This window comes from Drosophila persimilis, unplaced genomic scaffold (genome assembly GCF_003286085.1).
Source record: "Drosophila persimilis strain 14011-0111.01,24,50 unplaced genomic scaffold, DperRS2 tig00000477-arrow-pilon, whole genome shotgun sequence".
NCBI classification, from domain to species: Eukaryota; Metazoa; Arthropoda; class Insecta; order Diptera; family Drosophilidae; genus Drosophila; species Drosophila persimilis.
The window spans coordinates 4785674-4929852 of record NW_020825313.1 but is presented as its reverse complement, the minus strand read 5'-3'; the positions used below and the strand labels follow the sequence as shown (position 1 = coordinate 4929852).

The 144179-nt window shown below is 43.4% G+C and overlaps 2 protein-coding genes and 2 pseudogenes across 2 annotated transcripts; all 4 read left to right on the top strand.

Annotated features, from left to right (window-relative positions):
- The first annotated feature begins 60564 nt into the window (after positions 1–60564).
- Positions 60565–87660, top strand: LOC6603574 (39S ribosomal protein L3, mitochondrial). The gene is made up of 4 exons (XM_002028517.2): positions 60565–60614; positions 60673–60775; positions 60836–61380; positions 87177–87660. Exons 1-4 carry the CDS (start codon positions 60577–60579, stop codon positions 87595–87597), a joined length of 1107 nt encoding a protein of 368 aa, XP_002028553.1. The 5' UTR covers positions 60565–60576; the 3' UTR covers positions 87598–87660.
- Positions 87661–100914: 13254 nt separating this feature from the next.
- Positions 100915–101317, top strand: LOC113566076 (annotated as a pseudogene).
- Positions 101318–101404: 87 nt separating this feature from the next.
- On the top strand, positions 101405–116708 carry LOC113566075 (39S ribosomal protein L3, mitochondrial-like). The gene is made up of 2 exons (XM_026990002.1): positions 101405–101439; positions 116300–116708. The coding sequence occupies exons 1-2, from the start codon at positions 101405–101407 to the stop codon at positions 116706–116708; spliced, it is 444 nt and encodes a 147-aa protein (XP_026845803.1).
- Positions 116709–122088: 5380 nt separating this feature from the next.
- On the top strand, positions 122089–136504 carry LOC113566074 (annotated as a pseudogene).
- The last annotated feature ends 7675 nt before the right edge of the window (positions 136505–144179 follow it).

Here is a 144179-nt window from a genome sequence, read left to right as displayed (position 1 = left end):
TCAATATGTCAAGGTTCTTGGAATACGCTGGGACCCGGCTGTGGACGAGCTTTCCTTCAAGTTGACCATTCCTGACGCCACAGGGGTTCTAACAAAATGGATTTGCTTTTCGAGCTTGCCAAGATCTACGATCCACTGGGGTTGCTTGCCCCCACAACTGTATTTCTAAAGGTTCTCTTTCAAGATAGTTGGCTGAGCTCGGTCGAATGGAACGAACCACTACCCACGCAACTATGCGCACGGTGGCAACAGTTTGTAGCTGAAGTTCATTTACTGGACAGCTGTCGCATACCTCGCTACCTATCCTCGCCACTTCAAGCAACGGAGCTGCACGGATTCGCCGATGCTTCATCTCATGCATACGCCGCTGTCATCTACAGTCGCGTGAGATTCAATAATGACTACGCTGTAACACTGATCGCCGCAAAAACCCGGGTGGCACCCATCAAACCTATGTTCATCCCACGGCTCGAACTGAATGCCGCCCATCTTCTGTCGAAATTGATGTCTCTGGTTAAGCAAGCTCTAACTATTCCTATTTCCAGTACTTCGTGTTGGTCAGACTCCGAAATTGTACTACATTGGCTCTCATCACCCCCACGGACTTGGAACACTTATGTTTGTAATCGCACTGCTGAGATTCTAGAAGCTTGCCGCTCTAGGGTAATCAAACTTGTCCAGATGGAGTTCTTCCAAGTGGAGTACAGACAGCTGAGCACTGGACAAGCCCTTTCTCAAAAATCCAAGTTGATTCACTACACTCCATTTGTTGACGACCAAGGAATTCTGCGCGTAGAAGGACGCATCGCCCACGTTGCGCGCCCAGCGATCACAGCTCGGATCCCCTTACCCCCGCTCATTTTCTTACAGGTCAACCTCACATGTCGGTGCTGGAGCCGTCCTTGTTAGACGTCAACATTTACACACTGCAGCGTTGGAGACAACTGCAAGCCAAGGTTCAAGGAAGTTCATCCTGGCCAAGACGAGAGGGTTCGAGTGGTCACCGTCAAAACAGCCCGAGGAGTGTACAAGAGACCTATTACCAAACTTGCTGTGCTTCCCTTGTTCTGAACAGTCGTTCGGGGGGGCCGGTATGTTGAGAAATAAGCCTCGTAGTTTTTAATTCAATGTTCATGTATATTGCGATTGACCTATTTACACGCTCATGATTGTAGTACACCGCCTAAGTAACTATTTTTACGCGCATAGCTGTGTTGTTGTTTTTGTTCGTGTCCAGAACATAGCTGTAATGTTCTCACACGCATGGCCAGACCCGCTGCTGCACACGCACACAGCGATGCGTTCCGTTGCTTGCATTGATTATACAGTCCACTAATTCATAACCACCGACCATGAAACCTGTGTGTTTGAGAGAGACAGAGCGAGAGAGAATGAAATTGTTTTCTTGATTCTGGCTATAATAATTTTACGATCTGGTTCAGATTTTGTATTCTAGAAGATATAGTAACTTTCTACGATTCTGCTTTTTCAGTTTTCTTGTATGCTTAAAACTATGGATGCCACAGAATTTCGCTCTTTGTGAGTGCGGAAGTGGGCGGGGCAAAGTTTTGAAACATTCTTGTAACAGTGACATATCACAAAAAACCGGATTTGAAATGTCGTTGCTTTAGCTCTTGTAGTTTTTGAGCAATAGGCACTGATAGGGACGGACAGACGGACCGACGGACAGACAGACAGGGCTCAATTGACTCGGCTATTGAAGCTGATCAAGAATACAAATACTTTATGGGGTCGGAAACGATTCCTTCAGGACGTTACACACATCCATTTTCACCACAAATCTAATATACCCCAATACTCATTTTGAGTATCGGGTATAAAGACGCACAATCATAGAGAATCTAAAATATTGTGGATGCAACAGATTTTCGTCCTTTGTGGGGGCGGAAGAGGTGAGGCGAAATTTTTGAGATATACGTTTTATAGTGAGATCTAACAGGATGGCGGATACCAATTTTGGTTGCTCTATCCTTAATAGTTTCCGAGATTTGTAGATGCCCCAGATTCACTTTGCGTGGTGGAAGGGGGTGTGGCGAAATTTTGACACGAAACGGCCGATGATACCTGTGTGTTTGAGAGAGACAGAGCGAGAGAGAATGAAATTGTTTTCTTGATTCTGGCTATAATAATTTTACGATCTGGTTCAGATTTTGTATTCTAGAAGATATAGTAACTTTCTACGATTCTGCTTTTTCAGTTTTCTTGTATGCTTAAAACTATGGATGCCACAGAATTTCGCTCTTTGTGAGTGCGGAAGTGGGCGGGGCAAAGTTTTGAAACATTCTTGTAACAGTGACATATCACAAAAAACCGGATTTGAAATGTCGTTGCTCTAGCTCTTGTAGTTTTTGAGCAATAGGCACTGATAGGGACGGACAGACGGACCGACGGACAGACAGACAGGGCTCAATTGACTCGGCTATTGAAGCTGATCAAGAATACAAATACTTTATGGGGTCGGAAACGATTCCTTCAGGACGTTACACACATCCATTTTCACCACAAATCTAATATACCCCAATACTCATTTTGAGTATCGGGTATAAAGACGCACAATCATAGAGAATCTAAAATATTGTGGATGCAACAGATTTTCGTCCTTTGTGGGGGCGGAAGAGGTGAGGCGAAATTTTTGAGATATACGTTTTATAGTGAGATCTAACAGGATGGCGGATACCAATTTTGGTTGCTCTATCCTTAATAGTTTCCGAGATTTGTAGATGCCCCAGATTCACTTTGCGTGGTGGAAGGGGGTGTGGCGAAATTTTGACACGAAACGGCCGATGATACCTGTGTGTTTGAGAGAGACAGAGCGAGAGAGAATGAAATTGTTTTCTTGATTCTGGCTATAATAATTTTACGATCTGGTTCAGATTTTGTATTCTAGAAGATATAGTAACTTTCTACGATTCTGCTTTTTCAGTTTTCTTGCATGCTTAAAATTATGGATGCCACAGAATTTCGCTCTTTGTGAGTGCGGAAGTGGGCGGGGCAAAGTTTTGAAACATTCTTGTAACAGTGACATATCACAAAAAACCGGATTTGAAATGTCGTTGCTCTAGCTCTTGTAGTTTTTGAGCAATAGGCACTGATAGGGACGGACAGACGGACCGACGGACAGACAGACAGGGCTCAATTGACTCGGCTATTGAAGCTGATCAAGAATACAAATACTTTATGGGGTCGGAAACGATTCCTTCAGGACGTTACACACATCCATTTTCACCACAAATCTAATATACCCCATGATGTCTCTGGTTAAGCAAGCTCTAACTATTCCTATTTCCAGTACTTCGTGTTGGTCAGACTCCGAAATTGTACTACATTGGCTCTCATCACCCCCACGGACTTGGAACACTTATGTTTGTAATCGCACTGCTGAGATTCTAGAAGCTTGCCCACGTAGCTGCTGGCAACACATTCGCACTGAGGAAAGTCCCGCGGACTGTGCATCACACGGACTTCTACCAAAGGATCTGGTAGAACATAAACTGTGGTGGAATGGACCACCGTGGCTTCCCCAATCACATCGCACTTGGCCACCTGCTAAGGCCAAGTTCGCACTGTCGACTGAGGACGCTGAGCGGATGGAAGTAAAGGTCAAGCCCCAACAACAAAGCTTCCTCCTGGTCACATCTCTTGCGGACACTTAGCTATTGCTTTCGTTTCGTACATCGACTTCGTTGCAAGGACCGCCTGTCATCATTTTTATCGTCATGGGAGCTTCAATATGCCCGCTCTAGGGTAATCAAACTTGTCCAGATGGAGTTCTTCCAAGTGGAGACAGTACAGACAGCTGAGCACTGGACAAGCCCTTTCTCAAAAATCCAAGTTGATTCACTACACTCCATTTGTTGACGACCAAGGAATTCTGCGCGTAGGAGGACGCATTGGAAATTCGAGGACAACCTATGATGCAAAACATCCCATACTTCTTCCAAAGGAATCACCAGTCGCTGTTTTATTAGCTAGACACCAGCACGTCACATCGTTACACGCTGGAGTCGAATTTATGTTTCACACGTTGAGACAGAAGTATTGGATCCTGGGAGCCCGTAACATAGTCCGCAAAATTGTATTCAACTGCAAGATATGCTTCCTCCAGCGCAAAGGAACGAGTACACAACTCATGGCTGATCTTCCCGCCTTTCGCGTTCAGCCCACCCGCTGCTTTCTACATTCTGGATTGGATTACGCTGGACCAGTTACCATCAAGACATCAGCAGGTCGGACACCGAAGTTTGGCAAAGCTTGGTTTGCCATCTTTGTTTGTCTGTCCATCAAAGCAATTCATCTCGAGCTCGTCAGTGATTTGACGACCCCTGCATTTATCGCCGCTTTCAAACGGTTTTGGTCTCGACGTGGCCCTATACCCGACTTGTACTCGGACAATGGCACAACATTCCATGGAGCCAGAAAGGAACTAACGGAGATGCAACGGATAGCTGTATCTCAAAGTCAAGACGAGGAAATTGCTAATTTTCTGACGAGTCAGGACATCAACTGGCACTTCATTCCGCCATCTGCCCCGCATTTTGGAAGTCTTTGGGAAACAGGCGTGCGGTCTATCAAACTCCACCTTCGCCGAGTAATTGGTAGCAGTGCGTTGACATTCGAGGAATATTCAACAATTTTAACTCAGATTGAAGGGTTACTCAACTCTCGCCCACGTTGCGCGCCCAGCGATCACAGCTCGGATCCCCTTACCCCCGCTCATTTTCTTACAGGTCAACCTCACATGTCGGTGCCGGAGCCGTCCTTGTTAGACGTCAACATTAACAGACTGCAGCGTTGGAGACAACTGCAAGCCAAGGTTCAAGGAAGTTCATCCTGGCCAAGACGAGAGGGTTCGAGTGGTCACCGTCAAAACAGCCCGAGGAGTGTACAAGAGACCTATTACCAAACTTGCTGTGCTTCCCTTGTTCTGAACAGTCGTTCGGGGGGGCCGGTATGTTGAGAAATAAGCCTCGTAGTTTTTAATTCAATGTTCATGTATATTGCGATTGACCTATTTACACGCTCATGATTGTAGTACACCGCCTAAGTAACTATTTTTACGCGCATAGCTGTGTTGTTGTTTTTGTTCGTGTCCAGAACATAACTGTAATGTTCTCACACGCATGGCCAGACCCGCTGCTGCACACGCACACAGCGATGCGTTCCGTTGTTTGCATTGATTATACAGTCCACTAATAACCTGTGTGTTAGAGAGAGACAGAGCGAGAGAGAATGAAATTGTTTTCTTGATTCTGGCTATAATAATTTTACGATCTGGTTCAGATTTTGCATTCTATAAGATATACTAACTTTCTACGATTCTGCTTTTTCAGTTTTCTTGTATGCTTAAAATTATGGATGCCACAGAATTTCGCTCTTTGTGAGTGCGGAAGTGGGCGGGGCAAAGTTTTGAAACATTCTTGTAACAGTGACATATCACAAAAAACCGGATTTGAAATGTCGTTGCTCTAGCTCTTGTTGTCTTTGAGCAATACGCACTGATAGGGACGGACAGACGGACCGACGGACAGACAGACAGGGCTCAATTGACTCGGCTATTGAAGCTGATCAAGAATACAAATACTTTATGGGGTCGGAAATGATTCCTTCAGGACGTTACACACATCCATTTTCACCACAAATCTAATATACCCCAATACTCATTTTGAGTATCGGGTATAAAGACGCACAATCATAGAGAATCTGAAATATTGTGGATGCAACAGATTTTCGTCCTTTGTGAGGGCGGAAGAGGTGAGGTGAAATTTTTGAGAAATACGTTTTATAGTGAGATCTAAAAGGAGGGCGGATATCAATTTTGGTTGCTCTATCCTTCATAGTTTCCGAGATATGTAGATGCCCCAGATTCACTTTGCGGGGTGGAAGGGGGTGTGGCGAAATTTTGACACGAAACGGCCAATGATACCTGTGTGTTAGAGAGAGACAGAGCGAGAGAGAATGAAATTGTTTTCTTGATTCTGGCTATAATAATTTTACGATCTGGTTCAGATTTTGCATTCTATAAGATATAGTAACTTTCTACCATTCTGCGTTTTCAGTTATCTCGTATGTGTAAAATTGTGGATGCCACAGATTTTCGCTCTTTGTGAGTGCGGAAGTGGGCGGGACAAAGTTTTCAAACATTCTTGTAACAGTGACATATCACAAAAGTCCGGATTTGAAATGTCGTTGCTCTAGCTCTTGTAGTCTTTGAGCAATAGGCACTGATAGGGACGGACAGACAGACAGGGCTCAATTGACTCGGCTATTGAAGCTGATCAAGAATAAAAATACTTTATGGGGTCGGAAACGATTCCTTCAGGACGTTACACACATCCATTTTCACCACAAAACTAATATACCCCAATACTCATTTTGAGTATCGGGTATAAAAACGCACAATCATAGAGAATCTGCAATATTATGGATGCAACAGATTTTCGTCCTTTGTGGGGGCGGAAGAGGTGAAGCGAAATTTTTGAGATATACGTTTTATAGTGAGATCTAACAGGATGGCGGATACCAATTTTGGTTGCTCTATCCTTCATAGTTTCCGAGATTTGTAGATGCCCCAGATTCACTTTGCGGGGTGGAAGGGGGTGTGGCGAAGTTTTGACACGAAACGGCCAATGATACCTGTGTGTTAGAGAGAGACAGAGCGAGAGAGAATGAAATTGTTTTCTTGATTTTTCTTGATTCTGGCTATAATAATTTTACGATCTGGTTCAGATTTTGCATTCTAGAAGATATGGTAACTTTCTACGAATTTGCGTTTTCAGTTTTCTCGTATGTTTAAAATTGTGGATGCCACAGATTTTCGTTCTTTGTGAGTGCGGAAGTGGGCGGGGCAAAGTTTTGAAACATTCTTGTAACAGTGACATATCACAAAAAACCGGATTTGAAATGTCGTTGCTCTAGCTCTTGTAGTCTTTGAGCAATAGGCACTGATAGGGACGGACAGACGGACCGACGGACAGACAGACAGAGCTCAATTGACTCGGTTATTGAAGCTGATCAAGAATAAAAATACTTTATGGGGTCGGAAACGATTCCTTCAGGACGTTACACACATCCATTTTCCCCACAAATCTAATATAGCCCAATACTCATTTTGAGTATCGGGTATAAAAACGCACAATCATAGGGAATCTGCAATATTATGGATGCAACAGATTTTCGTCCTTTGTGGTGGCGGAAGAGGTGAGGCGAAATTTTTGAGATATACGTTTTATAGTGAGATCTAACAGGAGGGCGGATACCAATTTTGGTTGCTCTATCCTTAATAGTTTCCGAGATTTGTAGATGCCCCAGATTCACTTTGCGGGGTGGAAGGGGGTGTGGCGAAATTTTGACACGAAACGGCCATTGATACCTGTGTGTTAGAGAGAGACAGAGCGAGAGAGAATGAAATTGTTTTCTTGATTCTGGCTATATTAATTTTACGATCTGGTTCAGATTTTGCATTCTATAAGATATAGTAACTTTCTACGATTCTGCGTTTTCAGTTATCTCGTATGTGTAAAATTGTGGATGCCACAGATTTTCGCTCTTTGTGAATGCGGAAGTGGGCGGGACAAAGTTTTGAAACATTCTTGTAACAGTGACATATCACAAAAGTCCGGATTTGAAATGTCGTTGCTCTAGCTCTTGTAGTCTTTGAGCAATAGGCACTGATAGGGACGGACAGACGGACAGACAGACAGGGCTCAATTGACTCGGTTATTGAAGCTGATCAAGAATAAAAATACTTTATGGGGTCGGAAACGATTCCTTCGGGACGTTGCACACATCCATTTTCACCACAAATCTAATATACCCCAATACTCGTTTTGAGTATCGGGTATAAAAACGCACAATCATAGAGAGTCTGCAATATTGTGGATGCAACAGATTTTCGTCCTTTGTGGGGCGAAAGAGGTGAGGCGAAATTTTTGAGATATACGTTTCATAGTGAGATCTAACAGGAGGGCGGATACCAATTTTGGTTGCTCTATCCTTAATAGTTTCCGAGATTTGTAGATGCCCCACATTCACTTTGCGGAGTGGAAGGGGGTGTGGCGAAATTTTGACACGAAACGGCCATTGATACCTGTGTGTTAGAGAGAGACAGAGCGAGAGAGAATGAAATTGTTTTCTTGATTCTGGCTATAATAATTTTACGATCTGGCTCAGATTTTGCATTCTATAAGATATAGTAACTTTCTACGATTCTGCGTTTTCAGTTATCTCGTATGTGTAAAATTGTGGATGCCACAGATTTTCGCTCTTTGTGAGTGCGGAAGTGGGCGGGACAAAGTTTTCAAACATTCTTGTAACAGTGACATATCACAAAAGTCCGGATTTGAAATGTCGTTGCTCTAGCTCTTGTAGTCTTTGAGCAATAGGCACTGATAGGGACGGACAGACGGACAGACAGACAGGGCTCAATTGACTCGGTTATTGAAGCTGATCAAGAATAAAAATACTTTATGGGGTCGGAAACGATTCCTTCGGGACGTTACACACATCCATTTTCACCACAAATCTAATATACCCCAATACTCGTTTTGAGTATCGGGTATAAAAACGCACAATCATAGAGAGTCTGCAATATTGTGGATGCAACAGATTTTCGTCCTTTGTGGGGGCGAAAGAGGTGAGGCGAAATTTTTGAGATATACGTTTCATAGTGAGATCTAACAGGAGGGCGGATACCAATTTTGGTTGCTCTATCCTTAATAGTTTCCGAGATTTGTAGATGCCCCAGATTCACTTTGCGGGGTGGAAGGGGGTGTGGCGAAATTTTGACACGAAACGGCCATTGATACCTGTGTGTTAGAGAGAGACAGAGCGAGAGAGAATGAAATTGTTTTCTTGATTCTGGCTATAATAATTTTACGATCTGGTTCAGATTTTGCATTCTATAAGATATAGTAACTTTCTACGATTCTGCGTTTTCAGTTATCTCGTATGTGTAAAATTGTGGATGCCACAGATTTTCGCTCTTTGTGAGTGCGGAAGTGGGCGGGACAAAGTTTTGAAACATTCTTGTAACAGTGACATATCACAAAAGTCCGGATTTGAAATGTCGTTGCTCTAGCTCTTGTAGTCTTTGAGCAATAGGCACTGATAGGGACGGACAGACGGACAGACAGACAGGGCTCAATTGACTCGGTTATTGAAGCTGATCAAGAATAAAAATACTTTATGGGGTCGGAAACGATTCCTTCGGGACGTTACACACATCCATTTTCACCACAAATCTAATATACCCCAATACTCGTTTTGAGTATCGGGTATAAAAACGCACAATCATAGAGAGTCTGCAATATTGTGGATGCAACAGATTTTCGTCCTTTGTGGTGGCGGAAGATGTGGGGCGAAATTTTTGAGATATACGTTTCATAGTGAGATCTAACAGGAGGGCGGATACCAATTTTGGTTGCTCTATCCTTAATAGTTTCCGAGATTTGTAGATGCCCCAGATTCACTTTGCGGGGTGGAAGGGGGTGTGGCGAAATTTTGACACGAAACGGCCATTGATACCTGTGTGTTAGAGAGAGACAGAGCGAGAGAGAATGAAATTGTTTTCTTGATTCTGGCTATAATAATTTTACGATCTGGTTCAGATTTTGCATTCTATAAGATATAGTAACTTTCTACGATTCTGCAATTTCAGTTATCTCGTATGTGTAAAATTGTGGATGCCACAGATTTTCGCTCTTTGTGAGTGCGGAAGTGGGCGGGACAAAGTTTTGAAACATTCTTGTAACAGTGACATATCACAAAAGTCCGGATTTGAAATGTCGTTGCTCTAGCTCTTGTAGTCTTTGAGCAATAGGCACTGATAGGGACGGACAGACGGACAGACAGACAGGGCTCAATTGACTCGGTTATTGAAGCTGATCAAGAATAAAAATACTTTATGGGGTCGGAAACGATTCCTTCGGGACGTTACACACATCCATTTTCTTCACAAATCTAACATACCCCAATACTCATTTTGAGTATCGGGTATAAAAATGCACAATCATAGAGAATCTGCAATATTATGGATGCAACAGATTTTCGTCCTTTGTGGGGGCGGAAGAGGTGAGACGAAATTTTTGAGATATACGTTTCATAGTGAGATCTAACAGGAGGGCGGATACCAATTTTGGTTGCTCTATACTTAATAGTTTCCGAGATTTGTATCGTGATTTGTGTCGAAATTTTGACACGAAACGGCCGATGATACCTGTGTGTTAGAGAGAGACAGAGCGAGAGAGAATGAAATTGTTTTCTTGATTCTGGCTATAATAATTTTAGGATCTGGTTCAGATTTTGCATTCTATAAGATATAGTAACTTTCTACGATTCTGCGTTTTCAGTTATCTCGTATGTTTAAAATTGTGGATGCCACAGATTTTCGCTCTTTGTGAGTGCGGAAGTGGGCGGGGCAAAGTTTTGAAACATTCTTGTAACAGTGACACATCACAAAAGTCCGGATTTGAAATGTCGTTGCTCTAGCTCTTGTAGTCTTTGAGCAATAGGCACTGATAGGGACGTACAAACGGACCAACGGACAGACAGACAGGGCTCAATTGACTCGGCTATTGAAGCTGATCAAGAATAAAAATACTTTATGGGGTCGGAAACGATTCCTTCAGGACGTTACACACATCCATTTTCCCCACAAATCTAATATAGCCCAATACTCATTTTGAGTATCGGGTATAAAAACGCACAATCATAGAGAGTCTGCAATATTGTGGATGCAACAGATTTTCGTCCTTTGTGAGGGCGGAAGAGGTGAGGCGAAATTTTTGAGATATACGTTTTATAGTGAGATCTAACAGGAGGGCGGATACCAATTTTGGTTGCTCTATACTTAATAGTTTCCGAGATTTGTAGATGCCCCAGATTCACTTTGCGGGGTGGAAGGGGGTGTGTCGAAATTTTGACACGAAACGGCCAATGATACTTGTGTGTTAGAGAGAGACAGAGCGAGAGAGAATGAAATTGTTTTCTTGATTCTGGCTATAATAATTTTACGATCTGGTTCAGATTTTGCATTCTATAAGATATAGTAACTTTCTACGATTCTGCGTTTTCAGTTATCTCGTATGTTTAAAATTGTGGATGCCACAGATTTTCGCTCTTTGTGAGTGCGGAAGTGGGCGGGGCAAAGTTTTGAAATATTCCTGTCACAGTGACATATCACAAAAGTCCGGATTTGAAATGTCGTTGCTCTAGCTCTTGTAGTCTTCGAGCAATAGGCACTGATAGGGACGGACAAACGGACCGACGGACAGACAGACAGGGCTCAATTGACTCGGCTATTGAAGCTGGTCATGAATAAAAATACTTTATGGGTCGGAAACGATTCCTTCAGGACGTTACACACATCCATTTTCACCACAAATCTAATATAGCCCAATACTCATTTTGAGTATCGGGTATAAAAACGCACAATCATAGAGAATCTGCAATATTATGGATGCAACAGATTTTCGTCCTTTGTGGGGGCGGAAGAGGTGAGGCGAAATTTTTGAGATATACGTTTTATAGTGAGATCTAACAGGAGGGCGGATACCAATTTTGGTTGCTCTATCCTTAATAGTTTCCGAGATTTGTAGATGCCCCAGGTTCACTTTGCGTGGTGGAAGGGGGTGTGGCGAAATTTTGACACGAAACGGCCGATGATACCGGTGTGTTAGAGAGAGACAGAGCGAGAGAGAATGAAATTGTTTTCTTGATTTTTCTTGATTCTGGCTATAATAATTTTACGATCTGGTTCAGATTTTGCATTCTATAAGATATAGTAACTTTCTACGATTCTGCGTTTTCAGTTTTCTCGTATGTTTAAAATTGTGGATGCCACAGATTTTCGCTCTTTGTGAGTGCGGAAATGGGCGGGGCAACGTTTTGAAACATTCCTGTAACAGTGACATATCACAAAAGCCCGGATTTGAAATGTCGTTGCTCTAGCTCTTGTAGTCTTTGAGCAATAGGCACTGATAGGGACGGACAAATGGACCGACGGACAGACAGACAGGGCTCAATTGACTCGGCTATTGAAGCTGATCAAGAATAAAAATACTTTATGGGGTCGGAAACGATTCCTTCAGGACGTTACACACATCCATTTTCACCACAAATCTAATATAGCCCAATACTCATTTTGAGTATCGGGTATAAAAACGCACAATCATAGAGAATCTGCAATATTATGGATGCAACAGATTTTCGTCCTTTGTGGGGGCGGAAGAGGTGAGGCGAAATATTTGAGATATACGTTTTATAGTGAGATCTAACAGAAGGGCGGATACCAATTTTGGTTGCTCTATCCTTAATAGTTTCCGAGATTTGTAGATGCCCCAGGTTCACTTTGCGTGGTGGAAGGGGGTGTGGCGAAATTTTGACACGAAACGGCCGATGATACCGGTGTGTTAGAGAGAGACAGAGCGAGAGAGAATGAAATTGTTTTCTTGATTTTTCTTGATTCTGGCTATAATAATTTTACGATCTGGTTCAGATTTTGCATTCTATAAGATATAGTAACTTTCTACGATTCTGCGTTTTCAGTTTTCTCGTATGTTTAAAATTGTGGATGCCACAGATTTTCGCTCTTTGTGAGTGCGGAAGTGGGCGGGGCAAAGTTTTGAAACATTCCTGTCACAGTGACATATCACAAAAGTCCGGATTTGAAATGTCGTTGCTCTAGCTCTTGTAGTCTTCCAGCAATATGCACTGATAGGGACGGACAAATGGACCGACGGACAGACAGACAGGGCTCAATTGACTCGGCTATTGAAGCTGATCAAGAATAAAAATACTTTATGGGGTCGGAAACGATTCCTTCAGGACGTTACACACATCCATTTTCACCACAAATCTAATATAGCCCAATACTCATTTTGAGTATCGGGTATAAAAACGCACAATCATAGAGAATCTGCAATATTATGGATGCAACAGATTTTCGTCCTTTGTGGTGGCGGAAGAGGTGAGGCGAAATATTTGAGATATACGTTTTATAGTGAGATTTAACAGGAGGGCGGATACCAATTTTGGTTGCTCTATCCTTAATAGTTTCCGAGATTTGTAGATGCCCCAGATTCACTTTGCGGGGTGGAAGGGGGTGTGGCGAAATTTTGACACGAAACGGCCAATGATACTTGTGTGTTAGAGAGAGACAGAGCGAGAGAGAATGAAATTGTTTTCTTGATTCTGGCTATAATAATTTTACGATCTGGTTCAGATTTTGCATTCTATAAGATATAGTAACTTTCTACGATTCTGCGTTTTCAGTTTTCTCGTATGTTTAAAATTGTGGATGCCACAGATTTTCGCTCTTTGTGAGTGCGGAAGTGGGCGGGGCAAAGTTTTGTAACATTCCTGTAACAGTGACATATCACAAACGTCCGGATTTGAAATGTCGTTGCTCTAGCTCTTGTAGTCTTTGAGCAATAGGCACTGATAGGGACGGACAAATGGACCGACGGACAGACAGACAGGGCTCAATTGACTCGGCTATTGAAGCTGATCAAGAATAAAAATACTTTATGGGGTCGGAAACGATTCCTTCGGGACGTCACACACATCCATTTTCACCACAAATCTAATATACCCCAATACTCGTTTTGAGTATCGGGTATAAAAACGCACAATCATAGAGAGTCTGCAATATTGTGGATGCAACAGATTTTCGTCCTTTGTGGGGGCGGAAGAGGTGAGACGAAATTTTTGAGATATACGTTTCATAGTGAGATCTAACAGGAGGGCGGATACCAATTTTGGTTGCTCTATACTTAATAGTTTCCGAGATTTGTAGATGCCCCAGATTCACTTTGCGGGGTGGAAGGGGGTGTGGCGAAATTTTGACACGAAACGGCCGATGATACCGGTGTGTTAGAGAGAGACAGAGCGAGAGAGAATGAAATTGTTTTCTTGATTTTTCTTGATTCTGGCTATAATAATTTTACGATCTGGTTCACATTTTGCATTCTATAAGATATAGTAACTTTCTACGATTCTGCGTTTTCAGTTTTCTCGTATGTTTAAAATTGTGGATGCCACAGATTTTCGCTCTTTGTGAGTGCGGAAATGGGCGGGGCAAAGTTTTGAAACATTTCTGTAACAGTGACATATCACAAAAGCCCGGATTTGAAATGTCGTTGCTCTAGCTCTTGTAGTCTTTGAGCAATAGGCACTGATAGGGACGGACAAACGGACCGACGGACAGACAGACAGGGCTCAATTGACTCGGCTATTGAAGCTGATCAAGAATAAAAATACTTTATGGGGTCGGAAACGATTCCTTCGGGACGTTACACACATCCATTTTCACCACAAATCTAATATACCCCAATACTCGTTTTGAGTATCGGGTATAAAAACGCACAATCATAGAGAGTCTGCAATATTGTGGATGCAACAGATTTTCGTCCTTTGTGGGGGCGGAAGAGGTGAGGCGAAATATTTGAGATATACGTTTTATAGTGAGATTTAACAGGAGGGCGGATACCAATTTTGGTTGCTCTATCCTTAATAGTTTCCGAGATTTGTAGATGCCCCAGATTCACTTTGCGGGGTGGAAGGGGGTGTGGCGAAATTTTGACACGAAACGGCCAATGATACTTGTGTGTTAGAGAGAGACAGAGCGAGAGAGAATGAAATTGTTTTCTTGATTCTGGCTATAATAATTTTACGATCTGGTTCAGATTTTGCATTCTATAAGATATAGTAACTTTCTACGATTCTGCGTTTTCAGTTTTCTCGTATGTTTAAAATTGTGGATGCCACAGATTTTCGCTCTTTGTGAGTGCGGAAGTGGGCGGGGCAAAGTTTTGTAACATTCCTGTAACAGTGACATATCACAAACGTCCGGATTTGAAATGTCGTTGCTCTAGCTCTTGTAGTCTTTGAGCAATAGGCACTGATAGGGACGGACAAATGGACCGACGGACAGACAGACAGGGCTCAATTGACTCGGCTATTGAAGCTGATCAAGAATAAAAATACTTTATGGGGTCGGAAACGATTCCTTCGGGACGTCACACACATCCATTTTCACCACAAATCTAATATACCCCAATACTCGTTTTGAGTATCGGGTATAAAAACGCACAATCATAGAGAGTCTGCAATATTGTGGATGCAACAGATTTTCGTCCTTTGTGGGGGCGGAAGAGGTGAGACGAAATTTTTGAGATATACGTTTCATAGTGAGATCTAACAGGAGGGCGGATACCAATTTTGGTTGCTCTATACTTAATAGTTTCCGAGATTTGTAGATGCCCCAGATTCACTTTGCGGGGTGGAAGGGGGTGTGGCGAAATTTTGACACGAAACGGCCGATGATACCGGTGTGTTAGAGAGAGACAGAGCGAGAGAGAATGAAATTGTTTTCTTGATTTTTCTTGATTCTGGCTATAATAATTTTACGATCTGGTTCAGATTTTGCATTCTATAAGATATAGTAACTTTCTACGATTCTGTTTTTCAGTTTTCTCGTATGTTTAAAATTGTGGATGCCACAGATTTTCGCTCTTTGTGAGTGCGGAAATGGGCGGGGCAAAGTTTTGAAACATTCCTGTAACAGTGACATATCACAAAAGCCCGGATTTGAAATGTCGTTGCTCTAGCTCTTGTTGTCTTTGAGCAATAGGCACTGATAGGGACGGACAAACGGACCGACGGACAGACAGACAGGGCTCAATTGACTCGGCTATTGAAGCTGATCAAGAATAAAAATACTTTATGGGGTCGGAAACGATTCCTTCGGGACGTTACACACATCCATTTTCACCACAAATCTAATATACCCCAATACTCGTTTTGAGTATCGGGTATAAAAACGCACAATCATAGAGAGTCTGCAATATTGTGGATGCAACAGATTTTCGTCCTTTGTGGGGGCTAAAGAGGTGAGGCGAAATTTTTGAGATATACGTTTCATAGTGAGATCTAACAGGAGGGCGGATACCAATTTTGGTTGCTCTATCCTTAATAGTTTCCGAGATTTGTAGATGCCCCAGATTCACTTTGCGGAGTGGAAGGGGGTGTGGCGAAATTTTGACACGAAACGGCCGATGATACCGGTGTGTTAGAGAGAGACAGAGCGAGAGAGAATGAAATTGTTTTCTTGATTTTTCTTGATTCTGGCTATAATAATTTTACGATCTGGTTCAGATTTTGCATTCTATAAGATATAGTAACTTTCTACGATTCTGCGTTTTCAGTTTTCTCGTATGTTTAAAATTGTGGATGCCACAGATTTTCGCTCTTTGTGAGTGCGGAAGTGGGCGGGGCAAAGTTTTGTAACATTCCTGTAACAGTGACATATCACAAACGTCCGGATTTGAAATGTCGTTGCTCTAGCTCTTGTAGTCTTTGAGCAATAGGCACTGATAGGGACGGACAAATGGACCGACGGACAGACAGACAGGGCTCAATTGACTCGGCTATTGAAGCTGATCAAGAATAAAAATACTTTATGGGGTCGGAAACGATTCCTTCGGGACGTCACACACATCCATTTTCACCACAAATCTAATATACCCCAATACTCGTTTTGAGTATCGGGTATAAAAACGCACAATCATAGAGAGTCTGCAATATTGTGGATGCAACAGATTTTCGTCCTTTGTGGGGGCGGAAGAGGTGAGACGAAATTTTTGAGATATACGTTTCATAGTGAGATCTAACAGGAGGGCGGATACCAATTTTGGTTGCTCTATACTTAATAGTTTCCGAGATTTGTAGATGCCCCAGATTCACTTTGCGGGGTGGAAGGGGGTGTGGCGAAATTTTGACACGAAACGGCCGATGATACCGGTGTGTTAGAGAGAGACAGAGCGAGAGAGAATGAAATTGTTTTCTTGATTTTTCTTGATTCTGGCTATAATAATTTTACGATCTGGTTCAGATTTTGCATTCTATAAGATATAGTAACTTTCTACGATTCTGCGTTTTCAGTTTTCTCGTATGTTTAAAATTGTGGATGCCACAGATTTTCGCTCTTTGTGAGTGCGGAAATGGGCGGGGCAAAGTTTTGAAACATTCCTGTCACAGTGACATATCACAAAAGCCCGGATTTGAAATGTCGTTGCTCTAGCTCTTGTTGTCTTTGAGCAATAGGCACTGATAGGGACGGACAAACGGACCGACGGACAGACAGACAGGGCTCAATTGACTCGGCTATTGAAGCTGATCAAGAATAAAAATACTTTATGGGGTCGGAAACGATTCCTTCGGGACGTTACACACATCCATTTTCACCACAAATCTAATATACCCCAATACTCGTTTTGAGTATCGGGTATAAAAACGCACAATCATAGAGAGTCTGCAATATTGTGGATGCAACAGATTTTCGTCCTTTGTGGGGGCTAAAGAGGTGAGGCGAAATTTTTGAGATATACGTTTCATAGTGAGATCTAACAGGAGGGCGGATACCAATTTTGGTTGCTCTATCCTTAATAGTTTCCGAGATTTGTAGATGCCCCAGATTCACTTTGCGGAGTGGAAGGGGGTGTGGCGAAATTTTGACACGAAACGGCCGATGATACCGGTGTGTTAGAGAGAGACAGAGCGAGAGAGAATGAAATTGTTTTCTTGATTTTTCTTGATTCTGGCTATAATAATTTTACGATCTGGTTCAGATTTTGCATTCTATAAGATATAGTAACTTTCTACGATTCTGCGTTTTCAGTTTTCTCGTATGTTTAAAATTGTGGATGCCACAGAATTTCGCTCTTTGTGAGTGCGGAAGTGGGCGGGGCAAAGTTTTGAAACATTCTTGTAACAGTTACATATCACAAAAGTCCGGATTTGAAATGTCGTTGCTCTAGCTCTTGTAGTCTTTGAGCAATAGGCACTGATAGAGACGGACAAATGGACCGACGGACAGACAGACAGGGCTCAATTGACTCGGCTATTGAAGCTGGTCATGAATAAAAATACTTTATGGATCGGAAACGATTCCTTCAGGACGTTACACACATCCATTTTCACCACAAATCTAATATACCCCAATACTCGTTTTGAGTATCGGGTATAAAAACGCACAATCATAGAGAGTCTGCAATATTGTGGATGCAACAGATTTTCGTCCTTTGTGGGGGCGGAAGAGGTGAGGCGAAATTTTTGAGATATACGTTTCATAGTGAGATCTAACAGGAGGGCGGATACCAATTTTGGTTGCTCTATACTTAATAGTTTCCGAGATTTGTAGATGCCCCAGATTCACTTTGCGGGGTGGAAGGGGGTGTGGCGAAATTTGGACACGAAACGGCCGATGATACCTGTGTGTTAGAGAGAGACAGAGCGAGAGAGAATGAAATTGTTTTCTTGATTCTGGCTATAATAATTTTACGATCTGGTTCAGATTTTGCATTCTATAAGATATAGTAACTTTCTACGATTCTGCGCTTTCAGTTTTCTCGTATGTTTAAAATTGTGGATGCCACAGAATTTCGCTCTTTGTGAGTGCGGAAGTGGGCGGGGCAAAGTTTTGAAACATTCTTGTAACAGTGACATATCACAAAAGTCCGGATTTGAAATGTCGTTGCTCTAGCTCTTGTAGTCTTTGAGCAATAGGCACTGATAGGGACGGACAGACAGACAGGGCTCAATTGACTCGGCTATTGAAGCTGGTCATGAATAAAAATACTTTATGGGTCGGAAACGATTCCTTCAGGACGTTACACACATCCATTTTCACCACAAATCTAATATAGCCCAATACTCATTTTGAGTATCGGGTATAAAAACGCACAATCATAGAGAGTCTGCAATATTGTGGATGCAACAGATTTTCGTCCTTTGTGGGGGCGGAAGAGGTGAGGCGAAATTTTTGAGATATACGTTTCATAGTGAGATCTAACAGGAGGGCGGATACCAATTTTGGTTGCTCTATACTTAATAGTTTCCGAGATTTGTAGATGCCCTAGACTCACTTTGCGGGGTGGAAGGGGGTGTGGCGAAATTTTGACACGAAACGGCCGATTATACCTGTGTGTTAGAGAGAGACAGAGCGAGAGAGAATGAAATTGTTTTCTTGATTCTGGCTATAATAATTTTACGATCTGGTTCAGATTTTGCATTCTATAAGATATAGTAACTTTCTACGATTTTGCGTTTTCAGTTTTCTCGTATGTTTAAAATTGTGGATGCCACACATTTTCGCTCTTTGTGAGTGCGGAAGTGGGCGGGGCAAAGTTTTGAAACATTCTTGTAACAGTGACATATCACAAAAGTCCGGATTTGAAATGTCGTTGCTCTAGCTCTTGTAGTCTGATAGGGACGGACAAACGGACCGACGGACAGACAGACAGGGCTCAATTGACTCGGCTATTGAAGCTGATCAAGAATAAAAATACTTTATGGGGTCGGAAACGATTCCTTCAGGACGTTACACACATCCATTTTCACCACAAATCTAATATACCCCAATACTCATTTTGAGTATCGGGTATAAAAACGCACAATCATAGAGAGTCTGCAATATTGTGGATGCAACAGATTTTTTTCCTTTGTGGGGGCGGAAGAGGTGAGGCGAAATTTTTGAGATATACGTTTTATAGTGAGATCTAACAGGAGGGCGGATACCAATTTTGGTTGCTCTATCCTTAATAGTTTCCGAGATTTGCAGATGCCCCAGATTCACTTTGCGTGGTGGAAGGGGGTGTGGCGAAATTTTGACACGAAACGGCCGATGATACCTGTGTGTTAGAGAGAGACAGAGCGAGAGAGAATGAAATTGTTTTCTTGATTTTTCTTGATTCTGGCTATAATAATTTTACGATCTGGTTCAGATTTTGCATTCTATAAGATATAGTAACTTTCTACGATTCTGCTTTTTCAGTTTTCTTGTATGCTTAAAATTATGGATGCCACAGAATTTCGCTCTTTTTGAGTGCGGAAGTGGGCGGGGCAAAGTTTTGAAACATTCTTGTAACAGTTACATATCACAAAAGTCCGGATTTGAAATGTCGTTGCTCTAGCTCTTGTAGTCTGATAGGGACGGACAAACGGACCGACGGACAGACAGACAGGGCTCAATTGACTCGGCTATTAAAGCTGATCAAGAATAAAAATACTTTATGGGGTCGGAAACGATTCCTTCGGGACGTTACACACATCCATTTTCACCACAAATCTAATATACCCCAATACTCATTTTGAGTATCGGGTATAAAAACGCACAATCATAGAGAATCTGCAATATTTTGGATGCCCCAGATTTTCGTCCTTTGCGGGGGCGGAAGGGGATGTGGCGAAATTTTGAGACCAAAAGGTCAAGGTCCGATATCACAGGAGTGTGGATCAAAAATTTGATTGCTCTAGCTCTTATAGTCCCTGAGATCCTTCAACTCACATTTTACAATTGGAAAAACCGACCATAAAACCTGTGTGTTAGAGAGAGACAGAGCGAGAGAGAATGACATTTTTTTCTTGATTCTGGCTATAATAATTATACGATCTGGTTCAGATTTTGCATTCTAGAGGATAGAGTCATCCTCTACGATTCTGCGTTTTCAGTTTTCTCGTATGTTTAAAATTGTGGATGCCACAGAATTTCGCTCTTTGTGAGTGCGGAAGTGGGCGGGGCAAAGTTTTGAAACATTCTTGTAACAGTTACATATCACAAAAGTCCGGATTTGAAATGTCGTTGCTCTAGCTCTTGTAGTCTTTGAGCAATAGGCACTGATAGGGACGGACAAATGGACCGACGGACAGACAGACAGGGCTCAATTGACTCGGCTATTGAAGCTGGTCATGAATAAAAATACTTTATGGGTCGGAAACGATTCCTTCAGGACGTTACATACATCCATTTTCACCACAAATCTAATATAGCCCAATACTCATTTTGAGTATCGGGTATAAAAACGCATAATCATAGAGAGTCTGCAATATTGTGGATGCAACAGATTTTCATCCTTTGTGGGGGCGGAAGAGGTGAGGCGAAATTTTTGAGATATACGTTTCATAGTGAGATCTAACAGGAGGGCGGATACCAATTTTGGTTGCTCTATACTTAATAGTTTCCGAGATTTGTAGATGCCCCAGACTCACTTTGCGGGGTGGAAGGGGGTGTGGCGAAATTTTGACACGAAACGGCCGATGATACCTGTGTGTTAGAGAGAGACAGAGCGAGAGAGAATGAAATTGTTTTCTTGATTCTGGCTATAATAATTTTACGATCTGGTTCAGATTTTGCATTCTATAAGATATAGTAACTTTCTACGATTTTGCGTTTTCAGTTTTCTCGTATGTTTAAAATTGTGGATGCCACAGATTTTCGCTCTTTGTGAGTGCGGAAGTGGGCGGGGCAAAGTTTTGAAACATTCCTGTAACAGTGACACATCACAAAAGTCCGGATTTGAAATGTCGTTGGTCTAGCTCTTGTAGTCTTTGAGCAATAGGCACTGATAGGGACGGACCGACGGACAGACAGACAGGGCTCAATTGTCTCGGCTATTGAAGCTGATCAAGAATAAAAATACTTTATGGGGTCGGAAACGATTCCTTCGGGACGTTACACACATCCATTTTCACCACAAATCTAATATACCCCAATACATATTTTGAGTATCGGGTATAAAAACGCACAATCATAGAGAGTCTGCAATATTGTGGATGCAACAGATTTTCGTCCTTTGTGGGGGCGGAAGAGGTGAGGCGAAATTTTTGAGATATACGTTTTATAGTGAGATCTAACAGGAGGGCGGATACCAATTTTGGTTGCTCTATCCTTAATAGTTTCCGAGATTTGTAGATGCCCCAGATTCACTTTGCGGGGTGGAAGGGGGTGTGGCGAAATTTTGACACGAAACGGCCGATGATACCTGTGTGTTAGAGAGAGACAGAGCGAGAGAGAATGAAATTGTTTTCTTGATTCTGGCTATAATAATTTTAGGATCTGGTTCAGATTTTGCATTCTATAAGATATAGTAACTTTCTACGATTTTGCGTTTTCAGTTTTCTCGTATGTTTAAAATTGTGGATGCCACAGATTTTCGCTCTTTGTGAGTGCGGAAGTGGGCGGGGCAAAGTTTTGAAACATTCTTGTAACAGTTACATATCACAAAAGTCCGGATTTGAAATGTCGTTGCTCTAGCTCTTGTAGTCTTTGAGCAATAGGCACTGATAGGGACGGACAAATGGACCGACGGACAGACAGACAGGGCTCAATTGACTCGGCTATTGAAGCTGGTCATGAATAAAAATACTTTATGGGTCGGAAACGATTCCTTCAGGACGTTACACACATCCATTTTCACCACAAATCTAATATAGCCCAATACTCATTTTGAGTATCGGGTATAAAAACGCACAATCATAGAGAGTCTGCAATATTGTGGATGCAACAGATTTTCGTCCTTTGTGGGGGCGGAAGAGGTGGGGCGAAATTTTTGAGATATACGTTTCATAGTGAGATCTAACAGGAGGGCGGATACCAATTTTGGTTGCTCTATACTTAATAGTTTCCGAGATTTGTAGATGCCCCAGACTCACTTTGCGGGGTGGAAGAGGGTGTGGCGAAATTTTGACACGAAACGGCCGATGATGCCTGTGTGTTAGAGAGAGACAGAGCGAGAGAGAATGAAATTGTTTTCTTGATTCTGGCTATAATAATTTTACGATCTGGTTCAGATTTTGCATTCTATAAGATATAGTAACTTTCTACGATTTTGCGTTTTCAGTTTTCTCGTATGTTTAAAATTGTGGATGCCACAGATTTTCGCTCTTTGTGAGTGCGGAAGTGGGCGGGGCAAAGTTTTGAAACATTCTTGTAACAGTGACATATCACAAAAGTCCGGATTTGAAATGTCGTTGCTCTAGCTCTTGTAGTCTTTGAGCAATAGGCACTGATAGGGACGGACCGACGGACAGACAGACAGGGCTCAATTGACTCGGCTATTGAAGCTGATCAAGAATAAAAATACTTTATGGGGTCGGAAACGATTCCTTCGGGACGTTACACACATCCATTTTCACCACAAATCTAATATACCCCAATACTTATTTTGAGTATCGGGTATAAAAACGCACAATCATAGAGAGTCTGCAATATTGTGGATGCAACAGATTTTCGTCCTTTGTGGGGGCGGAAGAGGTGAGGCGAAATTTTTGAGATATACGTTTCATAGTGAGATCTAACAGGAGGGCGGATACCAATTTTGGTTGCTCTATACTTAATAGTTTCCGAGATTTGTAGATGCCCCAGATTCACTTTGCGTGGTGGAAGGGGGTGTGGCGAAATTTTGACACGAAACGGCCGATGATACCTGTGTGTTAGATAGAGACAGAGCGAGAGAGAATGAAATTGTTTTCTTGATTCTGGCTATAATAATTTTACGATCTGGTTCAGATTTTGCATTCTATAAGATATAGTAACTTTCTACGATTCTGCATTTTCAGTTTTCTCGTATGTTTAAAATTGTGGATGCCACAGAATTTCGCTCTTTGTGAGTGCGGAAGTGGGCGGGGCAAAGTTTTGAAACATTCTTGTAACAGTGACATATCACAAAAGTCCGGATTTGAAATGTCGTTGCTCTAGCTCTTGTTGTCTTTGAGCAATACGCACTGATAGGGACGGACAGACGGACCGACGGACAGACAGACAGGGCTCAATTGACTCGGCTATTGAAGCTGATCAAGAATAAAAATACTTTATGGGGTCGGAAACGATTCCTTCAGGACGTTACACACATCCATTTTCACCACAAATCTAATATACCCCAATACTCATTTTGAGTATCGGGTATAAAAACGCACAATCATAGAGAGTCTGCAATATTGTGGATGCAACAGATTTTTGTCCTTTGTGGGGGCGGAAGAGGTGAGGCGAAATTTTTGAGATATACGTTTTATAGTGAGATCTAACAGGAGGGCGGATACCAATTTTGGTTGCTCTATCCTTAATAGTTTCCGAGATTTGTAGATGCCCCAGATTCACTTTGCGTGGTGGAAGGGGGTGTGGCGAAATTTTGACACGAAACGGCCGATGATACCTGTGTGTTAGAGAGAGACAGAGCGAGAGAGAATGAAATTGTTTTCTTGATTCTGGCTATGATAATTTTACGATCTGGTTCAGATTTTGCATTCTATAAGATATAGTAACTTTCTACGATTCTGCTTTTTCAGTTTTCTTGTATGCTTAAAATTATGGATGCCACAGAATTTCGCTCTTTGTGAGTGCGGAAGTGGGCGGGGCAAAGTTTTGAAACATTCTGGTAACAGTTACATATCACAAAAGTCCGGATTTGAAATGTCGGACGGGACGGACAAACGGACCGACGGACAGACAGACAGGGCTCAATTGACTCGGCTATTAAAGCTGATCAAGAATAAAAATACTTTATGGGGTCGGAAACGATTCCTTCGGGACGTTACACACATCCATTTTCACCACAAATCTAATATACCCCAATACTCATTTTGAGTATCGGGTATAAAAACGCACAATCATAGAGAATCTGCAATATTGTGGATGCCCCAGATTTTCGTCCTTTGCGGGGGCGGAAGGGGATGTGGCGAAATTTTGAGACCAAAAGGTCAAGGTCCGATATCACAGGAGTGTGGATCAAAAATTTGATTGCTCTAGCTCTTATAGTCTCTGAGATCCTTCAACTCACATTTTACAATTGGAAAAACCGACCATGAAACCTGTGTGTTAGAGAGAGACAGAGCGAGAGAGAATGAAATTTTTTTCTTGATTCTGGCTATAATAATTATACGATCTGGTTCAGATTTTGCATTCTAGAGGATAGAGTCATCCTCTACGATTCTGCGTTTTCTGTTTTCTCGTATCTTTGAAATTGTGGATGCCACAGATTTTCGCTTTTTGTGAGTGCGGAAGTGGGCGGGGCAAAGTTTTGAAACATTCTTGTAACAGTGACATATCACAAAAGTCCGGATTTGAAATGTCGTTGCTCTAGCTCTTGTAGTCTATGAGCAATAGGCACTGATAGGGACGGACAGACGGACCGACGGACAGACAGACAGGGCTCAATTGACTCGGCTATTGAAGCTGATCAAGAATAAAAATACTTTATGGGGTCGGAAACGATTCCTTCGGGACGTTACACACATCCATTTTCACCACAAATCTAATATACCCCAATACTCATTTTGAGTATCGGGTATAAAAACGCACAATCATAGAGAGTCTGCAATATTATGGATGCAACAGATTTTCGTTCTTTGTGGGGGCGGAAGAGGTGAGGCGAAATTTTTGAGATATACGTTTTATAGTGAGATCTAACAGGAGGGCGGATACCAATTTTGGTTGCTCTATCCTTAATAGTTTCCGAGATTTGTAGATGCCCCAGATTCACTTTGCGGGGTGGAAGGGGGTGTGGCGAAATTTTGACACGAAACGGCCGATGATACCGGTGTGTTAAAGAGAGACAGAGCGAGAGAGAATGAAATTGTTTTCTTGATTCTGGCTATAATAATTTTACGATCTGGTTTAGATTTTGCATTCTATAAGATATAGTAACTTTCTACGATTCTGCATTTTCAGTTTTCTCGTATGTTTAAAATTGTGGATGCCACAGAATTTCGCTCTTTGTGAGTGCGGAAGTGGGCGGGGCAAAGTTTTGAAACATTCTTGTAACAGTTACATATCACAAAAGTCCGGATTTGAAATGTCGTTGCTCTAGCTCTTGTAGTCTATGAGCAATAGGCACTGATAGGGACGGACAGACGGACCGACGGACAGACAGACAGGGCTCAATTGACTCGGCTATTGAAGCTGATCAAGACTAAAAATACTTTATGGGGTCGGAAGCGATTCCTTCGGGACGTTACACACATCCATTTTCACCACAAATCTAATATACCCCAATACTCGTTTTGAGTATCGGGTATAAAAACGCACAATCATAGAGAGTCTGCAATATTGTGGATGCAACAGATTTTCGTCCTTTGTTGGGGCGGAAGAGGTGAGGCGAAATTTTTGAGATATACGTTTTATAGTGAGATCTAACAGGAGGGCGGATACCAATTTTGGTTGCTCTATACTTAATAGTTTCCGAGATTTGTAGATGCCCCAGATTCACTTTGCGGGGTGGAAGGGGGTGTGGCGAAATTTTGACACGAAACGGCCGATGATACCTGTGTGTTAGAGAGAGACAGGGCGAGAGAGAATGAAATTGTTTTCTTGATTCTGGCTATAATAATTTTAGGATCTGGTTCAGATTTTGCATTCTATAAGATATAGTAACTTTCTACGATTCTGCATTTTCAGTTTTCTCGTATGTTTAAAATTGTGGATGCCACAGAATTTCGCTCTTTGTGAGTGCGGAAGTGGGCGGGGCAAAGTTTTGAAACATTCCTGTAACAGTGACAAATCACAAAAGTCCGGATTTGAAATGTCGTTGCTCTACCTCTTGTAGTCTTTGAGCAATAGGCACTGATAGGGACGGACAAACGGACCGACGGACAGACAGACAGGGCTCAATTGACTCGGCTATTAAAGCTGATCATGAATAAAAATACTTTATGGGGTCGGAAACGATTCCTTCGGGACGTTACACACATCCATTTTCACCACAAATCTAATATACCCCAATACTCATTTTGAGTATCGGGTATAAAAACGCACAATCATAGAGAATCTGCAATATTGTGGATGCCCCAGATTTTCGTCCTTTGCGGGGGCGGAAGGGGATGTGGCGAAATTTTGAGACCAAAAGGTCAAGGTCCGATATCACAGGAGTGTGGATCAAAAATTTGATTGCTCTAGCTCTTATAGTCTCTGAGATCCTTCAACTCACATTTTACAATTGGAAAACCCGACCATGAAACCTGTGTGTTAGAGAGAGACAGAGCGAGAGAGAATGAAATTTTTTTCTTGATTCTGGCTATAATAATTATACGATCTGGTTCAGATTTTGCATTCTAGAGGATAGAGTCATCCTCTACGATTCTGCGTTTTCTGTTTTCTCGTATCTTTGAAATTGTGGATGCCACAGATTTTCGCTTTTTGTGAGTGCGGAAGTGGGCGGGGCAAAGTTTTGAAACATTCTTGTAACAGTGACATATCACAAAAGTCCGGATTTGAAATGTCGTTGCTCTAGCTCTTGTAGTCTATGAGCAATAGGCACTGATAGGGACGGACAGACGGACCGACGGACAGACAGACAGGGCTCAATTGACTCGGCTATTAAAGCTGATCAAGAATAAAAATACTTTATGGGGTCGGAAACGATTCCTTCGGGACGTTACACACATCCATTTTCACCACAAATCTAATATACCCCAATACTCATTTTGAGTATCGGGTATAAAAACGCACAATCATAGAGAGTCTGCAATATTATGGATGCAACAGATTTTCGTTCTTTGTGGGGGCGGAAGAGGTGAGGCGAAATGTTTGAGATATACGTTTTATAGTGAGATCTAACAGGAGGGCGGATACCAATTTTGGTTGCTCTATCCTTAATAGTTTCCGAGATTTGTAGATGCCCCAGATTCACTTTGCGGGGTGGAAGGGGGTGTGGCGAAATTTTGACACGAAACGGCCGATGATACCGGTGTGTTAAAGAGAGACAGAGCGAGAGAGAATGAAATTGTTTTCTTGATTCTGGCTATAATAATTTTACGATCTGGTTCAGATTTTGCATTCTATAAGATATAGTAACTTTCTACGATTCTGCATTTTCAGTTTTCTCGTATGCTTAAAATTGTGGATGCCACAGAATTTCGCTCTTTGTGAGTGCGGAAGTGGGCGGGGCAAAGTTTTGAAACATTCTTGTAACAGTTACATATCACAAAAGTCCGGATTTGAAATGTCGTTGCTCTAGCTCTTGTAGTCTATGAGCAATAGGCACTGATAGGGACGGACAGACGGACCGACGGACAGACAGACAGGGCTCAATTGACTCGGCTATTGAAGCTGATCAAGACTAAAAATACTTTATGGGGTCGGAAGCGATTCCTTCGGGACGTTACACACATCCATTTTCACCACAAATCTAATATACCCCAATACTCGTTTTGAGTATCGGGTATAAAAACGCACAATCATAGAGAGTCTGCAATATTGTGGATGCAACAGATTTTCGTCCTTTGTGGGGGCGGAAGAGGTGAGGCGAAATTTTTGAGATATACGTTTCATAGTGAGATCTAACAGGAGGGCGGATACCAATTTTGGTTGCTCTATACTTAATAGTTTCCGAGATTTGTAGATGCCCCAGATTCACTTTGCGGGGTGGAAGGGGGTGTGGCGAAATTTTGACACGAAACGGCCGATGATACCTGTGTGTTAGAGAGAGACAGGGCGAGAGAGAATGAAATTGTTTTCTTGATTCTGGCTATAATAATTTTAGGATCTGGTTCAGATTTTGCATTCTATAAGATATAGTAACTTTCTACGATTCTGCATTTTCAGTTTTCTCGTATGTTTAAAATTGTGGATGCCACAGAATTTCGCTCTTTGTGAGTGCGGAAGTGGGCGGGGCAAAGTTTTGAAACATTCCTGTAACAGTGACACATCACAAAAGTCCGGATTTGAAATGTCGTTGCTCTACCTCTTGTAGTCTTTGAGCAATAGGCACTGATAGGGACGGACAGACGGACCGACGGACAGACAGACAGGGCTCAATTGACTCGGCTATTGAAGCTGATCAAGAATAAAAATACTTTATGGGGTCGGAAACGATTCCTTCGGGACGTTACACACATCCATTTTCACCACAAATCTAATATACCCCAATACTCATTTTGAGTATCCGGTATAAAAACGCACAATCATAGAGAGTCTGCAATATTGTGGATGCAACAGATTTTCGTCCTTTGTGGGGGCGGAAGAGGTGAGGCGAAATTTTTGAGATATACGTTTTATAGTGAGATCTAACAGGAGGGCGGATACCAATTTTGGTTGCTCTATCCTTAATAGTTTCCGAGATTTGTAGATGCCCCAGATTCACTTTGCGGGGTGGAAGGGGGTGTGGCGAAATTTTGACACGAAACGGCCGATGATACCTGTGTGTTAGAGAGAGACAGAGCGAGAGAGAATGAAATTGTTTTCTTGATTCTGGCTATAATAATTTTACGATCTGGTTCAGATTTTGCATTCTATAAGATATAGTAACTTTCTACGATTCTGCATTTTCAGTTTTCTCGTATGTTTAAAATTGTGGATGCCACAGAATTTCGCTCTTTGTGAGTGCGGAAGTGGGCGGGGCAAAGTTTTGAAACATTCCTGTAACAGTGACACATCACAAAAGTCCGGATTTGAAATGTCGTTGCTCTAGCTCTTGTAGTCTTTGAGCAATAGGCACTGATAGGGACGGACCGACGGACAGACAGACAGGGCTCAATTGTCTCGGCTATTGAAGCTGATCAAGAATAAAAATACTTTATGGGGTCGGAAACGATTCCTTCGGGACGTTACACGCATCCATTTTCACCACAAATCTAATATACCCCAATACTCATTTTGAGTATCGGGTATAAAAACGCACAATCATAGAGAGTCTGCAATATTGTGGATGCAACAGATTTTCGTCCTTTGTGGGGGCGGAAGAGGTGAGGCGAAATTTTTGAGATATACGTTTTATAGTGAGATCTAACAGGAGGGCGGATACCAATTTTGGTTGCTCTATCCTTAATAGTTTCCGAGATTTGTAGATGCCCCAGATTCACTTTGCGGGGTGGAAGGGGGTGTGGCGAAATTTTGACACGAAACGGCCGATGATACCTGTGTGTTAGAGAGAGACAGAGCGAGAGAGAATGAAATCGTTTTCTTGATTTTTCTTGATTCTGGCTATAATAATTTTACGATCTGGTTCAGATTTTGCATTCTATAAGATATAGTAACTTTCTACGATTCTGCGTTTTCAGTTTTCTCGTATGTTTAAAATTGTGGATGCCACAGAATTTCGCTCTTTGTGAGTGCGGAAGTGGGCGGGGCAAAGTTTTGAAACATTCCTGTAACAGTGACACATCACAAAAGTCCGGATTTAAAATGTCGTTGCTCTAGCTCTTGTAGTCTTTGAGCAATAGGCACTGATAGGGACGGACCGACGGACAGACAGACAGGGCTCAATTGTCTCGGCTATTGAAGCTGATCAAGAATAAAAATACTTTATGGGGTCGGAAACGATTCCTTCGGGACGTTACACACATCCATTTTCACCACAAATCTAATATACCCCAATACATATTTTGAGTATCGGGTATAAAAACGCACAATCATAGAGAGTCTGCAATATTGTGGATGCAACAGATTTTCGTCCTTTGTGGGGGCGGAAGAGGTGAGGCGAAATTTTTGAGATATACGTTTTATAGTGAGATCTAACAGGAGGGCGGATACCAATTTTGGTTGCTCTATCCTTAATAGTTTCCGAGATTTGTAGATGCCCCAGATTCACTTTGCGGGGTGGAAGGGGGTGTGGCGAAATTTTGACACGAAACGGCCGATGATACCTGTGTGTTAGAGAGAGACAGAGCGAGAGAGAATGAAATTGTTTTCTTGATTCTGGCTATAATAATTTTACGATCTGGTTCAGATTTTGCATTCTATAAGATATAGTAACTTTCTACGATTCTGCATTTTCAGTTTTCTCGTATGTTTAAAATTGTGGATGCCACAGAATTTCGCTCTTTGTGAGTGCGGAAGTGGGCGGGGCAAAGTTTTGAAACATTCCTGTAACAGTGACACATCACAAAAGTCCGGATTTGAAATGTCGTTGCTCTAGCTCTTGTAGTCTTTGAGCAATAGGCACTGATAGGGACGGACCGACGGACAGACAGACAGGGCTCAATTGTCTCGGCTATTGAAGCTGATCAAGAATAAAAATACTTTATGGGGTCGGAAACGATTCCTTCGGGACGTTACACACATCCATTTTCACCACAAATCTAATATACCCCAATACTCATTTTGAGTATCGGGTATAAAACCGCACAATCATAGAGAGTCTGCAATATTGTGGATGCAACAGATTTTTGTCCTTTGTGGGGGCGGAAGAGGTGAGGCGAAATTTTTGAGATATACGTTTTATAGTGAGATCTAACAGGAGGGCGGATACCAATTTTGGTTGCTCTATCCTTAATAGTTTCCGAGATTTGTAGATGCCCCAGATTCACTTTGCGGGGTGGAAGGGGGTGTGGCGAAATTTTGACACGAAACGGCCGATGATACCGGTGTGTTAAAGAGAGACAGAGCGAGAGAGAATGAAATTGTTTTCTTGATTCTGGCTATAATAATTTTACGATCTGGTTCAGATTTTGCATTCTATAAGATATAGTAACTTTCTACGATTCTGCATTTTCAGTTTTCTCGTATGTTTAAAATTGTGGATGCCACAGAATTTCGCTCTTTGTGAGTGCGGAAGTGGGCGGGGCAAAGTTTTGAAACATTCCTGTAACAGTGACACATCACAAAAGTCCGGATTTGAAATGTCGTTGCTCTAGCTCTTGTAGTCTTTGAGCAATAGGCACTGATAGGGACGGACCGACGGACAGACAGACAGGGCTCAATTGTCTCGGCTATTGAAGCTGATCAAGAATAAAAATACTTTATGGGGTCGGAAACGATTCCTTCGGGACGTTACACACATCCATTTTCACCACAAATCTAATATACCCCAATACTCATTTTGAGTATCGGGTATAAAAACGCACAATCATAGAGAGTCTGCAATATTGTGGATGCAACAGATTTTCGTCCTTTGTGGGGGCGGAAGAGGTGAGGCGAAATTTTTGAGATATACGTTTTATAGTGAGATCTAACAGGAGGGCGGATACCAATTTTGGTTGCTCTATCCTTAATAGTTTCCGAGATTTGTAGATGCCCCAGATTCACTTTGCGGGGTGGAAGGGGGTGTGGCGAAATTTTGACACGAAACGGCCGATGATACCTGTGTGTTAGAGAGAGACAGAGCGAGAGAGAATGAAATTGTTTTCTTGATTCTGGCTATAATAATTTTACGATCTGGTTCAGATTTTGCATTCTATAAGATATAGTAACTTTCTACGATTCTGCATTTTCAGTTTTCTCGTATGTTTAAAATTGTGGATGCCACAGAATTTCGCTCTTTGTGAGTGCGGAAGTGGGCGGGGCAAAGTTTTGAAACATTCCTGTAACAGTGACACATCACAAAAGTCCGGATTTGAAATGTCGTTGCTCTAGCTCTTGTAGTCTTTGAGCAATAGGCACTGATAGGGACGGACCGACGGACAGACAGACAGGGCTCAATTGTCTCGGCTATTGAAGCTGATCAAGAATAAAAATACTTTATGGGGTCGGAAACGATTCCTTCGGGACGTTACACACATCCATTTTCACCACAAATCTAATATACCCCAATACTCATTTTGAGTATCGGGTATAAAACCGCACAATCATAGAGAGTCTGCAATATTGTGGATGCAACAGATTTTTGTCCTTTGTGGGGGCGGAAGAGGTGAGGCGAAATTTTTGAGATATACGTTTTATAGTGAGATCTAACAGGAGGGCGGATACCAATTTTGGTTGCTCTATCCTTAATAGTTTCCGAGATTTGTAGATGCCCCAGATTCACTTTGCGGGGTGGAAGGGGGTGTGGCGAAATTTTGACACGAAACGGCCGATGATACCGGTGTGTTAAAGAGAGACAGAGCGAGAGAGAATGAAATTGTTTTCTTGATTCTGGCTATAATAATTTTACGATCTGGTTCAGATTTTGCATTCTATAAGATATAGTAACTTTCTACGATTCTGCATTTTCAGTTTTCTCGTATGTTTAAAATTGTGGATGCCACAGAATTTCGCTCTTTGTGAGTGCGGAAGTGGGCGGGGCAAAGTTTTGAAACATTCCTGTAACAGTGACACATCACAAAAGTCCGGATTTGAAATGTCGTTGCTCTAGCTCTTGTAGTCTTTGAGCAATAGGCACTGATAGGGACGGACCGACGGACAGACAGACAGGGCTCAATTGTCTCGGCTATTGAAGCTGATCAAGAATAAAATACTTTATGGGGTCGGAAACGATTCCTTCGGGACGTTACACACATCCATTTTCACCACAAATCTAATATACCCCAATACTCATTTTGAGTATCGGGTATAAAAACGCACAATCATAGAGAGTCTGCAATATTGTGGATGCAACAGATTTTCGTCCTTTGTGGGGGCGGAAGAGGTGAGGCGAAATTTTTGAGATATACGTTTTATAGTGAGATCTAACAGGAGGGCGGATACCAATTTTGGTTGCTCTATCCTTAATAGTTTCCGAGATTTGTAGATGCCCCAGATTCACTTTGCGGGGTGGAAGGGGGTGTGGCGAAATTTTGACACGAAACGGCCGATGATACCTGTGTGTTAGAGAGAGACAGAGCGAGAGAGAATGAAATTGTTTTCTTGATTCTGGCTATAATAATTTTACGATCTGGTTCAGATTTTGCATTCTATAAGATATAGTAACTTTCTACGATTCTGCATTTTCAGTTTTCTCGTATGTTTAAAATTGTGGATGCCACAGAATTTCGCTCTTTGTGAGTGCGGAAGTGGGCGGGGCAAAGTTTTGAAACATTCCTGTAACAGTGACACATCACAAAAGTCCGGATTTGAAATGTCGTTGCTCTAGCTCTTGTAGTCTTTGAGCAATAGGCACTGATAGGGACGGACCGACGGACAGACAGACAGGGCTCAATTGTCTCGGCTATTGAAGCTGATCAAGAATAAAAATACTTTATGGGGTCGGAAACGATTCCTTGGGGACGTTACACACATCCATTTTCACCACAAATCTAATATACCCCAATACTCATTTTGAGTATCGGGTATAAAAACGCACAATCATAGAGAGTCTGCAATATTGTGGATGCAACAGATTTTCGTCCTTTGTGGGGGCGGAAGAGGTGAGGCGAAATTTTTGAGATATACGTTTTATAGTGAGATCTACCAGGAGGGCGGATACCAATTTTGGTTGCTCTATCCTTAATAGTTTCCGAGATTTGTAGATGCCCCAGATTCACTTTGCGGGGTGGAAGGGGGTGTGGCGAAATTTTGACACGAAACGGCCGATGATACCTGTGTGTTAGAGAGAGACAGAGCGAGAGAGAATGAAATTGTTTTCTTGATTCTGGCTATAATAATTTTACGATCTGGTTCAGATTTTGCATTCTATAAGATATAGTAACTTTCTACGATTCTGCATTTTCAGTTTTCTCGTATGTTTAAAATTGTGGATGCCACAGAATTTCGCTCTTTGTGAGTGCGGAAGTGGGCGGGGCAAAGTTTTGAAACATTCCTGTAACAGTGACACATCACAAAAGTCCGGATTTGAAATGTCGTTGCTCTAGCTCTTGTAGTCTTTGAGCAATAGGCACTGATAGGGACGGACCGACGGACAGACAGACAGGGCTCAATTGTCTCGGCTATTGAAGCTGCTCAAGAATACAAATACTTTATGGGGTCGGAAACGATTCCTTCGGGACGTTACACACATCCATTTTCACCACAAATCTAATATACCCCAATACTCATTTTGAGTATCGGGTATAAAAACGCACAATCATAGAGAGTCTGCAATATTGTGGATGCAACAGATTTTCGATCTTTGTGGGGGCGGAAGAAGTGAGGCGAAATTTTTGAGATATACGTTTTATAGTGAGATCTAACAGGAGGGCGGATACCAATTTTGGTTGCTCTATCCTTAATAGTTTCCGAGATTTGTAGATGCCCCAGATTCACTTTGCGGGGTGGAAGGGGGTGTGGCGAAATTTTGACACGAAACGGCCGATGATACCTGTGTGTTAGAGAGAGACAGAGCGAGAGAGAATGAAATTGTTTTCTTGATTCTGGCTATAATAATTTTACGATCTGGTTCAGATTTTGCATTCTATAAGATATAGTAACTTTCTACGATTCTGCATTTTCAGTTTTCTCGTATGTTTAAAATTGTGGATGCCACAGAATTTCGCTCTTTGTGAGTGCGGAAGTGGGCGGGGCAAAGTTTTGAAACATTCCTGTAACAGTGACACATCACAAAAGTCCGGATTTGAAATGTCGTTGCTCTAGCTCTTGTAGTCTTTGAGCAATAGGCACTGATAGGGACGGACCGACGGACAGACAGACAGGGCTCAATTGTCTCGGCTATTGAAGCTGATCAAGAATAAAAATACTTTATGGGGTCGGAAACGATTCCTTCGGGACGTTACACACATCCATTTTCACCACAAATCTAATATACCCCAATACTCATTTTGAGTATCGGGTATAAAAACGCACAATCATAGAGAGTCTGCAATATTGTGGATGCAACAGATTTTCGTCCTTTGTGGGGGCGGAAGAGGTGAGGCGAAATTTTTGAGATATACGTTTTATAGTGAGATCTAACAGGAGGGCGGATACCAATTTTGGTTGCTCTATCCTTAATAGTTTCCGAGATTTGTAGATGCCCCAGATTCACTTTGCGGGGTGGAAGGGGGTGTGGCGAAATTTTGACACGAAACGGCCGATGATACCTGTGTGTTAGAGAGAGACAGAGCGAGAGAGAATGAAATTGTTTTCTTGATTTTTCTTGATTCTGGCTATAATAATTTTACGATCTGGTTCAGATTTTGCATTCTATAAGATATAGTAACTTTCTACGATTCTGCATTTTCAGTTTTCTCGTATGTTTAAAATTGTGGATGCCACAGAATTTCGCTCTTTGTGAGTGCGGAAGTGGGCGGGGCAAAGTTTTGAAACATTCTTGTAACAGTGACATATCACAAAAGTCCGGATTTGAAATGTCGTTGCTCTAGCTCTTGTAGTCTTTGAGCAATAGGCACTGATAGGGACGGACCGACGGACAGACAGACAGGGCTCAATTGTCTCGGCTATTGAAGCTGATCAAGAAAAAAATACTTTATGGGGTCGGAAACGATTCCTTCGGGACGTTACACACATCCATTTTCACCACAAATCTAATATACCCCAATACTCATTTTGAGTATCGGGTATAAAAACGCACAATCATAGAGAGTCTGCAATATTGTGGATGCAACAGATTTTCGTCCTTTGTGGGGGCGGAAGAGGTGAGGCGAAATTTTTGAGATATACGTTTTATAGTGAGATCTAACAGGTGCTCTATCCTTAATAGTTTCCGAGATTTGTAGATGCCCCAGATTCACTTTGCGGGGTGGAAGGGGGTGTGGCGAAATTTTGACACGAAACGGCCAATGATACCGGTGTGTTGGAGAGAGACAGAGCGAGAGAGAATGAAATTGTTTTCTTGATTCTGGCTATAATAATTTTATGATCTGGTTCAGATTTTGCATTCTAGAAGATATGGTAACTTTTTACGATTCTGCGTTTTCAGTTTTCTTGTATGTTTAAAATTATGGATGCCACAGAATTTCGCTCTTTGTGAGTGCGGAAGTGGGCGGGGCAGATTTGAAATGTCGTTGCTCTAGCTCTTGTAGTCTTTGAGCAATAGGCACGGATATGGACGGACCGACGGACAGACAGACAGGGCTCAATTGACTCGGCTATTGAAGCTGATCAAGAATATATATACTTTATGGAGTCGGAAACGATTCCTTCTGGACGTTACACACATCCATTTTCACCACAAATCAGATATACCCCAATACTCATTTTGAGTATCGGGTATAAAAACGCACAATCATAGAGAATCTGCAATATTGTGGATGCCCCAGATTTTCGTCCTTTGCGGGGGCGGAAGGGGATGTGGCGAAATTTTGAGACCAAAAGGTCAAGGTCCGATATCACAGGAGTGTGGATCAAAAATTGGATTGCTCTAGCTCTTATAGTCTCTGAGATCCTTCAACTCACATTTTACAATTGGAAAAACCGACCATGAAACCTGTGTGTTAGAGAGAGACAGAGCGAGAGAGAATGAAATTTTTTTCTTGATTCTGGCTATAATAATTATACGATCTGGTTCAGATTTTGCATTCTAGAGGATAGGGTCATCCTCTACGATTCTGCGTTTTCTGTTTTCTCGTATCTTTGAAATTGTGGATGCCACAGATTTTCGCTTTTTGTGAGTGCGGAAGTGGGCGGGGCAAAGTTTTGAAACATTATTGTAAGAGTGACATATCACAAAAGTCCGGATTTGAAATGTCGTTGCTCTAGCTCTTGTAGTCTTTGAGCAATAGGCACTGATATGGACGGACCGACGGACAGACAGACAGGGCTCAATTGACTCGGCTATTGAAGCTGATCAAGAATAAAAATACTTTATTAGGTCGGAAACGATTCCTTCAGGACGTTACACACATCCATTTTCACCACAAATCTAATATACCCCAATACTCATTTTGAGTATCGGGTATAAAAACGCACAATCATAGAGAGTCTGCAATATTGTGGATGCAACAGATTTTCGTCCTTTGTGGTGGAGGAAGGTGTGAGGCGAAATTTTGAGATATACGTTTTATAGTGAGATCTAACAGGAGGGCGGATACCAAAGTTGGTTGCTCTAGTCTTAATAGTTTCCAAGATTTGTGGATGCCCCAGATTTTCTTATGGTCATTCTCTATGATTGTGCGTTTTTAGTTTTCTCGATTCTGCAATATTGTGGATGCAACAGATTTTCGTCCTTTGTGGTGGCGGAAGAGGTGAGGCGAAATTTTGAGGTATACGTTTTATAGTGAGCTCTAACAGGCGGGCGGATACAAAATTTGGTTGCTCCAGCCTTAATAGTTTCCGAGATTTGTGGATGCGGGGGGGGGAAGGGGGTGTGGCGAAGTGTTGAGACCAAACGGTCAAGGTCCGATATCAGAGGAGTGTGGATCAAAAATATGGTTGCTCTAGCTCTTATAGTATCTGAGATCCTTTAACTCACATTTTACATTTGGCAAAACCGACCATGAAACCTCTGTGTTAGAGAGAGACAGAGCGAAAGAGAATGAAATTTTTTCTTGATTCTGGCTATAATTATACGATCTGTTTCAGATTTTGCATTCTAGAAGATATAGTCATCCTCCACGATTTTGCGTTTTCTGTTTTCTCGTATCTTTGAAATTGTGGATGCCACAGATTTTCGCTTTTTGTGAGTGCGGAAGTGGGCGGGGCAAAGTTTTGAAACATTATTGTAAGAGTGACATATCACAAAAGTCCGGATTTGAAATGTCGTTGCTCTAGCTCTTGTAGTCTTTGAGCAATAGGCACTGATATGGACGGACCGACGGACAGACAGACAGGGCTCAATTGACTCGGCTATTGAAGCTGATCAAGAATAAAAATACTTTATTAGGTCGGAAACGATTCCTTCAGGACGTTACACACATCCATTTTCACCACAAATCTAATATACCCCAATACTCATTTTGCGTATCGAGTATAAAAAAAAAAAAAATCTTCAACTTCACCAACTCAAACGAGGGGGAACTTTGTGAGTTGTTGCGGCGACCGCAATTCTGCAATCTCATAGATACGGTCATTCTCTATGATTGTGCTTTTATAGTTTTCTCGTATCTTCAATATTGTGGATGCCTTAGATTTTCGTCCTTTATGGGGGCGGAATGGGGTGGAGCGATATTTTGAGATATACGTTTTATAATGAAATCTGACAGGAGTGCGGATACCAAATTTGGTTGCTCTAGCCTTAATAGTTTCCGAGATTTGTGGAAGCCCCAGATTTTCGTCCTTTGCGGGGGCGGAAGGGGATGTGGCAAAATTTTGAAGCCAAAAGGTCAAGGTCCGATATCACAGGAGTGTGGATCAAAAATTTGATTGCTCTAGCTCTTATAGTCTCTGAGATCCTTCAACTCACATGTTAGAGAGAGACAGAGCGAGAGAGAATGAAATTGTTTTCTTGATTCTGGCTATCATAATTATACGATCTGGTTCAGATTTTGCATTCATCCTCTACGATTTTGATTTTTCTGTTTTCTCGTATCTTTGAAATTGTGGATGCCACAGATTTTCGCTTTTGTGGGGGCGGAAGTGGGTGGGGCAAAGTTTTGAAATATTCTTGCACAACGAAAGGCGCCTTTCAGCGAGGGACCACTGTATTGAAGCTGTAAGTGACCCAATTTCCTTGTTCTCTTTTGCGCCTGAATTCGTAAAATCGTAAAAGGCATGCGCAGTGGCCAGCCGCTGCTGATAAGAGAACGCAACGCTTGCGTTACCCACGCTCGAAGCTTTTCGTTCTCGTCGTTGCCAATTCTGCTTTAGGCTTGCAGTGCTCGCTTTCCGTGCATTTTTGTAATGCATTGAAACGTAGCAGACAAATACACTAAACAAAAAAAAAAATTTTTTTTAATCTCCTTAAACCAACAACCATAAAAATGTTTTTTTATTTTTAATTAAATTTCGTTTTGGCTCACCATGGCGGATCGCTGGTCTGACCCCCGCGGCTTTTTATAATTTTTTTCCCGTTTTTTCTTTATACATATTTAATTTCCTTATTTCTAATATCATATATTATATTCATATACCCTATCGTTTATATATACATACCTCTATAAATATCTAAAACTTTTCTCTTTCTCCTTTAGTGATTAAGCCTCATATTTTTCCATTTTCATTAAAATTTTTTTCCCTTGATTTGCCTACTAGTTGTAATTAAAGACTTGTGTTCTTTCTAGTATTAAGCCCAGAGAAATATATTGAATTTTGTCAGCCATGAATATGGAGTAGACTTCTAATTTCCTAGTGACATGGTGATGTCATCGGGTAGGGTGAGAATATTAGGGATTTCCAGAACCTTTCGCACCACTGGAAATGGGTCGTGTGGGTCGACTTCCATCTCAAGGCCTCACGCCCGCGATATTTTTGGAACACCCCGACGAAAGCCCCTAGTACTTTCGAGTACGCCCTATGTATGATTGTGCCATTTCATTTCGGTTATGCTCGGAATAGGCAAATTGTTGTTTTCGGAGTTAGCTCCCTGTAGAGTCACGGGATTCTAAAATTTTAAAGTTTATGTAGTAGGAGTCGAGACGCGGTCAAACGAACCCCCCCCAAGTTACCGAATGAGCACGGAACCAGAGAATCCCCACCGGCAGTGACCTCGACATCCCCTCCAATCCATCCCCTACTGACGTATAGAAATATATAGTTGACTTGTTACAATACTTTATGGGGTCGTAAACCATTCCTTCTGGACGTTACACACATCCACTTTTACCACAAATCTAATATACCACAATACTCATTTTGAGTATCGGGTATAAAAATGGAGCGACCAGCAATTGGTGGTATTAAGTAAACATTAGTATGCATGAATTGGCTTTTTTATGATCAGTGCTTTGAAGCCTTTAAATAAACGACTAATACACGCCTGTCGAAATGGACTTCATAGATGGAAAATCCCACTATAAGCATTTGGCATGATATTACTGCGGATTTCAGGTGCACCCGAAATAATTCCGTTATTATCGACCAGGACACATACAATTACAGCTCTAATATTCATTCTGCAACCAAGGCACCGCACCAAAGCAGATATACTGGAAAATATTCTTAAAATTGTTCGGAAAATGCTTGAAGTCCAGAAGGAGCAGATGAAATTATGGGAGGAATAGCAGGAAAAAAAAAGCGAGAGACACTCCAGCAAATTGCGAGTAGCCAAGCCAAAACCAACTTCCAAACAGAGCTGATTCAACTCTTAAGGGAGTCAAAAGCGTGACATTATATAGTAATTATCAGCCAGGGTATGGTTTTCATGTTAACAAAAGTATTCCGATTTGCTTTTGAAACCACATTGATGCTCTGGTTTTCACGAGAAAACGAACACATTTTTCTCCACGAAATGAAAAGTAAACGGCTTTTTATACGTCAAAAAAGCGTCGAGGGTTGATCACTAGAGACACATTAATCTGCCCTCTCTGGTAATAGCGGAAGTCTCATCAGGATTCCCAAGTGCCCAACCGAGGACGCTTTCCACACTTTGGCTTCTCTCATTCTGAGGGCAGAAAGTGTTGCCACCGATATGGCCTTATCAATCTTAAGACTTTACAGGAAACGGTTTGCTGCCTTTGCCTTGCCTTGCGTGCGTGAGGAGCCTGCACGTAGCCAAAGGCATCGCTACTTGCTCCCTCTCCGATAAGAGAAAAATCGTAGTACCCTGGCTGGCTGGCTCGTCGGAGTCGTCGTTCCCCTCGATTTCCGTGACCGGGGACCCATATAAAGAAGATATCTGGGAAGCATGCTGGGAGTCTGCGATCACACTGGGCGGAATACTCGCCGTGAGATGTAGCCTCAGCAGCCGTTCCACCGAGTTCAAAAGGAAAGACGATAGACTAATGGGTGTGAAATCTTTTGAGGCAGTGTGCGAGCGCTTGCCTGCCTTGGGAATGAAAACGACTTTGGTCTGAAGCCCTCGTAAATTATTTTGAGCCAATTAATGTCTTTATGTCCCGCGTGAATCAGTTGGGCAGGGAAAATGCCGTTTGGCCTCGCGTACTTGTAAGGTTTAAAGCTTTTGATCGCCCAGGAAATGTTCTCCTATCTTGTTCATTCCTTTTGAATCATATTTTCTTAACCCATATTTGAGTCGGACATAATTGGTCAGTGCAACAACACTTTTCGGATTCGTGCGAACAACTGACGCAGTCCAATTTCGTTATCGGAATGTAGGATAGAAACAGCGTTTCAGACATATATTAAATTATTAAATACACAGGGGTGCATCTTCGATGTCTTGATCTTCTTAACTCGCTCACTTTCTGCCGTCGTTTTGCTTCATAGAGAACAATTGAAAAAATTAAACCATTTTCATCACTCTGAAGTATTTTTGAAGCAAACAGGTCAGCTGTTTTTGTTTGTCAGAATCAATGAGAAAATCAACACAAAAAATGTTTGAAAACGGGAGCACTTAATAACGAAAACGAAAAGTTTTGCCTGAAAACATAATAAACATAAGTAATTGAAAACTGGAGTTTTCATAGTTGCACATTATTTAACCCTTTTTCTTCGTTTACATCAATTTCGTCGATGAAATTAATTGATGTTTGGTACGTGCGAAGAATTTGTAAATTCAAATCATTATAAGCTATTTACACTTACGACCATCCACCATTCATTTCAAGGATGGTGTTCGCGCCAGTCGCTGAAGAATAACCGTAACTTTAACATTATTATTGTATGAGCAGAGAGAGCCGCCTATGTTGTAAAATGTTGACGTTTTGCAGAGCTGCTGCGCTCTCCCGCTAAAGGGGCTCTCTGCCGCCGCCACTTCGGCAACTACTTTGATCTGCTGCCGCCAAGCTTTTTTGACACCTATGTGTTTCAAAAATGAAAAGAAATTTTGGATTAAACTTTATAATTCGTATTTAGTCTTGGTGGCTTAGCGGAAGCCGATTTCTTGCTATTGCCAGATAAAATTTATGCGAGATCGATATACAACCAATGCGCAGAGGGGTTAGCATAGAACTAAACTATAGACGACGGCGTTAGATCAAAGTGATTGCCGAAGTGGCGGCAGCAGATCAAAGTAGTTGCCGAAGTGGCGGCGGCAGAGAGCCCCTTTAGCGGGAGAGCGCAGCAGCTCTGCAGAACGTCAACGTTTTACAACATAGGCGGCTCTCTCTGCTCATACAATAATAATGTTAAAGTTACGGTTATTCTTCAGCGGCTGGCCCGAACATACTCCCCCCGTTGGGAGCTAGTCTCTCAACAGATTCCTTAAGGGGCAGCAAACATAGCCGAGTGACGGCCCTCCTGATGTTTCCTGAGGATGTCTTCAGGTCAGCGACGCGACACGCCGTCCTTGCCCAAAACGACATCGACTCTAGCCAGTGGCCAACGCATTGGAGGAAGATTTTCGTCCTTCACCAGAACGAGGTCGTTCTTGCAGATGTTTTGCGCGGGGGTACGCCACTTCGCCCGCTCTTGCAAAAGAGTGAGATACTCTTCGCGCCAACGGCTCCAAAATATTTGTTTTAGTTGGGTGACTCGCTGCCAGCCATCCAGACGATTGTAGTTCAGCTTCGTTAGGTCAGGCTCGAGGATTTGCTCATGGGGGCCGCCTAAAAGCAGATGAGCAGGACTCAAAACGTCTAAATCATCAGGATTTTCTGAAAGCGAGAGCAAAGGGCGAGAGTTAACAATTGCAGTGATCTGACAGATCAGAGTGAGCAGCTCGTCGAAGCTAAGCACAGATGGTCCAACTGAGCGGTACAGGTGATATTTTGCGGTCTTCACGGCCGCTTCCCACAACCCGCCAAGCAGGATTCGTGGACCTCCTTCATATGCGGTTCGCTCAGACAAAGCTTCTTTAGCTCCAGAAGCTCGTTCTTGGCCCCAACGAAGTTTGTCGCATTGTCCGACCAAATTTGACTTGGCCTTCCTCGAGTGGAAGTAAAACGCTTTAGTGCGCCTAGAAACGATGCGGTGGTCAAATCCTTTACGAGCTCCATGTGTATAGCCTTAGAAGTGAAGCAGATGAATACGCTAATGTAGCACTTGATCGGAGGCCTCGTGCGGATTTCTGATCGGTACCAGTGACTTCAAAACCTCGAGATCCTTCCAAACGTTCCTTAGGTAGGTCTCCCATGATGTGTTCAACCATGCGCGGCCTAGTCCTGAAACATCTCACACATCTGCTGACGACCCTTGACACTGCTTTAACACCTCCAATGGGCCAATATTCCAGCCGAATTTTGGATAGCAAGGCGCGAGGTCCGGCATGGAGGTTTCTTTTATGAAAATATCATATCAGCGCAAAGGTAATGGAATGTCCCTTTGGCAGAATGAGCGGGTGCTGAGCGTCAAATCCTAGCGATGAGTTGCCAAGACGACCTCCAACTCTAAGTAGTCCAGAATGATCGATGAACGGGTTGAGCGAACTAATAGAACTGGATTTCATGACTTGACCATTGCGCCGAATCTCCTTTGTGTCCATCCACAAATTTGCCAGCTGAATGTGTCGAATTAGAAGATGCGTTCCTTGCCGAATATCAGAAACGGTGAGTCCTGGATGCCTAAGACGATGCATAAATTTATGCATGTAGGCGAATGTGCGCTGCATGCGAAAGAATGAATTCGCAAATTTGCATCCGGACGTGAGATCGGCATGTGGAGACGTGATTAGCAATCCACTCTTGCGAAGCTCCAAATTTGCTATGTTGTTAGTAGGAGATACAGGCCACTTATCCTTGGAGCCTAGCAAAAAGGATGGGCCGTGAAACCATAGCTCTGACTGGATAAGATGGTTGGGAAGGGAGCCTCTCGAGAGAATATCAGCAGGATTTAAAGATGTGGGAACATAGCGCCATTCCATGGCTGTCGTCAACTCCTGAATTGATGCCACTTGATTTGCCACGAAAACTTGAAATTTAGCTGGCTCGTCCCTAATCCAAGATAATGCTGTTGACGAATCCGACCAGCAATAGAACCGACATGTAAAGATTCCCATGTCCTTTACATTCTGCATGATTTTCGCAAGCAAATGGGCTCCACTTAATTCCAGCTTAGGAATCGATATAGTCTTTAGCGGCGCCACTCGCGACTTTGAGCACAAAACGTGGCTCGAAGACTGGGCTTCCCTGGACACGACATACACGCAAGCGCCATATGCTTCTAAGCTGGCATCACAGAATCCGTGAACTTCTGTAGCCACACTAGAACAAAGAACCAAGCGAGGAAATGAGATCCGAGAAATGCTTGCCAAACTATTTCTCAAGTCCATCCAAGTTGAATGCAACGCTGAGGGTAGGCTTTCTTCCCAATCCAAATTTTCTCTCCAAAGCTTATGAAGGAAGATTTTGCACCTGGCAATGACTGGATTTATCAATCCAAGAGGGTCGTAGAACCGCGCAATCGTAGATAAAACCGACCGCTTTGATGGCTTTGAGTTTGTGTCCATTGCGGACAAGGCAAAAAGCAGCTGATCCGAAGCAGGGTCCCACGCTAAGCCGAGAGTTTTGGCTATGTCGCTTCCATCATTAAACTTTAGGAACTTCTCTATGTCATCTTCAGGGGTTCCTTCAAGTACTTCCTGGTGACTGGAGCACCATTTCCTAAGTGTTTGGTGCATCTTGTCCATGACCTGTGCGACCGAATTACCGCCCGAAATAAGGTCATCCACGTAAAACTCCTGCCGCAGAGCAGCTGAGCCGAGAGGGTAGGATTCACCCTCGTCGATGGCCAGCTGGTGCATTGCGCGGACCGCTAAAAATGATGCAGCCCTCGTCCCGTATATGACGGTGTCTAATGTGTAGACTTGAACCTCGGACTCGATGGAATCTCGCCATAAGATGCACTGATACAAATTGTCGGGTGGAGACACTCGTACGCAACGGTACATTTTACAAATGTCCCCAGTGAGGGCGACTGGATATGTTCGAAAGCGAATAAATATGTTAAACAATGCAGGCTGAATAACAGGGCCTGTCATCATCACATCATTTAGAGAATATCCAGTTGATGTAGCTGCGGATCCATCGAAAACGACACGGAGTTTTGTCGTCGTACTGTCCTCCTTTAGGACACAGTGATGAGGCAAGAAATATTTGCAGAGGCTACGGGAATCAGGGTTGACTTGGTGCATATGATGCAAATCAATGTACTCCCTCATAAAGGCGGAATACCGCTCCTTGAGTGTAGGATTACGCTCCAGTTTTCGCTCCAGACTGATGAACCGTCGATAAGCCTGAGCATAAGATTCTCCTAAACGATCAGTATCGTTATTTAGCGGCAGACGAACTGCATACTCTCCGGATGGCAACCGTGAAAGGTGGCTTACGAAATGTGCTTCACAATCGTCTTCTTCTTTGGTATTCAACCCAGCCTCCACACAATTCTCGACTTCCCAAAACATACGAAGAGTTTTATCCAACCTTGCTTCCATCTCAGCTATCGAATCTGGACAATTGTGCGTGGCCAAAAGCGCCGAGCATGATACCTTCTGTCCACCGCCAGATACGATCCACCCAAGCCGGGTCTTCTGCAGAAGAGGCAGGCCATCGGTGAGTTTGATTTGCCCTACGCAGAGGAGATGTTAGATGGAATACTCCAATCGGATACATTTACTGTCATACTTGGTTGAGAATCGGTAATCGTGGGGGCGATGAGAGCAGTAAGCGTAGTTGTGTAAGCAGAGGTGCGAGTATGCATACAAATGCTTATGGTGGATCCCTCAGTAGAAACGCTGGTATCGCCCAGCCCAGACACAAGTGCAGACGATTGAGTTCTCCCAAGCTGAAGCTGCTGAGCGAACCTGGATGTCACGAGATGCAGCTGCGATCCTGAATCTAAGGAACTAAAACGCCAGACCGATTCTTCACGAGAACCACGGCTGTAGCCAGAAGCACGACATCAGAGTGAAGACCTTGGGCAGCAAGAGAGGTAGACGAAGGTAGAGACGAGTTGCTAGCAGAATTTCGAGCAACGGAAAGAGTGTCCGGTTGAACGGCCAGATCGGGAGGAGTAATACCTGGGCAGCTTTGTGTTGTGGGCTGTATACTATCGAAGTGCAACAAACTATGATGCCTACCGCCGCATACTCGACATTTTCCACTATTGCATGCGCGGGCCGGTGCCCCGGTTTTAGGCAATTGAAGCATAGGGAAAGCTTCTTCACTTCTTTGTGGCGCAGCAACGGTGAGAGATTTCCGAATATCTTGCACGAGTATATTCCATGGCCCGCTGAGTGGCAAAAGACGCATACAGACGGGTCGGCGGAAGAGTTGGAAGCTACAAACGTTTTCTTAACCTGCGTATAGGAATGGTTTTTTCCCACCTGATCGCTACTAGCGTGTGTCGCTGTAGCATATTCCAACGCTCCATTTTCTGGCAGCGTTGCTGCAAGAATTCGAAGAAGAATTCCTCTGCGGTAGGTATAGCATCCGACGATGTGTGCTCCTCCCATTTGGTTTGCGTCTTCGAATCCAATTTCTGCAGCAGCATGTTGATGACCATGAATCCTGAAATCTCCTCAGCAGTTCCCAATGTCTGCATGTGTAAATTGACTGCATCCGAAAACTCCCGAAGCCTTTTAGCAGAAGATAGTCTACCCTCTTAAGCCCAAGAATCTTCTTGATGTGTGCCTGGAAAACAAGTCTTTTGTTATTAAAGCGTTTATTAAGCATATCCAGAGCCGCACGATAATTGGCACTGGAGAGCTCCAACGATCGAACCGAATCCAAAGCCGCATCGGCGAGGCAAGAGCGAAGGTGCTGGAATTTCTCGATGTCACTGAGATCCGCATCCGCTTCAATCACCGATTTGAACATTGCCATAAAATCCGAGAACTCGACGTATCCACCAGAAAACTTAGGCACCTTCAGCTCAGGAAGTCGCTGTTTGTGAGCCATGATGATGTCCGGAATGGCTTGGCAGAGTCGTAGAATGGGCAGCGGCGTGTGACTGGCTTACTTCAACAGCAGCCAGCAACTCAGCTTTCAACGATATGAAAAGAGTATCGAAGATTTCGCGCAGCTCACTCCCAATCTCGTTTTGATCGAGAGCCTCCAATTCATTATGGGCCTTATTAAATTCCTCTCGAATTTCTGCCAACATATCAAGGCGCACCTCGACTTCTGCGGCGGTCAGCTTATCGATTTTATTCCCCGCGAAGGATTCGTCAAGCCTGTGCAATCGATCATATAATGACTGACTTTTACGCTTATACAGACTCAGTCTGGAATCAGCCACCACAATATTTCCGCCCGCGCCTGTATTCGGATCGTTGTCCATGTTAACCGTTGTGCAATTCGACACAACAACGCAAAATGAAATACCGCTTGAGCGACGATGTATAGACGCGAGAGCGAGAATGCAAGACACGAAAAGTCAAGAACCGCGGCCGCAGCTGAGCAGAGAATGAGAGATTCGACGCTTAAAGTACCGGAATTTGTCTATAAATATTCCAGCCGCACTCTCACTGAATTTGAACTTTAAACTGTTTTTCAACGTGCACCCAAATATATTTGTTGGTAGTTAAACTACCCAACAACACAATATTGTATAATTAATAAGTGTTTTAACGGAACGCGATTAAGCAATGGTTTTATATCACGTCGGGGTCACCCATGTTTGAGATGCCAAGCTTTTTTGGCACCTATGTGTTTCAAAAATGAAAAGAGATTTTGGGTTAAACTTTATAATTCGTATTTAATCTTGGTGGCTTAGCGGAAGCCGATTGCTTGCTATTGCCAGATAAACTTTATGCGAGATCGATATGCAACCAATGCGCAGAGGGGTTAGCATAGAACTAAACTATAGACGACGGCGTTAGATCAAAGTGATTGCCGAAGTGGCGGCAGCAGATCAAAGTAGTTGCCGAAGTGGCGGCGGCAGAGAGCCCCTTTAGCGGGAGAGCGCAGCAGCTCTGCAGAACGTCAACGTTTTACAACATAGGCGGCTCTCTCTGCTCATACAATAATAATGTTAAAGTTACGGTTATTCTTCAGCGGCTGGCCCGTACAGATGATCCGTAAGTTTTTGCCGTTCCGAAAACTTCCCACTTAGTCCACCATTCATTTTGGATGTTTCTAGACAGCACGTTTCTATGCGGTAGTCAACCCATGGTTTTCAAATGCAACTTTAAATAATTTTCACTCACAACGAAAAAGGGTATTTTCCCAGCAAACCAACTAACGTGCCTTTTGCGAGAGTTCCGCAAAATGCTCGCAAACGAGCTCGCAAGCGAGCTTGTGTACGAGCGACATGGTTTTGTGTCGCAAAACGCTCGCAAACGAGCTCGCAAGCGAGCCAAAAATGAGCTCTACTTCTTGTGTGGCAAAACGCTCGCAAACGAGCTCGCTAGCGGGAGTTTTACAATAGAAAACTGCTCTGCGACTGTGCTGCCGGTCGAAAGCAAAAAAAAAGCAAGCCTTCGTGTCCCTTCAGTCCGGCAATTCTCCTTCGGCTTTGTGTTCACGTCTCGACAGATGACGTGTCGACATATTACTGGTCGAGCATTAGAAACAAGTGCAAATAAAGCGTGCGTTCCTTGCGCCGTCATTTCAATTATTTTCGTCGAACTGTGCAGTGCTAAGCTAAAAATCTCTACCATCTCTTACGCATTTAAAAGAAATTTCTGCCAATCGGTAAGTACATTATTAATAAAAGAAATAAAATGTCTTACAAAAGAAAAAGCCGAACATATATCGGAGAGGCTCGACACGTGCAAAGAGCTACTGGAGATTTTGAGGCTAAATTGAATCATAGGCAAAATATATCGGAAGTTTTTCTCCTGGCGTGGGACAGACTCCAAAAAGTGTGTAAGAGGACTTCGAACCACTTTAGCGCTACGAAGTAAGTTTTACTATTTTAGCTTGTGTAATTCCCCAATTTTTAATATGTTTTATATTTTCTACAGATGCATTTAAACAGAAGTTTGCGCTCGACGATCAGGATTTTGACCATACGACTCAAAAATATTTCCAGTATGCTCAGGAACGGAAGGCCAGATTGGAAAAAAGTGATGCAAAAAAACTTAAATTTTAGTACATAGTTCATACATATTACATATATGTATACATTAAATTCATTTCATATTACAAATTAAAAATATTTTTTATTACGGAACAAAATGGGAATGGGAACCAAAAAACTCTCGCAAAAACTATTTCTTGCGAGCCTTTTGCGACATCGTTTGCGAGCCTTTTGCGATATCATTTATGATAGCTCGCAAAGGAATCATTTGTGAGCCTTTTGCGATATCATTTATGAGTCTTTTTTGATACTGCTATGAGCTCGAAAAAATATTTCTTTTGATATTATTTTATATCAAAAACGACTCATAAATGATATCGCAAAAGGCTCACAAATGATATCGCAAAAGGCTCATAAATGATATCGCAAATGGCTCGCAAACGATTCCTTTGCGAGCAATCATAAATGATACTTTCACTGCCACAAACTGAACGACACAAGTATCATATTTCTATCATATGCGGGTCCGAATGCGAGCGTTTTGTCGGGTTAAGTCTCGCATTTGACTCGTATGCGATATCATTTGTGAGCGTTTGGTTTGCTGGGTTACTGCGAAAAAATAAGCAATGATTGTGACATAAGAAACATAAAACAGCAACAACAATAAAAGCAAATAAAGACCAATAGAGCATAAATATAAAATGAAGGAATCAGCAGAAAATTCCAGTGATAAGTTTAATAGTAAATAATATTGCGTTTGCCAGTCAAAAAATTTTGAAACCTATGTAGCATACAACGTACAGGGTCGAGGAGCTGATGATAAGTAAACGGGAGTAGGAAGTACGCGCTGGCTTCGGCTTTTGTCTCTGGTCGGCGGGGTGTGGGCATGGAGGAAATTTTACTACCCATTTATAGCTCTGGCAAAGGGTCGAGATAAGAATTTATAAAAAAAAATCGCGTACGAGTAGGGAAAGGATACTAGGAAACGGGATACAGGGGGGTCAAAGGGACAGATCAGCAGGTACACGTAAACGAAGAAGATCACCGGTCAGATCTTTGTCGGCTGCGGTATCGCCCATTGGCGAGAACGCCCACCCTACCATGATCCTTCAGGGCCACCTATTAATCGTCAGGATCCCTCCAACAAAGACTGCGGTGGGTCACATCTCCGTCTTTCGAGGTTGCATGGTTCCGATATAATCTATTTAGCCACGGTTCATTTCCAAAACTACTTTATTTAAACAATCCATAATTCTTCATTTAAACTCCTATCAAACCTAACGCTAATAGGATCTAGTCCCTAATATAAGCCTGCTAGTCGGTATCGTCTTACATTTATAGGGTATTACTAGTATCAAGAGTATCATAGGGGCGAGGTAAGGTATAATGTTCTTAAATCTATAAAAATGATTAGTAGTATGTATATATAGATGCAAGAAATAGGTTACGTGTTCATCATAGGAACAAGGAAACGTCATATGTCATTACGGTAACTTGGTCAGTGCCAAAACCAGACAAAAATCGGGTATATGGAAAGTCGTTTAAAGGCATGAGTAATACGTGTATAAAACCGTGATCATGGTTGAAGACCAACGAATAGTTACCGCACATTCATTCTTTTCAGATGGCTTACTTGTTTTTTTTTTTTCTTATAATCACTTACGAAACGATTAATAACTTTGACTCCCACGCAGAAAGATCTTTCGTTGTGTGTTGGATGAGGTGATTTGATGGGTGGATGAGTATGATGATGTGTGTGATTGTGATGAGTATCTGCATAGATGATGAGATGAATGCGTGGCAACCAAAATCAAAAACTGTAAAAATAATTGGTATTAATACACTACTCATTTGTTCAAGTTCGACTTAGCCCATGGACAGGAATTCCCTTTTGGTTTATACAGTATTTACTTGGCTTTTGCACATTTTTGCCGTATCAAAAGAACATTGTTAAACAGAAAGCGGATAAAAAAAAAGGTTTTCGCATATCGGGTCTAATTTCGAAAGAAAGATAGAAAATATAACTAAATCCGATGCGGGTTCGATGCTTCCCGGCTGGAGACCGAGTTCCTACTCGAGGTCTGAAGGTGGCACACGATTGTACCGGGCGCAGGTAACATCAGCTGCTTCCGATGCCAGGGGTCAATGACCGCGGTCCATCTGCGGCGTGAGGTTAGGTACACTCGCACACTGGATTGCTCGTGGGGGGACTGGTTTATTTGAAGAGTCACTCAGCTCATCCCCATGGGTCGAACTTGTCCAGGCGAAGATTGCAGAGCACACCGATCGGGTTTACTGGAGGAGCAAGTCCATGCCCTCGGCTACCGAACGGTGGTACGGGCACGTGGCCAAGAGGTCTCCGGGAATAACCAATCCGTATCTTCTAGACCAGCGTTTCAATACGTAGATACTAGTGGTGCTAATCCTACACGGAAAGAACAGAACATTTTTCAACGGGTCGCTGCAGCTGGGTGGATAATTACCTCAACAGAATTGCACCACTGTTTCGAAAAATGTTGATACACTGGGGGCGCTCGTTTCCAAATGGTCGAACGGCTGCCCCAGTATTGGCGATTTATAACTGGCGCGTCCACTCAAATTCAATGATCACTTTGAGCCGCACTTGGCACTTGCACTAGGCTTTGACTTTGGGCTTGACCTTGTTTAGAGAACTGGGTCAGCTCAAGCAGACTTCTTTTTTCACTGCCGGTCACTCTGACGGCCACGAGGTAAAAAAGACAGAGGCTGGGACTACTAGGTACAGCAACCCACGTTTTTTCCACACCTTCTATGGTCTTTTTCTGTTATACAGAATCCAGCCACAGCAATATTTAATGAAATATAGTGCAAAGCAGAAAAATTGCATATCTTAGTGTTGCCACTTGGTCGCAAAACAGCTGATAATCTATGTATGGTTAAAGCTCACAAGCTCTGCAACTCGAATTTTTTTCTGCCTAGTTTTAGGCTGTAATTTTGGGAGTTAGCCGTTCATAATTCAAATAAAAGGCACGACAAGCGTCGAATATTACACCCCCCCGCTGAAATCACACTTTGGGGTCTTGCTAACCAAAGCGTGATCCACACTTGGAGTGCTTGATACGATTTATTGTTTAATATCTTTTGCGTGATATTTACCTATAAAGCGACCCTGGAAATCTTCCAGCTCATAGTAGCTGTTCCCGAGTCTTTTCTTAATGCGGGCTTTCCGAAACGTAGGTGCCAGTTTCGCATTAAAGCCTTTCACAAAACTACTCTGATCAAAATTTCGTCTATAAACTTCTTGACCCACTTGAAAGTTTACTTCTCGGCTTCGAAGATTATAGATATTTTCGTTTCGAACATGCTGCTGTTTCATTGCTTCTGCAGCGGTCTTGCGAATTAGCTCGAAGGAATCGTCGCGATCAAATACCACAGTTCGGTCCTCCAACATACTGAGGTTTCGTAGGAGTTGATAAGTGGAACCGCCAGTAATCATGTTTTGGCCAAAAGCAACACGATATGGGCTACTTTTTACGGCTGCATGCACACTGGACCGTAACGCACAAGTAATGACGCTAATCTGCTCATCCCAATTGGATTGATCGGGCTTAATGTACGCTTTGATAGCAGCGAGTACTGAGCGATTTACCCGCTCTGAGGCATTGGTTTGGGGAGCGTAGGCGGCGGTGTACGAATGTCGAATTTGGTATTTCGCTAACAGATCATTAAACTTGTGTGACTTGAATTGAACACCGTTATCTGACACTATCACTTCCGGGACTCCAAAGCAATGAAACAGGTCTTCCTCCATGAACCGAATTACAGCATCCGCCGTAAATTTCTTTACCACTTTTAGGAAAGGAAATTTAGAAAAATGATCGAGTACTACAAAAATGCCTATATTTCCAGATCGACTTCGGGGGTACGGACCTAGAAAATCGACGTAAAGTTTCTGAAATAGCCGAAAGGTCTCTCCTGCTTTGCCCATTGGAGGACGTAGAGGACGATTGGGGTGCTTACAACATTTGCACACTTCGCAATTGTTGATAAAAGCTTTTACATCGCCCACTAAATTTGGCCAATAATAGAAGCGTCGAACTCGTTCTAGCGTCTTATTGATCCCACTGTGAGAAGCTAAGGGATGTTCGTGGCCTTGTTTAAGCACTTCTGTCACCAGAGCTCTGGGAACCCACAGTTTCCAGCACATGTCGTCACTAATTTGCTCACCAGTGGCGTGTTCAGCTCGACGATACAGAAGGTTATCCATTACTTTTACATCCGGTAAACGATCTGGATTAGCTTGAATTTTCGCAATGAGTTCCTGATAGTCAGTGGATTTAAACGCTTCCGATTGAAGGTCCACTAGGCTATCAATGCCAATATACGATAAGTCTTCGGTATGCACTCGTGATAAGGCATCCGGAACGATGTTCTGACTACCCTTTCTATGAAAAATCTTAAAGGTGAAGCCTTGCAGTTTCAGTGCCCATCGAGCTAGTCTCGAGTTTAGGTCAGCCTGTGACATCAGCCATTTTAATGAGGCATGATCGGTAATAATGGAAAACTGATGCCCTTCTACATACGCTCTAAACTTCTTGACGCACATGACCGCGGCCAAACACTCTTTTTCGGTTACGGAATAATTACGTTGACATTGGTTCAATTTGCGTGACATAAAAGCGATGGGTACCTCGTTGCCATCTTCATCTGATTGCATCAGGACACCACCCACTCCTGTGTGACTCGCATCACAATGGATTGAAAAAGGAATGGTAAAATCGGGACTGTGCCGCACAGGAGCGTTACACATCTGTGATTTTAAGGAATCGAACGCGTTCTGTGCTTCATCGGTCCATTCAAATTTTCGCTTGCTCTTAAGTGTATCTGAGATTGGCGCTGCGATACCCGCATAATTTTTTATGAATTTGTGGTACCAACCAGTGAGACCTAAGAACCTGCGGACTTGTTTCACGGATCGGGGGACCGGAAACTCTTGAATCGCTTGGACCTTCTCAACATCTGTCTGGATCGTTCCGTTGCCTATAATATGGCCTAGGTATTTGATCTCCTTTAGGCAAAATTTGGACTTCTCCACGTTTATGGTCAGACCAGCTTCGCGTAATCGGGCAGACAGGACATTGAGGACTTGAATATGCTGCTCAAAGGATTCAGAGATCACCAACAAATCGTCTAGATAAATAAATATCTCATTTCGTAGAGATGGCGGTATCACTTTATCCATCAACTTGGACATCGTTTGGGGTGCATTACACAACCCAAAGGGCATGACCGTGTACTGATACAACGGGCGCCCTGGGATGGTAAACGCCGTTTTTTCACGAGCGCTTACTTCCAGCGGAATTTGCCAATAGGCATCCTTCAAATCGATGCTTGAAATGAACTCAGCTCGAGGAAGCCGACTGAGAATGCCATCGATCAATGGCATGGGATAAGCGTTCTTAACAGTGACTTCGTTCAGTTTCCGACTGTCGATGCATAATCGCACCTTTCCCGGTTTACGAACGAGGACCACGGGTGACGACCATGCGCTATCTGATTCTTCGATTACTCCAAGAGCTAACATTCGGTCTACCTCTACGTACATTAGCTTTTCAACGGCTGGAGACACAGCATAATGTCGTTGCTTTATTGCCTTTGCGCTGCCCACTTCAATATCGTGCGACAACCAGCCCGTTTTTCCCAGACCTTGCTTCGCAAAGGAGGGAAACAAGTTAACCGTCTCTGCTAACTGAGCTTGCTGATGCTTCGACAAACACACATGTAACGTACTATCAAATGCTAAGCTTGACACCTCTGGACTGGATGATTTATTGGCTAGAAAAGCAGGTAACAAATTAAAACGAGATCAAAAGTCTATGCCTAGTTCGGATTCTGAACCAGGTCGGCCGCAAACTTCCCACCTATGCAACTTATGGATGCACCGGTGTCCATCAGTCCACTGAGCGTCCTTCCCAGTACGGTGACTTCCGCATAGGGTCGCCAGTCCTTAGACGTATTAACGACTGACGCCAATACGTTAGAGCGCTCGGTTTTGACAGTTTGCCGATATTGGAGCAATCGCTTTCGAGATCGAGTCGGTAATTGAATTCGGTCCTCACTTGGGGGTAAAATACAAGTGGGTGAAGGAATATCTGGGAGTTTTTTTTCGATTCGACTTTAGCACTTCCAACAGCGACATTTCGGACATGGGGTTGACTAGTTTGTCGGACAAGGTTACAATGGCTTCGTAAAATGTATCAAATAGTTCGTGCGGCTTCTGCTTTCGTTGCACTATTGCCGTACGAATTTCCAGATCGGTACGCCCATCTCTAAATCGAGTTTTTAAGGCTGTACTTAGCTGCGGCCAGGTCACGGATGGTACGCTTTTATGGTAACGCCAAAACCACTCGCTCGCACTGGCTTCAAATAAATAAATGGCGTTTCTGGCCACTAGATCAAGATTACCCTCTAAGGTCTGCTTGGTTAGCGCTTCTATCCGATATATGAAATCTTCCACCGACATGGACGAATTTCCGGAAAACCGCACCTTCCATCCTGCGATTATTTGTCCAATCCTATCTGGTCGTAGTCCCGCTATCGGTTGGGATCCCCATGGGGTTACCGAGACATTAGAATCATTAGCCTGATTTATCGGGGCACCTACGGACTCTCGAGTTGGTATTTGGAACAACTGTTCGAAGGTCTGATTTTCTCCACTAGGCTGTGAAGATCCAGCAGCTTGGTCATTCGGCGGCTGTACCGTTGGACTTGCCAAACGTTGGAATCCTATTTCCATAGTCTGAGTCATTTGAGTCATGGCTTGAGACAACAACCCGATTTGACCCATAGCGTCCGTCAACGCCTGTGCCATTTGCGCCAAGCCTGGGCTTGCTTCATTCGCTGGCTCGCTACTCTGAACTGGCATGATTGGTACACCGACTTCAGTTGGACCAACGGACGGTAAATTTTCAGTATTCGCAGCTGGACCTGCTGTCCCACGCTGTGATCTGGTTCTCATTCGAAGCTGAGAAGAATATACGTTCGAGGCGGACGCCTGCGCTACGGCTAATTCCTCAGCTAAGCTAGGAGCAGATGATTGTAGGGGCTTGTTGCACGCCGGGCACACGGTCTTTTCACCTCTTCTCGTATTAAAACACACTAAATGAAATACGTGGTTACAACTTGTTCTTAAAAGCTGTGTCCGATATTCTACCTGTCTTACGCAAATACAACAGATAATATCGGAATGGTCGTTTTGATCAATCTCGTCAAAACTCCAATCCAATGACATCCTATCCTAATTTTACTAATATATGATTTTCTTTTCTACTGTCGATTATTAACTTTTAACGATCGATATATCTACTCTGTATCCACAAAATTCGGAAACCATGCAACATTCGTCTAATAGGAGTGTGTCCCCCACTGACTCTGGTGATATTATTAACAATCATTAATCAGTACAATGAGTCATCGGATGAACTGGGACCGTTCGGTAGTTCTACACCACTGACGGATATCCGAGCAATCCGAAACCCTGACAAACCGATGGCCCTCTACTTATACTGTAGGTCGCAAAAACTGTAGGTCGTCCAGAACCACAATACAGTAGAGCCATTCCACCTACGTCTGTCAAACAAAAAAAAACGGAACAACAATAGAAAAACTGAAGAAGAAGACAAGGTTATGCTGACCCAGGAAATATACCATCTCCGATTCTATTGCCTTCGTTCGCGGGCAGGCCGTAGCTCTAAGCCACTGACTAACCTGATCCAGGCCAAAACGGCAGACAATGATCAGCAACGGTATGGACAAGTTCATCCCCCAAACAACACGCTCCCATCTTGGTGGGTAGGCAGTAGAGCTAATCCACTTTGAAACCTAAATCCGACCGAAACATTAGAACGCGCTATTTAGCGGAGTGGCCTATCCGGCCAGATACTACAGGTTCGTTACTATGCCTAGTAATTTGATTAACCTCGAGCGCGGGGCTTTAAAGTCTTTTAGAAACTGCTACGCAATCCAGCTACTCGAAGTCAATCACCCAGACAATGCACGACCATGTATATCTGTTGGGAATTAATGGATGAAGGAATAAGTCTTGTGCCACTGCATTGAGATGCAGCTCGCATTGGTGTTGATGACTTTATAAAACTTTCTTGGTCGGGGCAAGCCGAAGAAGGGCCCCACGTTGGGCGCCAAATCGTGACAGACTTTTCGAACCAATTGCCATTTAAAATTTGTCTTTACCTGTAGCATACAACGTACAGGGTCGAGGAGCTGATGATAAGTAAACGGGAGTAGGAAGTACGCGCTGGCTTCGGCTTTTGTCTCTGGTCGGCGGGGTGTGGGCATGGAGGAAATTTTACTACCCATTTATAGCTCTGGCAAAGGGTCGAGATAAGAATTTATAAAAAAAAATCGCGTACGAGTAGGGAAAGGATACTAGGAAACGGGATACAGGGGGGTCAAAGGGACAGATCAGCAGGTACACGTAAACGAAGAAGATCACCGGTCAGATCTTTGTCGGCTGCGGTATCGCCCATTGGCGAGAACGCCCACCCTACCATGATCCTTCAGGGCCACCTATTAATCGTCAGGATCCCTCCAACAAAGACTGCGGTGGGTCACATCTCCGTCTTTCGAGGTTGCATGGTTCCGATATAATCTATTTAGCCACGGTTCATTTCCAAAACTACTTTATTTAAACAATCCATAATTCTTCATTTAAACTCCTATCAAACCTAACGCTAATAGGATCTAGTCCCTAATATAAGCCTGCTAGTCGGTATCGTCTTACATTTATAGGGTATTACTAGTATCAAGAGTATCATAGGGGCGAGGTAAGGTATAATGTTCTTAAATCTATAAAAATGATTAGTAGTATGTATATATAGATGCAAGAAATAGGTTACGTGTTCATCATAGGAACAAGGAAACGTCATATGTCATTACGGTAACTTGGTCAGTGCCAAAACCAGACAAAAATCGGGTATATGGAAAGTCGTTTAAAGGCATGAGTAATACGTGTATAAAACCGTGATCATGGTTGAAGACCAACGAATAGTTACCGCACATTCATTCTTTTCAGATGGCTTACTTGTTTTTTTTTTTTCTTATAATCACTTACGAAACGATTAATAACTTTGACTCCCACGCAGAAAGATCTTTCGTTGTGTGTTGGATGAGGTGATTTGATGGGTGGATGAGTATGATGATGTGTGTGATTGTGATGAGTATCTGCATAGATGATGAGATGAATGCGTGGCAACCAAAATCAAAAACTGTAAAAATAATTGGTATTAATACACTACTCATTTGTTCAAGTTCGACTTAGCCCATGGACAGGAATTCCCTTTTGGTTTATACAGTATTTACTTGGCTTTTGCACATTTTTGCCGTATCAAAAGAACATTGTTAAACAGAAAGCGGATAAAAAAAAAGGTTTTCGCATATCGGGTCTAATTTCGAAAGAAAGATAGAAAATATAACTAAATCCGATGCGGGTTCGATGCTTCCCGGCTGGAGACCGAGTTCCTACTCGAGGTCTGAAGGTGGCACACGATTGTACCGGGCGCAGGTAACATCAGCTGCTTCCGATGCCAGGGGTCAATGACCGCGGTCCATCTGCGGCGTGAGGTTAGGTACACTCGCACACTGGATTGCTCGTGGGGGGACTGGTTTATTTGAAGAGTCACTCAGCTCATCCCCATGGGTCGAACTTGTCCAGGCGAAGATTGCAGAGCACACCGATCGGGTTTACTGGAGGAGCAAGTCCATGCCCTCGGCTACCGAACGGTGGTACGGGCACGTGGCCAAGAGGTCTCCGGGAATAACCAATCCGTATCTTCTAGACCAGCGTTTCAATACGTAGATACTAGTGGTGCTAATCCTACACGGAAAGAACAGAACATTTTTCAACGGGTCGCTGCAGCTGGGTGGATAATTACCTCAACAGAATTGCACCACTGTTTCGAAAAATGTTGATACACTGGGGGCGCTCGTTTCCAAATGGTCGAACGGCTGCCCCAGTATTGGCGATTTATAACTGGCGCGTCCACTCAAATTCAATGATCACTTTGAGCCGCACTTGGCACTTGCACTAGGCTTTGACTTTGGGCTTGACCTTGTTTAGAGAACTGGGTCAGCTCAAGCAGACTTCTTTTTTCACTGCCGGTCACTCTGACGGCCACGAGGTAAAAAAGACAGAGGCTGGGACTACTAGGTACAGCAACCCACGTTTTTTCCACACCTTCTATGGTCTTTTTCTGTTATACAGAATCCAGCCACAGCAATATTTAATGAAATATAGTGCAAAGCAGAAAAATTGCATATCTTAGTGTTGCCACTTGGTCGCAAAACGGCTGATAATCTATGTATGGTTAAAGCTCACAAGCTCTGCAACTCGAATTTTTTTCTGCCTAGTTTTAGGCTGTAATTTTGGGAGTTAGCCGTTCATAATTCAAATAAAAGGCACGACAAGCGTCGAATATTACACCTACTATATTTTTATAATTTGCAGGTTTAAAAAATATATAATCTCACCAAGCGGGGGCTCCATCTGGATGGCAGTATTTCTATAAACTCGTTCCTGGGATCTCTGCGTGTCCACAATATGGAGCAGAAACCGTGGGACAACCACAGCAAGTTAAATGAAATATATTTTTTTACAACTATATTAAAAGGGTTCAAGGTTCAAGGGTTAAAAGGTTCATTACAGATGTTGCTGAATTCCTTACGGATCCTGCAGCTCCACTAGTTTTTCTGTCAGAAATGGGCCCCCACCAAAAGGCCTCTAAAAAGTCCTCTGTTCTACTGACTGATTAGTATTCCTGGCTTATTTTTTTTAGGGAAGATACCCAGCATCTCATCCTCGTCAAGGTTATAGTCTTCGTCTTCATCATCATTGTTATTCATTTGCAGTAACATTATCAGTTGGTGCAAGAAAATATTTTCTGTTGAACCACAGCCAAAATAATTGCTTAATCTTCATTTTGAGACAGCAACAGATTAAAAAATTAATAATATTAATAAAATTATGAACTTGTTATTGGCATCAGTTGTTTTTGATAGATGGTGTATGGTTCCAGTGTAAATCGTAGTTTCACATCTTTAAAAAAAATCCCACCGTTCCACATGGATGTGCTCAGTGTGCAGAGACTACATGTCGCGTTCATTGTGGGAAATTGTAACGCAGGTTTATCAGACGTCACAATACACATCGAAAGAATCGATTGGTTTTTGTGAAACCAAAGAATCGATTATATCGATGTTTGAATTGATTTTTGCCCAGCTCTATTAAGCAGGCTGCTGTTGGTTATATAAGTAACATGATTCAGAGTGTTGTGTTTCAGCTCTCGAGGCTCCGGTTGGAAACATCTGTCAATTTATCTTTTTCTATATGTTAACCTATTTCTTTTAATTAGGCTTGGCAGCTGTATCGTTCCTAGTCCACAAGTACGATGTAAGGGCTATTTGAGCCGACCCCGCTTAAGGAATCCGTACTGGAATCTTCGAAAAGAACGCACCGTAAGCAAAGTCTCAAAACTTACTATTAGCCATTTTGACATTGATTCTTGACTTTTAAAGAATACGGAAGATTTTGTGACTGCAGAAAATCAACATTTTGTCAATGAGCTAGTTTATGACAAATACGGTACTCCAGCGCTTATCAAGAGCATACAAGCCCATGCCAATAAATTTATCCAGACCTATGATCCGGAAGATGGCATTCGTCCCTGGTCCCCGCACACTAGGCGTTGCGGTGTAATAGCACGTAAGATTGGTCAGTACCCGCTATGGCTTAAAAATGGCAAAAAAGTGCGCACCACATTGTTGCAGATTGCTGATAACCATGTTATTAAGTACATGCCACACGAAGAATGTCGGCCTCAAAAGAATTTGAGCCGTGTTCATAATTCGAACCAGTATGGCTGTCTCCTCGTGGGCGCTGAAAGTACGAACCCATCCATGCTGACTAAAGAATACTGCGGGATATTTCGCGATGCAGGCGTCGTACCAAAAAAAAATATCATGCGTTTTATGGTCTCACCAGATGGAGCACTAGCACCCGGAACACCTTTAAATATTTCCCGCTTTCGCGTTGGAGAATATGTGGATGTTCGCGGCAAAACGTGAGTATTACGGAGCACTAATAGTTCGAAATAAATAGGACATACATACATACATATGTATGTGTAAATATATACAGCGGGGAGCAAAAGTTTCGCCGCCCATAACAGCCAAACGAATAAAGCCAAGCAAACCAATTTTGTTCCCCCATTTAAATACTTCTATTCTTAACAAATAAACAATAATTTCATGAACAAATACAAATTTTTTAAAGAATGAAAAATAAAAAGCGAAAAAAACGCATGTACTCACTTTTTCACTTTTTATAAAAATTAAAGTAAATCATAATATTAGCATTTTGTGCATAGACCCATATTAGAAATTTCTTTTTTAATACGGGTTGGAATGCTCTCTATCAAATTCCCAAGAATATCTTTTGGAATACGATTGCATTCCGCATCTACACGTCCTCAGAGATCACTTAGGGCTCACGCACACTGTAGCTGAAATTGGAGCTGAAAGCGGAGTTGATAGCTTATTTATAAGCTCTGAAAAAAAAAACACACTGCACCGGTGCAAGTGCGCACATTGCAGACCGAGCTTAGCTGAAAGCTGAAAAAGCTTGCTGAAATCAGCTCAGCTTAGTTTGATCAATTAAGAAATTTTGTTTTTTTTAGCAAGCTGATTGCTGATTTTGTTCAAGTGTATTGGTTCATAAGTGCGAAACATTGTTAAGGGAAATTACGGTTAACCCAGCGCTGGGAAATATGCGGGACTATTACAAATATTTGAATAATAGTTTTATTTCTATAATTTCTGGAAGGCGATAAATTGGGCAAACAAGTTTTATTATTTACCATTTTCATAAGTCAATAATAAATATAATATACTATGTCCCCAAGTACAGTAAACGCTCGAAAGACATTACAGTGTTTATTATTACACAAAATAGTTAATAATTGAAAAATGTAACAATAATTCGTAAAATAAAAGCAATATTAATACAATACACAACGGAAATGTGGTTGAAATACACGGAATTTAAAAAAAAAAAACGAAGAAAACTTCCGTCTGGCTACTGTACGGGCTGTGAAGTAATAATTAATTAATATAATAATAATAATTATAATGATAACTTTTTGATGCCACTTAAGGAGATCGACAAAGGGAGGCAATGGCTTTCAACAATCAGATCAGCCGACAATGTACGCACCTGCCAGCTGATTCTGCGTGAAAAAAGCTCTCAAATCAGCTGGGCTTTCAGCTCCGATTTCAGCTACAGTATGCGCGAGCCCTTAGGTTAGATGGCCAATCCCAAGTCGTAGTTTCACGATTGACCATAAGTTTTCAATCGGATTAAGTTCGGTTCTTTGAGAAGGCCACTCCATCAACTTCAAATTTCGATTAGCCAGCCATTCTCGAAAATTGTTCGCAATTTGCTACGGATTCCTATCTTGTTAAAAAGTTATTTAAATTCGGGATAAATAAATTTCTCCGGAAAATTAAAAAGTTGGGCTTGCAGAAGTTTAATATAGTCCTCTTTGAACATAATACCATCAATTATTTGTAGAGGACCAACCTGCTACCATGTAAATCATCTTCAAACCATAGTAATACGAAATAATCAGGCAGGCTCCGTTTTTCATTTACGTTTTCAGCTAAAATGTTTTGTTTTGGTTGTAAGGCTCTCCAGTTTTCACATATTTTTGCTGTTTGCACCAAAACGAAAATTGTTGTTGCCCTGGCAAATTTTTTCCGAGCCAAATTTGAGGTTGGGTTAAAATAAATGTATTTATAAAAAAAGCAAAAGATAAATTACCCTGATAGGTGTCAAGTTTATGTTAATGCATCAATAAGTCATCTATTTTTTTCTGTTTTCAATTAAGGTTCGTTTCGTTGTATAAAATGCGTTTACTTTCCATTTCGTCAAAGAAAATGTTTTGGTTTTGAAAACGGAAAAATCTTGCAGAATGTGAAAACGGGAGCACCAATTTATGTGATTTTAAAAGTAAACCGAAAAAACTTTTGTGAAAACCGGAGCTGGCTGTATTGGAGGTAGAGCAACCAAATTGTGTGTGCAGACTCCTGTAAGATCATACTGAAACAAGTGCTACGGGAAAACCGAAAACGCAAAATCAAAAACGAGGGGGAACGTTGTGAGTTGCTGCGGATACCGCAACTCTACATTTATACCCGATACATAGTCAGTATGGCTCTCCTCCGGCAGACGCCGTTAATATTAAACGACACGACAAAGAGTGCGTGCGAGAGAGACAGAAAATCAGTCTGAGCGTGACGTCGGGAGCTGCGTAGCCACTGCAAATTGATTTGTTCCTTTTGTCTAAAAAATGATCCAATCTTATCCAGACTCAGCAACCGGATAGATATGGTCATTCTCTATGATTGTGCGTTTTTAGTTTTCTCGATATCGGACCTTTAGGTTTATTTTCAAAATTTCGCCCCAACCCCTTCCGCGCCCACAAAAGACGAAAATCTGTGGCATCCACAATATTGAATATACGAGAAAACTAAAAACGCACAATTATAAAAAATTACCAAATCTACCAGATTGTTGAATCTGGATTAGAACGTATGACTTTTATAGATAAAAGCAACAAATCAATTTGAAAGGGCTACGCAACGGCCGACGACACGTTTTCTGTCTCTCCCGCACGCACTCTTCCCCCTCGTTTTCTTTGCTGTCTGGTCACTGACAAAACAGAAAAAGACCAAGTCTCTTCGCTTGTGGTTTCTGTTTCGTGTTTTCGGGGGAGCGAACACACTATCGTGTCTCACAATAAAAACTTAAAGAGACATTTTTGATCAAACGGTCACAGAAAAAGTGTCAGTGGCTAATCAGAACCAAAAAATGGTCTGTGTATGTAAGATATTATTAAGTTCTTAGGTTACGGCTTATTTCTGCCAATTTTCTACTGCCGCTTGAGTCGCGTCCGTATACTGCAGTTCTCTGTTTTGACTGCCTTTCTCGGTTCCTTTTTATACCCGATACTCAAAATGAGAATGGGGGTATATTAGATTTGTGGTGAAAATGGATGTGTGTAACGTCCAGAAGGAATCGTTTCCGACCCCATAAAGTATATATATTCTTGATCAGCATCAATAGCCGAGTCGATTGAGCCCTGTCTGTCTGTCTGTCCGTCCGTCCGTCCGTCCGTCCCCTTCAGCGCCTAGTGCTCAAAGACTATAAGAGCCACGCCCCGCCCACTTCCGCCCCCACAAAGGACGAAAATCTGTGGCATCCACAATTTTAAAGATACGAGAACACCAAAAACGCAGAATCGTAGAGAATGACCATATCTTTTAGACGCATCTGAATTGGATCGTATTATTATTATAGCCAGCATCAAGAAAACAGTTTCACTTTTTCTCGCCCTGTCTCTCTCTAACACACACGTAGCATAGCCAGCTTTGCTTAGAGTAAAACATTAGCGAGCTTTAGCTAGAGCAACCAAATTTGGTATCCACACTCCTAAGATATCGGACCTTGACGAGTTTGTTTCAAAATTTCGCCACACCCCCTTCCGCCCCCGCAAAGGACGAAAATCTGGGGATATCCACAAATCTCAGAGACTATTAAGGCTAGAGTAACCAAATTTGGTATCCGCACTCCTGTCAAATTTCACTATAAAACGTATATCTCAAAATTTCGCCCCACCCCCTTCTGCCACCACAAATGACGAAAATCTGTTGCATCCACAATACTGCACATTCGAGAAAACTAAAAACTAAAAACAAAATAATGACCATATCTATCAGGTTGCTGAATCTGGATCAGATCAGATCATTTTTATAGCCAAAAGGAACAAATCAATTTGCAGTGGCTACGCAGCGCCCGACGTCACGCTCAGACTGATTTTCTGTCTCTCTCGCACGCACTCTTTGTCGTGTCGTTTAATATTAGCGGCGTCTGCCGGAGGAGAGCCATACTGACTTAGTATCGGGTATAACCGTAGAGTTGCGGTGTCCGCAGCAACTCACAACGTTCCCCCTCGTTTTTATTTTGCCGACAGAGATATTGTTGTCTGTTATCTTCTCGCAGCCGCTGTATTGCTCTCCTATTCATAGCCTATTCACTGATTTCGTGGCCTAAAGCTTCAGCTATAGCGGAAATCAAGTGCATGGCTGCATTATTGGTGATCCTCCACTTACGAGGGTTGCTATTTATATTTCGGGAATGGGCAATACTAAAGCCAATACGTAAAATCTGGCAACGCCATAATAAACTTTGTCATTTTTTAGCATATATGTACGTACAACGTTTTTATGTACAATTGGTTTTTGTTTTGTTCACGATCAGTTAAAAAAATCAATTTGGCAAAAAAATGGAAATTTCTCGAGAGGGTTTTCGTTGGATTATTTTTCACAACTTTCGACGTGGATTATCCCAACAAGAATGTGTTGATGAACTTAGTGCTTTATATGCCGAGAAAGCACCATCAAAAACGACAGTTTATCGCTGTCTTGCAGAGTTTAATAGTGGTCGTAGTTCAGTCGCTGACGAATCCCGTGAAGGTCGCCCAAAATCGGTTGTTGTGCCACAAAACATCGATGGTGTGCGTGAACTGATAGTGCAAGATCGACATGTGACATATCGTGAGATAGAGGCATCCTTGCACATTAGTTCCACTTCAATACATTCCATTTTACATGAACACTTAGTTGTAAAAAAGGTTTGCTCTCGTTGGATACCCCATAACTTATCAATCGCTCAAAAAAAGGCTCGCGTCGATTGGAGTAAGGAAATGCTTAAAAAGTTCGACCGAGGTGCTTCAAAAGATGTTTATAAAATCGTGACAGGTGATGAATCATGGATATATGCGTATGAGCCGGAAACTAAACAGCAATCGACCGTGTGGGTGTTTCAAGATGAGCAAAATCCAACAAAAGTTGTTCGAGCACGAAGCACTTCGAAGCAAATGGTCGCCTGTTTCTTCGGGAGAATGGGTCATGTGGCCACTGTTCCGCTAGAGAAACGTAGGACTGTCAATTCTGAGTGGTACACGACCATTTGTTAGCCGGAGGTCTCCGGAGAAATTCGCAAAACCAACTGCCGAGCACGAATCATTCTCCATCATGACAATGCGAGCTCGCACACATCTCGACAAACAGGTGAATTTTTAAGCAGTCAAAACGTCGAATTGATGACTCATCCTCCCTACAGTCCTGACTTGGCACCCAATGACAGCCCCATAAATAAGGGCTGGCCAAAATAATAAGTACAGCAATTCTCCAAAGCGAAAAACTAAAAGCGTATCAAAATGTTTACACTTTTTTCTTATAATTTATAATCTTTTAATAGTATCCTATATAGCCACACTTATTTTGGATGATTTCGGCCATCCTTCTTGGCATACTAGCAATAAGTTTGGGGCAAGTCTCCACTGGATTCTCACACCACGTTTTTTGCACAAATTCTCCACAATTCTTTTTCTTTTCGAAAATAATTTTTACTAATTCGACGTTTTAAGTCACCCCAAAGGTTTTAAAATGAGTTTAAGTCAGGAGACTGAATTAGCCAAGCCATAACGTTTACATTTTTTCCCGTAAACCAAGCCTTCACCACCTTTGAGGTGTGCTTTGGGTAATTTTCCGGTAGAAAGACCCATCTCAAGGGCATGTTTTCCTCAGCTTAAGATTGTATAATAACTGTCAATATGTTTTTGTACCCGAATTGGATCACATGATTAGTTGTGTGATGTACCGGCTCAACGCCATGCCAAGAAAAATATCCTCAGATACCTATACATCAGCCTCCGTTCTTAACCGTTTTCTTTGTGTACCGGAAGTCGAATTCTTTGCCTTTGGGTCCTTGTATACATCTTCTGGAGTCATTATCAAAAGGATTTATTTTTGTTTCGTCTCTCAATAATATATTATTCCACTTCTAAGACCCATCTGACCCAGACCATGCCAAATGATTTTCAACGAGTTTTTGCTTCATCTTCAAAATTTTTACTCGGAGTAAGGTAACTTTTCGGACTATACGTGCTGTTAGGTCTATATATTGAAGTCTCCGACGAACCATCAGACCTGATTTTTCTTTCCCAATTTGAGCGTATTTGGCCTTGGAAGACATGAACTGATCCTTTTTTGCAAGACTGATGATGCGGGTGTCCGTTGTTTGTAAAGATTTCTTCTTCCATCCTCGATTTTCAATAAGCACTTTAGATTTGAAAGTATTCTGAACCAAAAATGCCGATCGTCCAAGACTTTTCGCCATTTTCCCGGAGAATTTTCCTTTCTTTTTGAAGACTTATGGAAAACTTCCTTTCTTCAGGAGTACGGCCTATCTAAAGAATTTTTTTTGACTCTCATGTACTTAAATATGAAGGAACTCAATAAAAAACAACAATCCTTTGACCAAATCCTTATCCAATCCTTTCAAATATATAAATAACACCAGTGTACTTATTATTTTGGCCAGACCAAAAATGCCCATTCTGCAAAAATGTATGAATAGAATTTTATTAAGATGGTTCCCCACTTTAATTTTTGATTTAAATAATTGGCAAGACTGTAACCTTTCCAAATATAAACAATTGGCATCCATACACTTACAAACATTCGAGCTATTCCATAACAAACTAGCACGACACCGATGTACTTATTATTTTGGCCAGTAGTGTACGTTTTATAGTGAGATCTAACAGAAGTGCTGATACTTAATTTGGTTACTCTAGCGTTAATAGTCTCTGAGATTTTTGGATGCCCCAGATTTCTTCTTTTACGGGGGCGGAAGGGGGTGTGGCAAAATTTTGACACAAAACGGTCAAGGTCCGATATCACAGGAGTGTGGATAACAAATTTGGTTGCTCTAGCTCTTATAGTCCCGGAGATCCTTTAACTCACATTTTACAATTGGCAAAACCGACCATGAAACCTGTGTGTTAGAGAGAGACAGAGCGAGAAAGAATGAAATTGTTTTCTTGATTCTGGCTATAATAATTATACGATCTGGTTCAGATTTTGCACTCTAGAATCGTATATTCTACGATTCTGCGTTCTTAGTTTTTTCGTATCGTCGAAATTGTGGATGCCACAGACTTTCGCCCTTTGTGGGGGCGGAAGTGGGCGGGGCACAGTTTTGAAATATTCCTGTAGCAGTGACATATCACAGAAGTCTGGATCCAAAACATCGTTGCTCTAGCTCTTATAGTCTTTGAGCACTAGGCGCTGAAGCGGACGGACAGACGGACGGACGGACAGACGGACAGACAGACATGGCTCAATTAACTCGGCTATTGATGCTGATCAAGAATATATATACTTTATGGGGTCGGAAACGATTCCTTCTGGACGTTACACACATCCACTTTTACCACAAATCTAATATACCCCAATACTCATTTTGAGTATCGGGTATAAAAACACAAACGTACATATTTGTTTTAAAAAAATACTTAAAGATATTCAGGAGTGGGGAATTTTGTCGGGTGCCAAACTCTCCACAAAAAATGTAAAATACTGCATCTTTGCAGAAAACATCGCTGCACGGCGAGAAACAATGATCTTAATTTTCAAAACACGACAATTCAATCTGTAGAACACTTGAAAATTCTTGGAATTAGAATTTTTGACTACAATTCAGATTACAATTAAAATCCAAACTTAACACTTAGCATCATTAGATTTTTAAACTCAAAATGTTCAAACGTCCATGTTAATGCGTTATTATATATCACAAATGCGCAAATACAAATTTAAAAAAAATCCAAACACCATATAATAATTACGTGCGTCGCAGCTTAAACGAATTCCCCAGTCTCCAATATAATGCTCTTTAGCAGAAGCTGACCTTCCGTCCATCAAACATAGGTTGTACGAATCCACAATCAGGCTGCTGCCAAAATTCTCGTCGTCAGCTAACCGGCTACTCAACAAATATTTCATGAGTGACATAAATGCCAAACGTAAACACAAGGTACCCTCAACCATACAACGCTGCGCAATGCTCTGGTAATAGAGCAGTTCTCTTATGCCAGGGAGATAGCTTTATTCAAAATAAGTGTCTCCCCAACTGATTTTAACACCATTTGCTCTGCAAAATTTTGGGCAGAGCATTTGGTGGTGAAGGAGTTCAAGGCTAAGAAGAAGAAGGCCCCCTTAACTCTTACAAATCATCCCAATGTGCCATCCTCATCTTTCTCATCTTCGCGTCCTATTTCCACCCTTCCAAAAAACTAACTTCTCTTTCAGTAACCTATCAGAATGTAAGTACATAGTAACTCAGCATTCTTTTCCGGGATAGTGTTGCATTTGCTTCCCACGTTATTGTATTTACTGAAACCTGGTTAAAGCCGGACATTCTTAGTTCCGAGGTTTTGGCAGGTCGGTACACAACTTTTAGAAAGGACCGTTCGTCTCGACGTGCACGAGGGGTTCTGATTGCAGTGGACTCTATCTTCACGTCGGAACACTTCACAGTCCAGGTTCATAAAGATCTAAACGAGTCTAGTAACCTATTGCCCATATCACGACATGACTTTGTTGACGGCTTGCTTGTCCTATCCCTGTCGCAAGTCAACCATGTGCAAAATTCCTTGGGTCGATTGCTTGATCTGTGCTTTGTATCGGATCCGACCTTAGTGTTGTTAACCCGAGCCCTTCCGCTCACTATACCTGAAGACGCCTACCATCCAACTTTCGAAGTGTCGCTAGATATAGGACCAACTGTATTGGATCGGTCGAGTAGGCCACCTGAACGTTTCCGTTGCTTTCGTAAAGCCAAATTTTAGAAGCTTAATAATCTAATTAGGGATTTTGATTGGTCCGCTTTGTACTTGTGCACTGATGTCATAAAAGGCACAAACATTTTTTACAATGCTCCTGGCGCATTTTTCGATTCTTGTGTCCCCCTTTCTTGTCCGATTAGATCTTGAATACCTCCTTTGTTTACCAAAGAGTTATCCAGCCTAAAAAACATAAAATCAAGACTTTATACAAAATTTCAAGAAGTTGGTTCTCCTACTTCTCACTCTCGCTATGTAATAGCACGGTCAAACTTTTCACTTCTTAATGCTCAAGGCTATAAGAACTACCTATCTCGATGCAGGATACGTTTTTCTCAGGACCCTAAACAGTTTTACACCTTCGTAAACAGTAAGCGTAGAATGTCCGCACACCCATCCTCGCTATCATCCTGTAATACGTCGGCAAATAATGATCAGGCAATTGCCGATCTTTTTGCCCAGTTTTTCCAAGCCACCTATTCTGAGGAAAGCTGCTCTAGTCAACCGTACCCATACGGATTACCGAGGTCGAACGGCATTTTCAGTTCTTTGTTAAATGAATGTTCTTTACTTCATTATCTTCGACTAGTTAAGCCGGTGTTTTCACCGGGTCCAGACAGGGTTCCAGGTTGTGTACTCAGGTACTGCGCCGAGGCACTGTATGGACCCTTGCTTAAACTATTCACCCTGTCCATTGAATCTTCTTGCTTCCCCCCGATCTGGAAGGAATTGTTTATTATTCCTCCCCATAAAAAGGGTATCAAGTCTGAAGCAAAGAATTATAGAGGTATAGCAAAGTTATCAGCCATTCCCAAAATGTTTGAGATGGTCAAGTCACTTATATATCCCACTCAGCAGGGATTTATAAGGCGGCGATCAACCACCACGAACTTGTTAGAGTTTACCTCATTCATTATTAAAGGCTTTCAAAGTAACTTACAGACGGATGTTACTTACACCGACTTTAGTAAATCATTCGACTCTGTAAACCACTTCCTTCTAGCGCATAAACTTGACCTTTTAGGGTTTCCGCACAACCTCCTGAGATGGATGTCTAGCTATCTTTGTTCCAGGTTTCAAAGAGTCCTCTTCAAAAACTCCCTCTCTTCACCAGTAAAGGTTTCTTCGGGAGTACCACAGGGCAGCCATTTACGCCCTTTATTCTTGGTGGTCAATGGAATTTGACGACCCCTATAAAACAAAGACTCTCTATACCTCGCTTGTTCGTCCGATCTTAGAATACGGCTCGTCTGTATGGTGCCCTCAGTACAAAGTACACCAGGACCGTATAGAATCAGTACAGAAAAACTTTTTACTCTTTGCTCTGCGGGGCCTTAACTGGGATGAAGGTGTGAGACTCCCATCTTACTCTTGTTACTGCTATTAGTAAACCTCCCATCCTTAGTTAACCGTATACAAATATTTGGTGTGATTTTTATGCACAACTTGATCAGAGGTGACATAGACAGCCCTGACCTGTTGAGGCGCATAAACTTCACGATTCCTATCAGACTTACTAGAAATTTTATACCGTTGTTTTGTAGATCGAATTATTCCTTGCATGAACCGTTTAGGGTCTTATGCTCGGATTATAATTCCCTCTACCATATCATATCCACCACTAATTCTCTTTCTCTTATTAAATTACTAATCCTTACACATCTTTCTAGTAATTAGTAATTGTAGTGGGCTTTGTATTTTGAATGCATGCCTAATTATACCCGATACTCAAAATGAGAATTGAGGTATATTAGATTTGTGGTAAAAGTGGATGTGTGTAACGTCCAGAAGAAATCGTTTCCGACCCAATAAAATATATATATTCTTGATCAGCGTCAATAGCCAAGTGGATTGAGCCCTGTCTGTCCGTCTGGGGCAGCCACAAATCTCAGAGACTATTAAGGCTAGAGTAACAAAATTTGGTACACACACTCCTTTAAGATGTCACTATAAAACGTATATCTCAGAATTTCGCCCCACCCCCATCCGCCCCCACAAAGGACGAAAGTCTGTTGCATCCACAATATTGCAGATTCGAGAAAACTAAAAGCGCAGAATCATAGATAATGACGATATCTATCAGATTGCTGAATCTGGATCAGATCAGATAATTTTTATAGCAAAAGGAGCAAATCAATTTTCACTGGCTACGCAGCGCCCGACGTCACGCTCAGACTGATTTTCTGTCTCTCTCGAACAACTAACTCAGGCGCCAAGCAAGCAAGTCGTGTACAACATACAGAGGAACAAAATCGTGAAAAACTCAAGTGATACACTATTATTTATTAAACAGAGTGTTTTGTTTACATCATAAACTGTGTCCGCATTGAAAAACAACAATTGACGGTGGAAATAATTGAAGTTAACGCTACAACGCCAATTTTCATAAAATACAGTGGAAAAATATTTGTTATTGGTTGTGCTGTGGAAGAAGAATATTTGTTATTGTTCTGAACCGCTCTCAGTAAACCAGCATTTGATCTTTCGGAGTCACTGAGAGAATAACGTAGCCATACCCTATAAAAGGTTGCAAGCAGTGCAGACAGCAAAGTGATTGGCAACGCATTGTAAAGAGTCGGCAAAGCAGTATATCAAGCAGTATTTCAAGCAGCACCGTAACGGAAAAACGTTTTGAACATGGCTCCAGTTTCAAAACGTCTGCGAGAAAAATCTGGAACTGATCTCAAGGGCTCGAAGAGTTCTGAGGAAATACCAGAATCACGGCAAATACGTTAAAGTCTGAGGGTGTATTGCAGGCCATAGAGGAAAAGTTCACAGCTATGACCAATCAAATTCTTGGTATGGCAGTAGATGTGAAGAAACTTACTGAACGTGTCCAGCAATTGGAAAAGGCGGGTGAGGTAATCCACGAAATGGCAAATTATCAAGCTCAAAAATGAGGTACATGATATGCAAGAAATACGCAAGTTAGAGATCTAAGAGATCATTGCGTGTGATCTCCGTATTCATGGAATACCCTGTGAAGAAGGTGAAATGTTGAAGGTCCGATTCAACAAGATGTGCTTTGCCCTTAACCTAACACCCCTCCCAAGGGTGAAAGACATCTTTAGGATCCGCCAGAAAACTCACGGAACAGCTGTTGATCCAGTGATAATCCTGCGACTAGAGAGTGTGAGAGAGAAGGCGGCGTTGTTGCGAGCTGTTGGCAACTATCGCAGGGAATCGAAAAAACTGCTATCACTGGACCTAATGGAATTCGACTCGCAGGCTGCGTTTTATATTAATGAGCAGCTGTCTAAAGAGAATCTGGCTGTTTTCAAAGATGAAAACGAAAAAATGATGAAAATGAAAAAAGGAAAAGCACTATCGGCTGTTGGAGGAACGTTCTCCAATTGGTTCAAATCGATGGAATAACGAAGAAAGAATATTATCTTAGTATTTAGGAACCCATTTTGTCAAATTTTATAGAGAAATGTGACTCCGAGATCACTTTCCAGCCAGACGGTAGCCCGACGCACACGGCTAAATTCGTGAAAAATCGTCCCAATAATTCGAGTTTTCACTTAATCCAGTGGCCCGCTGAATAGTACAGATCTAAATCCCATTAAAAATCGATGGGCTCTGTTTAAAAAACATTGGAAAAGTACGAGTCTGCACCAAAGGGAAGGGATTGGGTGAGTCTTTGAGAGCGCGTGAGGTCGGAGTGGCGCATGATACCTTGCCAGCACCTACTAAATTTAGTCGAGAGTATGCCAATACTTATTCGGAATATGATAAAAGCTAAGGCCCTTTGGAACAAATATTTTTAAAAAATTATTAAAGTAAAAAAATTTGAAACGTGCAAAAGTGGATACATGCTCATTTTTTGAACAAATTAAAACCTCTTAAGGAGAAGGATCTCTTTGAATTGAAATTGTTGTCTTTTTTCATTCTCAATAAATTAATGAATCTTTAAAAAAACAAGGGGGAACGTTGTGAGTTGCTGCGGACACCGCAACTCTACAGTTATACCCGATACTAACTCAGTATGGCTCTCCTCCGGCAGATGGCGCTAATATTAAGCGACACGACAAAGAGTGTGTGCGAGAGAGACAGAAAATCAGTCTGAGCGTGACGTCGGGCGCTGCATAGCCAATGCAAATTGATTTGTTCCTTTTGGCTACAAAAATTATCTGATCTGATCCAAATTCAGCAACCGGATAGATATAGTCATTCTCTATGATTCTGCGTTTTTAGTTTTCTCGAATCTGCAATATTGTGGATGCAACAGACTTTCGTCCTTTGTGGGGGCGGATGGGGGTGGGGCGAAATTCTGAGATATACGTTTTATAGTAACATCTTAAAGGAGTGTGTGTACCAAATTTTGTTACTCTAGCCTTAATAGTCTCTGAGATTTGTGGCTGCCCCAGATTTTCGTTCTTTGCGGGGGCGGAAGGGGTTGTGGCGAAATTTGGACACGAAACGGTCAAGGTCCGATATCACAGGAGTGTGGATACCAAATTTGGTTGCTCTAGCTCTTATGGGTTCTGAGATCCTTGAACTCATATTTTGCAATTGGCAAAACCGACCATGAAACCTGTGTGTTAGAGAGAGACAGAGCGAGAGAGAATGAAATTGTTTTCTTGATTCTGGCTATAATACTAATACGATCTGGTTCAGATTTTGCACTCTAGAAGATATAGTCATCTTCTACGATTCTGCGTTTTTAGTTTTCTCGTATCGTCGAAATTGTGGATGCCACAGATTTTCGTCCTTTGTGGGGGCGGAAGTGGGCGGGGCAAAGTTTTGAAATATTTTTGGAGCAGTGACATATCACAGAAGTCTGGATCCAAAACATCGTTGCTCTAGCTCTTATAGTCTTTGAGCATTAGGCGCTGAAGGGGACGGACAGACGGACGGACGGACAGACGGACAGACAGACATGGCTCAATCGACTCAGCTATTGATGCTGATCAAGAATATATATACTTTATGAGGTCGGAAACGATTCCTTCTGGACGTTACACATACACTTTTACCACAAATCTAATATACCCCAATACTCATTTTGAGTATCGGGTATAAAAATCACAAGGATTGATTGATTTTTAAAGATTTTACAGGCGCTTAAAGTGAAAAGTGATAAACATGTATCCACACGTGCTCGCCATTGTAAGTCTGCGTGCTAAAATTTGTTCAAAGAGTTTGCTTGAGCAAAGCAGCAATGAGATTGGCTTATAACTATCAATTTCATGCGTAGGTTTTTTTGGCTTAGGAACAGGTACAACAGATGCTACTGACCAAGTGTGGGGGTAGATCCCGTTGTTTAAAATGCAGTTATAGATGTTAATGAGTCCCTGCTTAACATGTTTAGGTAAATTCTTTAGAGTTGGATATGATATCCTATCTACTCCTGAGGTTTTTCCCCTCGTTTGGGTTAAGGAAGCCTCGAATTTGATAAATGTAATATGGGGGTCCAGGTATCTGGCTGAGGCTAATAATGTAGTGGGTGTATATACCATAGCACGGCTGAAATAGTCTACAGAGAAGTTGTGGTCTTTGGAATAATTGGATCAGTGGGTGGCTAGTGTTTCAGCAATATCCTTGGATGTGGTAATAGGTTTACCTATTCAGGCAGGCTCCGTTTTTCATTTACTTTTGCGGATTACGTTTTCAGCCAAAACGTTTCGTTTTCGTTTTAAGGTGTTCCATTTTTCACATATTTATACCCGATACTCAAAATGAGTATTGGGGTATATTAGATTTGTGGTAAAAGTGGATGTGTGTAACGTCCAGAAGAAATCGTTTCCAACCCCATAAAGTATATATATTCTTGATCAGCATCAATAGCCGAGTCGATTGAGCCATATTATTATTATAGCCAGCATCAGGAAAATAATTTCATTTTTTCTCGCCCTGTCTCTCTCTAACACACAGGTAGCATAGGCGGCTTTGCTTAGAGTAAAACATTAGCGCCTAGATCTCAGAGACTATAAAAGCTAGAGCAACCATATTTGGTATCCACACTCCTAATATATCGGACCGAGACGAGTTTGTTTCAAAATTTCGCCACACCCCCTTCCGCCCCCGCAAAGGATGCAAATCTGGGGATATCCACAAATCTCAGAGACTATTAAAGCTAGAGTAACCAAATTTGGTATCCGCACTTCTGTTAGATCTCACTATAAAACGTATATCTCAAAATTTCGCCCCACCCCCTTCCGCCCACACAAAGGACGAAAATCTGTTGCATCCACAATATGGCAGATTCGAGTAAACTAAAAACGCAGAATCATAGAGAATGACCATATCTATCCGGTTGCTGAATCTGGATCAGATCAGATCATTTTTATAGCCAAAGGAACCAAATCAATTTGCAGTGGCTACGCAGCGCGTGACGTCACGCTCAGACTGATTTTCTATCTCTCTCGCACGCACTCTTTGTCGTGTCGTTTAATATTAGCGGCGTCTGCCGGAGGAGAGCCATACTGACTTAGTATCGGGTATAACTGTAGAGTTGCGGTGTCCGCAGCAACTCACAACGTTCCCCCTCGTTTTTTTTATCGATATGTTACATTTTGAAGTCCGAATTAAATTGTGCGGGAAACAGCTGTGCTCACCCAGATGTTCTGTTAAGCGCATGTTACAGGCACAGTCTGAGCTGTTACATGCACATTTGTGCTGTTATACGCAAAAATGTATTAATTGCCAACGTTCCGATAACCAAATCGGAATGCGTCAGCTGCTCACACCAAAACGAAATTTGTTGTTGCTGTGGCCAGTTTTTTCCGAGCCAAATTTTAGGTTGGGTTAAAATAAAATTATTTATAAAGAAAGCACAAGTTAAATTACCCTGATATAGGTATCAAGTTTATGTTAATGCATCAATAAGTCATCTATTTTTTTCCTTTTGCAATTAAGGTTCGTTTTGTTGTATAAAAAGCCGTTTACTTTTCATTTCGTCAACGAAAATGTTTTCGTTTTGAAAACGATGAAATCTTGCGGAATGGGAAAAAGAGAGTCCCAATTTATGTGATTTCAAAAGTAAATCGGAAAACTTTTGTGAATGTGAAAAACGGAGCCTGGCTGATTATTTAGGTTTACCTCTATTAACAGGGTTTTTAGAGGAGGTCTAGGTATGCCAGTTAGAGTTTTGACGTCGGCCCAGATTTTTTTGGTAGAAGATATGGGGAGGGTAAATGATCAATGATCTGGGATGATGTTTTTGTCAGATCCACGTGCGTGAACGAATTGTGTGTAGAAAGGTGGGTGGGTGACCCATCATTTAGGATGGTAAAATTTGCTTTACAAAGAAAGTTTTCAAATTTTGTTTTTCCACGGGAGTTCGCTCTAGCTTTACCCCATAGTGGGCTCCAAGAGTTTAGGTCTCCAGAAAGGATAAGAGGTGTCGAGATATTGGTGGAGAGGGCTAGAAGTTCGCCTCCCGCGAATATCTGACTAGGAGGAATATAACACTTGACTTGATTGAGATTTTTGGATTTAAATCTAGCTGCAATGCGTTGCAGAGGATAAAGGAGTTAATAGTGATTTGATTATGCGGAAATGTCAATCCCTTGCTTTGCTGTAGTTATGTTTTCGTGGTTTTTAAAGTATCCCTTGTACGATTTTGGGTAGATTATATGCTTGGAGTTATGCGGTAAATGCGTCTCTTGGATACATTGATTCATATTCCATTGAACTATTTTAATAGCCATTAAAAATTAATGATTGGTAATATGTATATATGCAAAAGGGTGAGAAGCGGATTAGAAGCATAGCTCGCAATCAAAGGTCACTTTTTCCCTTTGCTGTCTCGTCACTGAAGAAACAGGAAAAGACCACGAAGACACGGTCTCTCACTGAGCAGAACACTTTTTATTTCTTCGCTTGTGTTATGTGTTTCTAGTTTTTGGTTGAGCCGACACACGATCGTGTCTCACAATAAAAACTTAGAGAAACACAGGAAAAGTGTCTTTAGATGATCAGATGTTTTTAGTTTTTTTTATGTTTATTTATTCATGTTTTCCGCATCTTTTGGGCTATTGTATTGTAATATGTATATTTATTTGCAAAATTGGCAAACGAAAATTTTTATTTTGCTTTTCTCGATTAATTTTAAGCTCCAATAGTCAAACCGCATACAATTCACAAAGGCCATGATTGATCGTTGCCATATGTACAAACACGCATACATACGCAAAAGAAACTTTTTCGTTCGCTCGCGACAAGATGCTCAGTGAAAAACAGGAACAAATTAAAAGTGAAAAAATCAGTCTTTGCTTGAGCGAAGAGCGAGTTGAGCAAAAACAGATTTGATTGGGTCTTTTCTGTCCCTTTTCTGAATGTGTCCGTAAATGAGAGGTTTTTATCAGACACGCCGCAAGTGTCAACCGTTATTTGCGAGGACTGATTAGAAGTCATCTTCTTCCATTTCCTGATATGTGCTACACTTAGGTTCTGTATTTGAAATTGTATTGTATTGATAGGGCTTTCTATTTTTTCCAGTGTATTTTTCGTGAGTTTCTTTTGGTTTTAATTCGCCGGTTGCACAGTGGGCCAGCGATCCCATTTTTTGACGTAAATTAAAATAATAAAGCTAGAGACTTCAAATTTTTTACACAAAATATTATCGACGTTTATATATATATAGTTAAATATCCGCAACTCGATTTTAAGTTTTTTAAAAAAGACTTATTTTACAACTTAAATATCTTTATGTCACAAGATTTAAATGAATTCCCCGACTTGACTTTGGGTCTGCTTGTCTCAAACGGAACTGATCTCTCTGCTGCTGGCTAGTTTCCATGAGCCCTTCTCTTGGAACTCCCGACTCTGGCTTCGGGCGTTGCTTTACTCGGCTGCATCTTCGTGTCGGTGGCGTACGTGCCTGGATCGATATTTGGGGATGCGTCGGCTTTGATGAAAGGCATCCACTGCTGGCGATCGGTGTTGCATTACATGACGGAGCTAGGAATGTGATACTCCTTGGTTTTATGTCTAGCTTTGATTGGTCCTCATGAGTGGCGTGATTCTAAAGAATCGATTTCTCGAGAGTGGCGTGATTCTAATGTTGATGAAACAATGGGGTCCATTGTTTATATTATGGGGGGCCCTAGCTTGGAGTATGGGAAGAAACAGTTATTGATTCTTGAGTGGGGTCCTGTTACTTGTGTGGATGAATTGTACATAAACATAATGTGTATGGGATGTGGGGAATTATGGATATGTCACTATATATATATCTTAAATTTAGACCGATCCGACCACGCCCACACCAAACGCCCATAAAATAAAAGATTCGCTAATATTGATTTTTAACACGTAGTCCATTATGCTGGAATATGTTATTAAAATTCTTGCAAATTAATATTTTTACATTTAAACTTAATACTTAGAGGGGGATGAATGTTTGAGGTTTTTAAGTTACAACGAATTTATTATTAATCTTCTTCTACATCTATTTCTATTGAAAATGAATTTTCATTTTCGGAATTCGATTCGTCACTTTCACAAATACCAGAATAAGTATCAGTTTCTAAGAAAGCATTATTGTTATAAAAAATATTTTCAAAACATGGTGTTTCTAAAAGTTCAATAACAGTTTCGGCAATGGGTCTTTTTTATTCCCATCCAATCTTTTTGTCAGATAGATACTCGATAAAAAAAAATCAGAAGAATGCATTGTATTGCCGTCGTTGGTGTTTCCACTTCCATGTTGTTTAGGCTTGTCGACATGTAGAGCCATATTCCTCCACATCTTCTCCTGTATGAGCTTTTTCTTTTTCGCTATTTCCTTTTTTTCATTTTTATCTCTAACTTGCCATTCCAGCTCTATAAGCAACTTTAAGAACAAACTCAACTAATCTTAATGTTGAAGTCATGGAATTCGATGACAATAAATTCGATTTCAACTTTGATAACCATCTTGGACAAAAGCCATGAGTTACGCTTTTTATTTAGAAATGCTTCTCCCGCATTTTGCCAAATTTTGGATTTTTAGATAAAAGCTCCTTACTTTATTATTGATTTCATCCTTTTTCTCCGTGCTTTTTTTTTGAGCCTTCAGTTCTTCGAAAATCCAATTCAATGTAAATACTGAGCAGCTTTTCATAGGTAAACTCCACTTCACCCACAAATAAATTAAAATGCGCACACCGGCGCAAAACGGCGCACTACAATAATACATCATTACTTTCTCGCACAATTTCGCACAAAGTTATTGACCATAAGAGACGGGCAAATGAATTAAGTATTCTCTACCTTTGGACGACAAAAATTAATACACACAAAAACATATTCAAAAACATGAGCACATGAGCCCAACGCGTTGGGCTGTTACTGCGAAGTAACGTAACGCAGATGAATCTGTCGTTGGGACGAGAGATAGGGAAGGGGAAAGACTGAAATTCTCAGTCGTGCTTTTTTTACACCCGATACTCAAAATGAGTATTGGGGTATATTAGATTTGTGATAAAAGCTGTTGTGTGTAACGTCCAGAAGGAAGCGTTTCCTTCCCCATAAAGTATATATATTCTTGATCAGCATCAATAGCCGAGTCGATTGAGCCCTGTCTGTCTGTCCGTCCGTCCCTATTAGCGCCTAGTGCTTAAAGACTATAAAAGCTAGAGCAATGAAATTTTGTATGGAGACTTCTGTGATATGTCACTGTTATAAGTATATTTCAAAATTTCGCCACGCCCACTTCCGCCCCCACAAAGGGGGAAAATCTGTGGCATCCATAATTTCAAGGATACTGGAAAACAGAAAACGCAGAATCGTAGAGGATGACTATATCTTCTAGAATACAAAATCTGAACCAGATCGTAAAATTATTATAGCCAGAATCAAGAAAACAATTTCATTCTCTCTCGCTCTGTCTCTCTCTAACACACAGGTTTCATTGTCGGTTTTGCCAATTGCAAAATATGAGTTCAAGGATCTCAGAACCAATAAGAGCCAGAAAAACCAAATTTGGTATCCACACTCCTGTGATATCGGACCTTGACCGTTTCGTGTCCAAATTTCGCCACAACCCCTTCCGCCCCCGCAAAGAACGAAAATCTGGGGCAGCCACAAATCTCAGAGACTATTAAGGCTAGAGTAACAAAATTTGGTATCCGCACTTCTGTTAGATCTCACTATAAAACGTATATCTCAGAATTTCGCCCCACCCCCTTCCGCCCCCAGAAAGGACGAAAATCTGTTGCATCCACAATATTGCACATTCGAGAAAACTAAAAACGCACAATCATAGAGAATAACCATATCTATCAGATAGCTGGATCTGATCAGATCAGATAATTTTTATAGCCAAAAGTAACAAATAAATTTGCAGTGGCTACGCAACGCCCGTCGACACTTTCCGAATGATTTTCTGTCTCTCTCGCACTTACTCTTTGTCGTTTAATGTAACCATACTGACTATGTATCGGGTATAAATGCAGAGTTGCGGTCGCAAGATCAACTCACAACATTCCCCCTCGTTTTAAATATTTTATTTTGGTTTAGGGGATGAAGACGGAGTTTGTGGATTTTGTTTGCGGGTTTGTTTTGGTTCTAAGTCGTTCGTTGGGCTGTACTCGCGAGAAAACTAGACGGGGTTTGAACGTTTTGTTTGTTTTCTTTTGCGTTTTCATTTGTCTTTGGGGCTGTAACAGCTGCAAAACTGAACAACGAAGTAGAGGGAGATAAAGATTGTTGTTTTTGTAATACACGTGACATATGCTGCATTTATTTGGTGTTTTTATTGTGAGGATTTCTTTCTGCTCTATAGAGCTTGGGGAGTTGGCAGGGTGTTGCTCAAAGCAGTTAGCACAGTGGATGCGTGTGCATTTTGCGTTCGGGTGGGGGGGAAAGTTGCAGGTGGGGCAAACGGTAGTATTTTTGCAATACTTAGCTGTATGGCCGGGGAGTTGGGATGTTTTGCATTTCATTGGATTAGGCACGTATTCCCTGGCTTTAACTGCAGATGTTAATTTTGCTTGAGAGAGTGTAAAGTTTAAAGGTGACTAAGACTACACCAGTTGGAGTTGATTTGCCTACGATTGTTTTATTAAAGTTGTATGTAGAGAAAACGCTAGCTCGTTTATTATTTCGTTTTCCGGAATGTTATTTAGAGATGGGGCGTAAATGGTACCATTTATGTTATTAAGAGATTCATGAAGTTTACAGGTGATATCACATAGTCCAATAAGCTTTTCGGTGTTTAAGAATTTTTCGGCGATTTCATTATTTTTCACAGGATGAGAGTAGCGTGCCGTCACGCAGTGTCGAAATAGAGATAATTTCTTTGCTTATGAATTTTATAGATTTATGTGCGGCGAAGCAAGAGTATGCAGCTATAGGTTTTTCGGAGTTCTTTGCAGAGAGTGTAATGTACTTTGGGTTTTCAATTGTCACATCGGGTGGTTCTGGGATGTCTATGTTTGGTTTTTGGTAATGCTTTTGTTTTTGTTTTTGGGCTATCGTCTAGTAAGGAAAACGGGTTTTCACTAGAAATTGATGGCCCGGGGGACATGGTGTGTGGAAAACTTTTAAGTCGGCGCTGTCCAGCAGAAGCGAAACACGTGCGCGAAAATGAAATCAAAAGGAAGAGCGAAAGAAGAAGTGCGACTGAAATTTTAACTCGAATCTGTGCGTGCTGCGAAAAAGACTGAATTTTATATCATAGTCATATACTTTTAAACATTTTTTTTTATACTAGGAACTACATTAATTTTTGGCAAGTGTGTGCCTATAAAATGCGTTACCACGGAGTAGTCGGTTTACTCTTGTAGCGTCAATGTCTTTAAGTTTAGTTTGAACCACGGTTTGGACGATGTTGAGGGAAAAGCGAGCAATAACCTCGGGTTTTGACGCTAGCAAACTCGAAGTATTCTCTCTTCCATTCTGCTTTTAAAATTCTGTGTATTTCACACATAGCGTCTTTAAGGTTCCATTTAACTGTGTATTTACCTCTTCTATGGGCTTATTTGGCTGCTGCGTCGACTGAAGTGTTTTGGGGGATTTTAGCGTGACCGGGAATGTAGTGAACCTCTACAGTTCTTAGATGTTGATTTTGTTGAATGTTTTCTCTGATTCTGTAGGCGATAAAGTTAACCCGAATGCTCTTCAGCAGAATGAGAGCCCCGTCTGCTGTCCGTCGATAAATAGCATGGTCTAGTGCATTTTGGATAGCAAGCAGCTCGGCGGACAACGAGGAACGGGTTTTGTGCGTTTAATAGCCATCTAAAAGACATTTTTTATCGTGCAGGAAAGAGGCGCTTGAATGCCCATCTGTAACTGACCCGTCCGTGTAATAGATTTCAAAGCCTTCTTTTCCCCGTGGAGAATCATGATACCTGCTTGGTCTATTGTGGAAATTGGAAATTGGAAATTGGTAACTGCTCTCCTCTGAACCAGAGTTTCACCCTACCGGTAGGTACACGTTCCCCGATGCTCTGTTCTTCTTGTAATCCAAACTATCTCCCCAATTGGGATATCCGAGGTTACGAGCTCTGCTAGCCGTTCCGCCGAGTAGTGCCCGGGGATTGCAAAAATTAATTCTTGGACGACGTGCCAAAAAATTCGGGTCGAGTACCCTTGTCCAGCGAAAGCAGTGTTTTCCACTATCACTTTGGCGCACTCTGCCGACCCGCATACAATCTTACATCTGCCACAGCCTATTCTAGCAACCTCCTCGATATCACGTATGCCCAGTTTAAGGAGCAGATCGGATAGCTCAATCTAATTGATAGCATTTCTGGCATTATTCGCACTCATTTTATCGATATATACAACGTGTGGAAATTTATGCCCCTCATTATACTTGTTAACAATCCTTTTTTGATTATTTCCGTTTATCGTACTTACGAAAGCCACAAAAACCGCGTTAGTCTTCTCTCTCTCTTTCGTCGTAGACATGTTCGTCGACATGTTCGTTTTCTTGCTCGGCAGTTTGGATACCAAAAGATACGTCGCCTTTTTTTCCGCCATTCTAACATATTCCGGAATAACGTATCTAGCTTCTCCTTCCTTTTTCCGCGTCGCAGGACGAGTTTTTTTGAGCAATTAATTAAACTTAAGTAAGAAACGCCGTCTTCTTAGGCGTGTAAGGCTTAGAAGAATACCAGCAACAACAGCAACATCGAATCGATGTAGTAGTCTAGCGGGCCACCAGGAACTAAGAATCAATAGCAACAGTAACGTGTGATAACATCACATAAAGATATCCAACGAAGCGCCAAGTTCAATCCAATCAAACTTCTATCAAGTCCAAAAATGACTGTGCAAATCGAGTTTGTCTGTTTTTGTTTATGGACACTGAAAACGGACAGATCGACACAAACACTTGTTCTCTACTTGACTTTAAATTATAAGTGTTTATACCCGATACTCAAAATGAGTATAGGAGTATATTAGATTTGCGGTGAAAATGGATGTATGTAACGTTCAGAAGGAATCGTTTTCTACCCCATAAAGTATATATATTCTTGATCAGCATCAATCGCCGAATCGATTGAGCCCTGTCTGTCTGTCCGTCCCTATCAGCGCCTAGTGCTCAAAGACTATAAGAGCTAGAGCAACGACATTTTATATCCGGACCTCTGTGATATGTCACTGTTACAAGTAAATAGACGTTCCGGACCTCCGGATATTGCCACCACAGGTACTTTGCCTGTGGTGACTAAACCACTGGTGGGAGTCCCACCAAAACGACAAGTTTTTGTTTCACGGCTGGCCCCTGACCTCACATCTAATGATGTAATTGCTTTTATTCAAAGCAAAATAAAAGCCGTGGGTTTAAAGGTGGAGAAATTTAACTTCTCTTATGCCAGGGAGATAGCCTCGTTTAAGATAAGCATCTCCCCAACTCAATTTGACACCATTTGCTCCGCCAAATTTTGGCCGGAGCATTTGGTGGTGAAGGAGTTTAAGGCTAAGAAGAAGAATGGGCCCCCCATAACCCTTAGAAATGTTTCCAGTGTGCCACCCTTAACCTCAACTTCCTCTTCCTCAACTACCCGTCTTGCTTCCACCTTTCCAAAAAACTAACTTCTCTTTTAGTAACGTATCAGAATGTTAGAGGCTTACGTAGTAAGCTCAGCATTCTTTTCCGGGATAGTGTTGCATTTGCTTCCCACGTTATTGTGTTTACTGAAACCTGGTTAAAGCCGGACATTCTTAGTTCCGAGGACAGTTTTTCTCGACGTGCACGAGATGTTCTGATTCCAGTGGACTCTGTCTTCACGTCGGAACACTTCACAGTCCAAGTTCAACCGGAACTGGAAATTATCTCTATTTATGAGCAGCATTTGTCCGCTTTAACTGCTGTTTCTTCCTCGCTATCAGATAAAGATCGTATGATAGTTCTTGGTGACTTCAATTTGCCAGGAACTGTTTGGTAAACGAGTCTAGTAACCTAGTGTCCATATCACGACATGACTTTGTTGACGGCTTGCTTGACCTGTCCCTGTCTCAAGTCAACCTTGTGAAAAAATCCTTGGGTCGATTGCTTGATCTGTGCTTTGTATCGGATCCGACCTTAGTGTTTTTAACCCGAGTCCTTCCGCTCACTATACTTGAAGACGCCTACCATCCAACTTTCGAAGTGTCGCTAGATATAGGACCAACTGTATTGGATCGGTCGAGTAGGCCACCTGAACGTTTCCGTTGCTTTCGTAAAGCCAAATTTTAGAAGCTTAATAATCTAATTAGGGATTTTGATAGGTCCGCTTTGTACTTGTGCACTGATGTCATAAAAGGCACAAACATTTTTTACAATGCTCTTGGCGCATTTTTCGATTCTTGTGTCCCCCTTTCTTGTCCGATTAGATCTTGAAAACCTCCTTGGTTTACCAAAGAGTTATCCAGCCTAAAAAACTTAAAATCAAGACTTTATATAAAATTTCAAGAAGTTGGTTCTCCTACTTCTCACTCTCGCTATGTAATAGCTCGGTCAAACTTTTCACTTCTTAATGCACAATGCTATAACAACTACCTATCTTGATGCATGGATCTGTGTAACGTCCAGAAGGAATCGTTTCCGACCCCATAAAGTATATATATTGTTGGTCAGCATCAATGGCCGAGTCGATTGAGTCCTGTCTGTCTGTTCGTCCCTATAAGCGCTTAGTGCTCTAAGACCAGAGCTAGAGCAATTTGTATCCAGACTTCTGCGATATGTCACTGTTACAAGTGTATTTCAAAATTGGCGCCACTCACTTCTGCTCCGCAAAGGACGAAAATCTGTGGCATCCGCAATCATAGAGAATGACCATATGTACCAGACTGCCGAATTTTGATCAGATCGGATTATTATTATAGCCAAAAGTAACAAATCAATTTTCTGTCGCTACGCACTCTTTGTCGTGTCTTTCAATGTTAGCGCCGTCTGGCGGAGGAGAGCCGTACCGACTATGTAACTCACAACGTTCTCCATCGTTTATTTATTGCAAAGCTTGCAACATAGAAACTTTATATGACAATAAATGGCTAATTCCACGATTACAAAATATAATAAATAAGACAAATCAGAAATTCAAAAACTATGAATTAAAAGTGTTTTGATCAGAGCTCGAAAATAGCGGTCAACACTTTTTTCCTGTGTGGTCGGTCTGGTCACTGACAAAACAGAAAACAACGTACACTCGCTCTCTCACTGAGCAAAACATTTTCTGTCTTCGCTTGTGTTATATGTTTTTTGTGTCCGGTCGAGACGACAACACTAACAACACTTTACACACAAGATTTGTATAGATTTGCAAAGTTTCTGATTTTTGCTAATTCCTTTAAGCGTCAATAGTCAACACATTTCAGTCAAGACACCTTTGTCGTTTGTTCGCGACAAATTTCCCAGTGAAAGACAGTAGCAAAAGAGGCTAAAAATCTGTCTTTACTTGAGTGAATTGAGCAAAAACTAATTTGATCTTTTCTCAATGTGTCTCCCAAATAAGAGTTTTGCTCATACACCACGAAACTGTGAAACGATATTTGCGAACTGAGAGATAGCTTCGTGTCACTGTGATTGCCAACTATGTATAAATAAAACCTGCTTAACATTTTAAATGCAAAATTCTTGATGAATTTTTCTGTACTATCTAACTTTGCAATATTCAAATGGAATTTTAGTTATATTTCGTTTAATGAATGGTCTAATAGCTTTTAATTTGTCTGGCTTTTCGTTATAGCGTGGACCACGGTTTCCAAGGTGTAGTCAAGCGACACGGCTACAAGGGCATGCCTGCTTCACATGGCGTTACCAAGACTCATCGCCGTCCCGGTAACATTGGAGGTGGTGGCGAAAAGGGACGTGTCTGGCCTGGTACAAAGATGCCTGGTCATATGGGTAATCGTTGGCGTGTTCTTAAAGGCCTGCGAATTTGGCGCACTAACGCAAAGTACAATGTCATGTGGGTGCAAGGTAGCTCAGTGCCTGGACCTACCGGTGGCCTCGTATATATATACGATACGATTTTGCCCCTGCGGAAGCTGAAGCAAGCTCCGCCATTTCCGACATTTTGCGGTGAGGTGGACACTACTTTTGAGGACATTTGGTATGAACAGATGCACAAGTTTAAGGATGAAACTATTATATACAAGTGTGATTAGTTTTATTTTTTATCAATTAAAAAAGTCTTTATATCTAATAAAATGAAAGTTATACAAAATAAACTATATAAAACCATGAAAAAGAACAAACCAAACGTAAAAAGGGTATGGTAAGTGTCGTCGGACGATAATTGACCGATATGGCGGGGTAGTTTTAGATCTAGTATTTAATGTATATCGATAAAAGGTGAATTTCTAGCTACAAACGAACAGGCATACTTTCGGCTACCATGAGGTGCCGACAGGGTTTTAAGCTTCACTGTTTCACTGTCTCGTGGTTAAAGCAGGAGGACATACTGCGGTAAGAATTTTTTGGCGATATTTTGCTAGGTTGTGTATCGACGTACTTTATAGAATAAAACAGCTTAGCAGCGGTGCGGCAGCTCAGAACCAGCAGGGGCAAGCAGCAGCAGCTCCATGCGACAATAACTGTTCTTGCCGATTGATTGATGCTGTTAAAGGCATCTCCGCGTGACCACCGACATGATATTTTATTCACAGTCCTAGGCAAGGACTTGCAAGGGAAATTTGCGCTGGAGTACAGGCACTCAACCACCTCCAGTTAGAGAATCTCTAGGGATGCAGGCAGCGTCGATTTGAGCTGGGCTGCAGGCAGCGCCCAGAGGAACGCGGCCAGCGTGGATATTTGGACTGGGCTGCAGGCAGCGACCCAAAGCAGACGCAGGCAGCGTCGATTATCTGGAGCTTCTGGGAAACAGAAGGATGCAAAATTCTCCCAGAAGAAGTAACCGAATAATGGATGGGCAATCCACCCCCACAACAACTAGTGCGTCTTCGCAATCTGGAAGTAGTGGTGCAGGAAACAGGCCGCCGAAGTCGAAAGTAATAGTTACGTCGGCTCCGCTGATTCCTAGCCAAGCCACTACGGTCACCTTAGTAGTTTTACGACCACAGCAGGAGTTTCCGCACTTCGACAGAACGAGCCACCTCTACTGCTGGATCTCTTAGTGAGAATTGCATTGTTGGAGCAGGAGCTGGAAAGGACAAGAGGCAAGAGCCCAGAACAATGTGAGCACGTAATACCTAACGGGGTCGGAGTGAGCAGTCGCCATCTTATAGCGGACCACCTCTGCTTGCGAGTAGCAGCTATTTTACGTCATTTTGCGCAACCAGTACAGCGCAGACAGCGCATGGAGTCGTGCCGCCGTGTGTAGGCAACGTCACGACGCCGACGCCACTACACTGTACAAATCTGGAGAACAACCAACGCGTGTTGAAGGCACTGAAGCACTTCACCGCGAGAGTGTCAAGTCTTTCTTGATTCATCCGAGCAACGTGAGAGCTGTTGTGGAGCAGCTGTGTTTCAGATATGGTCGACCGGAGTAGCTTATACGCAGCCAGCTCAGTGGAATACGAGAGGTGCCCAATATTTCGGAGCACAGCCTGACGAAGATTATTCCCTTTGCAACCCGTGTGAGTAATCTCACTGCCTTCTTGCAGTCAACGAGGGCAGATCAGCATTTAAGCAACCCAACACTTCTGGAAGAACTTGTGGCCAAAGTGGGAATCAAGGCGCCGATTGCTACATGCAGGGATCGACCAATACCGCGGCGAGCAACAAGAGAGCCGTCTCAGAGGTTGTCCAATCTGTGGAGGGCAACATGCAGTTAAAGGCTGAGGGACTTCAACGGAGCTTCTCCGCCAGACAGGTGGAGGTACGTGAGGAGGCATTAACTATGCTCTTCATGCCTACGAAGTGCTCATATGACTAGATCCTGCAAGGTCGCAGAAGGTTAGCGAAACCAGCAGACAATAGTTTCTAGACGTAGCCTGAACAGAGGGGCTTCGCAGGCGGATGCGGCCGCACAGATGATCTTAAATTGTGTCGACGTAGAAGGAGGCCGCCTATTGTTCCGTATACTGTCAGTAACGCTGTACGGAGCAAACCGATGGATACATTCACACTTCTGGATGAAGGATCATCTCTTACGATGATCGACGATTTCCTCAGAAAGGATCTGGGCGTGCAAGGTGAGCGTCGTCATCTAAATATTCAGTGGAGCTAACCATCGTGGAACAGGCAAGCCAATTCGCTATGCGTTGTGAAACGTGTATTCCGTTTCGAGCCTGAGCAAGCCGATGCTGACTCTACACCGACGAGATGTTTAAGGCGTTAATGCTAGCCTGCCAATTAGGCCCCACATAATCGCAGTGAGGAAGATATTCATTGGACTGGATCACGGACATTTGGGATTTCCAATTAGATCGTGACTGTTTGTCGGACAGGGACCATATGCGGCTGCAACTGAGCTGGGCTGGGTTGTCTTTGGGCCGGTAAGCGGGAAATCAAACATGCCTTCACCGCGGACCTGCCTCCTAGCTGTATGATTGGATGACATTATTCAGAGGATGGTAGAAGACTATTACGATGTTAACAACGTTAGAAAGGACGTTTACATGCTTGTCGCAACTGTAATCTCGGAACGGGGCACAGGCGTCTCTGGTTCTTGGCTTGTCCTGAATCCGAGGCGACTACCTGTAGACCTCCATTTTACATCAGACTTCCCGGGGCACGCGGGCTATGCCCCGGGTGACTAAACCCTTCCCGTCTACTCGTGGGACCAACAATGCCAAACTCAAATTTAAATATTAAAAACACCGCAAAGGAGCTCGGTACTCCTCTTAAAGTGGCGGAGGGCAAAAACCATGCCTCTTCAACCGCATCTCTTCCCATCTTACTCTAGTAGACTGCTATTAGTAAACCTCCTATTCCCCTTAGTTAACCGTAGAAAAATGCTTGATGTGATTTTTATGCACAACTTGATCAGGGGTGACATAGACAGCCCTGAACTGTTGAGCCGCATAAACTTCACGATCCCTATTAGACTTACTAGAAGTTTTATACCGTTGTTCCTTCCACTTTGTAGATCGAATTATTCCTTAACTAAACCGTTTAGGGTCTTATGCTCGGATTATAATTCCCTCTGCCATATCATATCCACCACTAATTCTCTTCCTCTTATTAAATTACTAATCCTTACACATCTTTCTAGTAATTAGTAATTAGTAATTGTAGTGGTATTTTTATTATACCCGATACTCAAAATGAGTATTGGGGTATATTAGATTTGTGGTAAAAGTGGATGTGTGTAACGTCCAGAAGGAATCGTTTCCGACCTCATAAAGTATATATATTCTTGATCAGCATCAATAGCCGAGTCGATTGAGCCTTGTCTGTCTGTCCGTCCGTCCGTCTGTCCGTCTGTCCGTCCCCTTCAGCGCATAGTGCTCAAAGACTATAAGAGCTGGAGCAACGATGTTTTGGATCCAGACTTCTGTGATATGTCACTGCTCCAAAAATGTTTCAAAACTTTGCCTCGCCCACTTCCGCCCCCACAAAGGACGAAAATCTGTGGCATCCACATTTTTAAAGATACGATAAAACCAAAAACGCAGAATCGTAGAGAATGACCATATCTTTTAGACTGCAGAATCTGAATTGGATCGTATTATTATTATAGCCAGCATCAAGAAAACAATTTCATTTTTTCTCGCCCTGTCTCTCTCTAACACACACGTAGCATAGGCGGCATTGCTTAGAGTAAAACATTAGCGCCTAGATCTCAGAGACTATAAAAGCTAGAGCAACCGAATTTGGTATCCACACTCCTAATATATCGGACCGAGACGAGTTTGTTTCAAAATTTCGCCACACCCCCTTCCGCCCCCGCAAAGGATGCAAATCTGGGGATATTCACAAATCTCAGAGAGTATTAAGGCTAGAGTAACCAAATTTAGTGTCCGTACTTCTGTTAGATCTCACTATAAAACGTATATCTCAAAATTTCGCCCCACCCCCTTCCGCCCACACAAAGGACGAAAATCTGTTGCATCAACAATATTGCACATTCGAGAAAACTAAAAACGCAGAATCATAAATAATGACCATATCTATCAGGTTGCTGAATCTGGATCAGATCAGATCATTTTTATAGCCAAAAGGAACAAATCAATTTTCAGTGCCTACGCAGCGCCCGACGTCACGCTCAGACTGATTTTCTGTCTCTCTCGCACGCATTCTTTGTCGTGTCGTTTAATATTAGCGGCGTCTGCCGGAGGAGAGCCATACTGACTTAGTATCGGGTATAACCGTAGAGTTGCGGTGTCCGCAGCAACTCACAACGTTCCCCCTCGTTTTTATTTTGAATGCATGCCCAGTTCTATTAGAAACTTTAGTGCTAATCTTCTCTAATATCTTTCCTGCATGCTCGCGTAACAGCCTTCTGCTGGTGTCACACGGGCCATTTGACGGTGCAGTAATTGCATCGCCTCTTGAAATATGTAGTCATTGCATGTCAACGTCCACTAAACAAGAATATTTTAAAACTTCGCCCCGCCCACTTCCACCCCCACAAAGGGCGAAAATCTGTGGCATCCACAATTTCAAAGATACAAGAAAACAGAAGAAGCCGAATCGTAGAGGATGAATATATCTTCTAAAGTGCAAAATCTGAACCAGATCTTTTAAATATTATAGCCAGAATCAAGAAAACGTCATTCTCTCTCACTCTGTCTCTCTCTAACACACAGGTTTCATGGTCGACTTTGCCTATTGAAAAATTTGAATTCAAGGATCTCAGTATCTATAATCCACACTCCTGTGATATCGGACCTTGACAAGTTTGTTTCAAAATTTCGCCCCACTCCCTTACGCCCCCACAAACGACGAAAATCTGTGGCATCCACAATATTGAACATACTAGAAAACTCATAGAGAATGACCATATCTATCAGATTGCTGAATCTGGATCAGATGGGATCATTTTTATAGCCGAAAGGAACGAATCAATTTTCAGCGCCTGACGACACGCCCAGATTATCTGTCATTCTCGCACGCACTCTTTGTCGTGTCGTTTAATATTAGCGGTGTCTGCCGGAGAAGAGCCGTACTGACTAAGTATCGGGTATAAATCTTGAGTTGCGGTCGCCGCGGTCACAGCGTTCCCCCTCGTTATACCCGATACTCAAAATGAGTATAGGGGTATATTAGATTTGTGGTGAAAATTGATCTGTGTAAGGAATCGTAAGGAATGGCGCCACTCACTTCTGCTCCGCAAAGGACGAAAATCTGTGGCATCCGCAATCATAGAGAATGACCATATGTACCAGACTTCCGAATTTGGATCAGATCGGATTATTATTAAAGCCAAAAGTAACAAAACCATTTTCTGTCGCTACGCACTCTTTGTCGTGTCGTTCAATGTTAGCGCCGTCTGGCGGAGGAGAGTCGTACCGACTATGTAACTCACAACGTTCTCCCTCGTTTATTTATTGCAAAGCTTGCAACATAGAAACTTTATATGACAATAAATGGCTAATTCCACGATTACTGTTAAGCTATTAAGCGTGTTGCGTGACCTTCCATCCATGGCGGCGATTATTAGTTATTGATCTTAATTATGAAGTCTAGTGTAAGTTAGGCTAGGGCAAAGCGGGAGCGCAATAAAAGCTCGCTCTCTCGCTCTTGGCGAATTCGCCCCGCTTTGCCACCGTAGGTTAGCTAGAGTAAGAGATTTGAATTGTGAAGGAAATAGATAGAAATAGATCGAGCGTATCAATTTTTCGCCCCGCCGAATAAATAGTTTAAATTACAGCCACCCAAAGTTTTCGGTTAATTCATTAGAAAAACTCTTCTAATTTTTCATGGCGCCCCCGGGTGGACTGTAAAGTTAATTATAGGCAACAACAATAAATGACAGTGACACAAGAAATTGCAGTATATGCAAACATATTCGTTGCCCGCGTCGTGGTGTGTGTGTCAATCGGCAATCAATTTGCATAATATCATCGCGTCGGTCGCGCCAAGAATAATTTTTGTGCAAGTTTCTGCTACCGCCGAGGGATGCCCTGCGATAAAGCCAGGAAAGTAGCAGTTGGATTCAAAGATCCAAAAGAGGAATCAGAGGTATTTGTGCAGAAAATTGAAGGCTGAGCAAAAGACATTCAGATCTCTCTTTGAGGTGTCTTGTGCTGAAAACATTGCACATCGCTTTCAATTCTAGGCACAGACGTATGATATACATATAGTAGAGCTTGATTGCATGCATTTTATTAGTAATTGCATAAATATAACTAAACACACATAAATACATACATATCGACACATACAGACATATGTGAACCGCTATTTGGACGCAACAGTTATATGTACATACATCTATCGTTTACTGCAATCACTGTCGTCCTCCCCCCCCCCTTTATTTTGTTCTACCTTTCTCGTCGTTAGAACCTCACAAGAAAGTTTGTTCGTTCGTTCACCCAAGCCACGGCGTATAGAAAGTTTCCACACATACATACAAGCAGCAGCACCGGTGCATTATTTCGCTTCTCCACTGCTGCTTGCGTTGTATTTGTTGGGAGAATTTTCGTTGCCGCTCTTGAGCTTAACGGTGCGCCAAGTGACGCTCTACCCTGTATCTAACGGGTATATTCTTTTCGGCTGTTACTTGCCAAGTGACGCGCTACCCTGTATCTAAGGGGTATATTGTTTTCGGCCGTCACTTGCAACTACTCTTTCCCTTGATACCTCGTGCCTCGACATTCAATTAAAATTCGTTTTCGATTATCGTTCTCGTTCAAACATTTAAAAAAAAAATAATAATAATAAATAAATAAATAGAAATAATAGTGGTTTGTTGCGTAAAATCTTCATACACAAATATTATGGCAGAAAACAGTAAATCCACTCTTGAAGACTTAAAGATTAAGCTCAAAAGTCGAGTAAAAAGCATTCGCCGCTTAGAGGATCGATTAGATCAAGGGTCGATTCCTTTGCAATTACCGGAATTACAATGTAGATTAGATTGTTTGAATGCTTCAATTGAAAAGGCTAACCATTTGCAGGAGCAAATCGAGGACATAACAGGTGATGATGCATATGCAGCCGAGTTGGAAGAGCTGACGATTGTCACCAAGGGAAAGATAATGCTTATCGCCGCCTTTGATGCAGCAAGCGAGACGAAGCCAGTGTCTTCTTCAGCCCCAACTCATGCTAGACTTCCGAAATTGGCATTACCCAAATTTAGTGGTAAACACTCGGAATTCAAAAATTTCATTAGCCTTTTTGAGAGACTAGTCCATAGCGACAACAGCATACCGGTGATCGAAAAATTTAATCATTTGATTTCGTGCCTCTCTGATGAAGCATTAGGAACAATAAAGGCGTTCCAAGTCACCGAGGCAAATTGAGGAAAGGCCATGGCTGGCCTAAAACGAGTATATCACAACGATTATTTGATTTTCACGAATAATATTTCCACATTATTCAATCTGCCGACAATATCGCATCAATCTGCATCATCTCTAAGAACTCTAATCGATACTGTTTCGTCGATTTTCGGATCGTTACTGTTGATCGGTGATGATACAAAAATTTCGAATGCAATGCTCATTCATCTCGTTTTAAACAGAGTCGACCCTCTGACGAAACAAAAGTGGGATGAACAGCTTACTTATGAGAAGTTGCCGCTTTGGTCCGACTTTGAGAAAGTCTTGAATCGTCGATACCAGCATCTGTCTGCTGAAGAATCGACCAAGCCAAGGCAAGACAAAGTCATGCCAAGCAAGCAACATAATCGCAGTTCATTTACTTGTTCTTCCACTTCCACGAACAGTAGAACTCAGCAAACTTGTAGCTACTGCAATTCAGGAGACCATGTAGTGTCAAATTGCCCTCCATTTTCGCGTCTCTCGGTGATGCAAAGGTTTGAGTTTGCTAAGTCGGCATCCCTATGCATTAATTGTCTGCGAAAAGGCCACGGTGTTGTAAAATGCAAAGCCAATAAATGTCGAGTGTGCAGCCGCTCACATCATACATTATTGCATCGATACACAGTGTCGGCTAATAGTCTCGCGTTGCCACCACCCCAAGAGAGTCCTTCTCCTCCATCAAATCAGAATCAACCTTCCACGTCACATGTTTTGCATGCGACAGCGTTGGACAGGGTAATTCTGGCTACGTCGATCGTAAACATCCGAACTAAGAGCGGTGAACACATTCTGGCCAGAGCTCTGCTCGACTCTGGATCACAAACAAATTTCATTACCGAGGACCTCGCTAATCGCTTACAGATCCGTAGAGAGGAGTTCTGTATTAACTTGCTTGGAATTGGTGAATCTAATTCTCAAGTAAAGGATAAAATACACACAGTGGTGAAGTAGCGAATAAATGGTAGTGAGTTATCCTTTGATTTTTGGATCCTGAAATCAATATCAGGTTATCACTCTGACCAGTCAGTGAATGTGACTGACTGGCGAATCCCAGAGAACCTACCACTGGCAGACCCTTATTGCTACAAGCCACAAAGAATAGATATGTTAATTGGAGAAGAATCGTTCTTTGAATTATTAGCTGTTGGTCAAATTAAACAAGGTCCAAGGTTTCCAACTCTTCAGAAAACCCTTCTTGGTTGGGTTGTGTCGGGAAAATATGTTTCCAGGAGTTCTGCTCCTCAAATTACAAACAGTTTGAGTTGCAGTGAAGAGTTGCTAGTATCCATCGATAGGACCTTGAAAAAGTTTTGGTCACTGGGAGAAATGCCATCTACCAAGAAAATTGCCACACCTGAGCACAAGCTATGTGAAGAACACTATCGTAAGACGACTCAGGTACTATCATCAGGTCGGTTCGAAGTAAGGCTCCCGTTTAAATCAGATCCAAATTGTTTAGGCAACTCCTTTGAGGTTGCGAAACGGCGGTTTTTGTCGCTTGAAAGACGATTGCATCGTGACCCTGAGTTGAAGAAAATGTACTTGGAATTCATGGAAGAGTACCTCTCCTTAGGTCATATGTCTCCTACTGACAATACGATTCCTTCTACTCCACACTACGTAATCTCTCATCAGTGTGTTCTGAGGCCCCAAAGTACGTATACCAAGCTCCGAGTCGTGTTCGATGCTTCGTCCAAGACGTCCTCACAGGTGGCCTTAAATGACATTCTGATGGTGGGACCTACCATTCAAGAGGAATTATACTCGACACTGCTCCGTTTCTGTCTGCATAGGTTTGCCCTGACTGCTGATGTTAAAAAGATGTATCGCCAAGTGATGGTGAACGAAGCGGATCGGCAGTTTCAGCTCATAGTGTGGAGAAGAGACCCTTCTGAATCCTTGAGATTATACAAGCTCAACACTGTAACCTATGGGACTGGACCAGCCCCATTCTTAGCTATCCGGTGTTTGAAAAGGTTGAGTGAGTCTGCGAAGCTCTCATTCCCTAGAGCTGCTAACGTTATTGGGTCCGACTTTTACGTCGATGACTTGTTGACTGGTGCTGCATGCGTAGAGGAGCTAAGGGCAATTAAGTCCGAAGTGTCTCAGGTTCTTCATACCGCAGGGTTTGAGTTGACTAAGTGGTTTTCAAACTCACCCGAGATCACCGCATCTGAGAGCACAGCCAAACCCATAACAATCTCGGATTCAGAGTCGACAAAGGCGTTAGGAATCTCATGGTTACCTACTGACGATACCTTTAAGTTCAAAATTGACAATTCAGTTATGGGTCTCCGAGCGACAAAACGGAACATACTATCGGTGACATCAAAGTTGTTTGACCCCCTTGGTTTATTAAGTCCTATCGTTATAAAAGGCAAGATCCTATTGCAGGAGCTTTGGCTTAACAAACTAGATTGGGATGAGTCGATCCCGCTGCATTTGGAAACAGCGTGGAATAAGTTGAAAACTACACTATCTCAATTGGAAGACAAATCCATATCTCGGTTTGTGTATTCCGATCCGATGTCACCGGTTCAAATACATGCCTTTGCTGACGCCTCCATGAGAGCGTATGGAGCGTGCGTCTATATACGTAGCAGAACTGCAGAAGGTTTAAAAATAACATTGTTGACTTCGAAATCCAAAGTAGCGCCGCTCAAGACCAAAACGCTCCCAAGGCTTGTGTTATGTGCCGCTCACCTTCTCGCAGATCTCTGTCACAGAATCAAGCCCCTATTAAACGTGCCCATTGAACGAGTCGTTTATTGGTCGGATTCAGAGGTAACTCTTCATTGGATCCGGTCTCATTCATTGTCGTTGTCGACTTTCGTTTCAAATAGAGTGGCTGAGATTCAAGAGTGGTCAGATGATGCTACGTGGCGGCATGTACCCACGAAACAGAACCCAGCAGATATTGTCTCAAGAGGTTGCGACGTCGACGAAATCGTTCAGTCAATTTGGTTCGAAGGACCATAATTTCTGAAAGAGGAAGAAGAAAACTGGCCCAAGAACGCTCAATTCGAACACTCCGATGATATTCAGCTGGAAAAGAGGAAGACTGCGGTCGGGCTGACCGCTGCTGTGCGAAGTTCGGAGCTGTTAGATGTCATCGAGGGATTCTCGTCACACCTCAAACTGTTTAGAGTGTTCGTGTATGTGTTCCGCTTTATAAGAAAATGTAAAGACCCAAGCCTAAATTTCGAAAAAACTATCTCACCGACCGAATACAATGAAGCCTTTTATAAAATTGTCGAAATCGTCCAGCATCACGAGTATCAAGGAGAAATCGAAAAGGTTAGGAAAGGATCTACAATTGGTCCTAGTATTCAGCGGTTGAACCCTTTCATCCATGAAGACACAGGGACTTGGTGCAACTTTTCGTTGTTGTGAGTGGGGGGGCGACTAGCCAAAGCTCCTATATCATACGATGCCAAGTTTCCTCTGCTTTTGACTAAGCGCTCGCCATTCGTGCGAAGCTATATTCGTCATCTGCACCATTCGAATTTTCATGTCGGCCCACGAGCACTTGTGAGCATCCTTCGACAGAGCGTTTGGATAGTGAACGCTCAGGAGGTCTGCCGTCAGACAGTTCGATCGTGTATGCGCTGTTTTAAATACAAGCCTCGATTGCTGACGCAACTCATGGGGAATTTACCCGCAGATCGACTCCGTGCTCTCCGCCCATTTTCAATTTGCGGCGTTGATTTTTGTGGACCAGTGCACACGACATTGAAAATTCGCGGAAGGATACAAGTCATACATTTCGCTTTTTGTTTGTTTTGCGTCCAAGGCGGTTCACCTAGAAATAGTTTCCGATCTAACCACTGACTGTTTTTTGTTGGCTTTCCAAAGGTTCGTCGGGCGCCGAGGATATCCCCAAGTCGTTCATTGCGACAACGGGACGAACTGCGTCGGAGCGAGCCGCCATCTCAGCGCTCTGCGGATCAGGCTCAAGGAGCAGGGAGACACAATTCGCGACTTCGGGTCAAAAAACGGATGCGAATTTGCGTTCATACCGCCGCGAGCTCCTCACATGGGAGGGCTATGGAAGATAAGTGTAAAAACTGCCAAGGGCCTACTCCTACGGGCGGTAGGCAGCGCGCTCCTAGCCGCCGAAGAGCTCGCCACAGTCCTCGTCGGAATCGAGGCCATAATGAACTCGAGGCCGCTGGGAGCCATCAGCCAAGATCCCAGCGATGGCGAGGCCCTAACACCCGGTCACCTGCTGACAGGCGGGTCGCTCATCGCCCCCCCAGCACTGCGGACTCCGGACCAGGAGAGTCTCAGTTGTTTGCGGCGATGGCGACTTGTCTCGTCAGTCAGGCGAGCGTTTTGGCAGCGATGGTCCCGCGAATATGTCCTGGGGGTGCAAATTCGGGGCAAATGGCACCAGCAACCGAACCCCGAGGAAGGAGACCTCGTCATCGTGGCCGAGGACAATCTGCCGCCTCAGGAGTGGCTCGTGGGGATGGTCATCGCCACGCACGCAGGAGAGGACGGCATGGTCAGGGTCGTCGAAATAAGGACTAGCACTGGAGCGGTTTTTCGGCGGGCCATACATACAAATTAGCGCCGCTCCCAATGTGTTGAAGCCGATGCATGCGTTCAACGGGGCCGGTGTTGCGTGACCTTCCATCCATGGCGGCGATTATTAGTTATTGATCTTAATTATGAAGTCTAGTGTAAGTTAGGCTAGGGCAAAGCGGGAGCGCAATAAAAGCTCGCTCTCTCGCTCTTGGCGAATTCGCCCCGCTTTGCCACCGTAGGTTAGCTAGAGTAAGAGATTTGAATTGTGAAGGAAATATAGTTGTTCGCCAACATTGAAATAAATCGAGCGTATCAATTTTTCGCCCCGCCGAATAAATAATTTAAATTACAGCCACCCAAAGTTTTCGGTTAATTCATTAGAAAAACTTTTCTACTTTTTTAAAGCGTTTTTAATAACTGTTGCAATTTGAAGTTAATGAAAGTCGAAAGGCTGTTTATAATTCACAATTTATTTGCATATGTAAACCAACTTATCGCGTATGTACATATGGGGATGATTGGGCGAACGATTGATGCGAGGATGTTAATCTAATAGCTGCGACGATTAGCTCAAGACTGAAAATGCAAGGGCTGACGGGACAAATGGCCGGGCCCTATGCAGCTAGCTTAGACGCGAGCGAGAGAGTATGATAGCCCGAGAGCGTTAGAGCTGCTCGGGGACGCTGTTAAGCCGAGTCCGAGAGATTGCGACATAAGGAGACGAAAGAATTCCGCTGCATGCGCATATGCGGTAGCAAATGATCTTTGCAGTGGGGGCATTGGAAACGACAACACCAAAATGCATTTCCTTTGGGCCGCACCACTGGCAATAATTTAAAATATTTAAGCTGCTTGACCCGACAATTACCAAATATAATAAATAAGACAAATCAGAAATTCAAAAACTATGAATTAAAAGTGTTTTGATCAGAGCTCGAAAATAACGGTCAAAACTTTTTTCCTGTGTGGTCGGTCTAGTCACTGACAAAACAGAAAACCACGTACACTCGCTCTCTCACTGAGCAAAACATTTTCTGTCTTCGCTTGTGTTATATGTTTTTTGTGTCCGGTCGAGACGACGGCACTAACAACACTTTACACATATACAAGATTTGTATAGATTTGCAAAGTTTCTGATTTTTGCTAATTCCTTTAAGCGTCAATAGTCAACACATTTCAGTCAAGACACATTTGTCGTTTGTTCGCGACAAATTGCCCAGTAAAAGACAGTAGCAAAAGAGGCTAAAAATCTGTCGTTGCTTGAGTGAATTGAGCAAAAACTAATTTGATCTTTTCTCAATGTGTCGCCCAAATAAGAGTTTTGCTCATACACCACGAAACTGTGAAACCATATTTGCGAACTGAGAGATAGCTTCGTGTCACTGTGATTGCCAACTATGTATAAATAAACCCTGCTTAACATTTTAAATGCAAAATTCTTGATGAATTTTTCTGTACTATCTAACTTTGCAACATTAAAATGGAATTTTAGTTATATTTCGATTAATGAATGGTCTAATAGCTTTTAAGTTGTCTGGCTTTTCGTTATAGCGTGGACCACGGCTTCCAAGGTGTAGTCAAGCGACACGGCTACAAGGGCATGCCTGCTTCACATGGCGTTACCAAGACTCATCGCCGTCCCGGTAACATTGGAGGTGGTGGCGAAAAGGGATGTGTCTGGCCTGGTACAAAGATGCCTGGTCATATGGGTAATCGTTGGCGTGTTCTTAAAGGCCTGCGAATTTGGCGCACTAAAGCAAAGTACAATGTCATGTGGGTGCAAGGTAGCTCAGTGCCTGGACCTACCGGTGGCCTCGTATATATATACGATACGATTTTGCCCCTGAGGAAGCTGAAGCAAGCTCCGCCATTTCCGACATTTTGCGGTGAGGTGGACACTACTTTTGAGGACATTTGGTATGAACAGATGCACAAATTTAAGGATGAAACTATTATATAAAAGTGTGATTAGTTTTATTTTCTATCAATTAAAAAAGTCTTTATATCTAATAAAATGAAAGTTATACAAAATAAACTATATAAAACCATGAAAAAGAACAAACCAAACGTAAAAAGGGTATGGTAAGTGTCGTCGGACGATAATTGACCGATATAGGCGGGGTAGTTTTAGATCTAGTATTTAATTTATATCGATAAAAGGTGAATTTCTAGCTACAAACGAACAGGCATACTTTCAGCTACCATGAGGTGCCGCCAGGGTTTTAAGCTTCACTGTTTCACTGTCTCGTGGTTAAAGCAGGAGGACATACTGCGGTAAGAATTTTTTGGCAATATTTTGCTAGGTTGTGTATCGACGTACTTTATAGAATAAAACAGCATAGCAGCGGTGCGGCAGCTCAGAACCAGCAGGGGTCAGCAGCAGCAGCTGCATGCGACAATAACTGTTCTTGCCGATTGATTGATGCTGTTAAAGGCATCTCCGCGTGACCACCGACATGATATTTTATTCACAGTCCTAGGCAAGGAACTGCAAGGGCAATTTGCGCTGGAGTACAGGCAGTCAACCACCTCCAGTTAGAGAATTTCTAGGGATGCAGGCTGCGTCGATTTGAGCTGGGCTGCAGGCAGCGCCCAGAGGAACGCGGCCAGCGTGGATATTTGGACTGGGCTGCAGGAAGCGATCCAAAGCAGACGCAGGCAGCGTCGATTATCTGGAGCTTCTGGGAAATAGAAGGATGCAAAATTCTCCCAGAAGAAGTAACCGAATAATGGATGGGCAATCCACCCCCACAACAACTAGTGCGTCTTCGCAATCTGGAAGTAGTGGTGCAGGAAACAGGCCGCCGAAGTCGAAAATAATAGTTACGTCGGCTCCGCTGATTCCTAGCCAAACCACTACGGTCACCTTGGTAGTTTGACGACCAGAAGTTTTACGACCACAGCAGGAGTTTCCGCACTTGGACAGAACGAGCCACCTCTACTGCTGGATCTCTTGGTGAGAATTGCATTGTTGGAGCAGGAGCTGGAAAGGACAAGAGGCAAGAGCCCAGAACAATGTGAGCACGTAATACCTAACGGGGTCGGAGTGAGCAGTCGCCATCTTATAGCGGACCACCACTGCTTGCGAGTAGCAGCTATTTTATGTCATTTTGCGCAACCAGTACAGCGCAGACAGCGCATGGAGTCGTGCCGCCGTGTGTAGGCATCTGCAACGTCACGACGCCGACGCCACTAGCTGGATCGTACGTCTGAACGACACCAAATGGAAGCAGTGGCAACTATATGCCCCGCAAGCTTCCTGATCTGCCTTTGAAGGTCAGCCCGAGGGTTGGGCGACCTTTCTTTGTACATATACTGAGACAACGCAAGCGTACAACTGTACAAATCTGGAGAACAACCAACGCGTGTTGAAGGCACTGAAGCACTTCACCGCGAGAGTGTCAAGTCTTTCTTGATTCATCCGAGCAACGTGAGAGCTGTTGTGGAGCAGCTGTGTTTCAGATATGGTCGACCGGAGTAGCTTATACGCAGCCAGCTCAGTGGAATACGAGAGGTGCCCAATATTTCGGAGCACAGCCTGACGAAGATTATTCCCTTTGCAACCCGTGTGAGTAATCTCACTGCCTTCTTGCAGTCAACGAGGGCAGATCAGCATTTAAACAACCCAATACTTCTGGAAGAACTTGTGGCCAAACTCCGTACAAGCAAGCGAGTGGAGTGGGCAAGGCATGCTGTGACGATTATACCTTTCCCAACTATTGTGCATTTTAGTGCGTGGTGCGCTATCGTGGTGTGTACTATCGTGGACATCGAAGGGTGGGAACCAAGGCGCCGATTGCTACATGCAGGGATCGACCAATACCGCGGCGAGCAACAAGAGAGCCGTCTCAGAGGTTGTCCAATCTGTGGAGGGCAACATGCAGTTAAAGGCTGAGGGACTTCAGCGGAGCTTCTCCGCCAGACAGGTGGAGGTACGTGAGGAGGCATTAACTATGCTCTTTATGCCTACGAAGTGCTCATATGACTAGATCCTATTCAGTGGTTTGGAGGTGGATTCTCCAGGGAGCTAACCATCGTGGAACAGGCAAGCCAATTCGCTATGCGTTGTGAAACGTGTATTCCGTTTCGAGCCTGAGCAAGCCGATGCTGACTCTACACCGACGAGATGTTTAAGGCGTTAATGCTAGCCTAGGGGCCGTCAGCCATCGGGTGCTACAAGGGGACAAACGGATGACGGGTCGGCTCGCACAACTGTGAACTCGGAACTGAGGCGCAGCCGCTCCGGTTAGTAATACCCGGTGCGGTCTGCGTCTCACACCCCCCCTAGGACACAGCCTTGGACAAAAGGACAGGCCTCAATAAACTCAGCAGAGTTCAACGCATGGCAGAGCTATGCATAACTGGCGGGCTACGCACTACTCCAGGGGAAGCCCTGGATACTGTGCTGGACCTCCTCCCGGTTGATCTCATGGGAAAGAAGGTGGCAACACTTTCCGCCCTCCGAATGCGAGAAGCCAGACTGATGAGACTCCCGCAATTACCAGAGAGGACAGATTACTGTATCCCCAGTGATCACCTCTCGACGCCCTTCCAGGTATCAATCCCATCTAGGGAGGACTGGGAGATGGGCGAACCAGGGCCTGCAAATGCGGTCCACTTCTACACTGATGGCTCAAAGCTAGACGGCCGCGTGGGAGGCGGAGTCTACTGCAACGAGCTGAACATCAGTCATTGCTTCAGGCTCCCGGATCACTGTAGTGTGTTCCAAGCGGAGGTTGAAGCCATCAAGGAGGCCATTTCGATCGTCTCCAAACTACTCCTAGATACGCACTTAGTGTGCGTCTTCTCGGACAGCCAAGCAGCTATCAAAGCTCTAGGCTCAATATCGTCGAACTCAGCGACTGTAAATGACTGCCGCAGGTCTCTGCACGAGATCGCAGAGCAGTTAGATCTCTTCCTTATATGGGTCCCCGGCCACAGGGACATCGAGGGGAATGACGCCGCCGACGAGCTAGCCAGCCAGGGTACTACGATTCCTCTCCCATCGGAGAGGGAGCAAGTAGCGATGCCCTTGGCTACGTGCAGGCTCCTAACGCACGAATTGTTCGAGCAAAATGCCAATAGGAGATGGCAGCAAACCGTTTCCTGTAAAGTCTCAAGATTGATATGGCCATATCGATCGAAGAAGCGCTCAGCAGAGCTGTATAAACTCAGCAGAGCACAGTGCTCTGCAGTTACTAGAGCCATTACGGGACACTGGCAGATCGGCACTCACGCCTCTAGACTGTCAATCCCTCATAACGACTTCTGCAGGAGTTGTCGCGACGAGGAGGAGGAGGAATCGGTCCCCCACTTCTTCTGCCACTGCCCAGCCCTTGGAAATCGTCGTCTTCATACTCGGGGCCGCTTTCCTCACGGACATTTCGGACCTATCCGTAATCAAACCAGGGACCTTGTCCAAATACATCCAAGCCACCGGATGGGACTGCCCTTAACCTGCAGTAGTATGCTCTCACGGTTCGGGCAACGCGAAGGGGCACATGCCCATGCGGCAACACAACGGACCTGTTTATAGGTCCAAGTGAGCTTGGGGGCGGGAGGCTCTTATCCCCCCCCCTCCCGGCTACCGCCTTAACCTAACCTAATGCTAGCCTGCCAATTAGGCCCCACACAAACGCAGTGACGAAGATATTCATTGGACTGGATCACGGACATTTGGGATTTCCAATTAGATCGTGACTGTTTGCCGGACAGGGACCATATGCGGCTGCAACTGAGCTGGGCTGGGTTGTCTTTGGGCCGGTAAGCGGGAAATCAAACATGCCTTCACCGCGGACCTGCCTCCTAGCTGTATGATTGGATGACATTATTCAGAGGATGGTAGAAGACTATTACGATGTTAACAACGTTAGAAAGGACGTTTACATGCTTGTCGCAACTGTAATCTCGGAACGGGGCACAGGCGTCTCTGGTTCTTGGCTTGTCCTGAATCCGAGGCGACTGTGCTTTACGCCCTAGGATACAGGGGGTCACGAGAGAATCGGACCCCACCGTAACTGTACACACTGCTGGAAGTGCGACTATACTCTCCCCGTGAGGGCGGCTGGAAACAGGTCCTGGTACGGTCATGTCTCTGCCAGGATGCTTACTAATTGTAGTCGGGCGGAGAGAAGAAAACTCTCAGTGAAATAACCCCAATCCAAGGTGACACTGTCATATGCCGAAGGATGCATGGTCGAGGGGTTGCTCGGTTGTTAATATGCGAACTCGGGATACCTGTAGACCTCCATTTTACATCAGACTTCCCGGGGCACGCGGGCTATGCCCCGGGTGACTAAACCCTTCCCGTCTACTCGTGGGACCAACAATGCCAAACTCAAATTTAAATATTAAAAACACCGCAAAGGAGCTCGGTACTCCTCTTAAAGTGGCGGAGGGCAAAAACCATGCCTCTTCAACCGCATCTCTTCCCATCTTACTCTAGTAGACTGCTATTAGTAAACCTCCTATTCCCCTTAGTTAACCGTAGAAAAATGCTTGATGTGATTTTTATGCACAACTTGATCAGGGGTGACATAGACAGCCCTAAACTGTTAAGCCGCATAAACTTCACGATCCCTATTAGACTTACTAGAAGTTTTATACCGTTGTTCCTTCCACTTTGTAGATCGAATTATTCCTTAACTAAACCGTTTAGGGTCTTATGCTCGGATTATAATTCCCTCTGCCATATCATATCCACCACTAATTCTCTTCCTCTTATTAAATTACTAATCCTTACACATCTTTCTAGTAATTAGTAATTAGTAATTGTAGTGGTATTTTTATTATACCCGATACTCAAAATGAGTATTGGGGTATATTAGATTTGTGGTAAAAGTGGATGTGTGTAACGTCCAGAAGGAATCGTTTCCGACCTCATAAAGTATATATATTCTTGATCAGCATCAATAGCCGAGTCGATTGAGCCTTGTCTGTCTGTCCGTCCGTCCGTCTGTCCGTCTGTCCGTCCCCTTCAGCGCATAGTGCTCAAAGACTATAAGAGCTAGAGCAACGATGTTTTGGATCCAGACTTCTGTGATATGTCACTGCTCCAAAAATGTTTCAAAACTTTGCCCCGCCCACTTCCGCCCCCACAAAGGACGAAAATCTGTGGCATCCACATTTTTAAAGATACGATAAAACCAAAAACGCAGAATCGTAGAGAATGACCATATCTTTTAGACTGCAGAATCTGATCGTATTATTATTATAGCCAGCATCAAGAAAACAATTTCATTTTTTCTCGCCCTGTCTCTCTCTAACACACACGTAGCATAGGCGGCTTTGCTTAGAGTAAAACATTAGCGCCTAGATCTCAGAGACTATAAAAGCTAGAGCAACCGAATTTGGTATCCACACTCCTAATATATCGGACCGAGACGAGTTTGTTTCAAAATTTCGCCACACCCCCTTCCGCCCCCGCAAAGGATGCAAATCTGGGGATATTCACAAATCTCAGAGAGTATTAAGGCTAGAGTAACCAAATTTAGTGTCCGTACTCCTGTTAGATCTCACTATAAAACGTATATCTCAAAATTTCGCCCCACCCCCTTCCGCCCACACAAAGGACGAAAGCTGTTGCATCAACAATATTGCACATTCGAGAAAACTAAAAACGCAGAATCATAAATAGTGACCATATCTATCAGGTTGCTGAATCTGGATCAGATCAGATCATTTTTATAGCCAAAAGGAACAAATCAATTTTCAGTGCCTACGCAGCGCCCGACGTCACGCTCAGACTGATTTTCTGTCTCTCTCGCACGCATTCTTTGTCGTGTCGTTTAATATTAGCGGCGTCTGCCGGAGGAGAGCCATACTGACTTAGTATCGGGTATAACCGTAGAGTTGCGGTGTCCGCAGCAACTCACAACGTTCCCCCTCGTTTTTATTTTGAATGCATGCCCAGTTCTATTAGAAACTTTAGTGCTAATCTTCTCTAATATCTTTCCTGCATGCTCGCGTAACAGCCTTCTGCTGGTGTCACACGGGCCACTTGACGGTGCAGTAATTGCATCGCCTCTTGAAATATGTAGTCATTGCATGTCAACGTCCACTAAACAAGAATATTTTAAAACTTCGACCCGCCCACTTCCACCTCCACAAAGGGCGAAAATCTGTGGCATCCACAATTTCAAAGATACAAGAAAACAGAAGAAGCCGAATCGTAGAGGATGAATATATCTTCTAAAGTGCAAAATCTGAACCAGATCTTTTAAATATTATAGCCAGAATCAAGAAAACGTCATTCTCTCTCACTCTGTCTCTCTCTAACACACAGGTTTCATGGTCGACTTTGCCTATTGAAAAATTTGAATTCAAGGATCTCAGTATCTATAATCCACACTCCTGTGATATCGGACCTTGACAAGTTTGTTTCAAAATTTCGCCCCACTCCCTTACGCCCCCACAAACGACGAAAATCTGTGGCATCCACAATATTGAACATACTAGAAAACTCATAGAGAATGACCATATCTATCAGATTGCTGAATCTGGATCAGATGGGATCATTTTTATAGCCGAAAGGAACGAATCAATTTTCAGCGCCTGACGACACGCCCAGATTATCTGTCATTCTCGCACGCACTCTTTGTCGTGTCGTTTAATATTAGCGGTGTCTGCCGGAGAAGAGCCGTACTGACTAAGTATCGGGTATAAATCTTGAGTTGCGGTCGCCGCGGTCACAGCGTTCCCCCTCGTTATACCCGATACTCAAAATGAGTATAGGGGTATATTAGATTTGTGGTGAAAATTGATCTGTGTAAGGAATCGTAAGGAATGGCGCCACTCACTTCTGCTCCGCAAAGGACGAAAATCTGTGGCATCCGCAATCATAGAGAATGACCATATGTACCAGACTTCCGAATTTTGATCAGATCGGATTATTATTATAGCCAAAAGTAACAAAACCATTTTCTGTCGCTACGCACTCTTTGTCGTGTCGTTCAATGTTAGCGCCGTCTGGCGGAGGAGAGTCGTACCGACTATGTAACTCACAACGTTCTCCCTCGTTTATTTATTGCAAAGCTTGCAACATAGAAACTTTATATGACAATAAATGGCTAATTCCACGATTACTGTTAAGCTATTAAGCGTGTTGCGTGACCTTCCATCCATGGCGGCGATTATTAGTTATTGATCTTAATTATGAAGTCTAGTGTAAGTTAGGCTAGGGCAAAGCGGGAGCGCAATAAAAGCTCGCTCTCTCGCTCTTGGCGAATTCGCCCCGCTTTGCCACCGTAGGTTAGCTAGAGTAAGAGATTTTAATTGTGAAGGAAATAGATAGAAATAGATCGAGCGTATCAATTTTTCGCCCCGCCGAATAAATAGTTTAAATTACAGCCACCCAAAGTTTTCGGTTAATTCATTAGAAAAACTCTTCTAATTTTTCATGGCGCCCCCGGGTGGACTGTAAAGTTAATTATAGGCAACAACAATAAATGACAGTGACACAAGAAATTGCAGTATATGCAAACATATTCGTTGCCCGCGTCGTGGTGTGTGTGTCAATCGGCAATCAATTTGCATAATATCATCGCGTCGGTCGCGCCAAGAATAATTTTTGTGCAAGTTTCTGCTACCGCCGAGGGATGCCCTGCGATAAAGCCAGGAAAGTAGCAGTTGGATTCAAAGATCCAAAAGAGGAATCAGAGGTATTTGTGCAGAAAATTGAAGGCTGAGCAAAAGACATTCAGATCTCTCTTTGAGGTGTCTTGTGCTGAAAACATTGCACATCGCTTTCAATTCTAGGCACAGACGTATGATATACATATAGTAGAGCTTGATTGCATGCATTTTATTAGTAATTGCATAAATATAACTAAACACACATAAATACATACATATCGACACATACAGACATATGTGAACCGCTATTTGGACGCAACAGTTATATGTACATACATCTATCGTTTACTGCAATCACTGTCGTCCTCCCCCCCCCCTTTATTTTGTTCTACCTTTCTCGTCGTTAGAACCTCACAAGAAAGTTTGTTCGTTCGTTCACCCAAGCCACGGCGTATAGAAAGTTTCCACACATACATACAAGCAGCAGCACCGGTGCATTATTTCGTTTTCGCTTTCGCTTCTCCACTGCTGCTTGCGTTGTATTTGTTGGGAGAATTTTCGTTGCCGCTCTTGAGCTTAACGGTGCGCCAAGTGACGCTCTACCCTGTATCTAACGGGTATATTCTTTTCGGCTGTTACTTGCCAAGTGACGCGCTACCCTGTATCTAAGGGGTATATTGTTTTCGGCCGTCACTTGCAACTACTCTTTCCCTTGATACCTCGTGCCTCGACATTCAATTAAAATTCGTTTTCGATTATCGTTCTCGTTCAAACATTTAAAAAAAAAAATAATAATAATAAATAAATAAATAGAAATAATAGTGGTTTGTTGCGTAAAATCTTCATACACAAATATTATGGCAGAAAACAGTAAATCCACTCTTGAAGACTTAAAGATTAAGCTCAAAAGTCGAGTAAAAAGCATTCGCCGCTTAGAGGATCGATTAGATCAAGGGTCGATTCCTTTGCAATTACCGGAATTACAATGTAGATTAGATTGTTTGAATGCTTCAATTGAAAAGGCTAACCATTTGCAGGAGCAAATCGAGGACATAACAGGTGATGATGCATATGCAGCCGAGTTGGAAGAGCTGACGATTGTCACCAAGGGAAAGATAATGCTTATCGCCGCCTTTGATGCAGCAAGCGAGACGAAGCCAGTGTCTTCTTCAGCCCCAACTCATGCTAGACTTCCGAAATTGGCATTACCCAAATTTAGTGGTAAACACTCGGAATTCAAAAATTTCATTAGCCTTTTTGAGAGACTAGTCCATAGCGACAACAGCATACCGGTGATCGAAAAATTTAATCATTTGATTTCGTGCCTCTCTGATGAAGCATTAGGAACAATAAAGGCGTTCCAAGTCACCGAGGCAAATTAAGGAAAGGCCATGGCTGGCCTAAAACGAGTATATCACAACGATTATTTGATTTTCACGAATAATATTTCCACATTGTTCAATCTGCCGACAATATCGCATCAATCTGCATCATCTCTAAGAACTCTAATCGATACTGTTTCGTCGATTTACGGATCGTTACTGTTGATCGGTGATGATACAAAAATTTCGAATGCAATGCTCATTCATCTCGTTTTAAACAGAGTCGACCCTCTGACGAAACAAAAGTGGGATGAACAGCTTACTTATGAGAAGTTGCCGCTTTGGTCCGACTTTGAGAAAGTCTTGAATCGTCGATACCAGCATCTGTCTGCTGAAGAATCGACCAAGCCAAGGCAAGACAAAGTCATGCCAAGCAAGCAACATAATCGCAGTTCATTTACTTGTTCTTCCACTTCCACGAACAGTAGAACTCAGCAAACTTGTAGCTACTGCAATTCAGGAGACCATGTAGTGTCAAATTGCCCTCCATTTTCGCGTCTCTCGGTGATGCAAAGGTTTGAGTTTGCTAAGTCGGCATCCCTATGCATTAATTGTCTGCGAAAAGGCCACGGTGTTGTAAAATGCAAAGCCAATAAATGTCGAGTGTGCAGCCGCTCACATCATACATTATTGCATCGATACACAGTGTCGGCTAATAGTCTCGCGTTGCCACCACCCCAAGAGAGTCCTTCTCCTCCATCAAATCAGAATCAACCTTCCACGTCACATGTTTTGCATGCGACAGCGTTGGACAGGGTAATTCTGGCTACGTCGATCGTAAACATCCGAACTAAGAGCGGTGAACACATTCTGGCCAGAGCTCTGCTCGACTCTGGATCACAAACAAATTTCATTACCGAGGACCTCGCTAATCGCTTACAGATCCGTAGAGAGGAGTCCTGTATTAACTTGCTTGGAATTGGTGAATCTAATTCTCAAGTAAAGGATAAAATACACACAGTGGTGAAGTAGCGAATAAATGGTAGTGAGTTATCCTTTGATTTTTGCATCCTGAAATCAATATCAGGTTATCACTCTGACCAGTCAGTGAATGTGACTGACTGGCGAATCCCAGAGAACCTACCACTGGCAGACCCTTATTGCTACAAGCCACAAAGAATAGATATGTTAATTGGAGAAGAATCGTTCTTTGAATTATTAGCTGTTGGTCAAATTAAACAAGGTCCAAGGTTTCCAACTCTTCAGAAAACCCTTCTTGGTTGGGTTGTGTCGGGAAAATATGTTTCCAGGAGTTCTGCTCCTCAAATGACAAACAGTTTGAGTTGCAGTGAAGAGTTGCTAGTATCCATCGATAGGACCTTGAAAAAGTTTTGGTCACTGGGAGAAATGCCATCTACCAAGAAAATTGCCACACCTGAGCACAAGCTATGTGAAGAACACTATCGTAAGACGACTCAGGTACTATCATCAGGTCGGTTCGAAGTAGGGCTCCCGTTTAAATCAGATCCAAATTGTTTAGGCAACTCCTTTGAGGTTGCGAAACGGCGGTTTTTGTCGCTTGAAAGACGATTGCATCGTGACCCTGAGTTGAAGAAAATGTACTTGGAATTCATGGAAGAGTACCTCTCCTTAGATCATATGTCTCCTACTGACAATACGATTCCTTCTACTCCACACTACGTAATCTCTCATCAGTGTGTTCTGAGGCCCCAAAGTACGTATACCAAGCTCCGAGTCGTGTTCGATGCTTCGTCCAAGACGTCCTCACAGGTGGCCTTAAATGACATTCTGATGGTGGGACCTACCATTCAAGAGGAATTATACTCGACACTGCTCCGTTTCCGTCTGCATAGGTTTGCCCTGACTGCTGATGTTAAAAAGATGTATCGCCAAGTGATGGTGAACGAAGCGGATCGGCAGTTTCAGCTCATAGTGTGGAGAAGAGACCCTTCTGAATCCTTGAGATTATACAAGCTCAACACTGTAACCTATGGGACTGTACCAGCCCCATTCTTAGCTATCCGGTGTTTGAAAAGGTTGAGTGAGTCTGCGAAGCTCTCATTCCCTAGAGCTGCTAACGTTATTGGGTCCGACTTTTACGTCGATGACTTGTTGACTGGTGCTGCATGCGTAGAGGAGCTAAGGGCAATTAAGTCCGAAGTGTCTCAGGTTCTTCAGACCGCAGGGTTTGAGTTGACTAAGTGGTTTTCAAACTCACCCGAGATCACCGCATCTGAGAGCACAGCCAAACCCATAATTCAGAGTCGACAAAGGCGTTAGGAATCTCATGGTTACCTACCTTTGAGTTCAAAATTGACAATTCAGTTATGGGTCTCCGAGCGACAAAACGGAACATACTATCGGTGACATCAAAGTTGTTTGACCCCCTTGGTTTATTAAGTCCTATCGTTATAAAAGGCAAGATCCTATTGCAGGAGCTTTGGCTTAACATATCTCGGTTTGTGTATTCCGATCCGATGTCAGCGGTTCAAATACATGCCTTTGCTGACGCCTCCATGAGAGCCTATGGAGCGGGCGTCTATATACGTAGCAGAACTGCAGAAGGTTTAAAAATATCATTGTTGACTTCGAAATCCAAAGTAGCGCCGCTCAAAACCAAAACGCTCCCAAGGCTTGAGATATGTGCCGCTCACCTTCTCGCAGATCTCTGTCACAGAATCAAGCCCCTATTAAACGTGCCCATTGAACGAGTCGTTTATTGGTCGGATTCAGAGGTAACTCTTCATTGGATCCGGTCTCATCCATTGTCGACTTTCGTTTCAAATAGAGTGGCTGAGATTCAAGAGTGGTCAGATGATGCTACGTGGCGGCATGTACCCACGAAACAGAACCCAGCAGATATTGTCTCAAGAGGTTGCGACGTCGACGAAATCGTTCAGTCAATTTGGTTCGAAGGACCATAATTTCTGAAAGAGGAAGAAGAAAACTGGCCCAAGAACGCTCATTTCGAACACTCCGATGATATTCAGCTGGAAAAGAGGAAGACTGCGGTCGGGCTGACCGCTGCTGTGCGAAGTTCGGAGCTGTTAGATGTCATCGAGGGATTCTCGTCACACCTCAAACTGTTTAGAGTGTTCGTGTATGTGTTCCGCTTTATAAGAAAATGTAAAGACCCAAGCCTAAATTTCGAAAAAACTATCTCACCGACCGAATACAATGAAGCCTTTTATAAAATTGTCGAAATCGTCCAGCATCACGAGTATCAAGGAGAAATCGAAAAGGTTAGGAAAGGATCTACAATTGGTCCTAGTATTCAGCGGTTGAACCCTTTCATCCATGAAGACACAGGGACTTGGTGCAACTTTTCGTTGTTGTGAGTGGGGGGGCGACTAGCCAAAGCTCCTATATCATACGATGCCAAGTTTCCTCTGCTTTTGACTAAGCGCTCGCCATTCGTGCGAAGCTATATTCGTCATCTGCACCATTCGAATTTTCATGTCGGCCCACGAGCACTTGTGAGCATCCTTCGACAGAGCGTTTGGATAGTGAACGCTCAGGAGGTCTGCCGTCAGACAGTTCGATCGTGTATGCGCTGTTTTAAATACAAGCCTCGATTGCTGACGCAACTCATGGGGAATTTACCCGCAGATCGACTCCGTGCTCTCCGCCCATTTTCAATTTGCGGCGTTGATTTTTGTGGACCAGTGCACACGACATTGAAAATTCGCGGAAGGATACAAGTCATACATTTCGCTTTTTGTTTGTTTTGCGTCCAAGGCGGTTCACCTAGAAATAGTTTCCGATCTAACCACTGACTGTTTTTTGTTGGCTTTCCAAAGGTTCGTCGGGCGCCGAGGATATCCCCAAGTCGTTCATTGCGACAACGGGACGAACTTCGTCGGAGCGAGCCGCCATCTCAGCGCTCTGCGGATCAGGCTCAAGGAGCAGGGAGACACAATTCGCGACTTCGCGTCAAAAAACGGATGCGAATTTGCGTTCATACCGCCGCGAGCTCCTCACATGGGAGGGCTATGGAAGATAGGTGTAAAAACTGCCAAGGGCCTACTCCTACGGGCGGTAGGCAGCGCGCTCCTAGCCGCCGAAGAGCTCGCCACAGTCCTCGTCGGAATCGAGGCCATAATGAACTCGAGGCCGCTGGGAGCCATCAGCCAAGATCCAAGCGATGGCGAGGCCCTAACACCCGGTCACCTGCTGACAGGCGGGTCGCTCATCGCCCCCCCAGCACTGCGGACTCCGGACCAGGAGAGTCTCAGTTGTTTGCGGCGATGGCGACTTGTCTCGTCAGTCAGGCGAGCGTTTTGGCAGCGATGGTCCCGCGAATATGTCCTGGGGGTGCAAATTCGGGGCAAATGGCACCAGCAACCGAACCCCGAGGAAGGAGACCTCGTCATCGTGGCCGAGGACAATCTGCCGCCTCAGGAGTGGCTCGTGGGGAGGGTCATCGCCACGCACGCAGGAGAGGACGGCATGGTCAGGGTCGTCGAAATAAGGACTAGCACTGGAGCGGTTTTTCGGCGGGCCATACATACAAATTAGCGCCGCTCCCAATGTGTTGAAGCCGATGCATGCGTTCAACGGGGCCGGTGTTGCGTGACCTTCCATCCATGGCGGCGATTATTAGTTATTGATCTTAATTATGAAGTCTAGTGTAAGTTAGGCTAGGGCAAAGCGGGAGCGCAATAAAAGCTCGCTCTCTCGCTCTTGGCGAATTCGCCCCGCTTTGCCACCGTACGTTAGCTAGAGTAAGAGATTTGAATTGTGAAGGAAATATAGTTGTTCGCCAACATTGAAATAAATCGAGCGTATCAATTTTTCGCCCCGCCGAATAAATAATTTAAATTACAGCCACCCAAAGTTTTCGGTTAATTCATTAGAAAAACTTTTCTACTTTTTTAAAGCGTTTTTAATAACTGTTGCAATTTGAAGTTAATGAAAGTCGAAAGGCTGTTTATAATTCACAATTTATTTGCATATGTAAACCAACTTATTGCGTATGTACATATGGGGATGATTGGGCGAACGATTGATGCGAGGATGTTAATCTAATAGCTGCGACGATTAGCTCAAGACTGAAAATGCAAGGGCTGACGGGACAAATGGCCGGGCCCTATGCAGCTAGCTTAGACGCGAGCGAGAGAGTATGATAGCCCGAGAGCGTTAGAGCTGCTCGGGGACGCTGTTAAGCCGAGTCCGAGAGATTGCGACATAAGGAGACGAAAGAATTCCGCTGCATGCGCATATGCGATAGCAAATGATCTTTGCAGTGGGGGCATTGGAAACGACAACACCAAAATGCATTTCCCTTGGGCCGCACCACTGGCAATAATTTAAAATATTTAAGCTGCTTGACCCGACAATTACCAAATATAATAAATAAGACAAATCAGAAATTCAAAAACTATGAATTAAAAGTGTTTTGATCAGAGCTCGAAAATAACGGTCAACACTTTTTTCCTGTGTGGTCGGTCTGGTCACTGACAAAACAGAAAACAACGTACACTCGCTCTCTCACTGAGCAAAACATTTTCTGTCTTCGCTTGTGTTATATGTTTTTTGTGTCCGGTCGAGACGACAACACTAACAACACTTTACACACATACAAGATTTGTATAGATTTGCAAAGTTTCTGATTTTTGCTAATTCCTTTAAGCGTCAATAGTCAACACATTTCAGTCAAGACACCTTTGTCGTTTGTTCGCGACAAATTGCCCAGTAAAAGACAGTAGCAAAAGAGGCTAAAAATCTGTCGTTGCTTGAGTGAATTGGGCAAAAACTAATTTGATCTTTTCTCAATGTGTCGCCCAAATAAGAGTTTTGCTCATACACCACGAAACTGTGAAACCATATTTGCGAACTGAGAGATAGCTTCGTGTCACTGTGATTGCCAACTATGTATAAATAAACCCTGCTTAGCATTTTAAATGCAAAATTCTTGATGAATTTTTCTGTACTATCTAACTTTGCAACATTAAAATGGAATTTTAGTTATATTTCGATTAATGAATGGTCTAATAGCTTTTAATTTGTCTGGCTTTTCGTTATAGCGTGGACCACGGCTTCCAAGGTTTAGTCAAGCGACACGGCTACAAGGGCATGCCTGCTTCACATGGCGTTACCAAGACTCATCGCCGTCCCGGTAACATTGGAGGTGGTGGCGAAAAGGGACGTGTCTGGCCTGGTACAAAGATGCCTGGTCATATGGGTAATCGTTGGCGTGTTCTTAAAGGCCTGCGAATTTGGCGCACTAACGCAAAGTACAATGTCATGTGGGTGCAAGGTAGCTCAGTGCCTGGACCTACCGGTGGCCTCGTATATATATACGATACGATTTTGCCCCTGCGGAAGCTGAAGCAAGCTCCGCCATTTCCGAAATTTTGCGGTGAGGTGGACACTACTTTTGAGGACATTTGGTATGAACAGATGCACAAGTTTAAGGATGAAACTATTATATAGGTTAGGTTAGGTTGAGGCGGCTGCCGGGCTCGCTCGGAGCCCGTCACACTTAGGCCGGTTTCGGCCCGTTGTGATACCGCATAGGATCATTTCCTTCCTGCGTTGTGAGACTTCCTGTCAGCAATTATCCCATCCAGATGCTCTCACAAAGTTCGCTATCCTTCTGGGACATAGTTTGGACATCTCTGAGATGTCGTGTAGAAAGGCTGAGCCCAGGTGCTGTAGCCTTCTTCTGCTGAGAGCCGGGCAGGAGCAGAACAGATGTTCCACTGTCTCCTCCTCTTCCTCGTCTCTACAGCTGCGACAAAAATCGTTATGTGGGGCCCCCAGCCTGTTAGCGTGGGTGCCTATTAGCCAGTGTCCCGTGAGGGAACGTGTGACTACGCTGCACCTTTTCCTGCTTAACTTGAGGAGCTCGGAGGTGCGCTTCATGTCCATGGTCGGCCATGTTTGCCGAGTTGTGCGACATCGTGGCACTGTTTGCCACATATCGTTTTTTAGTCGCTTGTATTGCTCCCTTATGATGAGCTTACAGGTGGCCATTGGCATACAGATATCCTCCTTGTCTTGGAGAAGGGGGATTTTAGTGCCAGATCTGGCCAGCTCGTCCGCTATACAGTTGCCCTCGATGTCCCGGTGGCCCGGGACCCAAATTAGGCTAATAGCAAATTGCTGAGCCATCTCGTGCAGAGATTTGCGGCAGTCTGCCACGGTGGCCGAGTTCGAGGAAATCGCGCTTAGCGATTTGATCGCAGCCTGGCTGTCGCTATAAATGTTTAGCTTGGTTGCCGTGACGGCAGCCGCTTGTAGGCAGTCTAGTGCCTCCCTGATTGCTATGACTTCCGCTTGAAAGACACTGCAATGATCTGGGAGTCTGAAGGAATGCCTTATGTTTAGCTGTTCAGAGTAGATTCCCCCTCCGACTCTGTCGTCCAGCTTTGATCCATCTGTGAAGATGCTTATGGCCCCATCAGGGCCTGGGAGTCCCTCGAGCCATTCGTCTCTATGAGGGATGATTGTGTCGAAGGGAGTGTCTGTATACTCTCTTGGAACTTGGTAGTCTGTTTTTGAGGGGACGGTACTGCTATTTAATATGGCTGAGTGACCTATGCACTGTGTCACCCATTGATCTGAGTCTCTTAGACGTATTGCTGCTGCTTCTGCCCGTTCCTTTCCTGCGAGTTCAAGGCTCTGTAGGCATAGGATGGCATTTAGCGCATCATTTGGGGTGGTGCGAAGAGCTCCGCTGATGCATAGGGCGGCAGTCCGCTGGACTTTGCCCAGTTGCTTGGTGATCGCCCTTTTTGATAGGGCTGGCCACCACACCGTAACTCCGTAGAGTAGTATTGGTCTAACTATAGCTTGATATATCCATTGGACTATGCTTGGGATCATACCCCATCTTAGCCCAATAGCTTTTTTGCATGTATAGAGTGCAGTCATTGCCTTCTTCACTCTGTCTTTGACATTCAGGTTCCAGCTAAGCTTCTTGTCAATTACCAACCCTAAGTAACTGGCACTGTCGCTAAAGGAGAGCCTGCATCCTTGTAGTATTGGTGGATTGAGGGGCGGGACCTTGTATTTATTTGTGAATAATACGAGTTCCGTTTTTGAGGGATTTACTCCCAGACCGCGCGATTCCGTCCAATCCGACAGTTGCGCTAGCTTTGTGGACATTAAGTCGCACAGTGTTTGGGGGTATTTCCCCGAGAAAATAATCGCAACGTCATCCGCATAGGCCACGACTTTGCAGCCCTGTTTCTGTAATGGCACCCGGTACAACGTTGTTGAAAGCTCCCTCAATATCGAGAAAGGCTATGAGTGAGTACTCTTTGTGATGCAGAGATTTCTCTACCGCACTTCATGAAGAGCCGTTTCCGTGGATTTTGCTTTCCGGTAGGCATGCTGTGCGCCCGACAGCAACTGAGGGTGTATAGTTGTCCTCAGTTGCAGCCCGACGAGTCTCTCAAAGGTTTTGAGGAGGGAGGACGATAGGCTGATTGGTCTAAAGTCTTTTGCAGCTGAGTGCGAGGCTTTCCCAGCTTTGGGAATGAAGACTATCTTTGCCTTAAGCCATGTTCGCGGGATTGTACCCACAGCCAGTATCTTCCTGAAGATACCTTGTAGCCAGTTTATGGCCGTATCCCCGGCCTTCTGAAGTTGGGCCGGGATTACCTGGTCTGGGCCTGGCGATTTGAACGGGTTGAAGCTGTTTATTGCCCAGCTTATGTTACGTTTTGTGAGGATGTGATCCATCGAGGTTACCGGTCCCTCTCCTGGAAGATGTGCCGTCTCGATGGTTGTGCACCCTGGAAAATGTGTGTCTAGTAGAATGTGCAGGGACTCCTCACTGGAGTTAGTCCACGTGCCGTCATTCCTTTTAAGATACCCTACCGAGGGGTTAGTTTTTGAGAGAATCTTGCGAAGCCTTGCGGCCTCTGATGTTTCCTCAATTTCCGAGCAAAATTTTTGCCAAGAGGCCCTTTTTGCTTTCCTTGTTTCCTTTTTATATAGTGACAGACTGATTTTATAGTCTGCCCAGTGGCTCTCCTCGTTCGCGCTTTTGGCCCTGTTGAAAAGGGTCCTGCAGCTTTTACGTAGGATGTATATTTGTTTTGACCACCAGGGGGGTTTCTTTTTCCCCCTAGGTTTGCTAGAGGGGCATGCTGCCGCGAAGGCTTTGTTGCATGCCTCTGTGAACCTGTTCACTAGGCGATCTAGGTCGTCTTTTGTGTCAGGGCATGATGGTGCTTTGGAGGGGAGTAAGTCCTCCAGGGCTGAGCTATATTTTTCCCAGTTGGCTTTCCTGGGATTAATATAGTCCTTAGGTTTCGGACACTCGAGGGATAGTGTGGTCTCGATGTATCTGTGGTCAGAGAAGGAGTGGTCATCAAGGACTTGCCAACTCTTGGCTATGTCTAACAGGTTGGAAGACACTAGGGTGATGTCAATAACCTCCTGTCGATTTTTAATTATAAAAGTGGGGTCGTTGCCCCGATTACAAATAAATAGATTTGAGTTAAGGATGAAGCTGAAAAGTGACTCACCCCTTACATTTGTGTTCGAGCTCCCCCATTGAGTGTGGTGAGCGTTGGCATCGCAACCCTTTAATAGGTCTATGTCCGACCTCTCGCTGTCGCTGGCTAGTTTGCGAACAAGGTCGTTGGGGGGATCGTTTCCCTCATGGGCCATGTAGGACGACATCAGCCTTAGATGTGCCCCTTTCAGCTCTAGGCTTGCCGCCGTGTTGTCGCTATCGCTATAATTATGGAGCAGAAAGATATTAAGGTGCTTTCTGGCGAGAATGCAGGTGCGGGTTTTACCTTCATGTTGAGCTACAATTATCTTGTACTCCTTCGACCCTAATCCACAAACCTTGTCTCCCACTATCCAAGGTTCCTGGATCAGGGCTACGTCTGCTCCGCTCTCTTCGAGGCGGAGTATAAGAGCAGCGGATGCTGCTTTACAGTGGTGGAGATTGATCTGAAGGAGCCTCAGGGACATCCTTAGTGTTCTCCACCACTGTAATGTCGGCATCCGGATCGTCCTCGCCTTCCTCGTGGCAACACATCGCCTCGAAGTCGCATCTCAGCGTGCCATCGGTGGAGTAGCCCTCTGGGTCTATCTCTGTGTGCTCGTCGGGTGCTTCGATCTCCGAGGCAGCGTCCTGCTCGACTGGCTTGTCGACAGGACGTGCCTCGGCCGCCGCATCCGACTTGTAGACCTTTACGGTCACAGAGCTGAACCCAAAATTGAGCTCGCCTTTGGCAGCCTCAATCGGGGCCAGCGACTCTTTGTTGAGGACGACCACCGCCTGGTTTGTGGGGCCCTGTGTCGTCTCAACTTTGACCACCTTCCAATCCGCTGTTGGGAGGTGGGGATTGCATCTTTGCATCATTTTTAGGATGCGCTCCGGCTCCTTCATGGAGGCGGGCACCCAGACTCTCGCCCTTGGTCTACTGGGCACTTCGCTCCAGTCTACAGCGACGAGCTTCGCCCGTGGGTAGACTTCCCCGACTTGCGCTACCGCTTTGTACAGCTGTACGGAGCGCTCATCTTCACAGGCTACGATTTTTATGCAGCCCTGGTACCAGCCCATGTCTCTGCAGAGGGGGGGGGGGGGGGTCCAGGCAGCTCGAAGCAGCGGTCGGCCAGTGCCGCTTCCACCCAATTCCACTGGTTCCTAGGGATCCGGGAGTCCACGCTGCCTTTGTACAGGACGCCAATCAGCGTCCTTTCTCTGGCAATCTGCGCGAACGATGCGTTAGGCAGCACTCTGGAGCGCTTCGGTGTCGGCCCCGGAGTCTCTTGCGAGCGCTGCCTTTTTTGCTGAGGGGCTTCCTTCTTCGGTGCTTCCTTGCCAAAGTTCGGCAGCACCTTCGAGGCCCACTCGACCTTCTTAATCCATTTGTCCGTCGGGCTGGACATCTGGCTTGCGTTCTGCCGACGGAGTATGTTGCCAGCACTCCTTCTGTCGGCATATGTAAAGGATTTGGCTTTGACACTAGTAGATGGTGACTCATCCCCCTCCACTTTACCAGCAGGCAGAGCAGCCGCAGGATTGCATAGCCACTCTGCCAAGGTATCGGTTTTGGGAGCCAATTCACCACCCACCCCGACACCGGGATGGGACCCTTTGGGCTCTCCCTAGCATCTTCCGCCGCGCAGGTTTTCCCTGCTGATTTGCGGGTCGGGCCAGGCCTTTGGGCCGCTGCCTTCCCCTGTTTGGGATTGCTCCCTGTTGGCATTTGGGGAGTGCCAGACTCATTTTGTTTGTTTTTAAATTCTTCCATTCTTTTCCCACGAGCTGCAGAGAAGGGGTACGGTCCGTCCGGGCAGAGATCCACGTTGCCCGGATAAGGCATACTTAGAACAGGGGGCTGCCAAGTCCCTGAGCTCTCCGTTAACGACTGGGCTAGTTTTATATACCGGGCCCCCAGCCAGGCTGACTCTCGGCACGGGTCGAATAACACTCTTAGTCCGGCCCGGTGTGAGCTGAATGTGGGGGGTTGGGATGTGGGTAGGTAGTGTGTAGGGATAGGGGAGTGTGTGAGCTACTTATACGAGGCGGCACCACAAGCGCATCGTCAGTGTTGCTACTTCGCGAACACCCGCTGGCTGTCCGGGGCTGCTTATTTTCGGTACTCTCCCTAGGGATGTCCGATTATTCGCAGCTGACCTACCTATATGACCTGTATATAGGTAGGTCGTTCGCTATCCGCAACCTGCGACCCGTCCGGTGGCCTCAGCTAGGCCCCCTTTGAGCCACCTCACGAGCTCAACTATTATATACAAGTGTGATTAGTTTTATTTTCTATCAATTAAAAAAGTCTTTATATCCAATAAAATGAAAGTTATACAAAATAAACTATATAAAACCATGAAAAAGAACAAACCAAACGTAAAAAGGGTATGGTAAGTGTCGTCGGACGATAATTGACCGATATAGGCGGGGTAGTTTTAGATCTAGTATTTAATTTATATCGATAAAAGGTGAATTTCTAGCTACAAACGAACAGGCATACTTTCAGCTACCATGAGGTGCCGACAGGGTTTTAAGCTTCACTGTTTCACTGTCTCGTGGTTAAAGCAGGAGGACATACTGCGGTAAGAATTTTTTGTGTATCGACGTACTTTATAGAATAAAACAGCTTAGCAGCGGTGCGGCAGCTCAGAACCAGCAGGGGCCAGCAGCAGCAGCTGCATGCGACAATAACTGTTCTTGCCGATTGATTGATGCTGTTAAAGGCATCTCCGCGTGACCACCGACATGATATTTTATTCACAGTCCTAGGCAAGGAACTGCAAGGGCAATTTGCGCTGGAGTACAGGCAGTCAACCACCTCCAGTTAGAGAATTTCTAGGGATGCAGGCAGCGTCGATTTGAGCTGGGCTGCAGGCAGCGCCCAGAGGAACGCGGCCAGCGTGGATATTTGGACTGGGCTGCAGGCAGCGATCCAAAGCAGACGCAGGCAGCGTCGATTATCTGGAGCTTCTGGGAAATAGAAGGATGCAAAATTCTCCCAGAAGAAGTAACCGAATAATGGATGGGCAATCCACCACAACAACTAGTGCGTCTTCGCAATCTGGAAGTAGTGGTGCAGGAAACAGGCCGCCGAAGTCGAAAGTAATAGTTACGTCGGCTCCGCTGATTCCTAGCCAAACCACTACGGTCACCTTGGTAGTTTTACGACCAGAAGTTTTACGACCACAGCAGGAGTTTCCGCACTTGGACAGAACGAGCCACCTCTACTGCTGGATCTCTTGGTGAGAAGTGCATTGTTGGAGCAGGAGCTGGAAAGGATAAGAGGCAAGAGCCCAGAACAATGTGAGCACGTAATACCTAACGGGGTCGGAGTGAGCAGTCGCCATCTTATAGCGGACCACCACTGCTTGCGAGTAGCAGCTATTTTATGTCATTTTGCGCAACCAGTACAGCGCAGACAGCGCATGGAGTCGTGCCGCCGTGTGTAGGCATCTGCAACGTCACGACGCCGACGCCACTAGCTGGATCGTACGTCTGGACGACACCAAATGGAAGCAGTGGAAACTATATGCCCCGCAAGCTTCCTGATCTGCCTTTGAAGGTCAGCCCGAGGGTTGGGCGATCTTTCTTTGTACATATACTGAGACAACGCAAGCGTACAACTGTACAAATCTGGAGAACAACCAACGCGTGTTGAAGGCACTGAAGCACTTCACCGCGAGAGTGTCAAGTCTTTCTTGATTCATCCGAGCAACGTGAGAGCTGTTGTGGAGCAGCTGTGTTTCAGATATGGTCGACCGGAGTAGCTTATACGCAGCCAGCTCAGTGGAATACGAGAGGTGCCCAATATTTCGGAGCACAGCCTGACGAAGATTATTCCCTTTGCAACCCGTGTGAGTAATCTCACTGCCTTCTTGCAGTCAACGAGGGCAGATCAGCATTTAAGCAACCCAATACTTCTGGAAGAACTTGTGGCCAAACTCCGTACAAGCAAGCGAGTGGAGTGGGCAAGGCATGCTGTGACGATTATACCTTTCCCAACTATTGTGCATTTTAGTGCGTGGTGCGCTATCGTGGTGTGTACTATCGTGGACATCGAAGGGTGGGAACCAAGGCGCCGATTGCTACATGCAGGGATCGACCAATACCGCGGCGAGCAACAAGAGAGCCGTCTCAGAGGTTGTCCAATCTGTGGAGGGCAACATGCAGTTAAAGGCTGAAGGACTTCAGCGGAGCTTCTCCGCCAGACAGGTGGAGGTACGTGAGGAGGCATTAACTATGCTCTTCATGCCTACGAAGTGCTCATATGACTAGATCCTATTCAGTGGTTTGGAGGTGGATTCTCCAGGGAGCTAACCATCGTGGAACAGGCAAGCCAATTCGCTATGCGTTGTGAAACGTGTATTCCGTTTCGAGCCTGAGCAAGCCGATGCTGACTCTACACCGACGAGATGTTTAAGGCGTTAATGCTAGCCTGCCAATTAGGCCCCACACAAACGCAGTGACGAAGATATTCATTGGACTGGATCACGGACATTTGGGATTTCCAATTAGATCGTGACTGTTTGCCGGACAGGGACCATATGCGGCTGCAACTGAGCTGGGCTGGGTTGTCTTTGGGCCGGTAAGCGGGAAATCAAACATGCCTTCACCGCGGACCTGCCTCCTAGCTGTATGATTGGATGACATTATTCAGAGGATGGTAGAAGACTATTACGATGTTACCAACGTTACCAGACAGGACGTTTACATGCTTGTCGCAACTGTAATCTCGGAACGGGGCACAGGCGTCTCGGGTTCTTGGCTTGTCCTGAATCCGAGGCGACTACCTGTAGACCTCCATTTTACATCAGACTTCCCGGGGCACGCGGGCTATGCCCCGGGTGACTAAACCCTTCCCGTCTACTCGTGGGACCAACAATGCCAAACTCAAATTTAAATATTAAAAACACCGCAAAGGAGCTCGGTACTCCTCTTAAAGTGGCGGAGGGCAAAAACCATGCCTCTTCAACCGCATCTCTTCCCATCTTACTCTAGTAGACTGCTATTAGTAAACCTCCTATTCCCCTTAGTTAACCGTAGAAAAATGCTTGATGTGATTTTTATGCACAACTTGATCAGGGGTGACATAGACAGCCCTGAACTGTTGAGCCGCATAAACTTCACGATCCCTATTAGACTTACTAGAAGTTTTATACCGTTGTTCCTTCCACTTTGTAGATCGAATTATTCCTTGCATAAACCGTTTAGGGACTTATGCTCGGATTATAATTCCCTCTACCATATCATATCCACCACTAATTCTCTTCCTCTTATTAAATTACTAATCCTTACACATCTTTCTAGTAATTAGTAATTAGTAATTGTAGTGGTACTTTTATTTTTATTTTGAATGCATGCCCAGTTCTATTAGAAACTTTAGTGCTAATCTTCTCTAATATCTTTCCTGCATGCTCGCGTAACAGCCTTCTGCTGGTGTCACACGGGCCACTTGACGGTGCAGTAATTGCATCGCCTCTTGAAATATGTAGTCATTGCATGTCAACGTCCACTAAACAAGAATGTTTTAAAACTTCGCCCCGCCCACTTCCGCCCCCACAAAGGGCGAAAATCTGTGGCATCCACAGTTTCAAAGATACAAGAAAACAGAAGAAGCCGAATCGTAGAGGATGAATATATCTTCTAAAGTGCAAAATCTGAACCAGATCTTTTAAATATTATAGCCAGAATCAAGAAAACAACTTCATTCTCTCTCACTCTGTCTCTCTCTAACACACAGGTTTCATGGTCGGTTTTTCCTATTGTAAAATGTGAGTTGAAGGATCTCAGTGTCTATAAGAGCTAGAGTAACCAAATTTGGTATCCACACTCCTGTGATATCGGACCTTGACAAGTTTGTTTCAAAATTTCGCCCCACTCCCTTCCGCCCCCACAAACGACGAAAATCTGTGGAAAACTCATAGAGAATGACCATATCTATCAGATTGCTGAATCTGGATCAGATGGGATAATTTTTATAGCCGAAAGGAACGAATCAATTTTCAGTGGCTACGCAGCGCCTGACGACACGCCCAGATTATCTGTCATTCTCGCACGCACTCTTTGTCGTGTCGTTTAATATTAGCGGTGTCTTCCGCAGAAGAGCCATACTGACTAAGTATCGGGCATAAATCTTGAGTTGCGGTCGCCGCGGTCACAGCGTTCCCCCTCGTTATACCCGATACTCAAAATGAGTATAGGGGTATATTAGATTTGTGGTGAAAATTGATCTGTGTAAGGAATCGTAAGGAATGGCGCCACTCACTTCTGCTCCGCAAAGGACGAAAATCTGTGGCATCCGCAATCATAGAGAATGACCATATGTACCAGACTTCCGAATTTTGATCAGATCGGATTATTATTATAGCCAAAAGTAACAAAACCATTTTCTGTCGCTACGCACTCTTTGTCGTGTCGTTCAATGTAAGCGCCGTCTGGCGGAGGAGAGTCGTACCGACTATGTAACTCACAACGTTCTCCCTCGTTTATTTATTGCAAAGCTTGCAACATAGAAACTTTATATGACAATAAATGGCTAATTCCACGATTACTGTTAAGCTATTAAGCGTGTTGCGTGACCTTCCATCCATGTCGGCGATTATTAGTTATTGATCTTAATTATGAAGTCTAGTGTAAGTTAGGCTAGGGCAAAGCGGGAGCGCAATAAAAGCTCGCTCTCTCGCTCTTGGCGAATTCGCCCCGCTTTGCCACCGTAGGTTAGCTAGAGTAAGAGATTTGAATTGTGAAGGAAATATAGTTGTTCGCCAACATTGAAATAGATCGAGCGTATCAATTTTTCGCCCCGCCGAATAAATAATTTAAATTACAGCCACCCAAAGTTTTCGGTTAATTCATTAGAAAAACTCTTCTAATTTTTCATGGCGCCCCCGGGTGGACTGTAAAGTTAATTATAGGCAACAACAATAAGTGACAGTGACACAAGAAATTGCAGTATATGCAAACATATTCGTTGCCCGCGTCGTGGTGTGTGTCAATCGGCAATCAATTTGCATAATATCATCGCGTCGGTCGCGCCAAGAATAATTTTTGTGCAAGTTTCTGCTACCGCCAAGGGATGCCCTGCGATAAAGCCAGGAAAGTAGCAGTTGGATTCAAAGATCCAAAAGAGGAATCAGAGGTATTTGTGCAGAAAATTGAAGGCGGAGCAAAAGACATTCAGATCTCTCTTTGAGGTGTCTTGTGCTGAAAACATTGCACATCGCTTTCAATTCTAGGCACAGACGTATGATATACATATAGTAGAGCTTGATTGCATGCATTTTATTAGTAATTGCATAAATATAACTAAACACACATAAATACATACATATCGACACATACAGACATATGTGAACCGCTATTTGGACGCAACAGTTATATGTACATACATCTATCGTTTACTGCAATCACTGTCGTCCTCCCCCCCCCCTTTATTTTGTTCTACCTTTCTCGTCGTTAGAACCTCACAAGAAAGTTTGTTCGTTCGTTCACCCAAGCCACGGCGTATAGAAAGTTTCCACACATGTATACAAGCAGCAGCACCGGTGCATTATTTCGTTTTCGCTTTCGCTTCTCCACTGCTGCTTGCGTTGTATTTGTTGGGAGAATTTTCGTTGCCGCTCTTGAGCTTAACGGTGCGCCAAGTGACGCGCTACCCTGTATCTAACGGGTACATTCTTTTCGGCTGTTACTTGCCAAGTGACGCGCTACCCTGTGTCTAAGGGGTATATTGTTTTCGGCCGTCACTTGCAACTACTCTTTCCCTTGATACCTCGTGCCTCGACATTCAATTAAAATTCGTTTTCGATTATCGTTCTCGTTCAAACATTTAAAAAAAAACGAGGCGGAACGTTGTGAGTTGCTGCGGAGACCGCAACTCTACATTTATACCCGATACTTAATCAGCATGGCTCTCCTTCGGCAGACGCCGCGAACATTAAACGACACGACAAAGAGTGCTTGCGAGAGAGACAGAAAATCAGTCTGCGCGTGACCTCGGACGCTGCATAGCTACTGCAAATAGATTAGTTTCTTTTGTCTAAAAAATAATCCAATCTTATCCAGATTCAGCAACCGGATAGATATGGTCATTCTCTATGATTGTGCGTTTTTAGTTTTCTCGATTCTGCAATATTGTGGATGCAACAGATTTTCGTCCTTTGTGGTGGCGGAAGAGGTGAGGCGAAATTTTGAGGTATACGTTTTATAGTGAGCTCTAACAGGCGGGCGGATACAAAATTTGGTTGCTCCAGCCTTAATAGTTTCCGAGATTTGTGGATGCGGTGGGGGGAAGGGGGTGTGGCGAAGTGTTGAGACCAAACGGTCAAGGTCCGATATCAGAGGAGTGTGGATCAAAAATATGGTTGCTCTAGCTCTTATAGTATCTGAGATCCTTTAACTCACATTTTACAATTGGCAAAACCGACCATGAAACCTCTGTGTTAGAGAGAGACAGAGCGAAAGAGAATGAAATTTTTTCTTGATTCTGGCTATAATTATACGATCTGTTTCAGATTTTTCATTCTAGAAGATATAGTCATCCTCCACGATTTTGCGTTTTCTGTTTTCTCGTATCTTTGAAATTGTGGATGCCACAGATTTTCGCTTTTGTGGGGGCGGAAGTGGGTGGGGCAAAGTTTTGAAATATTCTTGCACAACGAAAGGCGCCTTTCAGCGAGGGACCACTGTATTGAAGCTGTAAGTGACCCAATTTCCTTGTTCTCTTTTGCGCCTGAATTCGTAAAATCGTAAAAGGCATGCGCAGTGGCCAGCCGCTGCTGATAAGAGAACGCAACGCTTGCGTTACCCACGCTCGAAGCTTTTCGTTCTCGTCGTTGCCAATTCTGCTTTAGGCTTGCAGTGCTCGCTTTCCGTGCATTTTTGTAATGCATTGAAACGTAGCAGACAAATACACTAAACAAAAAAAAAAATTTTTTTTAATCTCCTTAAACCAACAACCATAAAAATGTTTTTTTATTTTTAATTAAATTTCGTTTTGGCTCACCATGGCGGATCGCTGGTCTGACCCCCGCGGCTTTTTATAATTTTTTTCCCGTTTTTTCTTTATACATATTTAATTTCCTTATTTCTAATATCATATATTATATTCATATACCCTATCGTTTATATATACATACCTCTATAAATATCTAAAACTTTTCTCTTTCTCCTTTAGTGATTAAGCCTCATATTTTTCCATTTTCATTACAAATTTTTTCCCTTGATTTGCCTACTAGTTGTAATTAAAGACTTGTGTTCTTTCTAGTATTAAGCCCAGAGAAATATATTGAATTTTGTCAGCCATGAATATGGAGTAGACTTCTAATTTCCTAGTGACATGGTGATGTCATCGGGTACGGTGAGAATATTAGGGATTTCCAGAACCTTTCGCACCACTGGAAATGGGTCGTGTGGGTCGACTTCCATCTCAAGGCCTCACGCCCGCGATATTTTTGGAACATCCCGACGAAAGCCCCTAGTACTTTCGAGTACGCCCTATGTATGATTGTGCCATTTCATTTCGGTTATGCTCGGAATAGGCAAATTGTTGTTTTCGGAGTTAGCTCCCTGTAGAGTCACGGGATTCTAAAATTTTAAAGTTTATGTAGTAGGAGTCGAGACGCGGTCAAAAGAACCCCCCCCCCCCCCAAGTTACCGAATGAGCACGGAACCAGAGAATCCCCACCGGCAGTGACCTCGACATCCCCTCCAATCCATCCCCTACTGACGTATAGAAATATATAGTTGACTTGTTACAATACTTTATGGGGTCGGAAACGATTCCTTCTGGTCGTTACACACATCCACTTTTACCACAAATCTAATATACCACAATACTCATTTTGAGTATCGGGTATAAAAATAATAATAATAAATAAATAAATAGAAATAATAGTGGTTTGTTGCGTAAAATCTTCATACACAAATATTATGGCAGAAAACAGTAAATCCACTCTTGAAGACTTAAAGATTAAGCTCAAAAGTCGAGTAAAAAGCATTCGCCGCTTAGAGGATCGATTAGATCAAGGGTCGATTCCTTTGCAATTACCGGAATTACAATGTAGATTAGATTGTTTGAATGCTTCAATTGAAAAGGCTAACCATTTGCAGGAGCAAATCGAGGACATAACAGGTGATGATGCATATGCAGCCGAGTTGGAAGAGCTGACGATTGTCACCAAGGGAAAGATAATGCTTATCGCCGCCTTTGATGCAGCAAGCGAGACGAAGCCAGTGTCTTCTTCAGCCCCAACTCATGCTAGACTTCCGAAATTGGCATTACCCAAATTTAGTGGTAAACACTCGGAATTCAAAAATTTCATTAGCCTTTTTGAGAGACTAGTCCATAGCGACAACAGCATACCGGTGATCGAAAAACTTAATCATTTGATTTCGTGCCTCTCTGATGAAGCATTAGGAACAATAAAGGCGTTCCAAGTCACCGAGGCAAATTAAGGAAAGGCCATGGCTGGCCTAAAACGAGTATATCACAACGATTATTTGATTTTCACGAATAATATTTCCACATTGTTCAATCTGCCGACAATATCGCATCAATCTGCATCATCTCTAAGAACTCTAATCGATACTGTTTCGTCGATTTTCGGATCGTTACTGTTGATCGGTGATGATACAAAAATTTCGAATGCAATGCTCATTCATCTCGTTTTAAACAGAGTCGACCCACTGACGAAACAAAAGTGGGATGAACAGCTTACTTATGAGAAGTTGCCGCTTTGGTCCGACTTTGAGAAAGTCTTGAATCGTCGATACCAGCATCTGTCTGCTGAAGAATCGACCAAGCCAAGGCAAGACAAAGTCATGCCAAGCAAGCAACATAATCGCAGTTCATTTACTTGTTCTTCCACTTCCACGAACAGTAGAACTCAGCAAACTTGTAGCTACTGCAATTCAGGAGACCATGTAGTGTCAAATTGCCCTCCATTTTCGCGTCTCTCGGTGATGCAAAGGTTTGAGTTTGCTAAGTCGGCATCCCTATGCATTAATTGTCTGCGAAAAGGCCACGGTGTTGTAAAATGCAAAGCCAATAAATGTCGAGTGTGCAGCCGCTCACATCATACATTATTGCATCGATACACAGTGTCGGCTAATAGTCTCGCGTTGCCACCACCCCAAGAGAGTCCTTCTCCTCCATCAAATCAGAATCAACCTTCCACGTCACATGTTTTGCATGCGACAGCGTTGGACAGGGTAATTCTGGCTACGTCGATCGTAAACGTCCGAACTAAGAGCGGTGAACACATTCTGGCCAGAGCTCTGCTCGACTCTGGATCACAAACAAATTTCATTACCGAGGACCTCGCTAATCGCTTACAGATCCGTAGAGAGGAGTCCTGTATTAACTTGCTTGGAATTGGTGAATCTAATTCTCAAGTAAAGGATAAAATACACACAGTGGTGAAGTAGCGAATAAATGGTAGTGAGTTATCCTTTGATTTTTGCATCCTGAAATCAATATCAGGTTATCACTCTGACCAGTCAGTGAATGTGACTGACTGGCGAATCCCAGAGAACCTACCACTGGCAGACCCTTATTGCTACAAGCCACAAAGAATAGATATGTTAATTGGAGAAGAATCGTTCTTTGAATTATTAGCTGTTGGTCAAATTAAACAAGGTCCAAGGTTTCCAACTCTTCAGAAAACCCTTCTTGGTTGGGTTGTGTCGGGAAAATATGTTTCCAGGAGTTCTGCTCCTCAAATTACAAACAGTTTGAGTTGCAGTGAAGAGTTGCTAGTATCCATCGATAGGACCTTGAAAAAGTTTTGGTCACTGGGAGAAATGCCATCTACCAAGAAAATTGCCACACCTGAGCACAAGCTATGTGAAGAACACTATCGTAAGACGACTCAGGTACTATCATCAGGTCGGTTCGAAGTAGGGCTCCCGTTTAAATCAGATCCAAATTGTTTAGGCAACTCCTTTGAGGTTGCGAAACGGCGGTTTTTGTCGCTTGAAAGACGATTGCATCGTGACCCTGAGTTGAAGAAAATGTACTTGGAATTCATGGAAGAGTACCTCTCCTTAGATCATATGTCTCCTACTGACAATACGATTCCTTCTACTCCACACTACGTAATCTCTCATCAGTGTGTTCTGAGGCCCCAAAGTACGTATACCAAGCTCCGAGTCGTGTTCGATGCTTCGTCCAAGACGTCCTCACAGGTGGCCTTAAATGACATTCTGATGGTGGGACCTACCATTCAAGAGGAATTATACTCGACACTGCTCCGTTTCCGTCTGCATAGGTTTGCCCTGACTGCTGATGTTAAAAAGATGTATCGCCAAGTGATGGTGAACGAAGCGGATCGGCAGTTTCAGCTCATAGTGTGGAGAAGAGACCCTTCTGAATCCTTGAGATTATACAAGCTCAACACTGTAACCTATGGGACTGTACCAGCCCCATTCTTAGCTATCCGGTGTTTGAAAAGGTTGAGTGAGTCTGCGAAGCTCTCATTCCCTAGAGCTGCTAACGTTATTGGGTCCGACTTTTACGTCGATGACTTGTTGACTGGTGCTGCATGCGTAGAGGAGCTAAGGGCAATTAAGTCCGAAGTGTCTCAGGTTCTTCAGACCGCAGGGTTTGAGTTGACTAAGTGGTTTTCAAACTCACCCGAGATCACCGCATCTGAGAGCACAGCCAAACCCATAATTCAGAGTCGACAAAGGCGTTAGGAATCTCATGGTTACCTACCTTTGAGTTCAAAATTGACAATTCAGTTATGGGTCTCCGAGCGACAAAACGGAACATACTATCGGTGACATCACAGTTGTTTGACCCCCTTGGTTTATTAAGTCCTATCGTTATAAAAGGCAAGATCCTATTGCAGGAGCTTTGGCTTAACATATCTCGGTTTGTGTATTCCGATCCGATGTCAGCGGTTCAAATACATGCCTTTGCTGACGCCTCCATGAGAGCCTATGGAGCGGGCGTCTATATACGTAGCAGAACTGCAGAAGGTTTAAAAATATCATTGTTGACTTCGAAATCCAAAGTAGCGCCGCTCAAAACCAAAACGCTCCCAAGGCTTGAGATATGTGCCGCTCACCTTCTCGCAGATCTCTGTCACAGAATCAAGCCCCTATTAAACGTGCCCATTGAACGAGTCGTTTATTGGTCGGATTCAGAGGTAACTCTTCATTGGATCCGGTCTCATCCATTGTCGACTTTCGTTTCAAATAGAGTGGCTGAGATTCAAGAGTGGTCAGATGTTGCTACGTGGCGGCATGTACCCACGAAACAGAACCCAGCAGATATTGTGTCAAGAGGTTGTGACGTCGACGAAATCGTTCAGTCAAATTGGTTCGAAGGACCATAATTTCTGAAAGATGAAGAAGAAAACTGGCCCAAGAACGCCCATTTCGAACACTCCGATGATATTCAGCTGGAAAAGAGGAAGACTGCGGTCGGGCTGACCGCTGCTGTGCGAAGCTCGGAGCTGTTAGATGTCATCGAGGGATTCTCGTCACACCTCAAACTGCTTAGAGTGTTCGTGTATGTGTTCCGCTTTATAAGAAAATGTAAAGACCCAAGCCTAAATTTCGAAAAAACTATCTCACCGACCGAATACAATGAAGCCTTTTATAAAATTGTCGAAATCGTCCAGCATCACGAGTATCAAGGAGAAATCGAAAAGGTTAGGAAAGGATCTACAATTGGTCCTAGTATTCAGCGGTTGAACCCTTTCATCCATGAAGACACAGGGACTTGGTGCAACTTTTCGTTGTTGTGAGTGGGGGGGCGACTAGCCAAAGCTTCTATATCATACGATGGCAAGTTTCCTCTGCTTTTGACTAAGCGCTCGCAATTCGTGCGTTTGGATAGTGAACGCTCAGGAGGTCTGCCGTCAGACAGTTCGATCGTGTATGCGCTGTTTTAAATACAAGCCTCGATTGCTGACGCAACTCATGGGGAATTTACCCGCAGATCGACTCCGTGCTCTCCGCCCATTTTCAATTTGCGGCGTTGATTTTTGTGGACCAGTGCACACGACATTGAAAATTCGCGGAAGGATACAAGTCATACATTTCGCTTTTTGTTTGTTTTGCGTCCAAGGCGGTTCACCTAGAAATAGTTTCCGATCTAACCACTGACTGTTTTTTGTTGGCTTTCCAAAGGTTCGTCGGGCGCCGAGGATATCCCCAAGTCGCTCATTGCGACAACGGGACGAACTTCGTCGGAGCGAGCCGCCATCTCAGCGCTCTGCGGATCAGGCTCAAGGAGCAGGGAGACACAATTCGCGACTTCGGGTCAAAAAACGGATGCGAATTTGCGTTCATACCGCCGCGAGCTCCTCACATGGGAGGGCTATGGAAGGTAGGTGTAAAAACTGCCAAGGGCCTACTCCTACGGGCGGTAGGCAGCGCGCTCCTAACCGCCGAAGAGCTCGCCACAGTCCTCGTCGGAATCGAGGCCATAATGAACTCGAGGCCGCTGGGAGCCATCAGCCAAGATCCAAGCGATGGCGAGGCCCTAACACCCGGTCAACTGCTGACAGGCGGGTCGCTCATCGCCCCCCCAGCACTGCGGACTCCGGACCAGGAGAGTCTCAGTTGCTTGCGGCGATGGCGACTTGTCTCGTCAGTCAGGCGAGCGTTTTGGCAGCGATGGTCCCGCGAATATGTCCTGGGGGTGCAAATTCGGGGCAAATGGCACCAGCAACCGAACCCCGAGGAAGGAGACCTCGTCATCGTGGCCGAGGACAATCTGCCGCCTCAGGAGTGGCTCGTGGGGAGGGTCATCGCCACGCACGCAGGAGAGGACGGCATGGTCAGGGTCGTCGAAATAAGGACTAGACTGGAGCGGTTTTTCGGCGGGCCATACACATATTAGCGCCGCTCCCAATGTGTTGAAGCCGATGCATGCGTTCAACGGGGCCGGTGTTGCGTGACCTTCCATCCATGGCGGCGATTATTAGTTATTGATCTTAATTAGGAAGTCTAGTGTAAGTTAGGCTAGGGCAAAGCGGGAGCGCAATAAAAGCTCGCTCTCTCGCTCTTGGCGAATTCGCCCCGCTTTGCCACCGTAGGATAGCTAGAGTAAGAGATTTGAATTGTGAAGGAAATATAGTTGTTCGCCAACATTGAAATAAATCGAGCGTATCAATTTTTCGCCCCGCCGAATAAATAATTTAAATTACAGCCACCCAAAGTTTTCGGTTAATTCATTAGAAAAACTTTTCTACTTTTTTAAAGCGTTTTTAATAACTGTTGCAATTTGAAGTTAATGAAAGTCGAAAGGCTGTTTATAATTCACAATTTATTTGCATATGTAAACCAACTTATCGCGTATGTACATATGGGGATGATTGGGCGAACGATTGATGCGAGGATGTTAATCTAATAGCTGCGACGATTAGCTCAAGACTGAAAATGCAAGGGCTGACGGGACAAATGGCCGGGCCCTATGCAGCTAGCTTAGACGCGAGCGAGAGAGTATGATAGCCCGAGAGCGTTAGAGCTGCTCGGGGACGCTGTTAAGCCGAGTCCGAGAGATTGCGACATAAGGAGACGAAAGAATTCCGCTGCATGCGCATATGCGGTAGCAAATGATCTTTGCAGTGGGGGCATTGGAAACGACAACACCAAAATGCATTTCCTTTGGGCCGCACCACTGGCAATAATTTAAAATATTTAAGCTGCTTGACCCGACAATTACCAAATATAATAAATAAGACAAATCAGAAATTCAAAAACTATGAATTAAAAGTGTTTTGATCAGAGCTCGAAAATAACGGTCAAAACTTTTTTCCTGTGTGGTCGGTCTAGTCACTGACAAAACAGAAAACCACGTACACTCGCTTTCTCACTGAGCAAAACATTTTCTGTCTTCGCTTGTGTTATATGTTTTTTGTGTCCGGTCGAGACGACGGCACTAACAACACTTTACACATATACAAGATTTGTATAGATTTGCAAAGTTTCTGATTTTTGCTAATTCCTTTAAGCGTCAATAGTCAACACATTTCAGTCAAGACACATTTGTCGTTTGTTCGCGACAAATTGCCCAGTAAAAGACAGTAGCAAAAGAGGCTAAAAATCTGTCGTTGCTTGAGTGAATTGAGCAAAAACTAATTTGATCTTTTCTCAATGTGTCGCCCAAATAAGAGTTTTGCTCATACACCACGAAACTGTGAAACCATATTTGCGAACTGAGAGATAGCTTCGTGTCACTGTGATTGCCAACTATGTATAAATAAACCCTGCTTAACATTTTAAATGCAAAATTCTTGATGAATTTTTCTGTACTATCTAACTTTGCAACATTAAAATGGAATTTTAGTTATATTTCGATTAATGAATGGTCTAATAGCTTTTAATTTGTCTGGCTTTTCGTTATAGCGTGGACCACGGCTTCCAAGGTGTAGTCAAGCGACACGGCTACATGGGCATGCCTGCTTCACATGGCGTTACCAAGACTCATCGCCGTCCCGGTAACATTGGAGGTGGTGGCGAAAAGGGACGTGTCTGGAATGGTACAAAGATGCCTGGTCATATGGGTAATCGTTGGCGTGTTCTTAAAGGCCTGCGAATTTGGCGCACTAACGCAAAGTACAATGTCATGTGGGTGCAAGGTAGCTCAGTGCCTGGACCTACCGGTGGCCTCGTATATATATACGATACGATTTTGCCCCTGAGGAAGCTGAAGCAAGCTCCGCCATTTCCGACATTTTGCGGTGAGGTGGACACTACTTTTGAGGACATTTGGTATGAACAGATGCACAAATTTAAGGATGAAACTATTATATAAAAGTGTGATTAGTTTTATTTTCTATCAATTAAAAAAGTCTTTATATCTAATAAAATGAAAGTTATACAAAATAAACTATATAAAACCATGAAAAAGAACAAACCAAACGTAAAAAGGGTATGGTAAGTGTCGTCGGACGATAATTGACCGATATAGGCGGGGTAGTTTTAGATCTAGTATTTAATTTATATCGATAAAAGGTGAATTTCTAGCTACAAACGAACAGGCATACTTTCAGCTACCATGAGGTGCCGCCAGGGTTTTAAGCTTCACTGTTTCACTGTCTCGTGGTTAAAGCAGGAGGACATACTGCGGTAAGAATTTTTTGGCAATATTTTGCTAGGTTGTGTATCGACGTACTTTATAGAATAAAACAGCATAGCAGCGGTGCGGCAGCTCAGAACCAGCAGGGGTCAGCAGCAGCAGCTGCATGCGACAATAACTGTTCTTGCCGATTGATTGATGCTGTTAAAGGCATCTCCGCGTGACCACCGACATGATATTTTATTCACAGTCCTAGGCAAGGAACTGCAAGGGCAATTTGCGCTGGAGTACAGGCAGTCAACCACCTCCAGTTAGAGAATTTCTAGGGATGCAGGCAGCGTCGATTTGAGCTGGGCTGCAGGCAGCGCCCAGAGGAACGCGGCCAGCGTGGATATTTGGACTGGGCTGCAGGAAGCGATCCAAAGCAGACGCAGGCAGCGTCGATTATCTGGAGCTTCTGGGAAATAGAAGGATGCAAAATTCTCCCAGAAGAAGTAACCGAATAATGGATGGGCAATCCACCCCCACAACAACTAGTGCGTCTTCGCAATCTGGAAGTAGTGGTGCAGGAAACAGGCCGCCGAAGTCGAAAGTAATAGTTACGTCGGCTCCGCTGATTCCTAGCCAAACCACTACGGTCACCTTGGTAGTTTTACGACCAGAAGTTTTACGACCACAGCAGGAGTTTCCGCACTTGGACAGAACGAGCCACCTCTACTGCTGGATCTCTTGGTGAGAAGTGCATTGTTGGAGCAGGAGCTGGAAAGGACAAGAGGCAAGAGCCCAGAACAATAGGAGCACGTAATACCTAACGGGGTCGGAGTGAGCAGCGCATGGAGTCGTGCCGCCGTGTGTAGGCATCTGCAACGTCACGACGCCGACGCCACTAGCTGGATCGTACGTCTGGACGACACCAAATGGAAGCAGTGGAAACTATATGCCCCGCAAGCTTCCTGATCTGCCATTGAAGGTCAGCCCGAGGGTTGGGCGATCTTTCTTTGTACATATAATGAGACAACGCAAGCGTACAACTGTAAAAATCTGGGGAACAACCAACGCGTGTTGAAGGCACTGAAGGACTTCACCGCGAGAGTGTCAAGTCTTTCTTGATTCATCCGAGCAACGTGAGAGCTGTTGTGGAGCAGCTGTGTTTCAGATATGGTCGACCGGAGTAGCTTACACGCAGCCAGCTCAGTGGAATACGAGAGGTGCCCAATATTTCGGAGCACAGCCTGACGAAGATTATTCCCTTTGCAACCCGTGTGAGTAATCTCACTGCCTTCTTGCAGTCAGCGAGGGCAGATCAGCATTTAAGCAACCCAACACTTCTGGAAGAACTTGTGGCCAAACTCCGTACAAGCAAGCGAGTGGAGTGGGCAAGGCATGCTGTGACGATTATACCTTTCCCAACTATTGTGCATTTTAGTGCGTGGTGCGCTATCGTGGTGTGTACTATCGTGGACATCGAAGGGTGGGAACCAAGGCGCCGATTGCTACATGCAGGGATCGACCAATACCGCGGCGAGCAACAAGAGAGCCGTCTCAGAGGTTGTCCAATCTGTGGAGGGCAACATGCAGTTAAAGGCTGAAGGACTTCAGCGGAGCTTCTCCGCCAGACAGGTGGAGGTACGTGAGGAGGCATTAACTATGCTCTTCATGCCTACGAAGTGCTCATATGACTAGATCCTATTCAGTGGTTTGGAGGTGGATTCTCCAGGGAGCTAACCATCGTGGAACAGGCAAGCCAATTCGCTATGCGTTGTGAAACGTGTATTCCGTTTCGAGCCTGAGCAAGCCGATGCTGACTCTACACCGACGAGATGTTTTAGGCGTTAATGCTAGCCTGCCAATTAGGCCCCACATAATCGCAGTGAGGAAGATATTCATTGGACTGGATCACGGACATTTGGGATTTCCAATTAGATCGTGACTGTTTGCCGGACAGGGACCATATGCGGCTGCAACTGAGCTGGGCTGGGTTGTCTTTGGGCTGGTAAGCGGGAAATCAAACATGCCTTCACCGCGGACCTGCCTCCTAGCTGTATGATTGGATGACATTATTCAGAGGATGGTAGAAGACTATTACGATGTTACCAACGTTACCAGACAGGACGTTTACATGCTTGTCGCAACTGTAATCTCGGAACGGGGCACAGGCGTCTCGGGTTCTTGGCTTGTCCTGAATCCGAGGCGACTACCTGTAGACCTCCATTTTACATCAGACTTCCCGGGGCACGCGGGCTATGCCCCGGGTGACTAAACCCTTCCCGTCTACTCGTGGGACCAACAATGCCAAACTCAAATTTAAATATTAAAAACACCGCAAAGGAGCTCGGTACTCCTCTTAAAGTGGCGGAGGGCAAAAACCATGCCTCTTCAACCGCATCTCTTCCCATCTTACTCTAGTAGACTGCTATTAGTAAACCTCCTATTCCCCTTAGTTAACCGTAGAAAAATGCTTGATGTGATTTTTATGCACAACTTGATCAGGGGTGACATAGACAGCCCTGAACTGTTGAGCCGCATAAACTTCACGATCCCTATTAGACTTACTAGAAGTTTTATACCGTTGTTCCTTCCACTTTGTAGATCGAATTATTCCTTGCATAAACCGTTTAGGGACTTATGCTCGGATTATAATTCCCTCTACCATATCATATCCACCACTAATTCTCTTCCTCTTATTAAATTACTAATCCTTACACATCTTTCTAGTAATTAGTAATTAGTAATTGTAGTGGTACTTTTATTTTTATTTTGAATGCATGCCCAGTTCTATTAGAAACTTTAGTGCTAATCTTCTCTAATATCTTTCCTGCATGCTCGCGTAACAGCCTTCTGCTGGTGTCACACGGGCCACTTGACGGTGCAGTAATTGCATCGCCTCTTGAAATATGTAGTCATTGCATGTCAACGTCCACTAAACAAGAATGTTTTAAAACTTCGCCCCGCCCACTTCCGCCCCCACAAAGGGCGAAAATCTGTGGCATCCACAGTTTCAAAGATACAAGAAAACAGAAGAAGCCGAATCGTAGAGGATGAATATATCTTCTAAAGTGCAAAATCTGAACCAGATCTTTTAAATATTATAGCCAGAATCAAGAAAACAACTTCATTCTCTCTCACTCTGTCTCTCTCTAACACACAGGTTTCATGGTCGGTTTTTCCTATTGTAAAATGTGAGTTGAAGGATCTCAGTGTCTATAAGAGCTAGAGTAACCAAATTTGGTATCCACACTCCTGTGATATCGGACCTTGACAAGTTTGTTTCAAAATTTCGCCCCACTCCCTTCCGCCCCCACAAACGACGAAAATCTGTGGAAAACTCATAGAGAATGACCATATCTATCAGATTGCTGAACCTGGATCAGATGGGATAATTTTTATAGCCGAAAGGAACGAATCAATTTTCAGTGGCTACGCAGCGCCTGACGACACGCCCAGATTATCTGTCATTCTCGCACGCACTCTTTGTCGTGTCGTTTAATATTAGCGGTGTCTGCCGGAGAAGAGCCATACTGACTAAGTATCGGGTTTAAATCTTGAGTTGCGGTCGCTGCGGTCACAGCGTTCCCCCTCGTTATACCCGATACTCAAAATGAGAATAGGGGTATATTAGATTTGTGATGAAAATGGATCTTTACAACGTCCAGAAGGAATCGTTTCCGACCCCATAAAGTATATATATTGTTGAGCAGCATCAATGGCCGAGTCGATTGAGTCCTGTCTGTCTGTCCGTCCCTATGAGCGCTTAGTGCTATAAGACCAGAGCTAGAGCAACGACATTTTGTATCCAGACTTCTGCGATATGTCACTGTTACAAGTGTATTTCAAAATTGGCGCCACTCACTTCTGCTCCGCAAAGGACGAAAATCTGTGGCATCTGCAATCATAGAGAATGACCACATGTACCAGAATGCCGAATTTTGATCAGATCGGATTATTATTATAGCCAAAAGTAACAAATCAATTTTCTGTCGCTACGCACTCTTTGTCGTGTCGTTCAATGTTAGCGCCGTCTGGCGGAGGAGAACCGTACCGACTATGTAACTCACAACGTTCTCCCTCGTTTATTTATTGCAAAGCTTGCAACATAGAAACTTTATATGACAATAAATGGCTAATTCCACGATTACAAAATATAATAAATAAGACAAATCAGAAATTCAAAAACTATGAATTAAAAGTGTTTTGATCAGAGCTCGAAAATAGCGGTCAACACTTTTTTCCTGTGTGGTCGGTCTGGTCACTGACAAAACAGAAAACAACGTACACTCGCTCTCTCACTGAGCAAAACATTTTCTGTCTTCGCTTGTGTTATATGTTTTTTGTGTCCGGTCGAGACGACAACACTAACAACACTTTACACACATACAAGATTTGTATAGATTTGCAAAGTTTCTGATTTTTGCTAATTCCTTTAAGCGTCAATAGTCAACACATTTCAGTCAAGACACCTTTGTCGTTTGTTCGCGACAAATTTCCCAGTGAAAGACAGTAGCAAAAGAGGCTAAAAATCTGTCTTTACTTGAGTGAATTGAGCAAAAACTAATTTGATCTTTTCTCAATGTGTCGCCCAAATAAGAGTTTTGCTCATACACCACGAAACTGTGAAACCATATTTGCGAACTGAGAGATAGCTTCGTGTCACTGTGATTGCCAACTATGTATAAATAAAACCTGCTTAACATTTTAAATGTAAAATTCTTGATGAATTTTTCTGTACTATCTAACTTTGCAACATTAAAATGGAATTTTAGTTATATTTCGATTAATGAATGGTCTAATAGCTTTTAATTTGTCTGGCTCTTCGTTATAGCGTGGACCACGGCTTCCAAGGTGTAGTCAAGCGACACGGCTACAAGGGCATGCCTGCTTCACATGGCGTTACCAAGACTCATCGCCGTTCCGGTAACATTGGAGGTGGTGGCAAAAAGGGACGTGTCTGGCCTGGTACAAAGATGCCTGGTCATATGGGTAATCGTTGGCGTGTTCTTAAAGGCCTGCGAACTTGGCGCACTAACGCAAAGTCCAATGTCATGTGGCTGCAAGGTAGCCCAGTGCCTGGACCTACCGGTGGCCTTGTATATATATGTAGGGTTGGCAGCCCTTTAATGAGTATCGATCTATCGCTAGGGATAGTCAAGGGTATGAGAGGAAGATATATCGATAGCTAAGTAAGAGTTCGACTGCGGGAGCGAGTAGACGTGCAGAGAAGAACGTGTTAAGAAAAAGAAACTTATTGTAACCATTTATTAAAAGTTTTTGGAGCGGATTCTTACTCACTTGTAGGAAGCTCACCAAGGATCCCTACAATTTGGTGGCCCGTCCGGGATAGAACCACAAGTGAATGTGTATTCGTGTACAAGTTGCCAATACCATCAAGTTTTGCGCAAAATTGTGAAATTACGACCAACGAAGCAACGAAGACGAAAGCAGATGCCGAGAAGCGGCAGTGAGAAATTAAAATAAAGAGGAAAGAGGATGCAAAACGACAGTATTCGTTTTCGTCAAAGTGCAGAGAGCAGAGGTAGCGAACGACGAAGAGCTACAGAGCTACAAAACGACGCAGACCCGAAAACGACGAGGAAAGAGGACGCAAAACGACACTATTCGTTTTCGTCAAAGTGCAGAGGTAGCTACAGAAGAAGAGCTACAGAGCTACAAATGAACGAGGCTACAAAATAAACGCAGACCCGAAAATAAAGCGGAAAGAGGACACAAAACGGCATTATTCGTTTTCGTCAAAAGAGCAAGGCAAACGGGAAAGAGTGAAAAGCCAACGACGAAAGTACAGAGCAAAGAGGACTGAAGAGACGTTCAGATTGCGAACGTTTCTGCACGCAGCAAACGACGAAGCAACAACAGTGGCACTTCGCACGGCCACGTGCGGCTTGTATACCCTGCGAACGACAACGACGTGTAGAAGACAAAGAAGAAGAACGCATCGTTTGTCTGCGTGTATTGGAAAAGACGATTCTCACACCTGATAGACATCATACGCAAGTATTGAATATACGGAACAGATTTAAGGTGTTACAAATTTTAGGAAGCGGATTCAACGTAAACTATATTTTAGCTAATAGTGTAATATGCAACGCGAAGAAATTTTAGTCCTAACCGTAGCAGAGTTGAGAAAAAAATTGAAAGAGCTACATCTGCAGCATTCAGGTGTTAAATCAGTTTTACGGGAGAGACTATATTCGTTTTTTAGACTAGATCAAGACGAAAACAAAGAATCTATATACGAAGAAACGATATAACAATATAACAATAAACAATATAACTGGGGACGAACAGACAGAAGACGCGCCAATTTTAAATTCGGGTAAGCGAAGCAGCAGTTGGTAGTTCAGTAAACATGGCGTTCACATTAAGAGACATCGAAGATTCCCTTTCAGCATTTACGGGCAATGGTTCTACGGATGTTGATGACTGGCTACGTGACTTTGAACTTAATGCCTTAACAATGAATTGGAATGATTTGCAAAAGTTTATTTATGGCAGGACATTAGTGAAAGGTGCAGCGAAATTATTTTTGACCAGTCAATCTGGCATTAATGATTGGAATTCTCTGAAGGAAGCACTAAAAAGTGAATTTAGTGAGAAGTTAACGGCAAAGCAAGTTCATAAGCTATTTGAAAATAAAAAGAAGACCCATAAGGAGACTTTAATTGAATATTTTTATAGCATGTGTACCTTGGCAAGTCAATCCCAGCTAGATGAAGAAAGTATTATTGAATATATTATTGAGGACTTTCCAGACTCCAAGCAAAACAAAAGCTGTCTGTACCAAGCAAACAATTTTAAAGAATTTCGTGAGCAAATTAAGATTTATGAAAAGATCAGTGCGAATCAAGGAAGTACGCTAAGGGCAAAACCAAAGTTAGAGAATAGTTCGGTAAAAATCAAGGATGAAAGGCGTTGCTTCAAATGTGGAGGTAGTAATCATATTGCAAGGAAAGTGCCGTCAAATGTTTTAATTGCAATCAACTAGGTCACAAGGCAAATCAATGCGAGGCAAAAAGTTTACGAATGGTAACAGAGAAGTAAATTTAAAATGTCCAGCAACTTTCTTAGACCAGTTTTAATAGGGCTTTTAAGAATGTCGAAATTGGTAATGAAGATATCACTGCATTGTTTGATTCTGGCAGCGATATTTGTACCATGAGCGAGAAAGTCTACAGAAAGATTTTCCCAGTTACGTTGAAAAACAATATAAAAGAATTGATAGGAATAGGAGGCAAGAAAATCTATACGTTGGGTTAATTTAACGTTGTTACTAAGTTACTAAGTTGACGTTCCTTTGGAAATGTGTTTTCATGTAGTCCGTGACGATGATACCCTGTACGAAGGTGTAATTGGAAGTGATGTTCTTGATTTTGTTAGTGCAAGCATAGGGAACAAAGGA

What these genes read in the sequence shown, in the direction of transcription:
- LOC6603574 (XM_002028517.2), top strand. Translation starts at nt 60,577, where the DNA reads ATGATTCAGAGTGTTGTGTTTCAGCTCTCGAGGCTCCG. An exon ending in ATCTTCGAAAAGAACGCACC is followed by an intron (nt 60,776 to 60,835) that starts GTAAGCAAAGTC and finishes TGACTTTTAAAG; the next exon opens with AATACGGAAGATTTTGTGAC. An exon ending in GTGGATGTTCGCGGCAAAAC is followed by an intron (nt 61,381 to 87,176) that starts GTGAGTATTACG and finishes TTTTCGTTATAG; the next exon opens with CGTGGACCACGGTTTCCAAG.
- LOC113566075 (XM_026990002.1), top strand. Translation starts at nt 101,405, where the DNA reads ATGAAAAAGAACAAACCAAACGTAAAAAGGGTATG. An exon ending in CCAAACGTAAAAAGGGTATG is followed by an intron (nt 101,440 to 116,299) that starts GTAAGTGTCGTC and finishes TTTTCGTTATAG; the next exon opens with CGTGGACCACGGCTTCCAAG.